Source organism: Arvicola amphibius, chromosome 7 (assembly GCF_903992535.2).
Source record: "Arvicola amphibius chromosome 7, mArvAmp1.2, whole genome shotgun sequence".
NCBI classification, from domain to species: domain Eukaryota; kingdom Metazoa; phylum Chordata; class Mammalia; order Rodentia; family Cricetidae; genus Arvicola; species Arvicola amphibius.
The window spans coordinates 62,326,585-62,458,776 of record NC_052053.1 but is presented as its reverse complement, the minus strand read 5'-3'; the positions used below and the strand labels follow the sequence as shown (position 1 = coordinate 62,458,776).

The 132,192-nt window shown below is 42.7% G+C and overlaps 3 protein-coding genes and 1 non-coding gene across 7 annotated transcripts in view; 2 read left to right on the top strand and 2 right to left on the bottom strand.

Moving 5' to 3' along the window:
- Window positions 1–22,349: 22,349 nt before the first annotated feature.
- Window positions 22,350–95,151, top strand: Ncapg2 (non-SMC condensin II complex subunit G2). 4 transcript variants are annotated; one of them, XM_038336602.1, is made up of 30 exons: window positions 22,395–22,485; window positions 23,399–23,527; window positions 23,949–24,066; window positions 28,887–29,075; window positions 29,535–29,649; window positions 31,320–31,474; window positions 31,736–31,870; window positions 35,199–35,293; window positions 36,516–36,585; window positions 39,034–39,120; window positions 40,681–40,773; window positions 41,872–41,997; window positions 42,612–42,791; window positions 44,761–44,913; window positions 46,515–46,737; window positions 46,960–47,063; window positions 49,955–50,128; window positions 53,263–53,333; window positions 55,002–55,155; window positions 55,270–55,443; window positions 56,108–56,224; window positions 56,560–56,697; window positions 57,057–57,156; window positions 61,340–61,524; window positions 62,872–63,012; window positions 65,650–65,753; window positions 68,342–68,442; window positions 70,313–70,412; window positions 93,102–93,200; window positions 94,719–95,151. In XM_038336602.1, the coding sequence occupies exons 3-29, from the start codon at window positions 23,989–23,991 to the stop codon at window positions 93,151–93,153; spliced, it is 3,414 nt and encodes a 1,137-aa protein (XP_038192530.1). In that variant the 5' UTR covers window positions 22,395–22,485; window positions 23,399–23,527; window positions 23,949–23,988; the 3' UTR covers window positions 93,154–93,200; window positions 94,719–95,151. The 4 variants fall into 4 exon arrangements, with proteins under 4 accessions (XP_038192529.1, XP_038192530.1, XP_038192526.1 ...); XM_038336601.1 differs by having other exon boundaries at window positions 22,350–22,471; window positions 93,102–95,151; XM_038336598.1 differs by having other exon boundaries at window positions 93,102–95,151.
- On the bottom strand, window positions 33,337–33,854 carry LOC119819953 (60S ribosomal protein L23a-like). The gene has a single exon (XM_038338162.1). It carries the CDS (start codon window positions 33,852–33,854, stop codon window positions 33,384–33,386), a length of 471 nt encoding a protein of 156 aa, XP_038194090.1. The 3' UTR covers window positions 33,337–33,383.
- A 12,125-nt stretch (window positions 95,152–107,276) lies between the features above and the next one.
- On the bottom strand, window positions 107,277–107,382 carry LOC119820062. Its single transcript, XR_005286340.1, has one exon. It is a non-coding gene; the product is annotated as a U6 spliceosomal RNA (small nuclear RNA).
- An 8,151-nt stretch (window positions 107,383–115,533) lies between these two features.
- The window catches only part of Ptprn2 (protein tyrosine phosphatase receptor type N2), a 761,869-nt gene continuing 745,210 nt past the window's right edge, over window positions 115,534–132,192 (top strand). Inside the window, 1 exon segment of the mRNA XM_038337154.2 lies at window positions 115,534–115,659. Within this exon segment, the coding sequence (XP_038193082.1) occupies window positions 115,551–115,659 (109 nt within the window). The 5' untranslated portion in view covers window positions 115,534–115,550.

The following is a 132,192-nucleotide window of genomic DNA, read 5'->3' as shown; positions in this document are numbered from 1 at the left end:
AGTTCTTCATTTGCATAAAGGACTTCTGTGATCTTTCATTTGCATAAGGGACTCCTCCATTATTGGTTCAAACATTATCCTTTATTTACATGAAGGTCTGCCATAATTGGTACAAAACTTGTCCATACCCTTTCTGATTGTACGACCAGTTTGCTTGGTTCACTTTTGATTCAGCTATAGACTTGTACGGTAGCTGGGGTTGCAACATTAAGCCAGTGATAAGGCTTCTTGGGAGTGGTCCTTACTTTCCGTGCTTGCTTTTCATCTTCATGACATTTGTGGTGGCATTTCATTTGTATTTTAATAAATAAAGCTTGCCTGAAGATCAGAAAAGTAAAACAGCTGCACTGGGCAGCCTTACAGACCAAGCAGCAATGGCACACACCTATAATCCCAGTAGCCACACTAGCTCGCCATAGAAACCAGGCAGTAGTGGTGCGCCCCTTTAATCCCAGAACTAGAGAGGATTATAAAATGGGAGGAGACAGCTCTCAGTCTCATTCTGAGATTACTGGAGGCAGGATTGCCATTTCAGACTGAGGTCGAGGTAAGAGCCTCGACTGCTTTGTTTTTCTGGTCTTCAGGTTGAACCTCAATATCTGTCTCTGGGTTTTTATTAATCGTGCCTCAACCATTAGCAGAGCAGAATGACCTAGTTAACAGCTGTAAGTAGTGGTGCTAGTGTTGCAAGCTCCCAAATAGGCCTTGCTGGTTTTAGTGTGTCAGCTGTAACTGTTGCGGCCTCTGTTTCTGGCAGGACAGCAGTGGTGACAGTGACAATCACCGCAACTGGCAATATCAATGAGAGGCAACCAAACTCTAAGAGAACAGCCAGGGCCAAAATGACGAGTAGACGAAACATACAAGGAGAAGTGATGGCAGTAAAAAGCAGACATTGGATATCGAGGAGCTGAGCTGTAGGGATAAGAGTTATAGTACTCAAGGCCTATGTGTAAGAGAGCTCTAACACTCTTGCCATCTCCTGCTGCTGCGCAAGGCTTCCAAAAACCCAAGCAATAAAACATCTGCAAAGTGCCCAGGCTGCTCTGGTTAAAGACAAAGTAATAAGCTTCTTTTGTGCCTGTTTCCTTCAAGCTGAACATGATTAATGAATGCTACCTTGGATCAAAGCAGCTGTGTTTATCTGCATGTAATCCCATACAGAGGGAGGGAAAAGGCTCACAACGCGTCTCTCCTCTCCAAGGGTACATAAGTAATAAAAATTTCTCATAGGAGGAGACCCTTTAGTGGTGTTGCCAGCTCCGGTGATGTAGCTTTGGTGAGTCATCACCCATGGTGCCGCTGCCTACGTCACATATGCTCCTGTAAGTGGCTTCTCACCCAGCCTCCTATCAGTAATCTCACAGAACTCATTGGTTTGTCACAACAGACTTGAACAGGACCATTTATTTGCTCTGTTATTCCTCTCTGTATCCAGGGTAAATAGAAATTGGCTACCCAGGAAAAGTTATACAAGGCTTTGGCACAGCCAAAGATGAGTTCTCAGAAGATTTGCCTATCTCCTGTAATAAGCTATGCATTTGAGGCTGAGCGGAAGAAATCCCAGGATGGTCACCATCCTCTACGTGGTATGGAGTGACGAACCTCCTTGAGTGGGGGTCTGCTGCTTGAGTACAGGATTCTCTCCAAATGGCCAGTGAACTAGAGAATATTCAGGATGCTCTCCAAATGGCCAGTGAACTAAGCACCACATATGTGACAGAGTTGTAAGGAGGCCATGGTAAAGAACTCTAACAGGGCTGAGCATGGCAAAGATGCTGCTGACAGGTTTTGCCCTTTTCTCCCTTTTCCTCTTTTGCTAAAAACTGTGAGATTACATTCCTAAAACTGGTCCCCAAGGTCCATTCTCTGTATGGCCACTGACTCATTCCTGAGGCTCAACACCAAGATCCAACAATCAAAATTGATTATTTGGGTAATATATCCATTCAGGGCTTACCAACTCACTCTAGCACAGACTCCCCTTTTTTTTTCTCCTTAAAAACATACTTCTGAAACAACAACAACAAAAAAAAAAGACCCTTGCTTTCTAAAGCTTGATGCTGCTTGCTGCCTGCCTTTGCAGCCTACCCAGAGCTTGCCCCTCCAGGGTAATAAATCTCCTTTGTGCTGAGAATTTGGTGTCTGGGTCTGTCCTGTACCAACTGGGGGCGGTGGAGGGGGCAATTCCTTAACATTAGTTCTGGAAATAGAATCATAACCAGATCGATCTACAGGACCACCCCCCTCCCCCCACACACACACACACTCAGTTCTCATTGGTTCCCATTCACTTCATCCCACAGCGGCTAATTGGTGAGTTTTCCCTTACTAGCCATCCTAAACATTCCACAAGACACCAGGTGATGACAGTTGGGTGTCAAATATCCTTGCTCTGTCTTCTGGGGGTGGGGAGAACGCACCCCGCCATGGCCTTCAGTGTGTTCAGCTTCATTGGCAGATTTTCCTTCAATTCTGGTGGCTCCTTTTGGTGACTGAGCTTAGGTGATGACTCCTCTCTCATAGAGGCCTCCTTAACAGTCACTAAAAACCAGGGGATGCCCTGGCTAGCCAGCCAACAATGGTGATAGAATTTGCTCCCTCCAGCCCGACTGAAACTCCAACTCACACACATTACCAACACATCTTAACACGCAAAATAGCCCTTATATTTCCTAGAAAATCAAGCAAAAGGATAACCTTTACAATTTTATGGGAACAGACTGAAGGAGATAGTACCTCCCCCCCCCTCCTCTCTTCTTCCAGATGTCCAGTGCCTCCTTCAGTCCCCGCCAGTTTTTCCGAAAGCTTCTCCACTTTTCCTTTGCAGTTCCTGTTCTCCAATTGGCCATTCAAACCTCAGCTACCGCTCCCAAGATACACTGACAGCCCAGCGCTCTGGGCCCGCCCCCTCGGCCGGTCCTGTCACCTCTCTGAAGTCTCCCTGTCCTCAGGCAAACCCCACCACCCACCATCCACCCCCACCCCCGCTGCCCTACAGCCTCAGGAGCTCTCCTTCACTGTCGCTGCCAAAGAGCACACTGCTGCTCCAACTGTCCTGACTCAGAAAGGCCTCTCCTTCAAGCTGCTTCCAGAACTCGCAAACTCGCCAAAGGCCCACGTCCTCCCTCCGGAGGCTCCTGGAGCCCTCCAGCAGCCCTGTCTCCTTCTGCCTTTCAGTGCAAGCCCGAGGCTGTCCCCACCACACTCACCCCTGTGCCATCCCTGCTTCTGCTGTTGTGTTGTTACATAGGCTGCCTGCAGCAGCCTCTGCTCCCCCTCCCTTCCTGAAGCCATATACCCCATTTTTGATTCTGCCTGTTCCTCTCTAGGTCCACCCACTCTACAGGGCCCACCCCAACAGGAAGGGGTCGTTTTCTCACAGGCCCAAACCAGGTGACATTCACCAGCTCCCTTTCCCTTTCCCTTACATTCTCATCTCTCTAACTTCCTCTTAACCTCTCTCCAGGAGACCCTCATCTTCCTCTGCCCTCTCACTTCAGCCATGTTCTCAACCCTTTCGTGGCCTGAAAACTGAAGCCCTGCCTGCGGACTACACTATCTCTCAGCTCTCACTGCAGCTTCAGTTTCTGCTCTCAGCCACCTCCTAAAGTTCTCTCTCCCTGCAACTGCCTGCTCCGTGTTCCAGCTTACACAAAGGCAGGATCCCCAGATCTCTGCTCTACACTTCCGGAAGTTTCATGTTTCATATTCTCATTCTCTCTCTCTCTCTCTCTCTCTCTCTCTCTCTCTCTCTCTCTCTCTCTCTCTCTCTCTCTCCTCTCCCTCTCTCTCTCTCTCTCTCTCCTTGAACTACACACATCTGATTTATATGTTTTCAAATTTAAGTCGCAAATCAGACACACTAGATGGTCCTCAACTCTTCGAAAATCTGCTGAATATGACATTCGAAATACTTAAACTTTCTATTCTAGAGATAGTCATGCCTAGCACATACACTACCATCTCCAAAGAAGACTGTTAAGTTTTTTCCTTTGGCCCAATAAGCCTGTCTGCCCATGCAATAATATAAATTAGACCAAATCAGACCGAATTAGAAAAGGCCCAGGTTTAATGGACGCCAGCTCTCCTGGGTAGCTTCCAGGAAAACTCAGAGAGGGGGAAAGAACCAAATCGACCACCAGCAAGGGAAAAGGGGAGACTACGTGTTCATTTTCTGGGAGGCAGTTTAAATAGCCTGTGGGAGTGGTCTTGACCGTCCCTGGGCAGGGGTCACCATTTGGTCAGAAGCATCACCCCAGCTCCTTAACACTCCTTTATACAAAAAGTCTGGATTGTTTGTCTGGAGGCTTCACCCCAGTTCCTGGCATAAGACCCCTCCCCAGGGAAGGTCGGGACCACTCCCACAGGCTATTTAAACTGCCCCCCCCCCCCAGCGATTGAACACAGTCTCAGCGCTCTCTCTTTTTCCATCTCCATGTTTCCCTGGGGCCACCAGGGGAGCATTCCATTAAACATGGGCATTTTTTAATTCGGTTTAATTCATTCTGACTGGAATTATTTGCGTTGGCAGAGAGGCTCATCTAAGAGAAATATCTAATATTTGGAGGTTCCACGGTGGACGGGGGAGAGGGGAATAGGACTGCTTTTCCCATGGGCCCAGGGCCACATGTTGGGAAACGCCCTTCTCAAGTGTGCTCTCTGCCAGGCTAAGATCAGCTTGAGTTCCTCTTTTTGAGTACTTGCAGCTGGGGGTGGGGGGCATTTGCGCTTCTTTATTTTCATCGATTTGGGGGCTTTTCCATGGGAGTCACAATCATGCCGGAGGTGCGATTCAAGCCACACGAGCCAGGGCTCACTAAGGAGAGACTGAGATGACAGAGACACTAAAGTGAAGGGTACATACAGAATATTAGTAGCTTGTTAAGTCAGAGCAGAAGGCCAATGGATTACACCTTCCTTAGCCTGCTGTTAGAACTGACATATTGCCTCCTGTATGAGGCTCCTTTCTTATCAGGGAGTACTATCAATAAAGAAAGTTTATGGGGGTACTATTGTTATGTATATTTTGGCTGTGAGAACTAAGACTTGACTGAGTGAATTCTTTTCACACCATGGCTTTATGGTGTATATGGAGTGGGGAAGGTATCTGGTTGCCCTACAGGAAAAGTCAGGTTTATATACTGCTGGGATACTATAGAAAAGAGAAATGCCATGATTTCACTAGATTTCTACAGAATTGACAATGGTTTATCCAAAGAACACATGTGCCCATAGTGGGTTAGTCCACGTGGATGTGTAGGTATATATGTGTATAGTCAATAGATCTGTCAGCTATACATTTACTGTATACTACTTGTTGTGATTATTTTGCTGACTTTCCCTTTAAAGAGACAATCTCTGCCCACTCCCAACCCTCCCCTTCAGCCAACGTAAGCAGATCCCCTGCCTCCTCTCCAGCCTGCTCTCTCTTCCTGCCCCTCTTCTGTGAAGAAGTAACTACTGCCCCTCTCCCTTCTCCCCTTTCCCTCTTCTCCCTCTTCCCCCTTCTCTCCCTTCCCCCTTTCCTCTTCATAACCCACTAAATAAACTCTGTACCCAAACTGTCTCTCTGAATGTTGCATCTGTCTGTCTCTCACTGCCACAGTCTCCCACCCTCAAGGGGACCCACCGAAGCCTTGGTGACCTGCTACTGCTCCTTGTGGGACCAGTGCTCCCCACCATATATTTTATAAATATTAACATTGGTGCGAGACTCAGCCAGGCTCTTCCCACGTTCCCTCCCGTTTGCAGGCAGGCGATGTGTGGGGACCCGAGACTCTGACCATTTTTCAACTTCCCGTGCCTGCTGCATTACTGCAAATGATAAGGTTCCCTTCTCCAAGTCAGCTTTCGCTCACATTCATCTCTGATTGCTCCCCATGGCTAAAAACTGAGATTTGGTGCCGCCTCTGTTCGGATCACTTGAAAGTGGTCGTGGCGCTGCTGTTTGGGATTTTTGGGTTTTTTTCCTCGAACATTTGTAAGTGGCCATATCGACATTACTGTTCAGGTCACTCGAAGCAGTCCTATCTCTCCCAATTCCTGTGCCGACAGGTCTTGAAATTGGCCTGGCCTAATTCTCAACCCATGTGCTACTATTCTAGAGACGTCTGGTTAGTTGCCTTGGGTTTTTGCCGTTTTCATGTTCTTAGCCATGGGAAACAAACCCTCAAAAACTATCCATCGAATCTCCCCGCTGGTGTGTCATTTGGAGGCCCTAAACACTCTGCCTTACTTACAAATTACTTACCTTGTCCACGTCTGCACTAGCAAATGGCCTGCGTACCCCAGGATAATAACCTAAAGTGGAAACTTTCTGATTTCTACCAGCAAACAGGACTGCCAGTGTCCCGCTGCCAGCATCTTAAGCCCTTCAACTTTTCCTTTCCCTGGGCAGCGCCACCCCCACCTGCATGTAAACGTTCTTTTTCTCATTAGTATTCCTTCTCACTCTCCTATTCCTTCTATTCTGTCTCTGCCACCACTACCTCTGGTCCCGCAGAAACCGGGAAGATTAGTAGGATCGGCGAGGCAACTGTTTCCAGTTCCAGCAGCAACACGGATGTGCCAAGTAATTTTTCTACTTCATGTATTAAAGAATGTGTGAATGGTATGGCCACACAGATGTAATTCTGTTTTGAATGTGTGTTCGACATGGCCTCTATGTGTCTCTTGTTATTTGTATCTGTTTAAAACTTCCTGCTGCTTCCCTAAAAATGTGGTTTCTCCATACTACACATGACTGCCACCATTTTGACTAAGGTCAGATGACCTCATTACCATCTTGACTAAAGGATCAAGTACGGAAAGCTTTACTGAGTTATTTCTTGCCTAGTCTCACGGTTTACTTACGTTTTGTCTCTAAATTTCTCTGACTGACTCTGTTACATGTGTGTTTTGCACAGTGGTATGCTTTTGGTAGGGCCCACTAAAAGTACCCACTTTGTTCAACTCCCGTTTAATGTGTATGTGTGTGTACACATACATGTGACTTCATTATGTATAAACATAAGTTGGCTTTAACTCTGTGTATATGTGTATAAAACTTGGGTTCAACTGGGTGTTAATGTACATATATTTACTGTTAAATGTTACAATTGTCTGTTAATTGTATCTCATCCCATACTAAGAAAACAATAATCCTCATGTTTTAGATTGGTTTGGATTACGTGCCTTTTGAGTCTCTTATGGGAATGCTGTATATGTGACTCAACCCTGCTTTAAAATATATTAAGCTGTTCTCTACTATTGTCAGTTCTACCATTAAGCTTTTATTGCAAGCAGTTTTTTCTTCTTTGTTTTTCACAAGTATAAATATTACCTGTTAAGTTGAGAGCTGGTAGAGTCAAGCTTGGACCCAGCTCTCCAGGCAGATTCTATTCTGTAGTTATACCTTATCTATAATAGCCCTCAACTGCTCAGAGATCTGGGAATATGGCACTTAAATGTTTAATTATTAAAAGACTTTTTATAACAGAGAGACAGGTTGGTTCCTAGCAGCAGCACTATATTTCCTCCAAAGAAGACAGGTGGGCATCCTGTCCATCCACAATTTGCTTCATCAAGTAAAGGTGCTAATCACTGGGAAAAACTACCTTTCGTCTAAACTGAAGATCTCTAGACAGTGGACAGAATTACTGGAATCGACAGCCTAGCTGCTCAGGTCAAGGTAGGCTTGTCTTCCTAAAGATTTTCTAACACAGGATCTTCTGGAGTCTGGCAGGCCCTGCTTCTAACAACAAGAGGCAAATATGGCCCACAACGACCATGGAGGACCCTGAGGAGAACCTCTAGGTAGACAACCAAGCAAGTTCTCTGTCATTTTTTAAATCAATAACTCAAGTAAAATTTTATCCTTCTCAAAGATCTCTGATACAGTTTGACAGCTGAGAGGTCTTCTCAGTTTAAAATAACAAACTCACCAAATTTCAGTATAATTTAACATGTTCTAAATAAAGGATGTTTTAAGATATACAAATGCAAGTTATAAAGGTGTGAGGACAAGTACAAGTTATCAAATTTCTCTCTCACACTGCCTTCCATAGCCTTAAAAATACTTTTCATTGGGCAAAAACATCTGTCACAGCCATTCTGACATTATACAATGTGTATGTCTAGAACTTATGTCTTCACCAAATCAAAATATTCTTGTGATTTTGAGGAACCCGAATTAAAGGATCCACCTTAAACAGCTCAGATTCCAGATACACCCCTTTCAATTCCAAGATCACCCCTCTCAATTCCCTGGTCCTAAAAAATTTTCCTTCCTAAAGTTAACTTTGTCCTCTGTTCTGCCAACATCTTGCCAGGTCCAAGAGAAACTGGACAGTTACATACCACAAACCATAGATAGGAGTAAAGCAACCAGCTACCCCAGGTTATGACCAGCACCCACATTTTCAGGCTTCTTCCCCCAAGACAATAGGCAGGAAGCAGTCTTGAGAATCCACTGTCCCAATTCTCTCCACCTGCCATGCTTAACCTCCACTTTTTATTATAAAAGAAGGATGGAAATATTATTTTGCTGACCTTCTCTGTCACCTGGGTACCCTGTCCCTTTAAGAGACAAGCTCTGCACACTCCCAACCTCCTCGCCCCCCATTCAACCAAGGCAAGCAGATCCCCTGCCTGCTCTCTCTCTTCCCATCCCTCTTCTGAAGAAGTAACTCCTACTGTAACTCTCCCTTCTTCCCCCCTTCTCTTTCTTGCCCCTTTTTCCTTGCCTTTCCCCTTCATAACTCACTAAATAAACTCTATATCCAAGCTCTCTGCATGGCAAATCTGTCTGTCTCTCACCTGCTGCAGTCTCCCACCCTCCAAAGGGACCCACCAAGGCCTTGGTGACCTGCCACTGCCCCTCATGGGACTGGTGCTCCTCCACCAAATGTTTATAAATGATAACACACACCCCACTCCTTTTTCCTCATTCCCTCACATCCTATTCCCTTACTAGAAGGGACTACCCTTTCTAAAATTGACATACACCTCTACATCCCTCCTCTTCCTTTCCTCGGCCTCTGTTAATTCACACTTACTCTCCAGAATTCCAAAACCCCTCTTATGCTCTGCCCCCTTCCTTGGTAACCCCCCCCACCATGGGGTACCTTCCCTTCTCCTTCCCTTGCTACTCATCATAAATCATTCTCTATTACACTGAAAAACCCTTCTGTCTGTATCTACAAATCCCCAACCCCTTACCTTTAACCAGCTTCAGAGGCTCAAACCCCTCATTCAATCCCTCTCATCCAAGCAGTTTCTATGCCCTACTTCTTCACCCTACAATGCTCCCATATTTAGAGTAAATAATAAAACAAAAACAACTAACAAAACCTTCAGCCTAATCCAAGACCTTCACACCATTAACACTGCTCCTGTCCCTCTCCATTCTATGGTCCATTTCCAGGCCCTGTGGATCTGGCCTGCCTTCCCCCTTTTCCCTCTGTCTGCTTCAGTGTGTAGATGGCCTCTTCCTTTTCTGACCTTCCCACTCTGATCAACAATCTAACACTACATCACCCCCCAATTTCCTCAGCTCCAAAGGTTACAGATCTTGCCTTCCAAAGCTCAGTTCTCCTCTCCCCATCACCCATCTTGGATTCTCTCTCAGCCCAGCCCATAAGTGCCTCACTTTAGAGCATCTTGTCCATCTCCTCTCCTTTCTCCGCCCTCAACAAAATCCAAACTGCTTTCCTTTTTGGAAACGGCAATTTCCTCTACTCACCAGACCCCGATATTCACTTCTAGTACATTCTTTAAGCTTCTGCTAGCTCTCCCTATGACTCTTCCTCCCACTGACAAACAATTCTTTAAACTCGAATGTTCTCCTTTTAGCCACAACTCTCTGCCTCCCAGATCAGTGCATACCTTCCATATTTACACTTCCAAAAAACAAGGTTATGTCCTTGAGATCTTGAAGCACTTTCTAGGACTGACCTTTTCCTTGACACCTCTCCAAAACTCTAGACAAAGCCATCTACTTGCTCTAGCTGCAACCTCTCTGCTCATCCCCACCTCTCTCTCTCTCTCTCTCTCTCTCTCTCTCTCTCTCTCTCTCTCTCTCTCTCTCTCTCTCTCTCTCTCTCTCTCTTCCTCCTCCTCTAAGATGTTTACAAAACTGAACACAAATCTACAATGTATGTCAATGAACTAACCCTGCCCCTACTATACAACCCCTACCTTTCCTACTTCCTAAGTTATAGTCTAAGAAAATATTTAAGGTGTGCAAATACAAGTTATGAAGGTCTGAGGATATGGAAGCCTAAGTAAGCTGTGAAAGTCTGTAAATGCAAATTTTAAAAGTCTTGAGTCTGAAGATACGAAAGCTTAAGTTGTGAAAGTGATCTGTTGGTCTAAGAAAAATAGTTGAAGGCATACGAAACATTAGTTCAGATTTCTTTCCCCCTACCTATATTATTGTTTGTATTCCTAAACTTTTACTATAACTCAAAGACATAAATCTACTGCCCTTTCTGTAATATGGATTTCAGTATGGATTAAAACAATTTAAACTCACCTGTCACAAGTCAAATGGACTCTAGAGAGGAACTCCTAGCAACAACAGCCTAAGTTTCCTCACCTCTCTACTCCGAGCATGGGATCTCTTCCCCTTTTCTTATCCTCTCCTCCTTTCCCTGTTCTTGGGACTTCCCTTCCCCAAGTACAATGACTATAGCGTAAATGTTTCAAATGTACATCTAAATGTACAAAAATTTCCCCTGAAATTCCTTAATTTTACCTGTGGTCCTAGTCTATCTCTCCCAGTAGATTTCAAACCAAATTTGGACTGGTCCAGAAACTTGCTAGCCCCAGAAGTTCCCTCTGAATCTGCATCCTAGACTGCTCCAAAATGACAAGCCCCAGATGGTCCAGGCTCACAAGCTGCTCCAATGCTGCCTGTACTTCCCTAGCCCTAAATGGTCTCAAAGAACCTGGACATCAATGGACATGGCCTGTTCTTCCCTATCTTTGCCAACATTCCAGATTCCTTGGATCCCTAACAAAGATGCTCAGTATCAGCAGGAAGCAACCAGAGAGTACAGTGTCCACTTACCCAATACCCAGTGATAAAGCAGAAAGGTGGGAATGAAGGGTTCTAGCAGGCTGACTATGGCAAACATGGTCCCTCTCCCTTGCTAAAAGCCATTAGATTACATCCCTTAAGCTAGCCCCCAAGGTCCATTCCCTGTTTGGTCACTGACTTTTTCCTTGAACTAAACACCAAGATCTAACAATCAAAATTCATTATTCAATTTACCCTAGCACAGACTTCCCCACACCCTACTTTTCTCCTTAAAAACACACTCCTGCAAAAACACCTGCTTGCTTGCTTGCCTGCCTGTTTTCTTGCTTGCTTGCTGCTACTTGTTGCCTGACTTTGTAGCGTACCCACCTGCTTTCTCCTCCAGGGTAATAAATCTCCCTTGTGCTGAGAATTTGGTGTCTGGGTGTGTCCTGTACTGACTCCCAGGACTTACATAGTGGTAGCTGTATGTCTTTGGTGTGGGCAAAAAAAAAAAAACCATGTAACTAAAGCAGGGAGAGTTTGTCTCTGTAAGAAAGTAATAACTACTGGGAGAAGACATGTGATGCTATCCTTCACATTAACTTTTGATATGGTGTAGAAAGTGGGAAGAAAATGGAGGATGAAAGAGCTTGTTGTTTCTCAACATTACCAGTGCAGAAAGGAAAGAGCAGAGGCATCCAATCTATTCTAAAGAGCCCTTTTGTGATCCAGAATCTTGGCACCTGTGGGTGGAAGAATTAAGCAGTGGGGAAGGGAGAAAATGAAGAACTATAAAAGATATTTCTTATGTCCAATCTTTTTTGTTTTGTTTTGGGGGGTTATATTTTTTATTTTATTTTATTTTATTTTATTTTATTTTTTGAGACTGGATTTCTCTGTAGCTTTGAAGCCTGTCCTGGAACTAGCTCTTGTAGATCAGGCTGGCCTTGAACTCACAGAGATCTGCCTGCCTCTGCCTCTGCCTCTGCCTCTGCCTCTGCCTCTGCCTCTGCCTCTGCCTCTGCCTCTGCCTCTGCCTCTGCCTCTGACTCTGACTCTGACTCTGCCACTGCCTCCTGAGTGCTGGGATTAAAGGTGTGCACCACCACCACCCAGATTCCAATTATGAATGTAGAAGTAAAAGTTCATAATTCAGAATAGTTTTAGCTGCTGCCTGTTGTGCAGTCCTCATTTCTCAGGGACGAGAAGATACAGAGGCAATGGCATAGACATTGGGAGATTCCAATACAGAAGCTCTTTATTGCTACAGGAACGTTTCTGGTTGGTCCTTTTGAAACTGGCTGTCACTATTGGCGTGTTGTGATTGGCTAGGAACGCAGGTTGTCTTGGCCAATTTTGCTTACTCATTGTGAGTCTACATGCATTTGTTTGCACTATTGCCCTGTGTAGAAGGAGGGTTCGCTTGTCCTGGCCACCCAATTAGCTTAGCCCTGCAATTACCACACAGAACCGTATTAACTAAATCACTGTTTGGCCATTAGCTCTGGCTTCTTACTGTCTAACTCTTACATTTTAGTTTAACCCATCTCCATTAATCTGTGTATCACCACGAGGTCGTGGCCTGCCAGCAAAGCTTCAGCATGTCTATCTCTGGCTGTGGCGGCTCCATGGCATCCCCTTGACTCTGCCCTTCTTTCTCCCAGCATTCAGTCCAGGTTTCTCCACCTACCTAAGTTCTACCCTATCAGGCCAAGGCAGTTTCTTTATTCATTAACCAATAAAAGCAACACATGGACAGAAGGGCCTCCCACACCAGCCCTGCCTCATCTCACTCTTTTTATTTTTATTTTTATTAGTCGACCTAGAGGGAGTTTTGGAATTTCATAACCCCACCTCGGGGACTCCTCAGCATTTTGAGCTGTGTCTGTCTTATGTTTGTCTCAATTTACCTTTTATAATTAATTCAGAGACTTTTTCCACAAAAGTTTTTAATTTTTTACCTGGTTTATGTGGGAGGGAAGATCCATTTTAAGATAATATCATCCCTCTGCATTAAACTTCCTGTAAGAGAAATTCTCAAAGGCAATATGACTAGAATACAATTAAGATTTAGATTCACCTTATCCACATGTGCCTACTTTAATTTTTCTTCAACAATTATTAATTCCTTTTCTGCTTCAGCTATTTATTCTCTGGGAGAATTCAAGTCTTTATCACCATCTAAAGTTTTTTTTATTTTTTTCATTTATGCTTCCTCCCCTCCTCTCATTCCCTTCCTGCTCCCTTCCCTCCTTAAGAGAGGGCAGGGAACCCTGCCCTGTGGGAAGTCCAAGGCCCTCCCCCCTCCATCCAGGCCTCGGAAGCTTTGCATCCAAATAGACTAGGGTCACAAAAAGCCAGTACATGCAGTAGAAACAAGACCCAGTGTCTTTATCAATGGCTTCTCAGTCAGCCTCCATTGTCAGCCACATTCAGAGAGTCCAGTTTGATCACATGCTCATTCAGTCCCAGTCCAGCTGGATTTGGTGAGCTCCCATTAGAACACGCACACTGTCTCAGTGGGTGGACCAACCCCTCACAGTCCTGACTTCCTTGCTCATCTTCTCCCTCCTTCTGCTCTTCAACTGGACCTTGGAAGCTCACTTCGTTGCTCTGATGAGGGTCTCTGTCTCTATCTCCATCCATCGCCAGACAAAGATTCTATGGTGATACTCGAGATAATCATCAGTGTGATAGTGGGGCAAGGCCAGTTCAGGCACCCTCTGCTCTGCTGCCCAAGGACCTAGCTGGGGATATCCCTGTGGACACCTGGGATCCCCTCTGTTAGATCAGGTGTTATCCCAACAGCCAGTCATAGACTGGAAATTTCTCCTAACAATCTTTGGAAGTCATTAAGAGTCCACAATCAGTCTCTCCTAATTTGTGTCTTTTGTGCTCTAATTTTCTGTAAACCTATTTTATAACCTAGGTAATTGACAGAATCTTCTCTCTGTATTTTTTCAAGAGCAATTTGTAATCCCCATTTTGGCAAATCTTTCTTCACTTTTTCAAACATTCTTTCTAAAGTATCCATGCTTGAATCGGATAGCAAAATGTCATCCATGTAGTGGTAAATTATAGACTTAGGAGGTTGCTTACATATTATTTCCAATGGTTGGCTTGCAAAGTATTGGCACAATGTAGGGCTATTGAGCATTTCTTGTGAGAGTATAGTCCATTGATATCTCCTAGTATGCTGAGAATTATTATAAGTAAGCATTGTGAAGGTAATTTTTTCCTCTATCCTTTTCTTGTAAAGGTATAGTGAAGAAACAATCTTACAAATAAATAACTGTAAGAGGCCATCCTTTTGGTAATAGAGAAGGCAGAGGGATTCCAGATTCTTGAGGGCCTTATTGACAACTCTTAGATCTGTCAGCATTCTCCATTTACCAGATTTATTTTTATTTTTTTAAACATTTATTTATTTATTATGTATACAGTATTCTATATATGTGTATATGCCTTCAGGCCAGAAGAGGGCACCATACCCCATTACAGATGGTTGTGAGCCACCATGTGGTTGCTGGGAATTGAACTCAGGACCTTTGGAAGAACAGGCAATGCTCTTAACCTCTGAGCCATCTCTCCAGCCCCACCAGATTTATTTTTTACAATAAATACAGGAAAATCCCAAGGGCTGTTTGATTCTTCAAGATGGTGAGCATCTAGTTGCTCTTGTACCAACTGTTCTAAAGCCTGAAACTTATCTTCAGCTAGAGGCCACTGCTTAACCCATATAGGCTTCTCAGTTAACCATTTTAAAGGTTGGGATTTTAGTTAACTCTAAAGGTTTGCTAGTTGCTTTATGTTCTTGTACAGCCTGAATGGCTGGTGACCTTTGTGTATAGTACCTTATAATATCCTTCCCAGAATTATAAGATCCTGGGACTGCAGGAATGTTAATCTTGGTATTCCATTGCTATAATAGGTCATGACCCAATAAATGTACTGCAATATTAGCCACATATGGCCTCAGCTTCCCTCTTTGACCTTCTGGCCCAATATAGTCAACCCATCTTGTGCTTTGTTCTTGAGATATGGTTCCAATTCCTAGTAATTGAACATCTGACTCTTGAAGAGGCCAATTTGGATGCCAAGATTCTGGAGTGATGATACTCATATAAGCACCTGTGTCTATCAAACCAACAATTACAATGCCATTTATACACACTCTTAGCTTTGGTCTTTGACCATTTATAGAAGCTATAAATCTGCCAGAATATACGTTTCCTATTTCCTATTGGGATTTTTTACTTATCCTCCATGTTTATGCCATCATCTAGAACAGTATGGTCATTTAGAGAAGACTCTGGATTTTTTAAATTTTCCTGGTGAGACATGTAACAGTTACTGCGAATGACTGGGCCACTTTAGGCTTGGGGGCCTGCAAGAGACCCCTCAAGGTGTTTCCCGATAGTATCTGGTTCCCTTGTCTGTCTTTTGTTGATCTGCATTCATTGGTCCAATGTCGGCCTTTGCCACACCTTCTACATATACTTTAAAGCTGAGTCCTCCTTTTGCCATTCCCAGAGGATATATTATTCCTAGGAATTCCTTGTCTTTAATCCCTTCTGAGATGTCCTATTCTACCATACTTAAAACATTTGGCATTTTGATGTCTCCTCATTTCTTTGGAAATTGCTTCTCCCACCCAAGATTCAGTATTATAGTCAAATGTCTCAATATTCATTGTATGCAGGATCCATTCATCCATAGGTGCTGATCTAACCTTTAAAAGCCCAAGTATCTTTTTGCATTCTAAATTGGCATTTTCAAAAGCCAGAGATTCAATAAAGTTATCGTCTAGCATCTGGGTCTGTTACTCCTATTTGTACAGCCTTACTTAATCTTTGTAAAAAGTCAGTAAGGGGGGTCTGGAAAGATGGCTCAGTGGTTAAGAGCATTGCCTGCTCTTCCAAAGGTCCTGAGTTCAATTCCCGGCAACCACATGGTGACTTACAACCATCTGTAATGAGGTCTGGCACCCTCTTCTGGCCTGTAGGCGCACATGCAGTCAGACTAATGTATACATAATAAATAAATAAATAGTCAGAAAAGGGTTATCTCTGGCCCTTTTTAACCCTGGTATATGATTCAATACTTTTTCTTGTTTCTTGAATCTTGTCCCAAGCATTTAAGGCTGCTTTGTGCATAGGGACATGATTTGTTCAGCGTAGAGCTTAAACCTATGGGTCACCATAAGGGCCTTCACCAAGAATTTCATCTTGGGAAGTCTCAAGGCCTTTTCCCTATTGTTCCAAAATTTGGGCCTCTTCTCTGAGATAAAATTTAAACATTAATTGAGGTCCATCATCCAGGACTGCTGAAACTAACTCAATCCAGTCATGTGGCATTGCTTTAATGCTAGAAGACCACGACTTTATCATCTCCTTTACAAATGTGGAATGCAAGACATAAGTTACAACAGCTTGCTTAATTTCTTTTAGATCATTCATTTGTATAGGTATACATGTACCTTCTTTGGATCCTTTTGGGCTTTTAGAACTTGATGCTTTGTCATAGTAGATTACCGGGTAGGAAGCTAAAACCCTGGGTAAGTCATCTCTGATAATTACTGGCGATGTTGAATCCTTGTGCCTTCTTTCCGTGTTCATCAGCTCCAATAATTTCCTCAATTATTTCAAATCTTTTTTTTTTTTTTTTTTTTTTTTTTGGTTTTTTGAGACAGGGTTTCTCTGTAGCTTTGGAGCCTGTTGTGGAACTAGCCCAGGCTGGCCTCGAATTTACAGAGATCCACCTGCCTCTGCCTCCAAGTGCTGAGATTAAAGGTGTGTGCCACCACTGCCTGGCTTATTTCAAATCTTTTTATTATTGTCTTTTGTATAGACTGAATCTCCTGGCCTGTATATATTTCTATTGATTTCATTGAGGCACCTAGACTCTGTTCCTCATTCTGCACATGTGATTCCAAGGTTTGAAGTTTCTCCTTTAAAGATAACATCTCATCCTTGGCCATTACTTGGATAGCGTACAGATTGCCATACTGGAGAGATAGTCTATCTTCTAACTTATCATAACTTTTTAACAAATTTTGATTGTCAAATTCATCAGTTTGAATTCTTTTGGATAACTTCTTAGTACCCGTCGATATGGATTCAATTTTGTCTATCAAATTAATGTTATCCTTTTTAATCGTATTAATTTTTCAGATACCTTTTGATTTTTGATGGTATTAATCCTGTCAACTGGCTGTTCCTTATTAGTCTATAAAAATTGTATCATTCCTAAAAGTGCCATATTCTTTCTTAATGATAGAATATGAAGACAACTGTATCTCAATACCCAATAAACTGAAGTATTTCCTATAACCATATAAGCCTTACATAAACAATCCATACTATTAGCAAAAAAGTTACTAAAAGTTGTAATATTAATGCAGTCTGCAATGTTGATTTATTAATTACCTGTTATTGATCTGGTACACTGTAATCTTTATTGTCCAGCAGATGTCCTGATTGCAGAGTTGCGACTAGAAGCAAAGTAACCTGTGGCAACAGGAATGGTCCTGGGCTGCTTTAGTTTCTGAGCCACTTTAGTTTCCCGCCTTGGTACTGGTTAAATACTGAGAAATATGCTTCGCTTGACAAATCAAAAGCAATTAAATGAATTCCATACGTGGAGCAAGAAAACCAGAACTCACGGGAAGGGAGCAGAAATGGGAAGCTGTAGAAGTCACTACACAGCAAAAAACCTCACAGCAAGGAACTGCCCCAGGGAATGCAGCAGTTTGTGTGCTTGGGAAATTTCCAAGTTGCCACAGGCAGTAAACTCTGCTTTGGTGGGGATTCTTTAAAAAAAAAAAAAAAAAAAACCCACTTAGGTAAAAGCAAGCCAAACTAAGCTGGGTTGGGAGACTGTCTGGTCTGTGGACCAGCTAGGCCGTTAGGCTGTCCACATGGGCTCCAAACATGGAATCCCACACTAGCTCAGAATTGAGAAATAGATGGTTATTTATTTAGGGGTAAACTCACAAATCAAAATCCTCTGCTTGAATGGAGAACAGAAACCGAATCCAGCAATAGGAAAGAGAGCGGACACATGCTTTACAAGTGTTTATAAGAGAAGTAAGGCTCTCCTCATCAAAGGCCAAGAAATCACCCCCACCCCCCCACCCCCCCCACCCCCCCACCCCCCGAAGAGGACTTCCACCAAGTCTTGGTGAGGATCCTTTTTATTTTCTGAGGAGACCTTGGCCAGATCTCCTTTTAGGAAGTGCTTTATTCTTTCCAAAATAGCCTGGCCTTGGGGATTATAGGGAATCCCTGTTGTGCGTTTGATTTTCCAGCTCTGTAAGAAGTCATTAAAGGTTTGAGAGGAGCCGGGCCGTGGTGGGGCACGCCTTTAATCCCAGCACTCGGGAGGCAGAGGCAGACAGATCTCTGTGAATTCGAGGCCAGCCTGGTCTACAAGAGCTAGTTCCAGGACAGGCTCCAAAGCCACAGAGAAACCCTGTCTCGAAAAATAAAAAAATAAAATAAGATAAAGGTTTGAGAGGCATACCCTGGACCACTGTCGGTTTTTATTGCCCAGGGTTCCCTCATAACCTACATGGCTGTCTTTAGTACCTTGATAGCTTATGTGGCCTTCTCCCCTGTTTGGGCCAAAGCATATACAAAAAAAGGAATGGGTGCCAATAATTACACATATATGTTTAAGCTTGCCAAAGGGGGAATAATGGGTGACATCTGTCTGGCAAAGTGCACTGGCACCCATCCCCTATGGGGTTTATGCCTGCCTTATTCAGAGTTCCCGATGGGGCCAATGACCACATGTAGTACAAGTTCTAGTTAAATGTCTGCAGCTGGGCAAGGGTAAAACAGGTAAAAGCTTCCCCGCTGGGGAAGGGGCACCATTCATGATGGACCCCAGGAAGGGCATGTGAGGAGGGGCAGCAAAGAGAAAGCAGCCAGAAGACACAGTTGAGCAGCAGGAACTACATCTTGGCCCACATGCTCGGCTCCAGGGTCAAGCTAGTGTAAGTAGTTGCAATGTGAGGAAAACGTTCTAATCCTCAAAGGGAAAGGGGATTCAACCACAGTGAAAAGGCCAAAGCCTTTCCATGAATTAAGAGACCAGCCACCACCCTAATGACTCTTAACTGGTGGTCACATAACCAGATTAGTTGAGAAGAGAGACTAGGAGAGGAAGTCCACCAGTTCACACTATGAAGAGCAGTTAAGGAGTCCCCATAAAGCAAGAGAGCCTTCGGACAATCCCCGAGAATGGCCCCAGTTGCAAGTCATCAGTTGCTCTCAGGCCATGAGGGAGACAGCACGTGAGCTCGAAGACAAGGACCAAGGAAGAAAGGGAAAGTAGTGTTTGTGGTGAGGGACTTCTATGGTTTGTTATGCCATGGCTGTATGCTCATCCAGTGTCTCTGGGCGAAAAGTACTAGTCAGAGGGCTCTTTATTGGTTCTACCTCCTGGGTGGTCAGTCCTTATATGGAGGTTGTAATGGTTTAAATAAAATGCTGCAGGTCCCGTGGGTCCTGAGACTACAGCAGGCCATGGGGCAGCCGGCTCCCAGAAAGGAAGATGTGTGGTTATTTTGGGATAAGCTAGCCAGGCAGCTGGGACAAACAAGCAGGCCCTCTCCTTCAAGACATACAGGCTCAGTCTGAGTGCTGTGGATGTAGAGAAATTCAGTAACATAAACATTTGTTCCTCCTAGAGATAAAAGTTCTGATATTTGAAGTACTATGAGATAAATCAGCCTCCAATGAACTGACTCATTCTGGACACTTGGTTTTATTGTTTGTGGGCCTCATGAATATCAGATACCAGAAGACAATAGAGGAAAGACAGGCATCATGGTGGAAGCTGGGCATTAGGGAGATAGTGTTTGATACTCACTGGACTGGATAGGTCTATCTCACAAAAGAGTTAAGAGAGAAGTTAACTCAGGAGGAACCCAAGACTGGTGGCTTGCTTGGGTTCTGTGGTATAATCCTTGTGAGCCAGGAGAGGCTCAGGATGATTTAGACTATCATGTAAATAAGGTTTTTAAGTTGCTGAAGCACTTAGGAAGGAACAAAATTGAAAAGCGAGCCAGCAATAGTTTTTTAAAGACAGAGTCTTAAGTATCCAAGCCTCAGAGAACTAGCTTTGGAGTGGAGGCTGACTTTCAGCTTCTAGTTCCCCTGCTGTGATTAAAGGTGTGCCCCATCACTTCCAACTTATTTGATGCTACGAATTGGCGCCAGGATTCCACTGATTCTAGGCAAATACTCTATCAACTGAGCTGCATCTCCAGCACCCTGGTCTCTTTTTTTGTGTCAAGCCAGAGTCCCCATGGGAGACAATGATAAAGATCCAAATTCAGTTTTTGTGTGTCTCAGGAAGGCTTTAAATCTGGACCAGCAGTTCTCTGATGGCATAAATGACCGAGCAGTGCAGGTGAAAAAAGATGAAGTTGTCCTAATGGTAGAAAAGCATTTCCCCCACACAAATATACCACGTGTATTTCTTTCAAGGAACTATAGTGGTGATGAAGATTATCATCTAGTACCTCTCAGCAGCCGCTGGCTGTAGCACTGTGAAGACTGTCAGACTTGGAGTGTGGGGGGCAGGCTCACCTCTCCTCAACACTTTGTCCCTTCCAGTACCTTTCTAGAAAGGTTAGGGATATAAGGAGATTGATTACAACCTGGAAGAGGAACGAACAGGACTTATTCTTGAGGTCATGTTTGAACCTCACCACTTAGCTCTTTCTCCTCTCCCTGTTCTGCTCAGCTGAGAAGTGGGTGGTCACATCCAGGAGACTCAGTCTTCCTCACTTCTGTTTCTTCCCACAGGCTTTCCACTGTCCAGCCCTTCCATCCTGAGGGCTCGCAGAGCATGGCTCAGCTCTCAGGTCAGCCAGGGGACTGCAGAGCATGTTGAGTCTAGTTAAAGGGCCTGCCTGAAGCTTTCAGTTCTGCTTTTCCTTTAGTTCTTGTACTCTGAAGTTCTGTTATCTGTATGAAATTTACTCTCACAAATAGTATAGCACGAAACCAACAAAGGGAAAGAAATGTTTCTGTGATCACTTCCTAATTAGTCACAAGTTGTGAGCCTTTCTCAGAATCAATGACTCATCACTGGCAGGGTCTTGTTCATTCCTGAGCTCTCTTAAAGGGCAAGAACTCTTCATAGCCACCCAGCACTGGAAGGTTTTGTCCAGAATGGCTTTAAAAACTCACTTTCAATAGGCCTCTATTGGTTCCTCACTAATAAGAATTCATTGTTTTAGCACATTTCCTAAGTACAAGTATAATGAAATTGTAAATTTTATATACTTTTCTTTCTTAAAAAAAACAAAACCTAATTTTTAAGATAAGTTCTTTGTATGTGTCCAAGGCTGGCTCGGAGCTAGCTAGCATCCTGCCTCAGCTTCCTGCGTGCTGGGATTACAGGCTTATGTTACTACACATGCTTCCAAATTTTGTATGACAGAAAATATTTCTGGGTGTATTTTCCAAGGAACTGATATGATAGCATTGGTGTTCTTTGGAGAGGGCTGCTGTGAGTCCTGAGTCAGATTGCAGAGCTGTCGTGTGCTTCACACCATTTGAATCTGAGTCAGGTAATGGTCTAACCTATGCAACTCCAAAAGAAATAAATCCCTAAGCTGTGCACTTCACAGTTGGTCCACTAACTCCAAAAGAAATAAATCCCTAAGCTGTGCACTTCACAGTTGGTCCACTATTAAAGATATTATTATGGTCAAAGGCATTATTTTAGTCAATTTTAACTATTCCAGTCTGTTTTACAGTTATTTGCGATGAGGTCCAATTTTAACTCTGCCCTTTCTCATTAGCCATACTGTAAGGTTTTAAGAACAGAGGTGACCTCATACAATCTTACAGAAGACTGGTCTGCAACCTGGAATGTGTTTTTGAGTTGTGTCTGTAGGGGAGAGAATGACCCAGCATCAGTCTTCTAGAATCTAGTGGGGGAGGGGAAAGGGCAAATATCTCACAGGGTGTTCCAACTTTTTAGATATAACACCCCTTCGTCCTCCTCGGTCGTCTGTTTCCTTCTCTCTCTGTCCTAGTACTCCTCTCCTTCCTTCCTCTGCCCCTGTTCTCCTCTTCTTCCTTTCTGTCCCCCGTCTTCTATGCGATCTTTCACCGGAAAGCGGGCAAGAAACACCAAGAAACGTCAGCATTCTAACGTGTGCGTGTGTGGGGGCGGGGGACAAAGGGGGCATGCTATTGAGCGTGCGCATCCTAGGGCGCGCGAAAGAGACTCCGGGTGCGGCTCAAGTCTTGCCAGGAGGCGGTGCTTGGCCAGCGGGGGCGGAGCCTGGTCGCCGCGATGACGCGCGCGGGCGTGGCCCGAATAGCGTCCGTTCTCGTGAGAGCGGCAACTGGTGACGGGGTGGGGGGCGGGCGCGTCAGGACGGCGCGCGGGTGTGTTTGAATCTGGTCCGAGCGCGGGAAACGATGGGTCCCTGGTGAGGTGAGCCCTGCGCGGTGAGTTGACTGGGTTGTCTGGCGGCGGGCGGCCGCGGCTGGGCGACGCGACGAGTCCGGGTCTCTAGTCCGCGGCCGCCATCGGTCTCGGACGCTTGTGGAGTGGGAGAGGTGCTGCGGGAGGGCAGAGCAGCACCCGGGCAGACTACGAAGGACCCTAGACCAGGACGGGGGCTCACCAGGGAGGAGCTCAGCCTTGAACCCGGGCTGACTAGGACCTGGGTGCGGACGAGGGAGGACCCCGGAAGAAGACCTGGGCATGACCAGAGAGATCTCTCAGAAAAAGACTCGAGGCTGACTAGAGAGAGCTCCAGAATTAGACCTGGGCTCACCAGGGAGGACCTCAGACCAGGACCTGATGCTCACAGCGGACGACTGGACTTGTACTTGGTATGACATAGGGAGCACCCCAAACTTACACCTAGCACTGATCTACGGAGGATCTTGGCTCTGAACTAATAAGAGACAAAAAATGGCGTAGCATTTTGTAAGTCTAGCAGCTGTAGACATTATTTGGCAGACTAAGTTGCCAAAGGCATACACTTGCGTAAACAAGAACAGTAACCAGAATTAGGAGACTGTTCCTCAGCCTTTCTCCATTTTAGTCATCAGAAAAAAAGTTATGGTTCACAGTTCAGCCATTTGAATCGTGGAACGAAGTGGCTGTATTTAAGATTGACTTTTGTGAGGGGTTGTCAAATTGAGGCTATTTTCTCCTTTTATTCACTTTAAAATAGGAATACATTGTTACTGTGATTCACTGTCTCCATAATTACTGCCAGTAACTTTCCATATTCCTGTATTTATAAAACATAGGAGATTTTTAAATTTAAATAGATGAGAGGTCCTATTACAAATATGTTCTATCCCTTGCTGTAACTATTGTTGAGTTTATATGATATGTTTTGGGCAGGTGTTTTCCTGGGAGATCTCATGCAGGAAGGAGAATGAGCAAGGTCCCTTGAGCTCTCATTATCCTGTAGGAGTGAAGAGGAGGCTGCTGAAGCGGGAGGCTCGAATGCACCCTCTAACAAGTTCCCAGGTGACCTCAGGGCTCTTGTTGTGGTTTTCATTCTCACTTGAAAAACAAGAGAGGATTTGTTGGTTGGGATCTTCTTGGAGGAGTCTGAAGAATTCAGCTGTGGGGCTCATCTTGAAGCTGTTGCACAAGTCAGTTCTTCCCAAGCCAGCATTTGAAAGAGAAAGATTCCGGAGGCAGTTCATATTTCTTGTTCTTTAGCTGGTAGTTTCAATCACAATGTAATGATAGAGATATTTTGTTTATGGCATCGTCAGTAAATATTTTTTCAGATTATTTTAAGTTTGTGTCAGAATGTTGTTAGAGACCATCTTCTATAGATGTTACAAATTTCTCAAATGAAATTCTTGAATGTTCGTATCAAATTAACTCTTATGGGAAAATTTGCATGTTTAAGTTCTGGTCTGATTGTATTTCCCATCAGGGTTGTAAAACAGGCTCCCTTAGAGACAGTTTCATCTGTCATGGAAAAACGGGAGACATTTGTCCAAGCGGTTTCTAAGGAACTGGTTGAGGAGTTTCTGCAGTTTGTTCAACTTGATGTAAGTTGTGTTTTATTTTTACTGTCATTTTTGACTCTGGACATTAACATTCTGAGATCATGTCCCTAAGTGAAATACAGTTCTCCCAGTGAGTTCTTGGGGGAAGGGGGTGTGAGTGTTTATTTTTAGAAAGATAAGTACATTCTTTTTTTTTTTTTTAAGATTTATTTATTTATTATGTACACATTGTTCAGCCTCCACATATGCCTGCAGGCCAGAAGAGGGCACCAGATCTCATAGATGGTTGTGAGCCACCATGTGGTTGCTGGGAATTGAACTCAGGACCTCTGGAAGAGCAGTCAGTGCTCTTAACCTCTGAGCCATCTCTCCAGCCCCGATAAGTACATTCTTTAGAATTAAATGGACCCACTTTTGGGCTGAGGTAAAAAGTAGGATATAAAGAGGAATTAGCCAAAGAGCTCATTGAACTGAGTCCCTGAGGACTGGAAAAGGCAGGTTGTGTTTTAACCTGAAGAGGGTTGGCAGGCCAGAGTGCAGCCGTAGATGCAGGGGAAAGCAGCAGAGATGGGAAGCTGTATTTCTTTATGTTGCTGTCGTAGAGCTCCAGGACCCAAACCAACATAGAAACGCGCTCATTGTTAGTTTATGGTTCCAGAGGGTAAGAGTCCATCATGGTGGGGAGGTGTGCCAGCAGGAGCAGGGGGGCTGAGAGCTTACAGCCTCAACTGCAAGCTTGTCTGAGCAAATTAGAGGTGGGGTCAGGATATGTAATCTCAAATCCTGACCTTAGTGATGTATTTCCTCCATCAAGGCTGTATCACTTAAACCTTCCCAAACAGTGCCACCAACTGGGAACCAAATGTTCAAATACCCACATCTATGGGGGACACCTTTCGTCCAAATGACTCAGAAACCCTCTTTGCAATTTTAGGAAGTTCAGAGTTTGTCCAGTATGCAGAGAGTAGCCAGCATGTAGACAGGAGAGGAACCATAGAGTAGAGGGGAAACTAGGAAAGAAGACAATAAGAAGAGGGAAGAAAGATTCCCCTCTGGGAATGCTCATCTGCCTGCTTGTGCAGAGCAGGTTGAGGGACCAAGCCAGGTAGCTGGAGCCAATAGTGCTTCTTAACACTGGTACTGGATTTGCGGTGGAAGCAGGAAGCCGTAACTGCAGGCATAACAGCACAATTTGTTTGGATCTAATGGTGTGTGGTGAAGGGTATGGTGGAGTGTGGTACAGTACAGTGAGGGGACCAGAGTGCTAGTTGGGCCTTTGTGCTAGGAGCCCCGAGCCAATTTGCTTAACCTATCTTAATTAAGATTATACAGTGAAAATTAAAATGCACAGAATTAGAGAAGAAGCTAATAGTGGATTTATTACTGGCAACATTTATGAAATTGTTTTTCTTCATAAGACAAATGATCTTATAACATGTTCTTATACGACGGCATAAACTCACAGGTCATACCATAGTGGTTTTAGGAGCAAGATATAATTTATAATTGTGTATATGTCTGTTGTAGTAGAAGTGTGTCTGCTTTGTGTTAGAAGTGTAATTCATGCATAATTAATGCCCAGAAGACTGTTGTTGTAAGTTGTATGTCATAATTTAACTAAAATTACAATGATCTAAACTGATGGTGAAGTAAGTTAATGATTCTAAAAGGCATATGGAGAGTGGGAGATGAGTCAGGTTATAAAGTGCTTGCCATATAAACATGAGATCTGAGTTTGGATTCTAGCACCTTTGTAAAAGGCCAGGTCCCATGTGGCATGCTATAATCCCTGCATTGGGAAGTGGAGGCAGGAGGATTCCCTAGAGCTTGATAGGCAGCATTCTATGCAGTCAGTGAGCTCTTCTGGTCTTCACACAAGTGCACAGATGTACACACACAATGGAAAGGCAAATGTAGTAACACAAGGGTATACTAGTGACCTACTGAGGGTGTGTGCTTCTGAAGTCCCTTCATTCTAGCAGCCTGCTAATTCTGAGTCTCAGTGGTGTTGTTTGGCAGTTAGCAGATATCTTAGTGAAATATTTTTTAATTTAGCGTTAGTAAGCTTTGTTTACACTTAATAACTTAATGTGACCAATCACCACAAAACTTGTAAAACTAAATAAATTTATGATAATGTGGTTGTATTAGAATAGTGCCTTGCCTGGTCTTATCAAATTGAGTGTTATGAAATCCATTTTCTGTAATGGCAGTTTCAGTAGTTTAACCTGATAGGACCTAAGGGAAAGATGTTTATCAGTTTGAGGCCTGTTGGTGGGGTCTCGCCATCTGAGTGAGTCGCTGTGTTCTGACATGTGCATTATTCACAACCACTGTTGGCACATACTAACAGTTATAGCACTCAGAACACTGAGGCAGAAGGACCATGAATTGAAGCTTGTTAGGCTACATAATGGGGTGTAGGCCAGTCTGAGCTGTCTCAAATAACCCACAGAGATTATTGGGGAAAATAGAACTGGAAGCACAATCCTAAAATATTTTGCCTATGACACACTAAAGACAGGAATCTAATAGAACATAGTAGCACACATTAAGTCTCTGAGAAACACAAATGCTGTAGTAAGGATGATTAGAGAAAGATTAGGAGTTGATAGAAGTAAGTGGCCAGCTTTCACAGTCGCTACCATTCTTGTGTGGGAAGGGAAAAGACCAAGAGAGCAGAAAAGAGAAGTAGCAGACAAACTAGCCTCAGACATGTGGAGCATTAGTACGTAGAGTGCAATGCAGTGGGTGTAGGGAGGTGGGGGAGCTGTGATCCATGAAGGGATGGAGTTAATGATTATATTTTTAAGAAAGTACCTTTGTTTTAGAAAAATGTACCCCGATATTTGGGATTGGAGTCACATACCTACAACTGTGTTAAATGGTTCCGAAACAAAGAATGATTCTAGGATAAAGAATGCAGCAATTGGTAACCACTAACTACATTTGGAATTCTTGTGTATACTTGAGTGTATGCCCGTTTAACATGGGGTACACATGTGGAGGCTGCACGAGGTCTCAGGTCTTCAGATGTCTTCCATCTTTTGTTTGAGATAGGATCTCATTAGCTTTGAACTTCTTCATGTAAGCTCTTGTAGCTAACCCAAGAGCTTCCAGAGATCCTCTTCTCTCTTGTCGTAGAGTCAGGCTGCCATGTTCAGCCTTTTTAGAAGAGTTCATAGCATCCAAACTTGGGTCTTCACAGGCATTAACCAGCTGAGCTGTCTCCCCAGCCCTGCACTTTTTTGAAAGTTTTATTTAAACTTGCAATTTATTATGGTATTTTTCACATTAAGTTTTAATTTTTCTCTCTGCTTTTCCCTGTCTCTCTGCCCTCTTCCCATATGCTCCCACCCCCAGTGTCTGCCTTTCTGCTTGCTCTCTCTTATCCCCACTACCACTTTCTGCCCTTTCATGGTCTTTTATGGAGTTTAACAGCCTACACCCACTTTCACACCCACTTATATACATAATACATGTAAGCATTAAAATTAAAATCTGCATATGAGAAAGAGCAGACAATTTGTGATGAGTCTGGGTCACCTTTGTTTACACAGTATTCTGTAGATCTATCAATTTTCCTTCAAACTTTATTTTTCTATACAACTGAATAAAATTCCATTGTATATAACTGCATTAAGATCCTCGAGATGACACTTTAACAATTATTTTCAGTACCTATTTATGTTGTGACAACTGTTGAAGCATAAATAGGTAAGCTATAGTCACTTTTCCTGGTCCAGGATCCAGCTCAGCATCAGGCTGTGCCTATAGCTGTCACATCTCTTAAATGCTCTTTAACCCAGGATTCGAGACAGTATCTGTGCCTTCCTATGCTTGCCACAGTACTGAAGGTTTGAAAGTGTTGGTGGCTCTTTTTTATTCTTTTTTCTATTAGCCAATCCAGTCAGATCTAGTGTCTCCTCTTCAGCAGGAGCCACTTAGCAGTGTCGGCCTCTCAGGACAACCCTGTTATATGGGGGTCATTGAGTGAGTAAGTAAGTGTTCAGTAGTAGCTTCCTGCTTTCCTGTTGTAACCGTGGGCAACCTGAGGAAATCCATAACTGTAGATGACCTGTTCCTTAGCACACTTCTGTTTGTTTTCATGTCTGTGAATACTTTTTTCCAGAGTCTGTTACTATGGTGACCATAAATTTGTCATTTGTGAACTCTGTATTTCTTTAGTACTTATTCATTGGTGCTCTGTAGCATGCCTGTGCTATTAATGAACAATCTGTTATTAACTTGCCATATAGCCTCACTGATGCTAGTTTAATCTCTAGGCTATATTGTTACTGTACTGTCCCAGAGAAGCTGCTGGAAAGGCCTTTTATTGGGTTTTATACTTTGTTGACAATGCCTGTTCTTCCTGTGTCAGAGTGACCTGGGCAGTCTGTCCAGGTGAGAATAGAAGTCGGGGGTGCTAGGGGGACTCAGTGGCTCAGGCAGAGACTGCTGTTTAGGGCTGAGGAGCAGACGATGTGAACAAAGACCTGGAAGGAAGGGAATCTGAGCTTTTGGTTGTTGCTGTTCCTGTTGCCATCGTTACCTCCAGCATACTTCTATACTTGACAGTTGAGGTGGGGTGTTGACATTTTAATTGATTTTAGGGATTTTTAAGTGGGTGGTGAAATTTTAAACTTTAAAGATCTGGTGCTAAGGAAGAAGAGGCAGAGGAGAGATTTGATGCTTTCTGTTTGGTAAGCCTGTTATTTTTCCCTGTTTGAAAAGGATTTGAAAACTAACCAAGTGCTTAAATATGTAACTAATTTAATACTTAAACTTTTCTATTAATACAAGTATGAGAAGAGTACAACTAATTTTTCATATTTTGTATTTTTTTTAAATTTATTTTACAGAAAGATTCTTCTGAACCTTTCAGTTTAAGTGAGTTACTAGACGAATTATCAAGGAAACAGAAAGAGGAATTATGGCAAAGGCTGAAGGACTTACTGACAGAAACATTGTTAGAAAGCCCAGTGGATGGGTGGCAGACAGTGGAAGACCAGGGTGAAGATGGAATGGAATCAGAGCCCAGTCCAAAGATGGTATTTGTTTTTCAGAAATAAAAAGGTTCCTCCTTACTGTCTGTTAAGAAAAGATTGTTTATTTGAATTATTGATCTTTGTTTTTAGTCCTGGCTAGCCTGGAACTCACATGCATACCCAGCTGGCCTTGAACTCAGAGATCACCTGCTTCAGCCTCCTCAGTGCTGGGATTAAAGGCGTGCATTCATCATGCCAGATTTGAATAATTGAACTTTCACGTTAAGAAATAAATGTGCTGTATGCCAGTTCTGTTAATTGTAATTTTACATGCTGACCAGCCCTGCTATTGCTGTTCTGCTGCTCAGTGTTATGATTCTTTTAGGACTCTTGACTTACATTTAATTTTAATCTGCTTTTTACAATAAGCTAGAGGTGGTTTCATTTTAGGAATTTATTAGCTATTTGATTTTTTTTAAGTTTGGTGTTTCTTATTTTATCTTACTTGTGTTTTATTTATAGAAAAAGAGCATAGAAATAATACATGCAATTACATCTGTAATTCTTGCTTCTGTGTCTGTAATAAATGAACATGAGAACTATGGGGCCCTCCTGGAGTGTGCTGTTATATTAAATGGTAAGTGGCATGTTCAGTAGCAGGCACTCACATGACATCTTTTAAGAAGTCACCTGTTTTCACGAGTGTGTGGCAGTCTGAAACAGAACTTTAAAGGCATGCCTTTGTACTCATGGTCTCTTCTCTCAGAACCCCCAGAGGAATCGAGTTAGCTCTGCTGATGTGGGTTCTGAGTTGCTGACTGCGGTCACTTGCGGGGTCTTCAGGACTCCTAGAACTAATAATAACAAGTGCTGTTGAAGGGCACATCTGACTGCTGATTTCTCAGTTTGTGCTGTTGCCTCAGAGCCTGGGAATCTGTCTTTGAATGTTTCCCTAGAGGATGACCATGGTCTCTGGAGTCATTGTTGATTCTCGTAGCTCTTGTTAACTTTTAACTGCCTGTATACCTGTGATTATTAAATGGGTACACTAGTTTGATTTAATGACAAACCTGGTTATAAGATATTTACATAAAATTATTTTATAGACATAACAGCAGTTTTATTTTAAGGATTTCAAAGAACTATCTTTTGAGTACTTTGCTCACTTGAGTATAGTTTCCTGGGACAAATTTTACTATCAAATTTTCAGTCTCAGTGTCACTTGGTTATCTTTATGTTTTTAGGATGCTGCTTTAGTCTGATTTCCTGAAATTAGTAGTTTTTTCTTTTTATATTTAATTTTGTTTGTTTGTTTTCGTTTTTGTGTTTTTCCCAGATAGGGTTTCTCTATGCAACAACCCTGACTGTCCTGAAACTGGCTTTGTAGGCCAGGTTGGCCTCAAACTCACAGAGAGTCTGCGTGCCTCTGCCTTCTGAGCGCTGGGATTAAAAGTCCTGGGCCACCACCGCAGGCTTTTAGTATGTTTTTAATCTAAATAGAATTACATCGTTTTCCCCCTCCTTTTTCTCCCTAGAACCTTCCCAGCTACTCTCCCTCTGACCGTCTTTCCATGTTGCTACCCCAAGTTGGTAGTGTCTTTTTCTCTGATTATCTTGTTACCCAAGTCAGTATAAACATGAGTTTTTAAGTGCTCTGTGAGTTTTAGTACCAGCTTATTGATTGTCCCCAGACAGCTGGTAAGATGAATACTATCATTGTAGTTGCTTCCAGACTTCCAGTTACTTTAGGAGCTTTATATTTGTATGATGGTATTTAGGCTTCTGTGGGTAATTATGGACATATTTCTAGCAATATAATTATTGAGCGTTTCTGTTTTTAAAATCAATATTTTCATTATTGATTGTATTTGCTTGGATTGTTTTCTATCTTTGAGCCCAACCCTGAGGCCAATACATTGAGATTGTGGTGAACTGGTGATTAGGACCTACGTTCGTGGTGGTGGTGGTGTAGTGACATCAAGATGTACCTTTTTCTCTGTGCTAACAGTTTTGACTGTCTCTCTGTAGTTCAGGCTGGCCTTGAACTCACAGAGATCCACTTGCTTCTGCCTTTCAAGTGCTGGGATTAAAGGTGTGTGCCACCACTGCCCAGCTTGTACCCTTTTTTTATAACACTTGTACGTCTTTTTTTAAAGCTAAATATTGGAATCCATAAATAATAATTATCTGGCAAATTAAACTAGTGTTTGTGTAGCAAGGCCTTGGGTTAGGTCATAATACTCTGCACTTTTGAGTCTGAATTGGTAATAATTTGCTTAATAACAGAAAATTTGTGCTGTGTTTTAGGTATTTTATACGCACTACCTGAATGTGAACAAAAACTCCAGAACTCTATTCAGGATCTGTGTGTCAAATGGTGGGAAAAGGGCCTGCCTGCCAAGGAGGACATGGGGAAGACTGCGTTTGTCATGCTGCTGAGGAGAAGTTTGGAGACTAAGACAGTATGTTTGATTCCTTCAGGAGACGCTCAGTGAGGGGTGGGTCTGTAGCTTCCCAGTTTAGGGTGTTTCTTAAACAGATGTATAGAGGTCATATCTGAAAATTTTTTCAGGTCGTCACTATTTCCTACTTTTTTATGATCCTATAATCCTCATTATTTATGATATAAAATATACATTTAGCTTGAAATAGGACTTTACTGTTCATAAAAGAAAGAAAGGACTGAGAAAGTGCTGCATTGCTCTCTCCTGCGTCATCCTCAGGGGGCAGATGTGTGTCGGCTGTGGCGCATCCATCAGGCCTTGTACTGCTTTGGTTATGATTTGGAGGAAAACAGAGACATTAAAGACATGCTGCTCGAGTGCTTCATCAACGTTAATTACATCAAGAAGGAAGAGGTAAGTAAGCTTTTTTCTTTTTGGCTTGTTGGTGGGCTATTAATGGATTGTTTTCTCAAGTTCACGTGGCTGCTGCTTATACTGTGCTGTTTTGTGGAAAAGCAGCATAGCCATTAAGAGCTGTGTGCTGAACTGGACATGGTGGCACATGTGGGGAGCAGAGACAGACAGGCAGATCTCTGAGACATCAAGACTAGCCTGGTCTACAAAGCAAGTTCCAGATCAGCCAGGACTGCTATACAGAGAAATCCTGTCTTGAAAGCACCCCATCCCCAAAATAGAACTGTGTACTTATTCCACACCAGTTTAACTGGATGGCCCTGATGGGGTACATGCTTCCCTGACCCTGGCTTATTTCTGTCATTAACTTGGATGGAAATAGGTGGGTTGTAGAGTACTGGAGGAACCACAGTTACGTTTTTAATTAAGGTGAGTGTTTTACACACACACACACACACACATTGTATAATATATAGTATTATATACATATAATATATGAACATTTCATGGTGAAAAGATGGTTACTCCTTGGGGACTGCCATGGGGCCAGACTTTATGCACAGACATATGTACACATATGTAAGTGAGAAAGCCTATCCCTGTCGTTGAGATTTACTACTCTCTTTTCTACTTCCACAGAGTTTCTGTTAACTATGATAAAATACCATGTCCAAAAGCAACTCAAGGAGGAAAGGATTTATTTCATCTTAAAACTCTCTAGTCAGGGCAGAAACTCAAAGCAGGAATCCAGAGGCAGGAACTAAAGCAGAGACCAAGGCGGAATTCTGTTTATTGGATTTCTCCCCACGGTTTGCTCAGCCTGTGGTCATTTTTGTTGCTGTTTTTTATTTTTTGAGACAGGGTTTCTAAACTCTTATGTAGCCCTGACTATCTCGGCCTTAAGCATAGGTTATTGTTATTTTAATATTGTGCTTAAAATGTCTTCTTTTTTTTTTTTAAGAGACAGGATCTCACTATGTGGCTCTGGATAGCCTGGAACCCTCTATGTAGACCAAACTAGCCTCAGACTTATAGAGATCCTCCTGCCTCTGGCTCCTAAGTGCTGGGATTATAATTTATATCATCAAGCTCCGTCAGCCTGCTCTCTCTCTCTCTCTCTCTCTCTCTCTCTCTCTCTCTCTCTCTCTCTCTCTCTCTCTCCCCCCCCTCCCCCTCCCCCTCCCCCTTCCTCTCCCCCTCCCTCTCCCTCTCTCTCTCTCTTCCGAGACAGGGTTTCTCTGTCTCATGAGTGCCTGGATGTCCTGGCAATTACTTTGTAGATCAGGCTGGCCTTGAACTCACAGAGATCCATCCAGCTGGCTCTGCCTCCACTGCCTGCTTTCTTAAACCATTCAGAACCATATGTCTATGAATAGCACCACCCACAATGGCTTGGTCTCTATCACATCATTCATTATTCAAGAAAATGCCCATGTCTTATGAATACATTTTCTTCTTTTTTTTTTTTAATGTTGAAAAAGTGTATATTTAGAATTAGCCGGCAGGACTCAGTTTAGATGATTCCAATTTTGTTGGCAACATCCAGAGCATCATAATCAGGAGCCAACCGGACATAAGCCTTCTTCTCTCCATCGGGCCTTATGAGGGTGTTGACTTTGGCCACATCGATGTCGTAGAGTTTCTTCACAGCCTGTTTGATCTGGTGCTTGTTGGCCTTGACGTCCACAATGAACACAAGTGTGTTGTTGTCTTCTATCTTCTTCATGGCTGACTCGGTGGTCAGGGGGAATTTGATGATGGCATAGTGGTCAAGCTTGTTCCTCCTGGGCGCGCTCTTCCGGGGGTATTTAGGCTGCCTTCGTAGCCGCAGGGTCTTGGGCCGCCAAAAGGTGGGTGATGTGCGAATCTTCTTCTTTTTGTGGCTGTGGACGCCTTTCAGCACTGCCTTCTTGGCTTTCAAGGCCTTCGCTTTAGCTTCCGCTTTGGGAGGGGCAGGAGCTTCCTTCTTCGCTTTCGGCGCCATCTTGACGAAAAGCTGAATACATTTTCTTGATCGAGGTTCACTCCTCTCAGGTGACTCTAGCTTGTATCAAGTTGACCAAACAGTACCCAGTATGAAGGTGGAGAGAGTGTGTGTATGCTGTGAATTGAACCCAGAACCTCATGCATGCTAGGTAAGTGCTCTACTACAGAGCCTCCCCCAGCCCCATAATTATGTTTAATTGGCAAATACACAAAAATTACAATCACACAATAGTCTTCATTTCTTTTTCTACCATTCAAGGAATCTATTGAGGGGCTTCTGACCTCTTGTTGTACTGCCCATTGTGGGTCAATCCCGTAAGTGAACTGAGCAAGTTCAATTCAAATGGCCAATTCTAGTGGAGATGTGCTTTAAGTGTAAATTGTACATGTACTAGAGAATATAGCATGAAAAAAAGAATGTATCTTAACAATTTTTTTATATTTAGTGTATACTTACTATAAATGGTATTTTGTAAGTATGCCTACATATGAAATATTTTTGGAGCTGGGGCTATAACTAAGTGGTAGAGGTCTTGACTAGCATACATGAGGCCCTAGATTCAATTTCCATTCCTGCCAGTTTTTTTTAAAAAAAATGTAAATAAACATAATCTTACATTAACGTGGTTTCTGGGGAATAGTTCTGTTATGTGAGGTCACTATGCAGTGGTTATTGAGTTTGGACTGTGTATCCTTGCTGGGTGCAGGGTGACCATAATACAGAGTGTTTGGGTTGCGTGTGTCCTAAAGTAACAGTCTCTGCAGCCTTGTTCTTAGGGTTTTTGTTGTGGTAACATCGTCGTTGGGAAGATGACAAGCATTAGGGTTGCACTTTCATCTCCAGGATTGTTTGGAAGTTGGTGAGAGTAAAGAAGTTTAACATGGGGTCAGGCATTCTTTGGTTTTACAGTATAAACTACCCATTATAGTCAGCTCGAAAGTTTTATGAACTCATGTGAAGGTCGGTGTGGCTGTGTATCTGAGGTCCTTGAAGACAGATGCTCAGTCATGCAGCTGCTGCTCTTCCCACGGGAGGAATGTCTATGACCCATGGGTCTCTGTTGTTAGGCGTGCCACCTGTAGCACTTCCTGCTTCAGCCCCTGTGCATGCCACGTGATAATGACATGGGCTTCTTTATCAGTAGCTGGCTTTGGGTGGACTAAACAATTAAGTATATGCTATTAGAAGAGTTTCATTTAGTTGCAGCTTTGTTACTTGAGATGATGTCTGTGTTGCCAGGCTGACCTTGATCTTGTCATATTTTGTCTCAGCCTCCCTCCCATGTAGGCGGGATTACAGAATGTGCCATCATACCCAGTTTATTCTCTTTTTCATCTACAGGGAAGAAGATTTCTTAGTTTTCTTTTCAGTTGGAATATAGACTTTATTAAAATGATCCATGAGACCATTAAAAATCAATTGTCTGGATTACAAAAGTAAGTACTACAGGTTTTGTTCTGACTTTGAGTCTCTTGACTTACTTTAAAAGGTGCGTGTGTGTGTGTATTATAAGGCTTTGTTGTGTAGCCCAGTCTGACCTCACTACACAGTATTCTTATTGCCCCAGCTTCCTAATTGTAGCTGTTTATAAACCACCCTGTTTACATTAAAATATTAGAAGCTTTAGAAGTTATATCTCATGATATACTACTGTATTTTTAGATAGTTGTTTTCCTCTAGTAAATTATTTTTCCAATAGTGAGATTTTTAACTTGTAGTTTTTTTAGTTCCCTTTTTTTCTTTCATCAAAAATGGTGTGTTTGCTGCCCCTGTTGATCTCCAGTCCTTGGAGTACTGGTTCTTTGGTGTCAGATATTTGACAGTTAAAGCTTTGTTTTACTCAGAGCAAAGTTCATTTTATTAGTATTCAGGGGGCATTTGGAATATAGAGTCCACCATCTAATTGGGTGTGGGCTGAACGGTATGGTTGCTGTGAGGAGCCCTGTGGTGTAAATAGCAAAAGCCAGGGGTGTGAAGTTCTAGCCTACCACTAGTCTAGTCAGAACTGCCGAGCAGCTGTGTGCATTATTTAGATGCTGTGTTGGCTACTCTCTCTGCATTTTAAAAAGTCATTTCCTACATCTGAGGTAGGCTCCAGTTTCTAAATTCCTTAGTGTCAGGTAGCTATCAGCTTTGAGTTGGGATTTAATTCTAGTCTGAGTATAAAACTCTTGCTGTATTCTAGATTGCTTTCTCGTCTTTGTAAAATGTTTATGCTGAGTGAATTTCTAAACTTAGGTGATTCTAAAGCTGAATCCTATTGTACTTTTTCTGTAAAGAATTAGTATTTCTAATGAATTACTTATTTTTGGGGTATGGGTGTGGGTGTGAGAGTTACTTCTCTCTTCCCGCCAATTGGCATCTGGACTTAGCAGCAAGTACCTTTACCACCTTTGAAGTTTCTGACTTTAGAATTTAATTCTGAGCCTTGCTGTCACTGCGTCCCAGGCAGTGGTAGCATTCGCACTGAGGCCTTGGCTCGGAAGGAGTCTGTTCCCAGTCTTGCCATCGTCCTCTTTCCGCTTCAGGCAGGTGATACTGCAGATTTGCTGAGCCATAGCCTGTATTTGTGTCGTCTTCCTAAGGCAGGAGAGTAACTGAAGTGTGCTATATGGTAAATGTTTAACTATTTAAACATGTATTAACATTTTTTAATAGGTCTTTGATGGTGCACATTGCAGAAATTTACTTCAGAGCTTGGAAAAAGGCGTCAGGGAATATATTGAAGGTATTTTCATTTTATTTAATATCTACTATAGTTTAGTTACCCAAGTATCCATGGGTGGTCTATTTAAAACTTGTGCCTAGTCCATCTGAAAATCAAGCTGATTAGTGATTTTGATAGAAATGTGATAGCTGTCACTGGGATGTGCAGTTTCAGTGAAGTCCAGGGGCTTGTGTTCCTTATTCTGTTGTCTCTGGGTCTAGACTGTCCAGTTACCTCTGGTTATTAGGCTATTGGAGTGTCGCAGTCAAAGGGAAATGTGTTGCAAGTTGGGTGTACCGGGCTAAACAACATGTAATATTAAAATAATTTGACTTGTTTCTTTTTCTGTGTTTTTCTGGCTGCTTGAAAGTGTGAAGCTGCATTTATGTTTGGATTCTGTTTCCATGGATGGTGCTGTTGAGGACCCTCGGGTACCTCTTTCAGATATGTTATTTTAAGAAGTTTGTGACATACACTTTGATTATATTAGCCCATCCCAACCCTACTATATATGTTAGGAAGATGGAGCTTTGCATTTCTCAGTCCGTCAGTTGTCTGTTACCACACTGTCTGTTTTCTCATTCTGTGTTCTCAAAGAGTAAAACTTACTCTTAATCCAAAAGTTTGTTGGTGAGCAGACATCCCTCCTGACTTCTCTTTGCAGTGACTGGTGGAGGTGGAAGGCTTCCACAGAGCAAGTGGAGTGCAGTTTCTAGCCACACTGCTTTTCTGCATGCTTATACTTGGTCTTTATTGCTTGTATTTGCCATTTTCTGCTATATCTAGAGATCAAAGCTACTATATTCCCCTGTAGGCTAGTTTAAAAGTACATAGTCTTTTTGGCAGAAGGGCAGAACCAGGGCATTTAGTTTGCTTATTTTTTAAAAAATTTTTTAAAATTCATTTTGTTATTTTAATTATGTATCTCTGTGAGGGTCTGTCTATGTGTAGATTTATGCACATTGAGTTTCAGGCCTGTTGGAGGCCAGAGGCATTGAATCCCCGGAGCTAGAGTTACAGGAAGTTTTGAGTCACCTGACATGTGTGCTGAGAATTGAACTTGAGTCCTCTGGAAAAGCACTTTTTACTCTTAGCTATTGAGCCATTGCTCCAATTCTCTCCACCTCCCTTTTGGTTTTTGAGGTTAGCCTGGTCTTCAATTCATTGTCCCGCTGCCTTAGCCTTCTAAATGCTGATATTAAAGGTTTTTTTCATCATTTTAATTCAGATAGCTAGCTAGCTAGCTAGCTAGCTAGACAGACGGATAGGTGTGTGTGTGTGTGTGTGTGTGTGTGTGTATTTTGTTTGCTTTTTTTTTTTTTTTTTTTTTTGACACAGGGTTTCTCTGTGTAGTCCTGGTTGTCCTGGAACTTGCTCCATAGACCAGGCTGACCTTGAACACAAGACCCGCCTACCTCTGCCTCCTGAATTTTGGGATTAAAGGTGTATGCCACCTCTGGCCAATTTTTATTCTTATTTTTTGTACATATCCTTTTTTAAAACATTATTTATGTGTCATATTTGCGTATGCATGAGTGTGGTGCATGTGTGCTGTAGCATATGTGGAGGTCAGAGGACAGCTTTCAGGAGTCAGTTCTGCTTCCAGTGGAGTCTTAGATATTAAACTCAGGTTGTCCAGCTTGACAGCAAGTACCTATTCTCAGGATCTGAAAGTTACCGTTGTGATTTTGCTTGTTGCTCTCCTCTTTAAGTTTGTGCCATCGATGTGTTGGAGGTACTTGTAGAAGGGAATGCCATATTCTGATAGTTCCAGTTTGTCTTCATGGCATGTGTAACTTCTGGGACATGTAGCATAGCTCCTGTCGCATCATTTGTCAGATAGCCTGTTATCCCACATTCAGAGACTCACCAAGATGATACTGATAGCAATACCTGTGTCCTTCCTTAATGCCACAGAGTCCTTGTGCCCTGGAGTGTGGGGTAACACATAGTCCTCTGGGTCTGGCTTTTCCTTTGTTTTACCCCAAGGCTCTTTAGCATTGTGGGCTATCAAGGAGCTTCTCACACACTTCGTCTCCAGCACTTGTCAGAGAGTCCCAAATCTCATTTTGGTTTCTGGAGTTCCACTGCATTTCTGGAGAGGTTCTTGAAACAGGTTCAAGCTTGTGGTGTTCATCCAGGTCAGTATGACTGTTCTGAGGTCTCTGTCTGGCCTATGCACACTCCTTTTTCCTAGTCTCTGTACTTTGTCTGTTGAGATCTGTCTTCTAATGATTGTGGGAAGCTTGCCGTGCTACATTGCTCAGACACTGGTCTGTTAGATACAGTAGAAGCAACTAAGTGTACTCTTTGTATTGAAATTGAAGGAATAGTGAGAGGCATGGACATATAGTAACAGCTCTGACAGAATAGTGTAGGCTTTCTCTCCTGAAGGAGAGGATCCCATACTTGCCTGCCAGTGTGCACTGCCTGTGGGATGTATGCTTGTCGTCGCTCTTATTGTTTCAGACCATTGAAAATGCCTGCATCCAGGACTTCATGTTCCATGGCATCCACCTTCCAAGGAGATCTCCAGTGCACTCGAAAGTGCGAGAGGTGAGTGGGGCACCTCTGATCCACCAGCTGTGAGTGAATTGTTATTAAGATTCAATTTCAGCCTTCCTATTTGTTTTGGCTAAATTTACAAATTCATAATTTCACCCTACCAGTCAAAGGAGTTTCTCAGAAATCTGATATTTGGTATCTTGGTTTCTGCTACCAGCTCTGATGTGGAAAGAAAGGGTTCACTGTCATTAAGCCAGCTGGGCCTGTGTACTTTAAGAGTAACTTTGTGGCAAGTGAATTGTATTTTCTCTTTTAAACTGCTTAAAGCCTTTCTGTGAAGTGAGAACATCATCCATACCAAAACATGATAATATTGTACTCAAAAAGAAAACTATACTACCAATGAGACTAATAAAAATAAACGGGTGTGGTACTCTCTGTTTGTAATTCCATTGATCAGGAGGATCATGACTTGGAAACTAGCCTGAGATGTGTAGTATAAGACATTTTCAAAAATTTAAAAAGACAGTGAAGTCCTCCATGATCATGCTGTTGTTCATTGAAGGTTTTCACGAATAAATTTTCTGAAGGAATGAATTCTAGTAATAAAGCAAAATTGATTGTTGCTAGGTTCAACAGCCTGTGCAGTCTGACTATCGAAGAAGAAGAAGATGGTCTGTTTCTGATTATAATCATAAGTTTTGGGAGGAACCTAGTATCTCAGTTAAGCTTGTGCTAAGAAGAATGTTGTGTAGAAGCCTGTTCAATATGCAGTCTTAAGGTAGCTGGTGCCTATCCCTGGTGGGCATCAGAGCCAGTAGTAGGTGAATAAGTATTTGAGTCAAGAAGAATCAGGCAAAGTCCTGTTCATGCTCCCCTTTTCCATTTTACACTTAAAATCAGAGCTCTATGGAGGTTATGTGGCTGTTGATAGGCTAGTAAGAATTTAATTTTTGGTGGAGTGGTGGTACACACCTTTAATCTGAGCACTTGGGAACCAGAGGCAAGAGGATCTCCGTGAGTTTGAAGCTAGCCTGGTCTACAAAGTGAGTTCCAGGATGGCCAAGGCTACACAGAAATCCTGTTCTTGAAAAACTTTAAAAAAAAAAAAAAAAGGAATTTAATTTTTATATTTATTTGTTTTTTGAGATAAGGTCTTGCTGAGTTATCCTGAAATGGCTTAGAGATGTTGGGCTCAGGTTTCTTCTGTCTCATTCTCTCAATTAGTGGGACAACTACCATGTATCACTGGATGGTATACATTAGAACCTAGTTGGTATTAGAATTCAGGGCCATTGATCATTACTTTGGCCATGATTTTCTCCTTGTAATTTGTCTTATATCTGTTGTAGGTCTTGCCAGAGAATATTGCAAGTGTCACAATGGTGGGATGGGGCAGAATAACCTTTCCTTCTTTTTCTGGAGATTTTTGTATGTTTATTTTGAGGTAGACTCTTGTAGCCCAGGATGACTTTAAGCTCACCATTCTCTCTCAGCCACCTGAGGGTACAGCACTGCAGCTGACTGCTGAGGGTACAGCACTGCAGCTGACTCAAATGCTTTATAAAGAACTCCATAGCTTCTGCTTTGTTTCTTGTTCTTTCCCTGTAGGTGCTGAGTTACTTTCACCAACAGAAAGTCCGTCAGGGGGTGGAAGAGATGCTGTATAGGTTATATAAGCCCATCCTGTGGAGAGGACTGAAGGTAACGTGTAGTGTTTCCCAGTGTGGCACGTGCTTCAGATTGAGCCTGTGCTAAATAATTCAGAAACCTACCATGGTGGTGAAAATAAGACAGGAGAAGGTGCTTTATAGCATTGCAAAATGAAATTTCTTATGTTTTTGCACTGTGTTGTCCATCTTAGCCACCTGGGCTCAAGTGATCCCTGTCTCAGCCCCATGTAGGTGTGTATCACCATTCCTGGCTCTCAGTTTTTAACTTTTATGAAGAGCGTTTCTTTGATCCACTTAACTACAGAGGTGGATCAGTTCAGTCCTGAGTAAATGGGTGACTGGGGTGTGCACAGACATCAGTGAGTCTGGCTGGAGTAGCAGTGGTGCTACCTGCTGTATGCTCTCATGCCTGAGATGAGGCTGTGGCAAAGACATTCTGTGAGTGTTCTGATGAGCACCTTGCTCTGCACAAACAAGTCTGGTGTGACTAGAAGGCAGTAACTGTCTCTTAAGGATTACAGGCTCTCTCTCTCTCTCTCTCTCTCTCTCTCTCTCTCTCTCTCTCTCTCTCTCTCTTTTTCTTAGGCTGAAAATTGCAGAGTTTAATCAGTGCAATGAGTAAGCTGATCTTTAATATCTGTTGGCACTGAACTGAGAGTTTGGCTTAATTTAAGGATGACTTTTCAAAGTTTGGCCATTTACTTACTTTTGTGATGCCAAGAATAGAGCGCAGGGCTCCATACATACTAAGTGTGTACTTTTCCACTAAGTTGTACCCACAGCCTAGTTTTTCTGATTTAAAGGTTAAAATTATCTGGATACACACACACACACACACACACACACACACACACACACACGTATATTGGTCACAATGTATCTGTTTATAGGTGATAGGGAGCATGGGTGGAGACTAGTGTACAGCCTGCAGGAGTCACTTTTCTATTCTCTGTGTTCCTGGGATTGAATTTAGGCTGTCAAGTTCAGGGGCACACGCCCTTGTCCTCTGAGCCATCTTACCAGCCCCCTAAACTTTCTTTAATTTGGAAATGAATCTCTACTGAAATTGTGCAAGTATTAATTTGGGAGCACTGAACTCTCAACTTCTAAAAGTACTCATATTTTATAGGCCAGAAATTCTGAAGTTCGATCAAATGCTGCCTTGCTGTTTGTTGAAGCGTTTCCTGTTAGAGATCCAAACTTCATTGCCACTGAAATGGACAGTGAAATTCAGAAGCAGTTTGAAGAACTATATGTACGTATTGCTGTGGCATACAGTCATTGCTAACCTGCGTGCCTTGTAGCTAACTTGCCAGCAGGGCCAGTCTACGGAGGAATACCCATTTTGCCTATGTCCCAAGAAGCACAGATCCACAGTATCCCTTCATTCTTTTTTTAGTCACTCTTGAAACATTACATTATGTGTTCTTATGTGGTGTTCAGGATTATGGTCATGCGTGCCTTTTTCCCAGTACTCTTTCAGTTGACTCTACCGCTCCCATGTGGTAGCTTTGTGACTTTGGGCAGGTCATTGACCTTTTCATTGTCTTCATCTGTGACACCATATAGAACATGTGCAGATTTAATTTTATGTCTTTAGTTAGTAATGTAGTAGAACAGATAACTCATGTGACCCTTTTATGGGAAGCATGGATTGATGCTGTGTTGCTTTATATACAGGACTAAACGGTTGCAGATTTGGCATCCTGGAGCCAGTCTCCTTGAGGGGGACCTAGGGACATAGATTGAATGACCAGTATTTCTGCAACCTTAAGTGTCTGTTACTAAGTTTTAAATTCCCAGAGTGCTAATATCTAACACAAACAACAATTTAAGAGTTGTAACCTTTTTTCCCTCTTCTACTTCTAGAGCCTTTTAGAAGATCCTTATCCGAGGGTCCGTTCCACAGGCATCCTTGGTGTTTGTAAAATAACGTGTAAATACTGGGAAATGATGCCTCCTACCATTCTTGTTGACCTCTTGAAGAAAGTCACAGGGGAGCTGGCATTTGATACGAGCTCAGCTGATGTCCGTTGTTCTGTTTTTAAGGTAGGATTTTTAAAGGTATACATGTAACATTTTATTGTAGAATACTTTTTAGAAATATAGGGATTTTTAGGAAACAGAGAAGGGGGAAAATGATAGAAAATCACATATTGTGCTCCTCAGTAGGTAAAATGTTACTGATTGTAATTTATTGGTTGTAATTTCCTTCCTTCATTCCTTCTTTGCTTCCTTCCTTTTCTTTCTTTCTCTTTTTTGGCTTTTCAAGACAATGTTTCTCTGTGTTGCAGTTCTGGCTGTCCTTGTACTAACTCAAACTCACAGAGGTCTGTCTGCCTCTGCCTCCTGATTGCTGGGATTAAAAGCATGTGCCACCATTGCCCAGCTGTGGTGGAATTCCTAGACCAAAACTTTAACTTTTTTTGGTAAAATTTTATTTGTTTTTAAAATTAAAAAAACACATTAATGTGTATGGGTGTTTTGGCTGTATGCTCTGTGTGTACCTGGTGTTCATAATTCCAGAAGAGAGTGTTGGATTGGATTCCATGGAACTAAAGCTACAGATGGTTGTGAGCTTTCATGTAGATGCTGGGAGTCAAACTTAGGTCCTCTGTTAGAGTAGCCAGATGCAATGGATTCTTTTGGAGCTGTTTTTTTCCTTTTCCTTTTCTTTTCTTTTTTTTGCCAATTTAACTTTTTATTGATTCTTTGTGGATTTCATATTATGCATCCCACTCATCTCCCCATCCTTTCCCATCTACTCTCTACCTTGTAAATTCTCCCTCCACCACCCACATAAAACAAAATAAAATTTAAAAGAAAAGAGAAAAGAAAAATGTTATGGGAGCTGTAGTGTAGCACAGTGAGTCCCATAGTCCTTTAGTCCATATTTTGTTACTGTAAGTGTTCATTGTGTTGAGTCATTGATCTTGTTTAAGGTCTCTGGTTTTTGCTACATCATCAATACTGGCCCTCACTGGGGCTCCTCTTGATTTTTTGTTGTTGTTCTGTGTCATGGAGATCCTGTAACTTTGGGTCTACAGAGCCAGTCCCTTCATGTGTTCCAGCAGGTTATAGATGGGGGGGTTGATGGGATGGGTCAATCATAGCTCTGGTTCTGGGTCTGAGTTTGTCAGTCTGCCAGCTCTCCTTCATTCTCAACACCAGGGTGAGCTCTCTAGTACTGCCCCTCCTAACTCACCCTGTGTAGTAAGCAGCATGGGACAGGGCTGATTCTCCTGCTCACACCTACCCTACCAGAGCCAGCTCTACTGTGTTGCTTAGTGCTACCTAGTGCTGTAGCTGGTGAGAGGCAGGGCCAGCTCTCGCTCTAGTGACCTCAGGGACAGCTCTCCCACTTACGACAGACCTCAAAGGGCACGGGGCTTTTCTCCCTTGCCCACACCACCATATGGTAGATAAGGGCAGGGTTTGGTCTCACACTGGTGTTCTCGGGAACAGCTCACCCATGCCCTGGAGCTGGTCCTGAAGGTAGTTGTGAGCCATCTACCGTGGGTGCTGGAACCTGAACTTGAGTCCTTTGCAGTTTCTGTTTATGACTTTAATTGCTGAGCCATCTCTTCAGTATCCAAATTAAGCTTTTAAAATCCATATTTAAAGTATTTGCTAGCCAAGTGTTTAGCCAAGACCTATAATAGCAGAAATATTCAGGAGAGTGAGGCAGGAAGCTTCTGAGTTTGGAGTCTTGCTTGAGTTGCTTAGAGACCTGTTTCAAAGAAGAGAAGTGTTTTCTATATAAAATGTCTACTTTCCATAGTACTAGTCTTTGGGTTGGCATAGTTTACTAGCATGACAGAAGTCCTCATTACCTCTGTGGAATGTCTTGCTGAGCCTTCTCAGCCAGCCCCAAAGCATGCCTTTGATGTGGAACTTTCATGAAGGTGGTATTTTCTGGCAAGAAAAGGACTCACCATCATCTTAGATGTCTCCTGCTTAAAGCTGTTTTATTAGTGTGTTCTGATTTTGAAATGCTTTTCTCTCTCTCTTTCTGTAGTGTTTGCCAATTGTTTTGGATAACAAGCTGAGCCACCCATTATTAGAACAGCTTTTGCCACCACTCAGGTATAGTCTCCATGATAATTCAGAGAAAGTGAGGGTGGCTTTTGTGGATTTGTTGCTGAAAATCAAAGCCGTGAGAGCTGCAAAGGTAAATAGGATGTTCTTAGTAGAGAAGACTGAAATACGAAAAGCACATTTGTGAACACTCAACAGAAAGACTGATTTAAATCTGAGAACCTTTTCAGTTATGTTTGAATCAGTTTAAAAACCAGTGTATTTGCTAGATTGTCATGAAACTTGATTTTGTGTTTCTCATGGAAGGTTGTAGAAATACCAATGCGTGTTTCTTCTTTGAAAGACACTAATATAAGCAATCACCTTTACATATTTTTAAAATACTATTTCTTGTGTGATGGGGCATGTGTGCACAGTGTACTAAGAAGGTCAGAGGACAACTTGTGGGAGTTGTTTCTTTGCACCATATGGGTATCAGGGATTGAACTCAGGTTGTCAGGCTTGGTGACACGTTAAAAGTCTTGAAATATTTGATGTATTAACACATATTTAGCATTTGGTAAGAAATTATATATTATGAAGAATTTATGTATTGCCTGCAAAGGTTAGCTGAAACCTCTCCTGTTTGTTTTTCTTTTTTTAAACCAAGGAATTGCTTGTACATGGTACAAGAACAAAAAAGTTGTCCTCTTCTCAGCTCCAGTTCAGTTTTGTTTCCTTGATACTGGGGATTGAACTCAGAGCCTCATGAACACTAGTTGGTGCTCTACCACTGAGATAAAAGGGTTTCAAGGTCAAAAGGCCTTCAAGACTAGCTTGAAAAATGATAACACTTAGTGCCTGACTGTCCTTGGAAATATCTGTTGCTAGGAGTAGTGTCACCCACATGTCTACCAGTGTGCTATTTGAAGTGACAACTTGTGCCTTGCACTTGTGTATAGCTTATCTGGACTTGGCCTTTGGCCAAGAAGTGTGTGTGTGTGTGTGTGTGTGTGTGTGTGTGTGTGTTGGTAAGGACAGAATAGGCCCTATTGAGGAGCTGCCCAGGTGTTAAGAAGCCTGTGTTAGAGTTAGGGTTGTAGCTTAGTTGGTTGAACACCTGTGTAGCATACGCAAAGGTGGTTTTTGCCTTTAATTCAGGTTAATGCCCGGCATTCAGGGTGTGGAGACTAGATGATCAGTGTTTAAGGTAATCTCCAACCACAAAATCCTGGGGCTGGCCAGGATGCTTGAGACCGTGGCTGAAAACAAAAAACAAACCAATATTAATTCTGTCTCTTGTAGAGTTTATGATTTTGGGAGCTCCAGAGTTGGGCAAGGGGATTGCTCATGGTATAAAGAGCAGTCCAGCACACCTAGCGTGTTGAGGAAGGATGCTCTGAGCCTCTTACGAGAGATGAGTAGGGTGCCTATTTCAAAACTATTTTAACAGATTGAAAACAATTGGATCTACAGATGTAGAAATGATCAGCTTGGTTAACCATAACTATTATTTGTGCATCAGCTGTGTTGACCTTTCCGTGGCCTCATGTCATACCTTATGTGTTACATTCCTTTCAAATGCAGACTTGCTACTTTTGTTCACAGAAAAGTCGGGTTCTGATATAGCTACTTAAAATGATTTTTCTTGATATAAAAATTAGTTCTTGGTTATTTCTGGAAACTTCAGCAGTTTTCCAGGTTATAGGAACCACTGATTATTTCCTTTTGTATGTCTCCACTTTTACCCTCTAGTTTTGGAAAATATGTCCCATGGAGGACATTTTGGTTCGCTTGGAAATGGATTCTCGGCCTGTGTCTCGGCGCCTGGTGAGCCTCATCTTCAACTCTTTTCTGCCCGTGAACCAGCCAGAGGAGGTGTGGTGCGAGCGCTGTGTCACACTGATTCAGATGAATCGCGCAGCTGCCAGGAAGTTCTATCAGTATGCCCACGAGCACACCGCCAGCACCAACATAGGTCTGAATCTCTGCTTCCCCGTGTCCTGTCCTGCCTCTGCTCCAGCATAGTGCATGTACAGATACTCAGTGTTTGTCACTTGAGTAAGCTTCGTGATCTCTTGCATCTCTTGGTGATTTTCCTGAAAGTAATTTGCTTTACCGTTTGAGATTATACTTTTCTAATTAGAGAGTTCATTTTATAGAAGATACATGTATTTGCTTGTTATCTTAACCCCTTTAGCAAAGCTCATCCATGTCATCCGTCACTGCTTGAATGCCTGTATCCAGAGGACGCTGCAAGAGTGCCCAGAGGCCCATAAGGAGTGCGAGAAGGAGAACGCCAGCGTGAGTGGCTCTCTTACTCTACAGTAAAGACGAGCAGACTTTGTCTTGTATCATTTCTGTACCAATGGATAGGATGTTGTTATTTCTCACTTGTTCCCGTAAAGATACTTAAGTACAGTTTTTGAGGAGTCATAATTACATTTTTAAAGAATTGTATCTTTTGTACTTTTAGAGTCTGGAGAGATATTTTTAAAAAAGAATATTCTTACTGATAGCAACCTTGTTCCATATCTCTTTACTATGAGCATCTCTGTGTTTAATTCCTTGGTTGTAATAGTGTTGAGCTAGATTCTGGACATGGAGCTGGTGTCTTGTTAAAGTCACTGATAGGAGCCTCTAGAAACATTTAGGGATGAACTTCTGGATGTAAATTTTTTTTGTAGAATTGTCTTTAATTAGCTCTTCTTTCTTTAAAACTGAAAGTTTTAAAGAAATAATAGCCAGTTCAGTCTTAAATACACTTACTGCTTACAAGCAGTATTTTAAGCTTATATATGGACACTTAGTATTTGAATATCTAAAGTCAAATTTGAAGGAGTTTTCTTTTTTTCTTTTTGTAGTGCCCAAATATGTCCTGTAGAAGAAAATCACAAAGCCAGTTTTCCTTTGCTTACTACGTGCCAGTTTTCCTTTGCTTACTACGTGTCAACCCTGTGACCTGGGTAGGCAATTATGTTCAGACTGCCTCTTCTATGGGACGGCTTCTCTGCCAGCGCCATGTTATCTCAGTGTTTCCCCTATTGCACCTTTACAGGCAACTAGCCCCACTCTAGAGTAGGTGTCCTTTTCTCTTTGTCCCTTGTTTGGCCAGTCTGGTCTGAACTTGGTCAGTAGAAACTGCAGAAGAATTAACAGGAAATAGATGTGCAGTGCAGGGGGAATAGTACATAGAACATTGATTTCACGATCATACCTTGGCTAACCATTGCCTTTTCATACACTCCCTTCATTGTAGATAGGGTGTGTGACTTAGGGAGACTTAGCTGGGCCATCGTGTAGATTTTCTGCTCTAATCAGTAGGTGATCAGCCTGGCATATGAGGTAGTTGTCATTGACAGAAGTGGCAAACATCCTACTGCGGGCCACTATACCCTTGTAACTGGGATTGAAAATGACTTTGCAAAACTGAACATGAATTTGGTAATGTACTAGTTGAGAATTTCCTTAACCTTGTGGCTAGATACTACTGAGAAATTTGCAGTATCTTTTAGGTCAAGTTCTGTATCATTAGAAATAACAATGATTTCTGTTGTACTTGGTGTACAAAATACCCAATTTGTTATATGAATTCTATTTCTAGGTTGATAGAGGTTCAGAATACACAGCTTTGTAACTTTGTAACCCATGTTAGAAAAAAATATATGGCTCTTCATATAGCTATTCTAAGAATACATATATAGCTAAAATGTTTTGATTTTGAGATAGTCTCACTGTGTGGCCCTGGAAGTTCCAATGTGGCTTTGAACTGGTGACAATCCTTTGTATGCCTCCTGAGTTCTGGGATTATAAGCACACACTATCATGCCTAAGTTTTTTCATGGTTCAAGGCACCATGCACTTGGGTGGCAGAAGATGGATCTCTGTGAGTTCAAGACAAGCTTGGTCTGCATAGTGAGTTCCAGGGAAGCCAGGACTATGTAGAGAGACCCTGTCTCAAACACACACAGACATACAACCTTATGGCCATTTAGTAATATCCAAAAATAGTCTCTGCTAAAATTTTGTAACTATTACTTAAGAGTTTAGTATTGTTAAAGTATTTTAGCCTAGCCTGCTAAAATAAAATAAGGAACCATTACTTAAGAGCCTATTACATTATTCAAGTGTTAATCTCAAAGGGGAAACATGGGTTTCATAAATTTTAATGAGACTGTTGTGCTAAAATATTGAGCTTCTATTTTTTTTTCTCTTTTTAAATAAATGTACTAATATTTCTTAGGCTGGTAGTACATAGTGATCATGTGCTGTGATGCTCAGTGTGCTCCAAAAAGTTCCTTTTCTGTTCACAGAGTTAGAGCACAGAAAAGGTAAGGTTAAGCCCAGAATGACAACTTGGTCAGTTTGTCACGTTATTCTGGTAGCATCCAGACCATTAATAGGGTGCTTTATCAAACTGACTGACCTTATCATGTTTCAAAGCATTTAGTGCATGCTGATATAACTAACTGTGGAGAAACTGTGTTTGCTTCTTTGATTCTTATTAATCAAAATCAGTTTTGTTCCCACGTTTAAATGGTGAAAACTGAGCAGAGTCATCCTCCTCATCTCAGTGTTAGGAAGTTACTTCATTCATCATGTGTCTGTGTCTCCATGGTCAGTTGCTGGTGTGCAAGTCACCAGCTCTGGAGAGCGGGATTTGGGTATGCATGTCTGTTTGCACTGAGCATTCTGGTATGGGGTCGTTGTGTATTACTGGCACAACAGGAAAATATAAACAGGTTTGTTTTTCAGTAAGTCATGGAAACCTATGATTTTAGGGGTTGTTGACAGCTGTGAGTTGTATCCTACTGGCTTCAGAAAAGAAGTGTTGGCAGCAGTGTCTCCTGGGGCAGGCCAGTGTTGTATAGCCATGCTCAGCAATTACCTTATAGTGTAATAAAGACTGCTAGTTTTTGATTTTAGAAAAACATTTTAGTTCATACAGACTGTTTCACTAAAGAATATTGAGTTAATTTAGAATTGATTTCTTGGGTGGAATTTGGAAAAAAAGCTACCTTCCTGATACAGATAGGTTCAAAAGTGGTGAAGAAAGTTTTACTGTATGGAAGTTGACATTATCGTTTTTATATTGTTTTGTGTCTGCAATTCTAAGATGTGCTTTTGAAGATAGTACATTTGTCTCTTAATACTTGTTATTGGATTCTTTCACAGTAACATTATTTGTGTCTTAGGTACTAGATAAAACATTGTCAGTGAGTGATACTGCGTCCATGGCAGGTTTACTAGAAGTCATTGTGATCCTCTGGAAGAGCATCCATAGAAGTCTGGAAAATAATAAAGAGGCCAAAGTTTATACCATTAACAAGTTTGCATCTGTGCTTCCAGAGTACCTGAAGGTGTTCAAGGTAAGTCTGGGCCATTCTTATAAGTAAGGTGCTTTGTGTTGGCATCAGTTTCATCTTTAGTGGAAGTTCTGCCTTGTATGCACGGCAGGAAGGGTGTGGTGGCCCTTACCTTGTCATGAGGTTAGCATCTCTCCCTCTGCTCTGTATCCTTGGTACCCAGGGAACTGTCCACTGTGAGCCCTTAGCTTTTCTTTCTGCTGTTGGAAATCTAGTCTGATGTTAATCTACTTGCAGATTTAGGAAAGGGATTCTGTTTTATAAACAGAACATTCCATCTTATAGGTACTTCCTAAGGTGTTTGAAGGTATACAGGAAGCAGACTCTATAGTATGAATTTTATCTGTGTTATCAAGGCAGACAAGTTAGATCAATTTAATGAAAAGGTATATTTAGGTGCTGGGGAGATAGCTCATTTGATGAGGTGCCTGCTGCATAGTCATGAGTACCTGAGTTTGATCCACAGCACCCGTATAAAGTGGGGTATGGCACTGTGTATCTCTAATCCCAGTGCTGGGGAGACTGAGCTAGGATGTTTGGGATTTATGGCCACTCTTAACTAAATTGGTGAATTTTAGGTTCTGTAAAAGATTCTGTCTCAATAAAAAGGTGAAGAGTGAAGAAGATGTATGTACACATACAATAAAACTTTAATATATATAATAAATATATTAAATACATAACTATACTAAAATATATTTTAGAATGTATTCTTTGATAATTTTATATTCTTACTTTGTTTTGATGCTATTTACTGCTTTCATTCTCCTCTCTTATTCCCCTGTCACTCTCTCTCTGAGTCCTTTCTTACATCTTTAAACCTTTTTAAAATTTTTTATCTCCTGAGTTTAATTAGGTTGTTTGCTTGCATATGCATGGATGTGGGCTTATTTAATAGATCATGGACAAGAAAGATGACTTTTCACCCAGCTGCTAATAGCTCCTCAGCTAGGAATGGGGTCTCATGAGCTCATTCCGTGCTGGAATGTTGATGGGATCAATTTTGTATAGATTTTGTCCAGCTAATTACAACCTCTTTAAGTCTGTGGATGCTACAGCCATGTCATGTCCATAAAATGTAGCATTTTCCGCAATTCTTTGACACTTGCATTTTTTTCTGCTCCCTCTTTTGTGATGTTCCCTGAGCGTTGGTGGGGAAGGAGTTGATAGAAATGTCTTCATTTAGAGTTGAATACTCAACAGTCAGTCTTAGTACTTTGACCAGTTATGATCTATGCATTGATTGATGCCTACCTCAAAAATAGCCTTCTCTGAAGAAGGTAGAAACCAACATCAATCTATGATTACCTTGTCATGAGATTAGCATCTCTCCCTCTGCTCTGTATCCTTGGTACCCAGGGTATTGTCCACTGTGAGACCTTAGCTTTTATTTCTGAGCCTACAGATTTAGAAGGCACTTTGATTTCTAAATACCTGTGATTGGAATTTTCTTTGGGCTACCAACCAACTCCCAAATAAAGACATGGAGACTTATTAGTTATGAATGCTCAGCCTTAGCTTAGGCTTACTCCACTAGCTCTTTTAACTTAATTTAACCTGTTTTTATTCATCAATGTTTTGTCTCAGGGCTTTTTACCTTTCTTCTATTCTGTATGTCCTACTTTCCTGCTTCCTCCATATCTGACTCTCTGGCATCTCTTTTTCTTTCTTCCTTAAACCTGAATTTCTTCTCCTACTTAGTCTCTCCCACTGGAAGTCCTGGCTATGCCTCATCCCTGGATATTGACTAGATATCCCATGCCTGAACTAGGATTTTCGTTTAATAACCCATGTTTTCTAGGAGTAGTATTAGCTACTCATGCAGAGTACCACTATTCAATTACCATTAAAAAGAAACATTTTTATTAGCTTACAAAATAGTAAGTTTCTATAAGGCTTTGGTTTAGTTAACCATCCCCTTATTTTCTCTTCTCCCTCCTCCTCCCATTCCCATTCCCATTCTACCTTTCCACCCTTGATATTCTCCCTGTTTGCTTTGTAAATTGTACACAAAAATATATTTTTAGTTGGCAGATAAAATTTTTATACTTTTTAATGTGATGTTTTAGAGTATGTGTAACTTGTGGAATGGTTAAATTGAGCTCAGTGTTTTACCTATATATTCATCATGTGTTTTACTCTGTTCAGGATTTTCAAGAATATTTCATTTCTAGTAGTCTTGCCATCATATTTACATAGATACTGGGAGTTAGGGGTCAAAGTGACCATAAAAATTGAATGCAGGTGAATAATACTCACTTTAATTTTGTTCCTTTTCTCTACTCATGTTTATTTTCAGAAACTCATCAATATGGCTAGTTCACAAGTCTGCTTGTCCTGGGGATCTCTTGTCTCTACTTTCTGAGCTCTGGAATTAAAGATAGGCTGCCACACCCATAACAATTTATGTGGGTTCTGGGAATCATTGCTCCAGGCTTCAAACTTGAATGGCAAGGACTTTAACTACTGAGCCATCTCCCCATCCTTTATGTGGTGTTCTTGATGGATACTGAGTAATTAAAGTCTGCTCAGCTTACTTTACTGTTGCAATAATAGGACTATTAAGCTGCAGTTTATTGCACTTAGTGCACTTCATGTTTCTCCTTGCCCATTTTCTTGTGATTTGGTTCATTCAGTCTTTAATAGCACTGTGCATTTAAGGAGGAGGAAACTGACCGAATTCAGGCACTTTGCTCCGTATTTTACCAGCTTTTAGGTATAGATCTGATTAGCCTGTGATTTATTTTGTAGTTCCAAACATGTGCTTTCCCTCCAATAACAATGTCTGGGTTGTCTTGTATAATATTATCTGAATAGCTTTGTCCTCTTAAGAGCTATATTCAGGACAAGTAATTAGTTTTTCCCTTTTATCTGAATTGATTTGAAAGTAAACATAGTTTCATGACTGAACTTGCTGCAGTTAGTGTTTGCTTCATAGTGAAGGTGGTATAGAAATCTCAGGATGCTTGATTCAAGTCATCTCATCCTCAAACCTGAGGCACACCTTTAGATTTGATTTTCTCTGGATATTAAAGTAATTATTGGAGTACTTTTTGAACAACTGTGGAAATAGATTATTAGGAAAAATTTTCTATTGTCAAATCCTGTTGGCTATATGTTTCTTTTTGTGTTTCTAGGACGAGCGCTGCAAGATTCCCTTGTTTATGCTAATGTCCTTCTTGCCAGCCTCTGCTGTCCCTGTGTTCAGGTATTTTACCACAACGCAAGAATCTGCCCTCTGGGATTTGCTGTCACCTGCCCTGTGCTCTCCCTTCCTGCCTTCCCCTCTGGAGAGATTGCTAGAAGTTGTTAAAGAGAGACCGTGACTCAACTATGACTGCACCTGATATCTGGGCATTATTCTAATATCCAGAGTGGCAAGCTCTAGAGCCTGTGGTCATCGCTGACCACAGGTGGCTCCAAGTGCTTAGACTGTACTGTGAGTACACAGTATACATGTGAAAGGAAGAATGCCAGAATACTGAGTACATGTGAAAGTCGTGTTTTCAAGAGATTTCTCTAATTCTCTTTACATTTTATGTAGTTAACACCCAGCCTTTTTTTGTGGCTGGTGAGCAAATGGAGGTTCTTGTATATAGTTATCATGCCTTGGTCACTGAGCTTCTATATTGATGTACTATTTCAAAAAATGTGTCTGCATGTGTATGTATGTGTGGTGCGTATCCAAGTGTATGTGCATAGTGTGTATGCAGGAGCCTATGGAGGTCAGAAAAAGATGTTGGATCCCCTGGAATTGGAGTTACAGATGATTATGAGCCATCATGGTGCTTGGAACTGAACTTGAGTCCTGTATAAGAACAACAAATGGTTTAACCACTGAGCCATCTCTCCAGCCCTTGCATATTATTTTTTATTGGGCAGTGTAGTTCTGGAGTTTGCTGCTTAAGAGTAAAACTTACGGGGCTGGAGAGATGGCTCAGAAGTTAAGAACACTGGCTGCTCTTCCAAAGGTCCTGAGTTCAATTCCCAGCAACCACATGGTGGCTCACAACCATCTGTACTGAGATCTGGCGCCCTCCTCTGGCGTGTGGGCATACATCGAGGCAGAATGTTGTATACATAATAAATAAATAAATCTTTAAAAAAAAAGAGTAAAACTTACTTGGTTTTATTTACTTGCAAAAGAATTGTTTTTTAAAATTTATTTTTACATGTGTTTTGTTTGTATGTGTGTTTGCCCACACACATGCACAACACAGAGTGTGTGGAGGCCAGAGGAAAGCTTTTGAGAGTTAGTTCTCTTTGTGGATCTAGGACTCAAGCTCAGGTCATTAGGCTTGATGGCAAAGCACTCTTACCTACTGAGCTAGTTTGCCAGCCTCCAAAATGAGTGTTTTGTGGCATAACAAAAATTAATGTTCTGGTTTTGTCTTTTGCTTGGATATTTCGGTTTCTAATTTTTTTGGTTTTTTTTTTTTTTTTAAATGTGTGTGTGTTTCCTTTCTTTGTTCTTTGTTTGCTTTTTAGAGAAAGTAAGCAGGTTCAGTTGGGTGGGTATGGAAGTCGGGAGGATCAGGGAGATATTGGGAAAGGGGGCAAAGTGTAATGTATATGCATTATGGAAAGAAATTATATGTATTACATGAAAAGAAAAAAGGGAAAAAATGCCCTAAATTATGACCACTTCTGGAACCTGACAGCTGGCACTAGAAACAGAAGGCTGTTGAGATGTGGGGCATGTCCTTCTGTAGCTGCAGTCTGTTAAGGGTTTCATGGGGTAGCATGTACCAGGGTAACTGTGAGACCTGTATACCCTTGATGCAATCAAATTGTGTCTTGGTTTTCCTTATGTTGTGGAACAGTGGGGGCTTTCTGTAGAGATATTAACCTGGTTTTCTGTACTTGACTTTTTCAGTTGTGGTGTGATTTCTGTCCTGAGAAATCAGGAGGAGACTGTTACAGGCAGGAGCTACTGTACCTTGCTGGATTGTCTTTGTTCCTGGGGGCAAGTGGGGCATGTCCTGGAGCTCATTGTTGACTGGCTGACAATAAGGCCACATCAGACCAAGGTGTGTATACAGCCATGCCTCTCTGGAATGTGGGGAACAAGGGTATCTAGAAATTGTACCATGTTCTGGAATCATAAACTCTAATTGCATCTTTGTTCCACTGCTCTTCTTCAGAGTAATTTGTCCTCCAAATGTAAAGTGCAAATCAATGACACGTGCCCAGTAAAACATGAGCTAGCATTGTTGTACATGGAGTATTTGCTGACCCATCCGAAGAATCGAGAGTGTCTGCTCTCTGCACCCCAGAAGAAACTTAACCAGCTTTTAAAAGCGCTTGAAGGATCCAAGGTGACTATTTGTCCTAGAGGTTAAAGTGACTTCAAAAAGTGGTAGCAATGGTGCAGTAAGATGTATTGTTTTCCTGCTTTGGAAAGGAACGGAGAAGAACTCTGAGGTGAACAGGTGTGCCCAGGAGTAGTGCCATTTCCAGGACCTGCCTCCTCACGAGCAGTGTTTTACAGCCTGCATTTCTCCACAGTGTCTAGTTTGTCTTCCCTTGTCTGAGCATAGCTGCCCAGGAACAGGCGTCAGTGAGGAAGTACCAGCTCTCTTCAGAGTCTTCGGCTGTATTTTCTAGAAATCTTGGGAAGTGTGCACTGTGATTTTATTGTGCCCCAAGGGCCCTTTGGAATCCTGTTTTTCCCAGCAGCACTGGCCCTATAGGATTCTCTACCAAGTAGTCCTCATTGCTGCCACCCAGGATGGTGGATCAGCTGAGCCTGCCCTGAGAAAACACTGTAGTCCCTGTGGGCCGTGGTCCTGCGGCCTTGTGTACCTGTTAACTGTGTTATGTGCTTCTAAAGCCCACTCAGCAGATAGTGCTCAGGTGCCAGGGTGGCAGAGCTGCCACTGCAATTGTCCTTCTAGTTTCCTATAGATCAGGCATTTTCCACCTTGCTTTGATGTGGTTACATGCCATTCAGAATGTGGGTCCTCGGTTGTAATTTTGCAGGCAGATCTGGAATTTTTTCTTCAGTCTCCAAGTGGGAATCCCCTCAACTTCAACAAAGAAGCTGCATTGCATGCCTTTGGTCTACACTGTCGACTGAGCGTCCATCTTCAGTACAAGGTATGGTGTCTCTCCTAGTGCTCTGAGTATCATGTATCAAAGCTGCTTTTCTTTCTTTCTTTCTTTCTTTCTTTCTTTCTTTCTTTCTTTCTTTCTTTCTTTCTTTCTTTCCTTTCTTTCCTCCCTCCCTCCCTTTCTTTTCTTTCCCTCCCTCCCTCCCTCCCTCCCTCCCTCCCTTTCTCTTTTGCTACTGGGTTTCTCTGTGGCTTTGGAGCCTGTCCTGGAACTAGCTCTGTAGATCAGGCTGGCCTTGAACTCCCAGAGATCTGCCTGCCTCCACCTCCCGAGTGAAAGCTGCTTTTCTTACTTATTTTCTTCTTTGTTGTGTTGGACAGTTCTCAGAAGAGAAAATTCATCTGTCCATCTTGAATGAAACTGGATCTTGGTTAGAAAACAAAGTTTTGCCTCTTCTTCAAGACCAAGAAGAGGAGTTTCTGAAGCTTCGGAGGGACGTCTATCAGCAGGTTATCCAGGTCAGCAGCTGGGACACAGCTCTGCTGTATTTTCAGGACTGTTTATTTTGTTGTAAAGTGGTTTAGACCCTAGTGCTGCTTCGTAATACAGAGAATGGCATTTCTTTTTACAAAGCACATTCTGCATAATTTTAATGTAGTTTAATATGTTATATGTGATGGGTATTTGTTTAAGTTGGTGAATTGCTTAAAATGTATAGAAACAATGAAAATGTATGTATTTATGGAAGCTCTTTGTAAATATAGTTGTAAACATTTGCTTATAATATTAGTACATCTCAGGAGAGGCTTCGTTGGGCTTGACTGCCTTCCTTTTTAAATGGCTTTTGTTGTTATTGACCCCATGTTGTGTCTTACAGACTTACCTGGCTGTGGGTAAAGACGTTGTCATGGTGGGCCTTGGAGACCCTAAATTTCAGATACAGCTTTTACAGTGGAGTCTCGGAATAATAAAAACAGGTACTGTAGCATCATTTGCCCATTAAAGGGATGTTTGGAAACAACATGTACATACAGCTTTTCCATTCTTCCATCCCTCACTCCCTTCTTCTCAAGATCAGAATCTAGCTTCCAGGAATTCACATGTAAAACATATGGGCCTTTGCCAAAAAGTTGGTTTTTTGGCTGTAATACACCTAGCAATTTCAGAGATGCTTCTGATGACAGGCACACTGTTAGTTTCTATGGTCCTTGGGGTTCTGCTACCTGGGTGTGACTTGCTGGTGGGTAGAGTTTTCCACCTGGCATCTGTGTAGAGACTCAGAAGAAGGTTGTGAGGGATGTGGTCAGGAGGGGGCACACCTGGAACCAGAGCCAGTGATGCCTTCTGGTCCAGTGTATGACAAAGAGAACACTACTGAGCTCTGATCTCTCATTTTCCCAAGCTCCTAGTCATCTACTTCCAGATACCCTGCCTCTGTGGTGTGGAAGATTAGTAGTGGTTTTTACTGTACATCCCAGTTAGTGAGCTAAATGGAAATATCTGTCCACAATTTAAATTTTCATTTTTTAAAGCCCACTAGTTTGCTGAGAGAGACTTTCCTTCATTATATGCAGTTTAGCATGTTTAGTTGGTCCAGATTTGTAGGAGGAGGGCTGCTTGTTCTTCCCGGCCACCCGGCTAGCTTACAGCAGAAATAGTCACACAGAAACTATATTAATTAAATCACTGCTTGGCCCATTAGCTCTAGCTTCTTATTGGCTAACTCTTATATCTAAATTTAACCTATTTCTAGTAATCTGTGTTATCGGCACGTGGCAGTGGCTTACTGGGTAAAATTCCCAGCATCTGTCTCTGGCTCTATGGTGTTCCTCTCTGCGTCTTCTTCCCAGCATTCTGTTTAGTTTTCCCCACCTAGCTCTGTTCCCCTATAGCTCTGCTATAGACCCAAAGCAGTTCCTTTATTAGCCAATGAAAGCAGCACATAGACAGGAAGGGCCTCCTACACCACAGATTAGCCACTGTGGTCAGTGATGTGAGTGATGCAGCTTGGATGCATTCCAGGCAGGCCTGAGTGGAGTCCTACCCTTCCGGTGCTGCTGGACACTAGTCGATGACTTCAAATATAACAAGAAATTCTGAAGTTGTAGAATTATTTATTTCAAAGTCTTGATTTTTTAAAATCATTCTTTGTAGTTTAAAGCTACATTCTACACATAAGCTTAAGTGTTGAAATAAAATGATTTTTTTTTTCACACTTAGGAATTATTTTGCTTTAGGGCTGAATCTACTTTTAGTTATTTATCAAGTTTAAAATCATAGAACTAATCAGAATTTTCTTTCCATTTAATCCATTTCATTACATAGTGGTACCCAGTCCCATTCGATCAGGTTTAGAGCTGGACCTGTGTCCAGACTGGAATGAGCTTTGTGTTTGCATGTCCAGTGACTGGGGTCTGTAGGACTCATCACCATACCGCAGTGCTGCTCTTCTTCAGTGGTGCTTGCAAGGATGCATTAAAGGTTATCAAACTGAGACTAGAGTCTACTTTTTTGCTCTACTTGAAAGGGGCTCAGTGAAGAAGCCATTTTCAGAAGCTATTTATGTATCTTATTTACTTTTCTATTGCTATAATAAGATACCATGACCAAGGCAACTTATAGAAAATAAGAGTATATTGGCAGGGAGCATGGCAGCAGGTAGACAAGCGTGGAGCAGAAGTTGTAGCTGAGAACTTATATCTTGAGACACAGCCACCAAGCAGAAAAAGGAGCAGCTCATTGGAAATGACATGGGTTCTGAAACATCAGCGCTTGCCCCTGGGACACACCTCCAACGAACTGACACTGTCTAATGCTTCCAAGTATTCAAATATAAAAAGCCTGTGGGGACCATTCTCATTCAGACTACCACATTGTGTTGATATTAATTATGTCCAGGTTGGGTATTCTTTATAAACCCAAATGTGTATTCTAAAGAAGCCATTTCTGGGACACAGTTGGGTGGCTAAGTTAGGGGTGTAAGCCCACAAACTTCTGGTACTCCCACCACAATATAGTACATAGATTGTGGAAAATCAGACACCAAACATAACAGAGCTTTGGGAGCGTTTTTACTGGAAAATACCAGCTCAATTAAAAAGAAATGTTGAATTTTTTAAAGTAAAGACTATAGGAAATCTAGGGTTATGTTTGAAAGAAAGATAAAAGCAAAGTGAAGACTATAGGAAATCTAAAGCTTTGGAGGAAAAGGGCCATTGATAAAGAGTAATGTGAGACAGCTGGGATTTTAGCATCTCAGAAACCAAGGCTGTCGTGTTCAGTCTGGAGCCAGAGCAGGAGGTCGCCCCACAGCTTACATGTGAGGCTGTCTCTATCTCTTGCTGGTCTTGCTGCAACAGTGAGCTGTTTGTTGGCAGGGAGTTGGCAACCTAAAGACGAGCATACTGGGGAGAACCACAGAGCCAGCACTACTTTAGTTTCAGATTGATGGCTTGTTTTCTGACTTTGAGCTATGCCCTGGGGAGGACTCTTAGCAAGACTATAGATCAACACTGGTTTTGGCTGTAGCTGTGAATCCTGGCCTTTTGTTAGCAGTTTGTTGCTGGCTAGCATGTTGCATATTTGGTTCATAAAATACACCTGAATACAGTGAAATAACGTATGGTTAAAGTTTTAGCTTTTCCAGGTTTCTTTCCATGTTACTGAGACTACTCATTCTGAGGAAGAATGTAAGGAGACAGCTCCTTTGTCTGTGTATTAGTTAGGGTTCTGTAGAGGAGCAGAACTTGGAGAATAAATCTATACTTATAAAGGGGATTTATTAGAATGGCTTTCAGACTGTGGTCTAGCTAATCCAACATTGGCTGTCTGCCAGTCGAAGGTCCTAGAATCCAGAAGTTGTTCAGTACACGAAGCTTGATATCTCAGCTGACTTCAGTATAAGCTGGAATCCTGAAGTAGGTTCTAATGCCAATGAAGGAATGGACCTGCTAGCAAGGTGAGAGAGAACAAGCTGGCAAAGAGAGCGAGCTTTGTCCTTTTTATAGGTTGCCAGTAGATGAAAGGTGAAACTTCCCACCTCAAAACATCCGTCAGTGTCTAGTCACCAGTATCCGGGTTTGAAGAGCTCAACACCACATGACAAATATATATGAGGAATGGGTTTTTCCACCCTCCTCTGAATGAAAGGGTAGTAGCTCCTTGAAAGTTTCTGTGTGGTTTTAGCAATTTTGCAGAGCTGCTTATTGATTCTGGCAGAGTCTTAGACCTCAAGAAGATTGATAGAGAGCCTCTGGGATGGAAAGTCTGTCATCCCTTAGCAGGAAGGTTTGGGGTATAGTTGGCTGTGGTTTCTAGCAGAGCTTGCTGGATCTTTAGTTAATTTTGTAGCTGAATGGCTTTACCCTTCATATCCAGGCCCATTCTCTGGGCACATCCTGTGGTCCCCTGGACAATGGCCTGTCTGTGAGGAGCATCATTTCTGTGCTTTATTGCATACTTGTTTTATTTTAATATGTCTTGTACCGTGGTTCTGCCAGGCGGCTTGCTGTGTAGTACCCAAAAGTTAAGGTCTAACCAGCACCTGAGCCATGTGTTAGATAGAGTGGGGCAGGGTGACATGGGGTGCCCTTGAGGATTACTGGGGACAGGCCGTCTCTGCTTTTGTAGCGTTTACTGGCAAGATTGATTAGAAATAAAAATGGAGGAATAGTTTTATTAGGCTTATATACAGAATGAATTTTACCACATTATGTACTCTCAGTCAGGGAGGTAATTGGGGAAAAAAACCACCAAAGGAAATCAATAAGCTACGACCAGGTATCAGAAATCTATAACGTTGTCAAACGATGTTGGGAGCTGTGAGGTTGGACTTGTCCTTGTTGGGTTTTTACTTTAGTAAAATATAAGAGAAAGTTTGTGTTTTCTAATTCAGGTTTTATAGGAGACGTACATGCAGTGAACAGAGTTCTTAGTTTACCTGCAGAGTCAGCTGTACTACTGCTTCTGGGGAAGAAGTCAATTGTTTAGTTATGTGGAGAAAAGAAATTTATGTTTGATTCTAGTTTGGATCAGTCTGGTATACGTGTTTAGTGCTAATTCAGTAGTAATAGGTTCTTACATTACTATCATTTATATGTGTTAAGCAATTTCAGTTGAATTATGTGCATGTGTAATTGTTTGTTCTCCTTTTCTTTGTAGTGAAGGAATTTTTTTACATTTCATTACTTCTTGGCATTCTCAAGGAGATAGCTGGAAGCTCCACGATTCAGAGAACAGATTCAGAAGAAGTCACGGTGCTGTTTGATTTAGTGCAGGAAGTATTTCAGAAAATGTTGGAATGTGTTGCCTGGACCTTCAGGAAGCAGCCAGAAGAAAGTCTGCAGGTATTGTTCTTCAGCTGGCCAGGTCTTACTGTGCTATCTGCTGTGGGCATTGAGTGGTGGCTGGATGCCAGCCCTAAAGGTAAGCATGCCTGCATTCTTTGTGGCATGCAGATCTGCAGTCTTGAGCTCAGGGATTGAAGTCCCATGGATGTAAGGACTCTAAATGGAACTGATCTCTGCCAGGCTGTGATTCCAGAGCTTCCCAGAAAAGAATGTATTTATGAAGATGCTCATTTTCAAAGGGACAGTCACTGCCTGGGAGGATGCTCACTCCCATCATCTGTTAATGTCCCGATTTAGAAGCACCTTGAAGGGACCGTGGTTTTCTGTTGATGGTGAAAGCTCATAGGCTGAGATGATTGAGCAACTAGATCATAAAAATCAAAGGGGCTAGATCTGTTCCTAAAACAGTGTAAAGCCCGCTCCTGAACCAGTTACACTGTTAGCAGAGAGCCATTTTTTTTTCTGTCAGTGAGCTTATTATTGTTTTAATTAATGTTTAAATGGGAGGTTGTTTATGAAATATCCAAGAGTCTCAATTTTATTCTAGACTAAGCTGATGGAAATAACCTAAATATGATTGGCACAGTTTTTCTAGCTCAGCTCATGGTTGTCTCAAGTGTCCATGATCTGTTTGTGTAGTTTATCCCCAGTCGTAGACTCTTTGCCGGGTCTTCCCCCATCCATCAAGTGTTTAGAAACACTGCCTGAGCTGATAGTTTTATTTTGATGTTAATGATTGCCTTTCTTTCCTTCCTCCATCCCTCCTTACTATTGATACTCTTATTTTTGTTGTTGTTGTTTATTGTTTTTTGTTGTTTCTGAGACAGCTTTTTTCTGCTATGGAGCTCTGATTGTCCTTGAACTTGCTATATAGACCAGCTGGCCTTGTACTCACAGAAATTCACCTGCCTCTGCCTCCCAAGGTGTGTGCCTCCATGCCTAGCAGCCATTTTATTGTTTTTTTGAGTCAAGATCTCAGTCTAGTTCAAACTGGCCTAAAACTCACCAAGGTAGCCCAGGCTGGCCTCAAACTTATGTCAGTCCTCCTTACTTAGCCTGGTATATCCTTAGATACAGATGTGAGCCGCCACACCTGGTTCATCCTTAGATACAGACGTGAGCTGCCATACCTGGTGCATCCTTAGATACAGACATGAGCCGCCATACCTGGTACATCCTTAGATACAGATGTGAGCCGCCATACCTGGTACATCCTTAGATACAGACGTGAGCCGCCATACCTGGTGCATTCTTAGATACAGACGTGAGCTGCCACACCTGGTACTTGTTTTTTAAAAACTGATTTTTAACTGTACTGACAATGACTAATGTGATTTCTTGTAGCTCTTTCATTCTGTGCAGTCCCCTCTTCATGAATTCATCAGCACTATTCAGTCCTGGTACAGGGACACTGCAGTCTACCATGGTGTACTTTCTACTGTGATTGCTGCACTTGTGGTTGAGATAAGGCATCAGCTGCAGAAGGTGAGGTATACTGATTCTGAAACTGCCATGCTCTTGACTGTCCCAGATGCTGTGCCTGCTTACAGTACGTGGTTAAGGTTTTCTAGTGCAAGCTGTTGGTGACGACTGTTTGCCAATTTCAGTACTTTGCCATTTAGCTGGTTGGGCATCTAGAGCCACGTGAAAACTGTGGAGCATATGCTAAGAGTATTATCATTCCTGACTGCGATGGAACTAGGCGTTATGATGCAGATATGTCTGCTGGTGCTAGGAGTTTTGAATGAATTGATAGTTTCTAAAGATTCTTCTTTGAAGAAATCAAGGATACTTGGGCAGACATTGCAGGACTGTTCTAGACTGAATTGGTGTATAATTGTTCCTATCTGTGCATGCCTTTTTCTTTTTTCTTTTCATTTCTTAACTATAGGAAGCTTGAAGTTTTAAAAATGTACTTACTATGATTATGAGTGTTTTCCTTCATGTGTATGTATGTGTGCCACGTGCATGCTTGGTGTCCACCGAGGCCAGAAGAAGGTATTGGGTCCCCTACAACTGGATTTACAAAGCTGTTATCAGCTCCTTTGTGGGTTCTGGGGACTGAACCTGGGTCCTCTGTAAGAGAAGAAAGCTCTCCTAGCAGTCAAGTCTTCCCTCTAGCTCTAGAAACTTGAAGTTTTGGTGTCTTATTCTTGTGTCATAGCCAAAGGTGAATGGAACACAGATTTAGTCTATTTTGTTACAGATTGATCTGATCGTTGTTGCTATTTGAGCTAACACAGAAAGTGATACTATACCTAGAGAACATGTAGGATGCTCTTTTTCTTCTTCAGCTTCGAGATGTCCTTTGTGGACATAGGTAATGATGTAAAGGAGAGAAGTAGCAGTGGGTTTACTCAATGAAAAGATGGACTGTCACTGAATTGCGTGATCAACTAGAAAATGTCATGTACTGCTTGATCATGGGCACTCTGAGACGTGAAGATGCAGATTCTCACTGTGCTGCGCGGGGTATGGCTGTACAGATGCCAGCACACTCAGCATAATGTTTTGGGGCATTGTCAGATACACCATCCCTTGCTCCCAAAATGTTAGCACGCGGCTGTGCAGCTCATGATCAAGTGTATATTACTTTGTTTTTGTGTGTATGAGTGTTTGCCTGCGCGCGCGTGCGTGTGTGTGTGTGTGTGTGTGTGTGTGTGTGTGTGTGTGTGTGCTTCAGTGTGCATGCCTGGTGCTTGTGGAGGTCAAAACAGGGCATTGGATTCCCTGGAACTGGAGTTAACAGATGATTTTGAACATCCCAGGTAGATGCTGGGAGCTGAACCTAGGTCCTCTGTACAAGAAACAAGTGCTCTTAACCACTGAGCTATTGTTCCAGTCTGAGAAATTATTATAATTATACAAATTTTGTAATACAAAAGACAAAAGATGTTCACTAAATTGTAAAATATTAATTAGGATTTTTGGCTATCCTTCAGAGTGTAAAGAGAGATTATTTGGTTTACGAAAGTAATTGCAGAAAGCCATGTAGCTGAAGTTATAAAGCAGTGGCAGCCTTTGGACAAACCCGGACCCTTTTCTGTATGCTGCTCTGCGTCTTTGCATAACATTGCTGCCTGGCCTGTCTTCTTTCAGTCTGTATTCTTGACTACAGATTGTTCTGTTTTTTTCACTTTTTTTTGGTCAGTTCTTTTGTTGGGTTGCATACATATTTAAGATTACTGTCTCCTTTTAATGTCTTATTTCTGACTGTCCTGTTATAAAATATCTGCTTCACGAAGTCTACATTGTTAACTTTGTAGCCAGCCTGGCTCCCTTAAGCTGCATGTGTGCATAGGGCCTCTGTATTTAACTTTTACTGCTGATCTGTCTTTACAAGTAAGGTGTTGTAAGTGTGCTACATGAGTAGTTCTGTAAAACAGTCTGACAATGTCTTCCTTTCATGGGGAGTGCTTATAACTCACCTCATGTTAAAGCTGTGGATGTGCTTGGTCTTAAGGTGATCACATTAGCATTTAAGACAGGGACCCATGACTCCACAGTGCTGAGATCACAAGCATGAGTCGCCATGCCCCGCTTTTACTGTTGAGTTTATCTTTCCTGTGGACTGGATCTTACTTACTTTCTCACCCTTCCTACTGCAGTGACTCTTCAATGCCGTTCTTCATGTTGTATTGTAGCCATAAAATTATTTCATTGCTACTTCATAACTGCAGTTTTGCTGCTGTTATGAATTGTAATGTAAATATCTGTGTTTTCTGATGGTCTTAGGTAATCCCTCTGAAAGGTTGTTTGAACCCGCAAAAGGATCTTAGTTCACAGGTTGAGAACTGCTTTAGTCTGAAACACCAGCATTCTAAGACTGAGATTCTAATCTGAGCTGAGAGGAACTGGTTGTCTTAGGATAAAAATACATTTTTTATAGATGATATCAAGTTAAATAAAGGCCATTTGACTAAAGCCTTACTAAGTTTTATGTCCTTTATTTCTGTTACAATGAGTAAAATGTTCTTGTGGAAAATTATAAAGAAATTTGTAACTAACTGTAGTGAATAAGCTTGTTATTTCTGAATTGCTTTGGTCAGATATAAGAGAATCCAGATCAATGAAACCAAGCTGTCAATCTGGGGTAATTTTACTGATTTTAAACTTTCCTAGGTTTCTGATATAGAAGAGCTGACCACACCACAATGTCCTGCTGACCTTCCTCCATTTTCAAGGTGTTTACTTGGTGTAATAATGAAGTCTTCGGATGTGGTCAGGTAATTGTCTTCTCTTTGATCTTGGTACAACCCTATCTGTATTTTTTCTTAGTGCCCTGTGATCTATTACTTTTTACTCTCAGATTATCAAAAGTATTTTTTACCCACTTGTGAAAAGCATTCCATAGTTTTTCTTCATTTTATGAGTGATGGAACTGCTTATGTTAAACTTTCATACAGAACCATTACTTTCTATAAACTGTTGTATTCGTTTAAATAGTTTTTAGCTATGTTTATCACAACCAAATTCTGCTAGATGGGGAAAAATATGTGTACAAAAATACTTGTTACTGTGTGTTCTGGTTTTCTTCTCTTGTCATGAGCCATCTTAGCCACGGCGGATTTGTAGTTCCAGGGTAGGAACGTGAAGATTAGAAATGCTAGATAGGAGGAACAGAGATAAGAAAGAAACACAGACACAGGAGAGTACTAGGAGGGCAACTCAGAGAATACTGAATGCTGCATTTTGCCCATATTTATTTTCCATAGACTTTTATACTCCAAAACAATAAGGGGGGAAGAAGGCAAAAGACTGCTTTAACAAAGGACAACCAGAACAGTTACTTGCTCCAATACTTAAGACATCAAGCCCTTAATTCCCAAGTAAAACATTTGATGTTTGGGGTAGTGAACCCACCCTAGACCAAGTATCCTGCAGGCATCCACTCCTTAAGTCAAACTTCCTATTTCAAAAGAAGGAGCAGAAGTATGTTTGAATTCTCTGACCTTTGGTCAGGGTGGAGTGGACCCACCTCTATTGGCCATCTTAATGTTGAAAACACCAAGTAACCACAGCCTAGGTCAGGATCTCTTGTTTTGTAGCCACACCTGCTGTCAGCAACTTTGAAAGAGCAAAAATAAGCTCAAACTCTCTACCCTTCAGACAAAGGAAAATAGGCTCATATTTTTGGGTCCCCACATTCTCTGTTGCTTTAACACTAACCAAAATTAACTTGAGGAGGAAAAGATTTATTTGGTTTTTAGGTTATAGTCCATCATGGAGAAAAGCCATGGCAGGGATTGAAAGCAGAACATTTTGAAACACTGCTCTCCATGACTTGCTCAGCTTGCTTTTTTATACAACTCAGGATCATCTATGCAAGGGTGGTGCCACCCACCCACGTTGTCTTGGCCCTCCAATGAAAATGTACCGTAGGCATCTCCACAGGTCAGTCAATTAAGGTCCTGTCTTCCCATAAGACTTCAAGAAAGGTCAAAAACTTAGTAACAAATTGACCCATTGTAAGCTTGACAGACATACACCCCACTATTAAACCATGACTTTTTCTTTCTTGTTTATCCCCAAGATTTCATGTTTATATCACAACATAAATCATGGTATGACTTTGAAAGTCCCAGTGTTAACATCGAAACTCCATGGTACTTAAAATTTTCAACACCTTGAAAGTCCAGTTTCTTTCTTCAAAAACATGTAACATTTCTTTAACTGTGGGCTCCTGAAAAACAACAGCAACAACAAAACCCAAGTTAAATGCTTGTGTTTTTACAAGAGGGAAGAGGCAGGGCATAACAACAGTAATGCTTAAACAAAACCAAAAATCTGTCCGTTCAGTTCCAGATCTTGTAGCTCAATATCTGATATAACTGGAATTCACTTAAGATGTACTGGGCTCTAGAGGACAAGTCTAATAGGCTCAGGCTAACTTTCTGCAATACCTGCTGTTGTCCTGGGTGGTTGTCCCAAGGTCCTGGCATCTCCAGTATCTTGAGTCTCTGTTGTAGCTGAGACTTTACCTTCACCAATGTCCTCCTGGCCTCTCTATGCAGGGATTTCAACTTTGCCATAAGGTGCCAAGCTTTGGCTGCTCCCTGTGACCCCTTTATGCCTTCAGAAGTAGATCCTGTGGAAAACTCTTACACATTAACAAGTTCGGCTACTAGCTTGGGTTGCAGCATTGCTCCAGCTCCTCCCTCCCCCAGTTAGACTCATCTTCTATGTGCTGACCTTGTGGAAGTACTTTCCAGATTTTACCTCATGATGCTAGTCTCTTATTAATCACAGCTGAGTCTTCAGCTCCAGCTAACCAGCATCATTTGTTTCAGTAACACCAAAGTTTTTATTTCTACAGTTTCTGAATTCAAATTTTATCACATAAACAACCCTTGGTTCTTCAGTCCATTTCACTTGACTAGGATTCTAGGGTTTGTAGTAGTCCACAAGGGACTGAAGATATGGAGGGATTTGTTTTTCAGATTTGAACACAGTGGCACTGAATGGTGTGAATACATTCCTTGAAAGCTTAATTGCATCATTCTGAGTGCTGTGCATTGATTGCCTTTCAGCAGCCTATTAAATATCTCTTATGTGCGTTGGACTCTAGAACATAGCCACACTGTTTTTCAAAGGCCACAATGTTCCTGTTCTCCTGTGCATACCATTTGGTTTTAGCATTCCATCTGTAAGAACTGGCATGTATAATACATAAAGGGGAGGACCTTAGGCAATTTCTCATGTTACCTGAAAAGTGGTATTTATGATTGTGGGTAAACCTCACCTGTGTTTATTATTATTATTTCTATCAAGTATTGGAATGTGGAGTAATTTCAAATGTTTACTGATTCCACAGGTCATTTTTGGATGAACTAAAGGCTTGTGTAACCTCTGGTGATATTGAAGGCATTGTGTGCCTCACAGCTGTTCTGCATATTATTTTGGTTATCAACAAAGGTTGGTTATATTTTTTCTCCTTCATCTTGTACGTTACTGATTATGTCCTTTTTTTGTTGCTACTGTTAGAGAAGTTTGGGATTTGGCCTGTTTCACCCTTTTCTCTGCCAGCACAGAAGAGGCTTCCCACAGCCTTTTCACCCTTGTTCCCTAGTGTTCTCTGAATACAGTGTAGTCCACTGTCCCTGCCATTGCATGAGCTTACCTGTTCTGTATCTTAGCTGCTGTCTGCCTTTCACTTTCACTGTTGGGTGCCTGTAAATATCACTGGGTCCCTTTCTTCTTCCCTCCTCTCCCTTCCCCTCCCCTCTTGCCTTGTGTAGCCTTGATAACTGATCTATCACTGAACTATGTAACCAGCTCCCTTTTTAATTTTGAGGCAGGGTCTGAGTAACATACCTAGGTTGGCCATGAACTCACTCTGCAATCCAGATGGGCCTTGAACTTGGAGTTTTCCTGTCTTAGCCTTGCTAGTTGCTGGGATTACAGGTCTGAACCACTGCACCTCAGAATTGAATTTCTATTGATTTGCCCAGTATTATTTATGTTTAAAAATCTGGGCGAGCCCTTTAGCAAAGGCCTGTAGCCCCAGCTACTCAGGAAACTGAGGCGTGAATAGTGTTCAGACTTAGAAGTTTGGTCAATATTAGTGAAATCCAGTATCAAAACTATTTCTAAAATTTATTTTTTTAAACAGTGGGTATGTTGGCATCATGCCTCTTGAATACTTAACTAATTTGAAAGTAGTACTTGGAAAATATTTGGCAATACCTATAAAATGTCAGCTCAGTGTAAAGTCCAGTGGCATCGCTGCAGGCTGACTGACTATATTCAAATTTTCTTATTTTTGGTTAAGTTCTACTGATGTTAAAATGTCTTCCAAAGATCTCTCATGCCTACCACATCTGTGAAGGTTTAAAAAGCTTGAGTACCTTTCACCCACATGTTTAGGACAAGAATTCCTTCAGAATTTGGAGTTCATAGATTTTGTACTATTTATGTGAAACATACTGCTTGAGAATTCCTGAACTGAAAATTTTAAATCTGAAACACATAATAAGTAGGACAAAAAGTTTTCAATTTTAGAATATAGCAGATTACAGCTTTTGGTATTAGGTGCTCAGTCTATGATGCTTTTAAAGTTTTCAGGCCCAGTATGGGCATCGTGAAAGGCTTGTCTGAGTGACGTCCCCTTACTTAGAGGCACAGAGCACTTGTGTTCTGCAGAGCAAAGGACATACCTCATTGAGGAGATGTAAGCATGTATGTGGGGTGCTGAGTACCTGCAGTGGAATATAGCATGATTAATAAAGATCCAGAGACAGATAATTGGGTTCAACCTGATGGTCAGAAGAGCAGAACAGCCAGCCATTGGCTCTTACCTCTACCTCAGTCTGAAATGGTGATCCTACCTCTAGGAATCCCAGAATGAGACTGGGTCTGAGAGCTGTCTCCTCCCGTTTTATATTCCCCTGTAGGTGTGGGATTAAAGGTGTGCACTGCTACTGCCCAGTTTCTATGGCAAACTAGTGTGGCTACTGGGATTAAAGGTGTGTGTCATTGCTGCCTGATCTGTAAGGCTGATCAGTGGGGCTGTTTTACTCTCTGATCTTCAGGCAAGCTTTAGTTATTAAACTACAAATAAAACTACAATAGATGAATGTGATTTGTGCTGGTTGTCACTCTTTTCTGGTGATTACATTATCTTGTGATTCTCCACACACAGCAGATGTACTCTCACAGCACCTCTGTGGGAGAGATAATTGTCCTACAGTCAGCCAGGGTTAACTTGGGAGAAACAAGACCACAGATAACTGTTATGTATAGTCATGGTGAGAGCTTCTTTTTTTTCAATGTAATCTTCTTACAGGTAAACATAGAAGTGCAAAGCTGAAGGAGGTTGTAGAGACTGTGAACAGAAAGCTGAAGACATTTATGGAGATCACTTTGGAAGAGGATAGTCTAGAAAGGTAAATGTGAGACTTACTCAACCGAGAGCTGGGTATGTTTGGGATTATTGCTCTTTTCAATTCATTAGAGCCAGGTGATTAGAAGCAGTTGTAAGGTTGGAGATTATGGTCATTTGAATGAGAATGGTCCCCATATTAATGTGGATGAATGCTTGGTACCCAGTTGGTAGAATTGTTTGGAAAGGATTAGGAGGTGTGGTCTTGTTGGAGGAGGTGTATTATTGGGGGTGGGCTTTGAGATTCCAAGCCATTTCCAGTTAGCTCCGTCTTTGCTTGTGCATGTGGATCATATGTAAGCTCTCAGCTTCTTCTCCAGTACCATGCTTGCTGCAATGGCTCCTGCTGTTGTGCACTTTAATCTTTTGGAACTGTGACCCTGTAAATTAAATGCTCGCTTTTATAAATTGCCTTGGTCATGATGCTTTGTTGTGTCAATAGAACAGTGACTAAAAAAGATGTTTCTGATGTACAAATGCTTTTCAGAAACAAAAGAAAATCATTTGTGAAATTTTGCTATAGAAAAGAAAGAACACTTACCCCAATTCACAATTTTCAAATGAGACATTGTTTTTGGCTAATTTGCTTCATTTGAAAGCCGCAGGTGTTTTCCAAGTATTAAAGCAGGTCCGTCTTAAGAGTGTCAAGCAAGGTTCATTCCTAGCCCTTTGTGATATTATAGGGTGCCCACCAGAGAAGAAAACTCAGACTCAGTCTTTAGCCAATTGAAACTCTTCATTCCAACAGCCTGGGAATATACTCAGTTGTTTGGGACCCAAGTGTAGCACCAAGTGCATAGAGTAAGGGATTTCCACATCCTGGTATCTTCCTCCACAGCTTCAGGAGGAGGTTTTGCACAAGCAAGTAGTTCAGCAGATGCTGAGATAAACAGGTAGCCGGAGAAGGAGGTCCTGCACAAACAAGCAGTTTAACAGACTCTAAGATAAGTTAGCTGGGGCATCTTGACCTTAGGTTCCTAGAATAGAATTGTATAATTTTCCTCCTGGCCTCGTATCGAGGAGATCAAATTCTAGTGAAACCTGAAATGGCCTCAGAAAAAATACACGATGGAGGAACCTGTGCATTGTTTTGCCCTGTCTTTTCTTTCTTCCCAGGAAATTTTTGGTTTCTCAGACTGCTGTTGACAAGCATGTTCCTGAGCCATTTTCCTCTCTAGAACATTTGTGCTGTTTATACATGTAGTGGAGAGATCAATTGTTCCAGGCGTTTCACTAGGCAGTCTTAGTGGGAAGCAGACCATGCATACTGTTTAGCTGTCCCCTGCTTTGCAGAGAGCCTTTCAAAATCCTACCTTGCTCTTTTATATATACATTTGTGGAGTGTTGCTTATGTGGACTTGTTACATAGGCATACATACTAAATGCTTACTTAACTAGGATTTAGGTTTACAAATGATTTTGACAATTGAGATATTATAGTGAATGAAAGGATTATTAAATAAGTTTCTAGCCCATTCTAATTTTTAGTATTTTTAGCAAAATGGGTCTTTGTTAGCATAATTAGGAACTATCCATAAAAATGATAAAAAATATTTTTTGAAATTTATTTCAATTATTATTTTTACTTTGGTGATGCTGGGAATTGAACTTACTGCTTTCTACATACATACATATACACTTATATAATTATATAATATATACGCATATACATATACATACACACACAGAGACACTCTGCCACTTAATTAGCTCTCCAACACATTTAAAAATTTTAAAACATTAGTTTTATTTTTCCCAACCATCAGAGTCTTAGCCAATTAGTTGGTAGTTTTCTATGCTGTTGTAGTTTGAACATGTATCACAAGCCAATACTTCGAATGCACTTAGAATGTAGAAGTGACACAACACAGTGACGTTGAGCTGTGTGCTCACAGCAATACACTATTAGCTGTACAGCCTTGTTTTGGGGGGTCTGTTCTTTCCAAGCACTTCTCCCCCTCATTCATCTCTCTCTTTTCACACACCAGTCATTTCTTCCTCAGCAGAAGACTCCTCTGTGTTAAATTCACACAAAACCTTACCTATGTGCATGACAGAGTAGGCATGCAGGGGCCGTAGACTGAGCTGATTTGTAAAAAGCAGTGTGTTTTGGGAAGCTGTTTCAGGATTTCAGACATGTGCCAAGCAGCTCTGTGTGTATGGCATTTTAGTGATGGGGATTAAGTTTAGAAAGTCCTTACTGCTTCTTGTACTACATGGCTTACCGATTTTGTAAATTATAGATAACTGATAGCTGTAAGGAATAACATTTCAAGAATAAATAGGATGGGGATATCAAACATGAAAGTAATAGAATACATGTGACTTGAAAGCAGAAGAGAGGTTGAAGGGGAAAGCAGGAGGGAAGCAGGGGAAGAGGTGAAGAGGAAATTGGAGGAAGAAGATCCACGTGAAGGTGTATTTGAAAGCGCTATAAATTGATAGGTAAATTCATTATATAAATGGTATAATAGAATTCACATGTAACGTATGCATACCCTCTTGTTTATTTTAAAAATCACTTTTAGATTATTGACAGTACAGTGTGAATTGTGTCCTTTGCCAAGCACTACAGTATAAGAAAAAAGTCTGCATGTGTTCAGTACAAACTGGGCTTTTTTAAAAAAGAAATGTTTTCAATGTGTATTGTTCTTTTTATGGATTTGGAGACCATGGATACAGAGGGATGACTGTATTAGATCTTTTAATATTGAACAATTCTTGCAATGTTAGAATAATTTAGTGGACTTAGTTTTTAAAAGACGTAACTCTTAAGAAAACTGATCTGAAGGTACAGAGAGTTTCCATGCATCCCCTGTCCCAGTATATGCTTGCTGTCTCTCACTGTTTATATCCTAAACCATAGCAACACACTTGTTAACAGTGGATTAGCATGCATTGACATATCAGTATCACTCAGAGCCCCTAGCTAATGAGGTTTCATATTTGGTTTTGTATCTTCTGAGGGTGGTATAAGACCTGAGTTAGGAAGCCGAAGAACCTAGAGTTTTGATATAGAAGAGATGAAGAATTGCCCTAGCTCCAGAAGAGAGTTCCTCTCTATAGGGCGAGGACTTAACCTTCTCAGTCCATTGACGAAAATTGATTCTGTTAGTGCATATCAAATGTCAGTAGCTTTTCAGATTCTTGCCTGCTTTCTGCCCCCTCCATTTTGGGATTTTTGTCTGATTTGATCTTACACAGGTTTATGCATGCTGTCATAATTACTGTGAGTTTTATGTCTAACCACTTCGTTGTGTCTAGAAAACACTGTTTCCTTGAAGTTATTCACCATCCCCACTTCTTACAATCTTTCTTCCCCTCTTCATTGATGATTCCTGAGCCTCAGGGAGAAGGGCTCTAGTAGGTATTTTCCATTTAGGGTAAGCATTCTACAATCTCTTATTATCTGCTTATTCACCAGTTGAAGGTCTGTAAATTGCCATCTACTGAAAGAAGCAGCTTCTGGTGTGGGTTGAGAGTACACTGATCTGTGGATGTAGCAGAATTATAGTAGTGTAGGCTTCTACAGGACCTGTGGCCTGTAGCCACATGTCTTCGGCCGCACTAACGATGCCAAGGATGACTTCCGTCTTATGAAGTGGATCTTAGATCCAAACAAAAGTTGAAGCATGATTAATAAAAACTCAGAGTCAGGAATTGGGGTTCAACCTGAAGGTCAGAATAGCAAAGCAGCCAGTCACTGGCTCTTACCTCTACCTCAGTCTGAAATGGCGATGCTGCCTCCAGTAATCTCAAAATGAAACTGAGAGCTGTCTCCTCAACTTTTATAATCCCCTCTAGGGCTGGGATGAAGGGAGTGCACCACTACCACCTGGTTTCTGTGACAAGCTAGTGTGGCTCCTGGGATTAAAGGTGTATGCATTGTGGCTGGTTACTCCCATGACATTCATATCACTGTTGCACCAGTGGGCATACTTGTTAGGCCAGTCCATTTTGTAGCTCTCGGGGTTCACAGATGGATTAGATTGATGTTACTTTTCCCCTTTATTAGCATGCATAGCACCTTCTAGCACACTGTGAAACTAGTCAGTAGGGATGAAGATTCCATGTGAGTACCAGTTTGATTTCTCCATGTTGTATGACTTGAGTGTGCAATATTTTCATAAAGAGAGTCTTAAGGTCAAGTTGTGGGGACTAATCAAAGCTTGTGATGTTTAGGAATTACGGGGCCTCACTAGCTACCAGCTGAAAAAGAACTCACCTGTTCTTGGTACTGAGGTTGTTATTTACTAGCCTCTTGTATCTAGTTAGGGCATTGACCGCCAGTATAAGGTAATGCCTTTTAAAATATATGTATGTATTTTAGGAAGATTCTCTATCAATATGCTTCCATGTGACCTTTTCAAAAGGCCTTTCGTGTTACTTATACCCTGCTCACATTCACTCTTTTACCCTGCCTCCCCATTCTGCACCTCGTTTAGTCTTTCCTGCTCTTTTATTCCCTTATCCTGTTTTATATAACTGTATTCCTCACTTGAAATATGTCCTGCTCCCTCATTTCTTAATCTCAGTGGGCATTCCAAATGAAACATACACATGTAGTCTATAGACTAAACCTCTATCAGATGTATTTTCCCATTCTGTAGGCTGCCTCTAGAGTGGAATGTTGGTGTCCTTTGCTGTACAGAAGCTTCTCAGTTTCTTGAGGTCCCATTTATCAGTTGTTGATTGTTAATGCCTGAGCTTCTGGGGTCCTGTCCAGAAAACTGCTTTCCAATATTATAAGTTGAAGTGTGTGTTACCTATTTTCTCCTCTCTCACAGTCAGGCTGTCAGGTCTTATGTTGTGGTCCTTAGTCCATTTGGGATTGAGCTTTGTGCAGGGTAAGAGATGAGAATGTATTTCATTCTTCTTTATGTAGCTATCTAGTTTGAATAGCACCTTGTGTTTTCTCCAGTGTGTATTTTTGGCCTCTTTGTCAAAATTTAGGTGACTGTAGGTTCATGGATTCATATCTGGGTTCTCAGTTCTATTCTGTTGGTCAGTGTATCTGTTTTTATGCCAGTACCATGTTTTTATTATTGTAACTCTGTAGTATAATTTAAAATTAGGGATGCTGATACCTCCAGTAACTCCTTTGTTGTTCAGTTGTTTCAGCTATTGTGTATCTTTTGTATTTACATGTGAAATTTAAGATTTTTTTCCTCCAATTTGATTGCAGCTGATAGTTTTGATAGGTATAGTAGTTTGGGGTTGGTATCTGTGGTTTTTTACAACATCATTCCAGGCCCTTCTGTTTTTTATTTTTTATTATTATTATTATTTTTAATATTTATTCTGTATACAGTGTTCTGCCTGTATGTATCCCTACAGGCCAGAAGAGGGCACCAGATCTTACTACAGATGGTTCTGAGCCACCATGTTGGTTGCTGGGAATTGAACTCAGGTCCTCTGGAAGAGCAGCCAGTGCTCTTAACCACTGAGCCATCACTCCAGCCCCTCCCTTCCTTCTGTTTTTTAAAGTCTTCATTGAAAAGCCAGGTGTTATTCCGATGGGCTTGCCTTTATGTATGAGTTCATCTTTCTCTCTTGCACCTTTCAGTGTCCTTTCTTTGTTCTGTACTTAGTGTTTGGATTATTATATAATATGGGAAGATTCTTTTCTGATCCTGTCTATTTGGTGTTCTGTATGCCTCTTGCAACTTAATAAGCATCATCTTTGTTGATTTTGTTAGAAATGTCGTCTGTGCCTTTGACTTGGGACTCTTCTATATATGTTTTATAGGTTTAGATTTTTTTTTTTTTTTTTTTTTTTTTTTTTTGGTTTTTCGAGACAGGGTTTCTCTGCAGCTTTTTTAGAGCCTGTCCTGGAACTAGCTCTTGTAGACCAGGCTGGCCTCGAACTCACAGAGATCTGCCTGCCTCTGCTTCCCGAGTGCTGGGATTAAAGGCGTGCGCCACCACCGCCCGGCTAGGTTTAGATTTTAATAATATCCCAGAAGTCCTGTGTTTTCTATTCCTAAGGTATGTTTTTTGTTTGTTTTTTAGATTAAGCATTTTTGTTTGTTCTTTTAGTTTTAGTTTGTATTCTTGGTTGTCTTGGAACTGTCTGTAAACCAAGGTGGCCTTGAATTCCGAGATGTTCCTGTCCGTCTCTGTCTTCTGAGTGCTGGGATTTAAGGACCAGCACCACCATGCATTTTTCAATGACTGATTCGTTTCACCTGTCTTCTCTTCAGCTTCTGTCTTCCACTTGATCAATGCTATTGGTGAGATTTTTCCTCTTTACTTTTTGTTTGACAGCTTCAGTGTTTCATTTTGAGTCCTAACTTTTTAGCTTTTCTTTAGTGAGTTTCTTTAGTAAATTCCATTTTTGTATCCCGGAGTTTTTCATTATTTTATTCAACTGTTTGTGTCTTTGAAGCCCACAGTCAACCATTTGTTCATATTGTCTTTGAATTCCATATTTGTAATTGCTGTTTTGTAACCGCTGACTTATATATTAGCTAAATTGCTTTTCTCAGGACACATTATGATGAGGGTACTAAATTCTGGAGGAGATATGTCTTGCTTATTTATGTTGACTGTGTTTTTGCAATGGGACCTTGGCATCTGGAGTTAGGGTTGTTTCTCTTGGTGTGAATATATGGTCTCACCTTTGTTTGTTAAGTGTTTGGAGTTTGGATTGTCGTTATATTAACTTGTCAGGTTGTGGGTCAGCTGAATGCTGTTTGGTGTTCAGTCTTGAGGCCACTCTGTTAATGTGTGAATGGGATATCAGAAGTAGTCCCAGCTTACCTTGGTATAGGTGCACCTTCTTACACCTACGAGTAAACTTCTCTAGGCTTAGATTCTTGCATCTGATCTTCAAAGGCTTGTGGAGGACTCTCTGGATTCTTGAGTTGGTTCTTTGATAGCTGGGGCTGGTGCCACAATGATAATTTAGCAGTGCTCTCTAGAGGCAGAGTACAGGAATACACTCCCCTAAAATAGGTGGCCTGGAGGCCAGTCTGGGGTCTCTTGTCTTTGGTTGGGGCACAAAACTGGCAGCGTGGTAGGTAAAGTGGCTGATTGGCATCACCACCTAAAGTTCTGGGTCAGATTCCTTACTGTTCCAGATGGCTAGGTTGGCTGATGGTATTTGGAGGACCTATCTGGAGTTCTGGGTCAATTTCCATGTGGTACTGGGTGTCATGGTTCTTACAGTGGTTGTTTGACAGTCAGGTGGACAAAAATAGAATGTCTGTTAAGAGCTTTAGCCGTGGACTGGAGAGATGACTACACGATTGGTTCTCTAAAGGCCCAGAATAGAATTATTATGTATTAAATATTATTAATATAATATTAAATATATTAAAAGGGATTTATTAGACTGGCTTATCGGACGTGGTTCAACAATGGCTATCCGACTGACTAGTTGTTCAATTCATAAGGCTGGATGTCTCAACAGTGCCAATCTGGTGCTAACATCTTAGAAGGTTCCTAAAGAGCTGCTGGCCTTTAATCTGTGTTGGAATCCTGAAGAATTTGGATTTAATACTGACAGCAACAGGATAGATGAACTTTTGTGCGTGGGAATAGATATAGATCTATTTGCATTCTTCTACATGCTAACATTCAGTTAGGCCAACACCATTTGTTGAAGATGCTTTCTTTTTTCCATTTTATATTTTTAGCTTTTTTTGTCAAAAACCAGGTGTTCATAGGTGTGTAGATTAACATCAGGGTCTTCAATTAAATTCCACTGGTCCACTTGTTTGTTTTTATGCCAATACCAAGCAGTTTTCATTACTATAGCTCTATAGTAGAACTTGAAGTCAGGGTTGGCGATACCTCCGGAGGTTCCTTTCTTGTACAGGATTATTTTGGCTATCTTGGGTTTTTTGTTTTTCTATATGAAGTTGAGTATTGTTCTTTTGAGGTCTTTGAAGAATTGTGTTGGGAATTACATTGGATCTGTAGATTGCTTTTTTTTAGGTAAATTGCCATTTTTATTATGTTGATCTTACCTATCTGAGAACATGGGAGATCTCTCCATTTTCTGATATCTTCATTTTCTTTTTTCAAACACTTAAAGTTCTTTTCATACAGGTCTTTCACTTGTGTTTCACTTGCGTTACCCCAAGGTATTTTATGTTATTTGTGGCTATTGTAAAGGTTGATGTTTCTCTGATTTCTTTCTCAGCCCTTTTATCATTTGTATATAGAAGGACTACTGAGTTTTGAGTTGATCCTGTATCTTACCACATCACTGAAGGTGTTTGTTTATCAGTTGTAGGATTTCCCTGGTACAAATTTGGGGGCCACTTATGTATACTATTATATAATCTGCAGATAGCGAAAGTTTGGCTTCTCTCTTTCCAATTTGTATCCTCTTGATCTCCTTTTGTTTTCTTACCGCTCTAGCTAAAACTTCAAGTACTATGTTGAATAGATATGAAGAGAGTGGACAGTCTTGTCTTTTTTCCTGATATTAGCGGAATTGCTTTGAGGTTCTCTTCATTTAATTTGATAATGACTGTCAACTTACTATATATTACTTTTATTATGTTTAGGTATGTTCCTTGTATCTCTGATCTCGCCAAGACCTTTTTCATGAAAGGGTGTTGGATTTTGTCAAGGCTTTTTCAGCATTTAGTGAGATGATCATATGTCTTTTTTCCTTCAGTTTATATTGTGGATTGCATTGATAGATTTTTGTATGTTGAACCATTCCTGCATCTCTGGGATTAAGCCAACTTGATCATGGTGAATGATGTTTTTGATGAGTTCTTGGATTTGGTTTGCCAGTATTTTATTGAATATTTTTGCATCAGTGTTCATGAGGGAGATTGGTCTGTAATTTTCTTTCTTAGTTGAGTCTTTGTGTGGTTTGGGTATCAGGGTAGCTGTAGCTCCATAAAAAGAGTTTGACAGCATTTATTCTGTTTCTGTCATGTGGAACACTTTGAGAAGTATAGGTATTAGCTGTTCTTTGAAGTTCTGGTAGAATTCTGCACTGAAACCATCCAGCCCTGGGTTTTTTTTTTTTTTTTTTTTTTTTTTTTTTTTTTTTTTTTTTTTTTTTTTGAGTTGGGAGGCTTTTGATGACTGTTTTTATTTCCTTGCAGGTTATAGATCTATTCACCTGGTCTTGATTTAATTTTGGTATGTGGTACCTATCCAGAAAATTGTTCATTTCTTTTACATTTTTCAGTTTTGTGGAATACAAGTTTTTATTGTATGACCTAATGATTTCCTCTGTGTCTATCATTTCTGATTTTGTTAATTCAGATGTTCTCTTTCTGCCTTTTGATTAGTTTGGATAAGGTTTTGTGTATCTTGTTGATTTTCTCGGAGAACCAGGTCTTTGTTTCATTGATTTGTATTGTTTTCTTTGTTTCTGTTTTATTCATTTCAACCTTCATTTTGATTTTTTCCTGTCATCTACTCCTCCTGGGTGAGTCTTCTTTTTGTTCTAGAGTTTTCAGGTATGCTGTTAAGTCACTAGTGTGAGATTTCTTCATTTTCTTTATCTAGGCACTTAGTGCAATGAATTTTCCTCTTCGTACTGCTTTCATAGTGTCCCATAGGTTTAGGACATTCATTTTTTGTTGTGCATTCACTTTTGTTGAATTCTCGGAAGTCTTTAATTTCTTTCTTTATTTCTTCCTTGAGCAAGGGTTGATTCAGTTGAGCATTGTTCAGTTTCCATGACTTTGTAGGCTTTCTGCCATTAGTGGTGTTCCTGAATTCTAACTTTAAGCTATGGTGATCTGATAAGATACAGGGGATTATTCCATTATTTTAAATCTGTTGAGGTTTGCTTTGTGACCAAGTATGTGATCAATTTTAGAGAAGGTTCCATGAGGTGCTGAGAAGAAGGTATATTCTTTTGTGTTTGGGCGAAATGTTCTGTAGATGTCTATTAAGTCCATTTGAGTCATGGCATCTATTAGTTCTCTTATTTCTCTGTTAGGTTTTTGTGTAGCAGACTTTTCTATTGGGGAGAGTGAGGTGTTGAAGTCCTCTACTGTAAGTGTGTGGGGTTTAATGTGTGATTTAAGCTTTAGTAATGTTTCTTATACATATGTGGGTGCTCTTGTGTTTGGGGCATAGATATTCAGAATTGAGACTGCATCTAGATGGATTTTTTCCTGTGATGTGTGTTAGATACCAGGATAGCTACACCTGCTTGTTCCTTAGGTCCATTTGATTGGAAATCTTTCCCCAATCCTTTACTCTGAGGTAATGTCTTCTTTGAGGTTGAGGTGTGTTTCTTGTATGTAGCAGAATGATGGATCCTGTTTTCATATCCTTTCTATCAACCTGTGTCTTTTTATAGGTGAATTGAGTCCATTGGTATTAAGAGATATTAACAACCAGTGATTATTTATTCCTGTTATTTTTCTGATAGTATTTGCGTGTTTCCTGGTGTGACCTTACCTGTTACCTGTGTTTTAGTGGAGTTTTCCTTCTAGTATTTTCTGTAAGGCTGAGTTTGTGGATAGGTATTATTTAAATTTGGTTTTGTCATGGAATATCTTGTTTTCTCTGTCTTTGGTGATTGAAAGCTTTGCTTGGTGTAGTAGCCTGGGCTTGTATCTGTGGTCTCTTTTTCTGCACCACATCTATATCTAGGACTTTCTGGCTTTCAGAGTTTCCATTGAGAAGTCAGGTGTAATTCTGATAGGTCTGCCTTTATATGTTCATTGGCCTTTTTTCTTTGCAGCTCTTAATATTTTTTCTTTATTCTGTATGTTTAATGTTTTGATTATTATATAGTAAAGGGTCTTTTTTTTTTCCTGGTTTAGTCTCTTTGATGTTCTGTAAGCCTTTTGTACCTTCATAGGGATATCATTCTTAGGTTGGGAAAGTTTTCCTCCCTGATTTTTTTGAATATATTTTCTGTGCCTTTGAGCTGTAGTTCTTCTTCTATTCCTATTATTCTTAGGTTTGGTCTTTTCATGGTGTCCCAGAGTTCCTGGATGTCTTGTGTTAAGGATTTGTTGGATTTAACATTTTCTTTTTTTTTTTTTATTAAAGATTTCCAGCTCCTTCCCTCCTCCTCCCCCTTCCCTCCCCTCCCTTCCATCCATACCCCCACTCCACCCCTCTCCAAGACAAAGAGCCATCAGGGTTCCCTTCACTATGTTAAGTCCAAGGTCCTCCCAGCTCCCCCTAAGTCCAGGAAGGTGAGCAACCAAACTGACAAGGCTCACAGTGAGCCCGTCCATGCTGTAGAGTTCACGTTCATTGCCATTGTCCTTGGTTTCTCAGTCCTCCTTTGACTGATGAATCTATTTCCTTTATCATATCTTCGAGATTCTCTCTTCTATCTCTTATTGTGTTGATTATGCCTGAATCTGTTGCTGTTCGTTTACCCAGATTTTCATTTTCCAGAATTCCCTCAGTTTGTGGTTTCTTAATTGACTCTATTTCTGTTTTCAAGTCTTGAACTGTTTGAGCTGTTTGCTTCACCTGCTTTTTTTTTCCTTTGTTTTCTTGGCTTTCTTTAAGAGATTTATTGATTTCTTCCAATTTTCATTTCCCTTTTTTTCTTTAGAGAAAATTTTCATTTCCTCTTTAAGAGTCTGTGTTATCTTTATAAAGTTGTATTTAAGGCCATTGTCTTCTTCTAGGTTAGGATGTTCAGGTCTTCCTGCTGTAGGACCCCTAGGCTCTGGTGCTGCCATATTTGTTTTTATGTTGAATGTGTTCTTACACTGCCATCTTCCATCTCTTCCTCCAGGGGGTGCAGGTGGGGCCTGTGCTTCAAGGGAGTCCCTCTTCCTCCAATTGGTAAAGGTGGGGTCTGTGGCTTAGGTGGTGTCTCTTCCAGGTGCAGGCAGGTCCATGCCTCTAGTGGACGCTGATATGTTCGGTTCTCCTCCAGGTATAGTCAGGGCCAAGACTCCAGTGGTCACAGATGAGGTGGGGGCATGGTTGCACATGTGGGCATGCTGTTTCAGAGTGCTTGGGGTTTGGTGGGGCCTGGGATGTGCCTCCCAGGGCTAGGGCCTAGAGAGCAGAGCCCTCCGACTGGGAACCAGACAGTCATCTTTCTGCAGGCAGTCTGGGTCAAGGCTCTGGTGGATGCAGATGCGATGGGGGATGGTTGCACGTGTGGGCACCACAGTGTTTTAATTGTTTTAGTTTTATAATAATTCTTTAAATTGTGTAACATTTATCTTTGACCTTGATATTTCTTTGACATTTGATCTTTGTTTCTACATATAAGCATTAGTAATTTTGTCAGTATCATATAATTCACTGTGGTTTTTATCAAGATTGAACTAAATCTTTCAAAGTTGGGAAAGAATGTAATCTTGGCACTATTGAATCTTCCTATCCATGAACATAGACTAGCTCTTCATTTGAGTGAAAATCTCTTGTAATTGTGATTTCATAGTAAATTTTATTTAAGACTGGCTTTATGTCAGATCACCACAACTGCTGCTCTACTGTGCTGCTCTGTTTGTTTATCTTGTTTAAATGAAAGAAACCACATGTAAGTTGGAACAGAAAGCTCAAAGTTAAGATTTTGTTTGTTTGTTGGTTTTCAAGACAGTAATAGCTCTGCCTGTCTTGGAACTCACTGTGTAGACCAGGCTAGCCTCAAACTTCACCGAGACCTTCCTGCCTCTGCCTCTCATGTGCTGGGACTAAAGGTATGTGGCATCACTGCCTGGATAAAGTTAAGAATTTTTAATGAAACTGGAATAGAGGATTATTCGCTAATGAGAAAGAACTCTGAAAAATTGAAAGATTACAGGAAAACAGAGCAGCCCAACTCTAGGGGCTGTAGAGCCCCAGGCTGGGATCTAGAGGACCTTTTCTGCTGGCCCGACACTAACCATGGTGCTAAGCTAGAGCTGTGGGCCTATCTGTGGCTAAGTAGAGGAGTGGACAGAGTCTCCTGGAAAAATTTCCTTCCTCTGACAATTCAACCCCAATAAGAGCACTCGAGTGTGTGAGTCAGTTTGAAGGTTATGAAGGAAATACTTTACTTTTAAACTGTTGACTATTTATTAAGGTGTTAATGCAGTTGGACTTTGCTACTGTATACTTTAGGAAGAAAGTCAGCTCAGTTCTGGGAACTCTGTGGCCTGTAACCTGCTGCAGAGATGACAAGATAACCATTGCATTTCAGAAAGTATTCCAGTTGTATTGACCGACAGATATTGGGACTACAAGCTAGCAGTGTTGTTTCCATGGAATGCAGCAACGAGTCCCAGCATATGTCAGCGTGCTTTTGCTAGAATCTTGTTTGTTGAGTGGTGCAGACCATTCTGATGATGAAAGGGAAGCCCTTCTTGTTAGTGCCCTTTACTTCTTCTCACGCTTACCTCATCAAAGGACTTGAACATAAACACATGCATTGTGCTCATCTCCATGGTTTCTACAGTTTTCTGTCATTAGCTATCCTCTCTACTGAACCAACTGCCAGGGGAGACAGTTCTCTTCAAGGAGAAGATGCCCGTGCTTGGTCGGGCTCAGTTTTCTCTCCAGTAGTTCTGGTGTTTTGTTGTCTAGCCTGTTGGATTCAGAATAAAGTTGCTCCTATTGTACTTTAATTGCTTCCCTTGCTTTAGCATATGCTGGGTTGAGCATAAAACATGAAAACTTTAAGAAACACTAACATTTACTACCACACTGTTGCAATGAAATACCAAGCATTTTGTATTTATCACTTTCATAATCAGTATGAAGATAGAATGTGTTTGTAATTCAAGGTTATAGATATATGTTAAGGTCTGGTGTTCCATCACAGATGTTTACTAGTGAGTTGATGGGCTGTAATCCCATGGCATACAAGTACTTGCCAAAATTGAGTACACTGTATGTGGGCTACCAGTGCCCTTGCTGTGAGAGTCCAGGAGGGTTTACTGATCAGTATCGATAAGTAGGGGATTAATTTCTTTGTCCCTCTCTAGAATTTTAGTAGTCCTTTTATAGGGTGATTCTGCAGCAGGATGCATTTTTTTTTCTTTTTTTTTTTTTCCTCATGGTTTATTTTTTTTATATTTAAAAATTTCCATCTCCTTCCCTCCTCCTCCCCCCTCCCTCCCCTCCTCCTCCCCCTTCCCTCTCCTCCTTCTCCCCCTTCCCTCCCCTCCCCTCCACCCATACCTCCCCTCCCTCCCTCTCAAGGCCAAGGAGCCATCAGGGTTCCCAACTCTATGCTAAGACCAAGGTCCTCCCAACTCCCCCCAGGTCCAGGAAGGTGATCGACCAAGCTGAGAAGGCTCCCACAGAGCCCGTCCATGCAGAAGAATCAGAGCCCAGAGCCATTGTCCTTTGCTTCTCAGTCAGCCCCCGCTGTTGGCCACATTCAGAGAGACGGGTTTGGTCGCATGATCCATCAGTCCCATTCCAACTGGAGTTGGTGATCTCCCATTAGTTCTGTCCCACCGTCTCCATGAGTGAACGCACCCCTCTCGTTCCTGACTTTCTCCCTCATGTTCTCGCTCCTTCTGCTCCTCATCAGGACCTTGGGAGCTCAGTCCAGTGCTCCAATGTGGGACTCAGTCATCTTCCCCATCTGTCGCCAGCTGGAGGTTCCCTCACGGTCCTGACTTTCTTTCTCATGTTCTCTCTCCTTCTGCTCCTCATCAGGACCTTGGGAGCTCAGTCCGGTGCTCCAATGTGGGGCTCTGTCATTTTCTTCATCTATCGTCAGGTGGAGGTTCTATGGTGATATGCAAGAAATTCATCAGTATGGCTATAGGAACTGGCCTTTTCAGGCTCCCTCTCCTCAGCTGACCAAGGAACTAACTGGGGGCGTCTCCCTGGAAACCTGGGAACCCCTCTAGGGTCAAGTCTCTTGACAACCCTCAGGTAGCTCCTTAAATTAAGATATATGCTTCCCTGCTCCCATATCCACCCTTCCTATATCCCAAGTACCCCATTCCTCCGAGCTCCCCCCGTTCTCCCCTTCACACTTTTCTCTCCCCATCTTCCCTTGGCCCAGTCTTGCCCAACCCTCAAGTTCCCAATTTTGCCTGGCGATCGTGTCTACTTCCAATATCCAGGAGGATTACTATATCTTTTTTTGGGAGTTCACCTTCTTATTATCTTCTCAAGGATCCCAAATTTATAGGCTCGATGTCCTTTAATTATGGCTAGAAACCGATTATGAGTGAGTACATCCCATATTCATTTTTTTGGGTCTGGGTTACCTCACTCAGAATAGTGTTTTCTATTTCCATCCATTTGCATGCAAAATTCAAGATGTCATTGTTTTTTACCGCTGAGTAGTATTCTAGCATGTATATATTCCACAGTTTCTTCATCCATTCTTCCACTGAAGGGCATCTAGGTTGTTTCCAGGATCTGGCTATTACAAATAATGCTGCTATGAACATAGATGAGCATATGCTTTTGTTGTATGATTGGGCATCTCTAGGGTAGATTCCCAATAGTGGAATTGCTGGGTCCTGGGGTAGGTTGATCCCGAATTTCCTGAGAAACCGCCACACTGCTTTCCAAAGTGGTTGCACAAGTGTGCATTCCCACCAGCAATGGATGAGTGTACCCCTTACCCCACAACCTCTCCAGCAAAGGTTATTATTGGTGTTTTGGATTTTAGCCAATCTGACAGGTGTAAGATGATATCTCAAAGTTGTTTTGATTTGCATTTCCCTGATAGCTAGGGAGGTTGAGCATGACCTTAAGTGTCTTTTGGCCATTCGAACTTCTTCTGTTGAGAATTCTCTGTTCAGTTCAGCGCCCCATTTTTTAATTTGGTTAATTGGCATTTTACCGTCTAGTCTCTTGAGTTCCTTATATATTTTAGAGATCAGACCTTTGTCAGTTGCAGGGTTGGTGAAGATCTTTTCCCAGTCAGTAGGCTGCCTTTGTGTCTTAGTGACAATGTCCTTTGCTTTACAGAAGCTGCTCAACTTCAGGAGGTCCCATTTATTCAATGTTGCCCTTAAAGTCTGTGCAGCTGGGGTTATGCATAGGAAACGGTTCCCTGTGCCCATTTGTTGTAGAGTACTTCCCACTTTCTCCTCTATCAAGCTCAATGTGTTCAAATTAATATTGAGGTCTTTAATCCATTTGGACTTGAGTTTTGTGCATGGTGATAGATATGGATCTACTTTCATTCTTCTACAGGTTGACATCCAGTTATGCCAGCACCATTTGTTGAAGATGCCCTCTTTCTTCCATTGTGTACTTTTGGCTCCTTTATCAAAAATCAGGTGTTCGTAGGTTTGTGGTTTAAGATCCGGGTCTTTTATACGATTCCATTGGTCAACTTCTCTGTTTTTATGCCAATACCAAGCTGTTTTCAATACTGTAGCTTTGTAATAGAGTTTGAAGTCAGGGATGGTAATGCCTCCAGATGAACCTTTATTGTATAAGATTTTTTTGGCTATCCTGGGTTTCTTGTTTTTCCATATAAAGTTGATTATTGTCCTCTCAATCTCTGTGAAGAATTTTAATGGGACCTTGATTGGGATTGCATTGAATCTATAGATTGCTTTTGGTAGAATTGCCATTTTTACTATGTTGATCCTCCCAATCCACGAGCAGGGGAGATCCTTCCATTTTCTGGTATCCTCTTCAATTTCTTTCTTCAAAGACTTAAAAGTTCTTGTCAAATGAATCCTTCACTTCCTTGGTTAGAGATAATCCCAGATATCTTATGCTATTTGTGGCTATTGTGAAAGGTGATACTTCTCTGATTTCCCTCTCTGCTTCCTTATCCTTTGTGTATAGGAGGGCGACTGATTTTTTGGAGTTGATCTTGTAACCTGCCACGTTACTGAAGGAGTTTATCAGCTGTAGGAGTTCTTTGGTGGAGTTTTTGGGGTCGCTTATGTATACTATCATATCATCTGCAAATAATGAAAGTTTAACTTCTTCCTTTCCAAATTGAATCCCCTTGATTCCCTTATGTTGTCTTATTGCTATTGCTAGAACTTCAAGCACTATATTGAAGAGATAGGGAGAGAGTGGACAGCCTTGTCGTGTTCCTGAATTTAGTGGGATAGCCTTGAGTTTCTCTCCATTTAATATGATGTTAGCTGTCGGCTTGCTGTAAATAGCTTTTATTATATTTAGGAATGACCCTTGTATCCCTAATCTCTCCAAGACCTTTATCATAAAAGGGTGCTGAATTTTGTCAAATGCTTTTTCAGCATCTAATGAGATGACCATATGGTTTTTTTCCTTCAGTTTATTTATATGATGGATTACATTGATAGATTTTCGTATGTTGAACCAGCCCTGCATCTCTGGGATGAAGCCTACTTGATCGTAATGGATAATTTTTCTAATGTGTTCTTGGATTCGGTTTGCCAGTATTTTATTGAGAATTTTTGCGTCAATGTTCATGAGTGAGATTGGCCTGTAATTCTCTTTCTTGGTTGAGTCTTTGTGTGGTTTAGGTATCAGGGTAACTGTAGCTTCATAGAAGGAATTTGGCAGTGACTCTTGTGTTTCTATATTATGAAATACCTTAAGGAGTATAGGTATTAGGTCTTCTTGGAAGTTCTGGTAGAACTCCGCATTGAAACCATCTGGTCCTGGGCTCTTTTTGGTAGGGAGGTTTCTGATAACAGTTTCTAATTCTTCGCCACTAACAGGACGATTTAGAGCATTTACCTGGTCCTGGTTTAACTTTGGTATATGGTATTTATCTAAAAAACTGTCCATTTCTTTTACATTTTCCAATTTTGTGGCATACAGGCTTTTGTAGTAAGATCTAATGATTTTCTGAATTTCCTCTGTGTCTGTGGTTATGTCCCCCTTTTCATTTCTGATCTTATTAATTTGCGTGTTCTCCCTCTGCCCTTTGATTAGTTTGGCTAAGGGTTTGTCAATCTTGTTAATTTTCTCCAAGAACCAGCTTCTTGTTTCATTGATTCTTTGGATTGTTTTCTGTGTTTCTATTTTGTTATTTCTGCCCTCAGTTTGATTATTTCCAGTCTTCTACTTCTCCTAGGTGAGTCTGCTTCTTTTTTTTACAGAGCTTTCAGGTGTGCTGTTAAGTCACCAATGAGTGCTTTCTCCGTTTTCTTTAAGTGGGCACTTAGTGCTATGAACTTTCCTCTTAGCACTGCTTTCATTGTGTCCCATAGGTTTGAGTATGTTGTGTCTTTGTTTTCATTAAATTCAAGAAAGACTTTAATTTCTTTCTTTATTTCTTCCTTGACCCAGGTGTGGCTCAGTAGTTGACTGTTCAGTTTCCATGAGTTTGTGGGCTTTCTGGGGGTAGCATTGTTGTTGAATTCTAATTTTAATCCATGGTGATCCGATAAGACACAGGTGGTTACTAATATTTTTTTGTAACTGTGGAAGTTTGCTTTGTTACCAAGTATATGGTCAATTTTCGAAAAGGTTCCATGAGCCGCAGAGAAGAAGGTATATTCTTTCCTATTTGGGTGGAATGTTCTATAGATGTCTGTTAAGTCCATTTGGTTCATTACCTCCATTAAGTCTTTCAATTCTCTGTTAGGTTTCTGTCTGATTGACCTGTCCATTGGTGAGAGAGGAGTGTTGAAGTCTCCAACTATTAGTGTGTGTGGTTTGATGGCTGCCTTGAGTTCTAGAAGTGTTTCTTTTACATAAGTGGGAGCTTTTATATTAGGGGCATAGATATTCAGGATTGAGACTTCATTCTGATGGATTTTTCCTGTTATGAGTATAAAGTGTCCCTTTCCGTCTCTTCTGATTGATTTTAGTTTGAAGTCAACTTTGTTGGAAATTAGTATGGCCACACCCGCTTGTTTCTTAGGGCCATTTGCTTGATAAACCTTTTCCCAACCCTTTACTCTGAGTAGGTGTCTGTCTTTGTGGTTGAGGTGTGTTTCTTGTAAACAGCAAAATGTTGGATTCTGTTTTCGTATCCAGTCTCTTAGCCTGTGCCTTTTTATAGGTGAATTGAGTCCATTGATATTAAGTGATATTAATGACCAGTGGTTGTTAACTTCAGTCATTTTTAGTAGTAGAGTTTGTGTGTTTCCCTTCTTCTAGTTGTGCTGGTGGAGGGTCGCTAGATGCCTGCGTTATTGTGGGCGTTGTTGGACTCCTTGGTTTGTGATTTTCCTTCTATTACTTTCTGCAAGGCTGGATTTGTGGCTGCGTATTGTTTAAATCTGTTTTTGTCCTGGAATATCTTGTTTTCTCCATCAATGGTGAATGCAAGCTTTGCTGGGTATAGTAGTCTAGGCTTGCATCCATGTTCCCTTAGTGTCTGTAGCACATCTATCCAAGCTCTTCTGGCTTTCATGGTTTCCATTGAGAAATCAGGTGTAATTCTGATAGGTTTCCCTTTATATGTTACTTGACCTTTTTCCTTTGCAGCTCTTAATATCTGTTCTTTATTCTGTATGTTTTGTGTTTTGATTATTATATGGCGTGGGGATGCTTTCTTTTGATCCAGTCTATTTGGTGTTCTGTAGGCTTCTTGTACCTTCATAGAACATCCTTCTTTAGGTTGGGGAAGTTTTCTTCTATAATTTTGTTGAATATGTTTTCTGGGCCTTTGAGTTGTAATTCTTCTCCTTCTTCTACCCCAATTATTCTTAGGTTTGGTCTTTTCATGGTGTCCCAGATTTCCTGGATGTTTTGTGTTAAGAATTTGTTAGATTTGTTTAGTTCTTTAATCTGTGAGTTTATTTCCTCTATAGTATCTTCAGAGTCCGAGATTCTTTCTTCCATCTCTTGTATTCGGTTGGAAATACTTGTCTCTGAAGTTTCTGTTCGTTTACTCAGAGTTTCCATTTCCAGTTCTTCCCTCAGATTGTGTTTTCTTCAATACCTCCATTTCATTTATCAGGTCTTGTACTGTTTCCCTTACCTGTTTGATTGCTTTTTCTTGTTTTTCTTGTTTTTCTTGGGTATCTTTGAGAGATTTATTTATTTCGTCTACCTTTTTGTTTGTCATCTCCATTTCTTTATGGCAGTTTTTTACCTCCTGTTTAAGGTCCTCTATTATTTTCATAAAGTACTGTTTAAGGTCAGTTCCTTCTATATCTTCTGGGGTAGGGTGTTCAATTCTTGTTGTTTCGGGATGTCTGGCTTGTGGTGATGTCATGTTGCCTTTCATGTTGTTGGAGGAGCTCCTGCATTGGCGCCTGCCCATCTCTTCCTTCAAAAGGAGCCCGGAGGCGTTTGGCGTCCTAGACCAATCTTTGCTGTGACTGAAACTGGTTGGATCTCCCCAGTGCCAGAGGAGGACCTATTCCTTGCATCACAATCTGAAGAAGCCCGCACTCCCTTGCAGGAATCCTCAGACCTGCCTGGAGGCCAGAGTCTGACTCCTCTGGGTGGATGGCCTTAGAACAGGAGCAGGACACCTGAGAACACTAGGGAAAGCTTGGGAGACACAGGGACACCGAGAAACCGACACAAGCCTGCAGAGGGAAGTGGGGGTAGGGGGTCTGTGCTCTCTTCCAGGGCAGGTTGCCCCAGGGTCCGCATTCACTCACCAGTTCAGATGGAATGTCAGGGCACAGGATCCAGCAGGATGCTTTTATAGCCTGCTTAGGAGTATTCTTGTTGTCAGCTCTGAGTGGACTTGTGTGGATAATTAAAAGCAATTCACTCACAAGTACGCCTGCTTTTTAGTAATTCTGACATTATTCCTCTGTCCTCCTGTCCCATGATCCTGGCATGTGGTGTTGCAGGGACGGAAGGACTGTATGTTCTCCCTGCTTAGGCTCAAGAGCTGAGGTGTCACATACTCTCTGGGTCACTTGTCTAATGACACGTACATATAGACCCTAGACTCACAAGTCTCTTAGTCCGAAGTTTTGCCACTTTCCTTGCCTTGTTGAGACTGTGTGTCCTCTCTACTTTGTCCCTTTAATTGCCGTTATTTGATGGCTAGTGTATTCCTGCTTTGCTCAGGGAACACAGTGAACTAGTTGTAGGTTCAGTGGTCTCTATAGCATTGGAGCAGTTATGCTAGGCTGTCTGTGAGGCAGACTGCCCTGTGCAGCCTGGCATCTGAGCATCCGAGCTGTTGAAGGAGATAGAGAAGGAAGGGGCCACACTGCTGTGAGGATAGCCTAACTCTTCTACCTCCCACTTAGCAGGCAGTGATACTTTTAATTGAGATGGGGGTGGTAACATGCACTATTTTCCCTCTGTCTTAGCCCTAGCTCCTGAGCTGGCATTGTGTCTCCCCTGGAGGTCTGGAGTGGAGCAGGGGACTCTGAGTCAGCAGTGCTAGACTGTTGAGGTGAGCCACAGAAAGGTCCCAGTTCCTTGTCCCAACTCCTAAAGAGCTGATATGGGTTGACACTTTTTCCACCTTTGAAGGTAAAGAGAGCTTTGGGCTTCTTCTGGTATTCACAAGGCAGAGCGGGTACCCACTGCTCCTGTGTGATATCCTTGCACCCTCTGTTCTGACCCCATGAGGTGTTTACCCTAGGTAGGCTGATTACATGTGGGTATCCTCTCAGGGGACAGCCAGAGCCTGGAACTCAGGAACATGGTGAATAAACAGGTAGATGGTAATGTGAGTCTTTGAAAAAAGTTCCCTTGGTTGGGAAGACCAGTTCAGGCAGATAGGTGTTCCCCAGACACTGCAAAGGTGTCAACACTCACAGTGTTAGGAATTGAAGAAACCTTCTAAGCCAAAGAAAGAGGTGATTCCAAAGACTTCCTGACATGGGGTTCTTCAGGTTTACTTAAATACACATGTGACTAGATAAAATACCTGAGTCTACGGCAAAGGAGAAAATATTAAATCTTTTCTAGGTTTTTGCTGCTTCTACAGAGGCTGCTGGGGTTGTGATAGCCAAAGCTGGCATGTATGTTCCATTAGTAGAGACTGTCAGTGACAGCTGATGTGTGCTGGATACATTTGGTTAAAGAGATGTTTGAAGAAATTCTTGCTTATTTCTATCTATTAATGTTACATTCCGAAATCTAAAATGTCAGTCTTCCCTTGTTAGACTCCAGACATGTAGTCAGTACACCAAGCAGGGGACACTGGCCATCAGTCTTCTTAACTTGCAGTGCTGGCAGCAAGAGAACGGTCACAGAATGTTTCTTTGTCTGCGGAACTTTTGGGAGTAGTTTGAGGATCATCTTGGGAGAGGACATTTGGGGGCAGACTGACTAAACATGTGACAGTGCCGAGCAGGAGTGTTAGCTGATAGGGAGAAAGGGAACGGAACAGAACCTTGTACTTTCCAGATGGTGGATGTGTTTAAATCTGCAGTGTTGCTGCAGTGATTTATATCGGAGTGGTTCAGCCATGGTTCTTGTGAAGACACCCTGAAGGGAGGGGAGAGGCTGCTTCAGTGTTCCTACCACTAGGCCTGGGTATTTAGGCAGACCTGCCTCAGGCAAATGGAGGTAGAAGGGATGGCCATAGTAGCAGAGTACAGTGGTATGGGTGGATGGTTTTCGTTTTCCTTGTTTTCTCATATGCAGTGAAGAGTCTGGACTGAATGCTGTGTAAGACAAGCCACATTGTGCTTCTGTGTACTTGATCTAATGAGGGAGTAGCGTTCAGAAAAGAGTAGTACTAATAAAAGTATTCTTTCTCCAGCTGGATGCCACCAGGTGAGCAGGTGTTACTGAGCCTATGCTCAGACACTGTTACCAGGACCCCAGGATGTGGGCTCTGCAATAGGTGCTAAGGCTTGGCTGGGACTGTTTTCTGCTGTGTAGGTCAGAGGCTTATAGATCACAGACTGTTTTCAAGTGTGTCTGCTTACATACCATTTCTTAACTCTGCTTGTTTGAGGGAACTGAATCTGTGTCTTTCTTCTTGTTTCAGGTTCCTGTACGAATCATCAATAAGAACTTTGGGAGAGTTTCTAAATTCATGACAAAACCACCATCTTTGGGTGTAGAAATAGACTCATGAAAGTCAAATGTGTGTATATCTTTCTTACTTTTTCTTCTTTTGTCAGGCTATGCCTGGAGTCCTGAGTCTGTAGTTACCCAAAGATGAAAGCCAGTAGAGCACTGGTGCTCTACTCTACACGCTGTGCCTTTAATCAGCTGCCAGTCATGGAGAGGGGTAAAGATGTGTGGGAGAAAGACTGGCAAGCAGCTCGCACTCTTACCAGAAGCCCTGGCAACTCGTATGGGAACTGTGGCTTTGGCCAGCTCTTGAGTTCGTTGGCCTATAACTTACCTACTATTTATTATTTGTTAAGACATTTTCGCTGGAACAGATTTCTCTTTGACCTTTCAGCAGGGCTACCATTAGCCCACACAGAACCCTTGTTCAAATGATGAAAAGAATCACTTCGCCAAGACATTTTACCTAACTGCCATCTGTTGTACAGTTGTAATAAATACACAAATATACAGCATTGATATGAAGTGTCTACTCTGTTGCACTCGTGAGGTGCCTAAGTTTTACATCTGAACTAGCAGTCCTACTCCATTAAAGGTCATTTATCAGATCAGAGAAGAATTCTCGTTTGAGTGTTGCTGTGTACTATACGTAATCAAGGATAGAGCAGAAATAAGGTTCAAAAACACCTGCGAAAGTGGAAGTGAATTGAGGAAGGCCTGTGCCAGGAGTGAGTTGCTACCTAGAAATGATTGTCATATCTTAAGACACGGTAGAATGTTATTCAATGCCCAATTGGCCTTGCTTTTCCTCCGCATGTCTATGGCAGAGACACTGGTCTTTTCCTATATTGATGATTATAGAAGACTAAGCAGAGAACTCAAGAGTTAAATGCTTGTCCAAGGCCCATATAAATAATGGGTTAATAGCTGGGCAGTGCTTATACACTCTCTTAATCCCAGCACCTGGAGAGGTGCCTGCAGAAGCAGAAGGATCTCTGTGAGTTTGGGGTCAGCCTGATCTACACAGTGTGTTCCAGGACAGCCAAGGCTATACAGAGAAACCCTGTTTCCAAACACAAGAACAACAACAAATAATGGGTTAATGATGTGAAAGAGAAGAAGGATCTGGTTTTAAATTGACATTTGTATAATATGGCAACCATGAATAGGCAGTGACAACAGTTTTGTGTCATTCATTTAAAAATGCTAACAAGTGGTCCCTTGTGCATATGTGGAGAAGCAATGGCACCAACATCGTGGTAGAAGGATCCTCTACCTCAGGACAATACTAGGCTTCTATAGCCTCTGTCACCCCTCAACACATTTGCCTCAGCAAAGACTCTGGCAAACAACGTTGAGTGGCCTGAACTCAGCATAGGGAGCTCAGGATTACTGCATTGGTGATGGTGGATGGCCTCCCCAGGTGGTAAAGATGAGCTAGCTAGATCAAGCTGAGAACTGTGACGCCATACATTATTAAACTGTTGCAGAAATTGAACCAGTTTGCCTTCCAGTCAACTTGTGACAAATTCAGCAAGGATATGCATAAGTTGGCAAACTAACAGAACTTACTGTTTTAATGCTATAGCACAAGTGTGGTGTGCCGCTGGGAGACGACCTGCAGATAAGAAGACTTTGCATCATGACATAGCATGTCTGTCAACTTACTGATGACTAGGAACAGAAGCTCATGTTAAACCATGTCCTGAACTAATCTGTGAGAAATGTGGCACTTCTGACATGACCAGATCATCACTGAGAGATTCTCCAGGAAGTTGGCTTTGAGATTACTGACACAAGAAGACAGAGCCTTTACTGAATGGAATGCAGATACACAAAAGACCACAGACAACGGAACAAGTTATAATACTTTTACACTTGCCAATGACCAAATAAATGAGATACCATTGATGATACCCCACTGCACTGCTTAAGACTTTTCCTCTCCTTGTTTTTGTTTGCCCTCCTTTTGTTCCTCTTCAGGTTTTAATACTTTCAAGGACTTTTTAAAATAATAAAAGACTTGGCATTTAACTGAGCTGAAGAAGTTGGTTACTAGTTTCTTTCTTTCTTTTTTTTAGTATATCAACTATACCATAACCTTAAAAATGGAGTTATAGCTTTATAGGTTAATATATCCCTAAATAAACCTTATGCAGATGTTTTTCTCTTGTGCATATAAAAAAACCCATTAAAGCAAGAAAAAGTAGGTGAACTTGTGGCACAGTAATTTTATTTAGTGTCAACTAATACAAGTTGTTAAACTTGTGGCCAGTAAGCATTGATAATCAAAGAAAATCTCTAGGTACTTTGAAACACAATTTAGCTAATGCTGTTGCTTATCTGTTGGAGAACATCCCAGATTTGAGTACATTCTGTGCCTGTAATACTTAGATTAAAGATTTGGAATAAATGAAATTATTCAACATTCCTTCTATTCTTGGAAAGATAGAAATGTAAGTGTTAATACAAATATCACTGTGACTTCCTGCTTAGAGGTCTGGTTTATGCCACATAATTTTCAGGCTCTTACTTTCAGCTCATATTTTCCTCAGATTGTCCCATTGCTAATGCTTGAATATTTTTGATGATTGTCAGAAATCACCAATGGCTCAAGAAATGTTTGCATTACACTTTAAAGTAGCATATAGGGCATATTTTTTTCTCTCATTGATCTTTTAAGGGGAATTTGATTCATCCTTTATGTGTTACAGTCAATTTACTGTTATTAAATGGCTTAGCGGTTAAGAACACTTGTTCTTTCAGAAGGCCTGAGTTTGCTTTTTTGAACTCACAGTGGGTAGCTCTTAGCCACATGTAACTCCTGTTCCAGGGTATTCTGGAACTAGACATACATGGTATACAGACACATACTTTAAAAAACAAGTATATAGGAATAAAAAATAAATTTTAATATTGCTGTTACATCTGAAGCAACTGTGGTGTTTTATTTTACTAGGAAAAGTTTCTTTGTAGGAACAAGGTTAATGGAAACCTGGACACATGCTTCCCACTGTGTCCAATAGCAAGAATCCAGTCATCCATGTAGACCCAGGCATTGTGCCACTCGCCCCTCACATACTACATGGTGAGGAATGTAGAATCCAGAAGACCTGGATACTATGTTCCCAAGACTGCTTTCACACTGATTACAAAATTTGGTATTCCTCTCAGTTACTTCACATCCTCCAAATAACATTGCCATGGTTATGCTGGCGTATGCTTGCTGCTGCTAGATAAGGGGTGACTGCCTGTGGCTTTGATTATACTTCCCAGTGCATACTGCTGACTGGGTGGTTACTCCAAGCCTTTGGTGTGTACTGCATCCTGCTGGGTGTGGAGCAGTGACTCATTTGGTTTATACTGCCCAATGCATGCTGCTGGTTATGGGCTGGCTACTCTGTAGATTGGCTTACATTACCCAGTATACCTTTCTGGGTGTGGGTAGTGACTCCAGTGCCTTGGCTTTATACTGCCTGATGTTTGCTGTTGCACACCTCACCATTCTCTAATCTTTGCTGGGGAAATGGCTACTCTGACATCTGATCTTTTTTTTTGTTTTGTTTTGTTTTTTTTTTGTACACAGTGACACTTTATGTCTTGCTAAGTTATCTGACTTCTTCACAGACTGGTTTGGGTCTGTCTCACCATTGCTCCTGGAGTATCTTTGCTCTGGGAGTTTCTGAAATTGTTAGTCTCTGACTCCTTTCCAATTCTGGAACCTAATCTTGCTGCTCCCAGGCTCCCACCTCCCAGAACTACATGACTCTGGTCTCTTTCTGTCTCATGTTAGTGACTCCATGTGAGTATCTGCCCATCTTTACTAAATTATAAGAACAGACACTGAGATGATCCTGTACAGGTCTAGACAGACAGACAGGTGGTTGATGGCAGTTCAAATAGGCTTCATTAGCGGTGAGGACTGAGCCAAGCCCCTGAGATAGTCGGGCATTCTTTGTTGGTCCCTGGTGTGCAGGCTGGTGGGGTTGTTGCCATCCATTACAGAGCTAAGTGTTAACCCCTTTCCTTTGGTGTGCTCAATCAGTTCTCAGGCCTAGCTTTCCTGGTGTGTCTTTAGTGCTCCCATGTGCTCATATGCTCCCAATCTACTTTGTTAAGTGGTATTTTTGGTAGCTTGAATGAGAATTGTCCCATAGGCTCATAGGTTTGAATATTTGATCCTGAGTTAGTGGAACTGTTTGGAGGGGGTGTTTTACTGGGAGCAGGCTTTGAGGGTTAAAAGCCCAAGCCATTCCCAGTTATCCATTTCTGGTTGTAGATCAAGATGTGAGCTCCCAGCTGTTTCTGCTAACATGGCTATTCTGTGAAATCATGGATTCTAACCCCCTGAAACATAAGCCCAGTTAAACACTTTGTTCCATAAGTTTCTTTGGTCATAATGTTTTGTCAGAACAATAGAAAAGTAAATGAAGCAGCCTAGGTAAATTAATCAGTATGTGTCTTGCGGGTGGTATGATGCCAGATGGAAGGGGTTTATGTGCACATCCCGCTTCTGCATCTGCTCTCAAGTTGGAGTCAAATGCTGCTTGTAAAGTGGAATAACAAAGGGCAGGCTAATCTGAAAAAATACCATTTCACACAGCGTGGAATAACTTGGGGCAAGACACACAGCCTGATCTCAGCAGTGCCCTTGCAGTCCTGTCAGGTCCGAGTGCTCATGTTTGCTCGTTTGGCCCAGCTGGCTGCACACCCCCACCTGTCTGGAAGTGATATGGCTGTTCCATGCCAGCCACTGAAGAGATCATGGAAAACAACTTCAGGTCCACTGTAGTTCTGACCTTACAACATATCTCAGCCTTGTTTTATTTTATTTTATTTTTTTATTTTTTAGTATTTTGCTCCTGGCACACAGGCTTCGTCTTTTAACCTCCAATGTGTGGTCATTGTTTTAAATTTCGGTCTCTCCCTATAGTTATATGTGCATAGTGAATAAATCAGATTTTCAAAACCAGTATATTTTAAGAATATTCTCCAAGCTTTTTGCTTATTAAAAAATAAGCAAATCTAGATTGTTCTAGAGTCCCCTGCCTTAAATAAGCGGAGCACACGAGACACACTCCTGCTTTAGCTTCAGCTGCCCGTGTCTGGGAAGTGCTTTCCAACAGAATGGAGTCCGTGTATGGACCTTGTGGCCACACCCTGTGCTCTGGAGACTGTCAAGTGTCCTAGCAGGAGGACCGTGGTGGGTTATTTCCACACATTCCTCTCTGCGTTTTTGGTTTGTAGTTGGTGGATTTCTGAAAGAGTTCTTCCTCCCTCTTGTTTTCTTTTCCATCCCTCCTTCATCCCTTCTCCTTTTTTCTTCCCTTCTTCCTGGGCAGGTCTCTCACTGTGTAGTTCAGGCTGGCCTTGAACTTAAAATACTGCCTCATCCTGATTGCTGGGGTTCTATGTAGGCAGTCTGGCAAATGGATTTCTAGTGGTGTTTAGTTGCTGATCTCCCCCAACGCACACACCTCCCACTCCCGGCCTGGTATGTAGTTTTGTCTAACCATCAGCACCATGTGAGAATCTCTTTTCCCTCCACCTTGCCAACCCTATGGTATATTTTCGACATTTTAGAGATGAGTGAGAAATGGTGCATTATCTAGTTTTAATTTCTATTTTATGGGCCAGTTGGTGCATTTCTTGAACATTCTGGATGTCTTTCCTCAACTTCACTGCTGATTTCTGAGTAGCTTGTGCTGCCACCTGTTCTGGACCGGGAAGAAGCCGGGTGCCTCTCCATTCCCCTCTGCCAGATTTCAGTATGCTGGCTTTCCTTGGGATGTTGAGATTTACAATTGTATTTTATAGTTTCCTTCTCTTAAAGTAGATACTTTCTTTAAGTGGATTTATACCTTTAAAAAAGATGGCTTCAACCCTAGAATGGCTCCCTTAATTAAGATATATAATTCCCTGTTCCCACATCCACCCTTCCTATATCCCAACCATCCCATTCCCCCAAGCTCTCCCCATCCTCCACTTCACACTATTCTCTCCCCATCCCCCCATCCCCCCTCCCACCCCATCCCCAAGTTCCCAATTTTTGTCCGGCAACCTTGTCTACTTCCAATATCCAAGAGGATAACTATATGTTTTTCTTTGGATTCACCTTCTTATTTAGCTTCTCTAGGATCACAAATTATAGGCTCGATGTCCTTTATTTATGGCTAGAAACCAATTATGAGTGAGTACATCCCATGTTCATCTTTTTGGGCCTGGGTTACCTCACTCAGGATGGTGTCTTCTATTTCCATCCATTTGCATGCAGAGACTTGACTCTAGAGGGGTTCCCCCGTGTCCAGGAAGATGCCCCCAGCTAGTTCCTTGGGCAGCTGAGGAGAGGGAGCCAGAAATGTCCAGATCCTATTGCCATACTCATGAATATCTTGCATATCACCATAGAACCTTCACCTGGCGATGGAAGGGGAAAATGACAGAGCCCCACATTGGAGCACTGGACTGAGCTCCCAAGGTCCTGATGAGGAGCAAAAGGAGGGAGATCATGAGCAAGGAAGTCAGGACCGTGAGGGGTGCGTTCACCCATTGAGACGGTGGGACAGAACTAACGGGAGATCACCAAGCCCAGTTGGAATGGGACTGATGGAACAGGGGACCAAACCAGACTCTGAATGTGCCTCACGGTGGAGGCTGACTGAGAAACCAAGTACAATGGCGATGGGCTTGGACTCTACAGCATGGATGGGCTCACTGTGAGCCTTGTCAGTTTGTTTGCTCACCTTCCTGGACTTACGGGGAGTTGGGAGGACCTTGGACTTATCATAGTGAAGGGAACCCTGATGGCTCTTTGGACTGGAGAGGGAGGGAGTGGGGGTATGGTTGGAAAAGAGGGGAGGGAGGGAAGAGGAGGAGGGGAGAAGATGGAAATTTTGAATAAAAAAGAAAAAAAAGATGGTACTACCCTGCCCTTAGTCATTTGTGAGAAGCGGTCAGCCTGGGGGCACATCCAGAGGGAGAAGCACTCTGTGTGGAGGGACAGTATTTCATCTGCTGACCTCAGGTTCACTCAGGCGCTCTGCCCCTAGTCACTACCTGTCAGTTCCAGAGTTCAAGTCTGGAAGACTAGTGGGGCTCCCTCTTACTGTTCTCTCACCTGGGTGTCAGATGAGAAAGCCTAGTTGGTGCTTAGTTGGGGTGCTTTATGCTGAGAGAAGCTACATTCCATGGTACCCCAGAGAGGATTTCTGCAGCTCTTTTCATTCCCAGGAATGGTTCTTCACTGTCTTGCTTCTGTGTGTTCTGTCAGGAACCTTCCATGAGGCTCACAGAAGCACTGGCACTCGGAGTCAAAGGCTACATGAAAGAACTTTCTGTTCGAGTTGTGAGGGTTGCAGGGAAAGGTTGTGTTACCATAACATAAGGAGGAACTGAAACTGAACTTGCTGACTTGACATTGCCCATTAGGATAATATAGGGATGTTCTCATGTTCCTTGTCTGATGTCACACATGCACATTTGCTTTTGGGATCCTGTGACATACTCCACATAAGGTATCTATCTTCCTAGAAGTGGCTTTTCTATGTGGAAAGTAGTTTTTGTAATGGGTTTAACTAACTCATTCCACAAGTGTTCTACCCGATGAGGACAGGTAAAAAGGTGAGTATACTCTGTGTCTTGGAGATTATTTTGAAAAGAAAAATATCCCCAGATTCTGATTTTAAGTGGCCCATGTCTGAAGGATGGCACAGAGGTCAGATTCTGAAACTGAGATGTGACTATAATTGCATGATTGACTGTGGGTTCATAGCATTTTTGGCAACGGTAAATATCTAAAAGCACAGTGAGGAAAACGTAAAAGTGATCCCCAAGCTGAGTCCTGGGTGTTTCTGCCGTGGTTCTGAATATTCAGTATGTACACTTTCCATAACAAGCGCTGCTTGAAAGACCTCGGCCCAGATTCAAGACTTGTAGGTCAGGAATTGCAATGTTTTTATATTACATACCCAGGTGGCTTTTCCTCTTTCTTTTTAGAGAAAAATAATGGGTTAATTTAGGAAAACATAATATTTTCCTACCATTAGTCCTCAGTGTATATAATGTATATTGAGTTGTAGTGTGTTAGAATTTGTTTCTAAAAATAGCTACTTAATTGTGTATTCTCTGTAGGAACAGTACCAAGAGAATGAATATATATCAAAAAGGGATTCATTAGAATAGTTTACATGGTATGGTCTGAGTAATCTAGTAGGGGCTGTCTTCACACTGGAAGCTGGTAAGTATTCAACTCTGGATGTGTCCGCAGTCCCAATGTGTTGCTGGAGGATTCCTGGAGAGCTGCTGCTCTTCAGCGCACATCAGAAGACTGAAGAATCTTGGTTCTTATATCTATGAAGTCTACTAGCAGTCAGACAGATGAACTCACAAGCAGGACAAGTAGGCAAGCAGACAACAGAACAACTTTTCAAATGGATTTATTTATAGTTGGGCTACTGCTGGAAGGTGCTACCCACATTAGGGTAGGTCTCCCTGTGTTAATTTACCTAATCAAGAAAATTCCTCACGGCCTTGTGTGGAGGTAAATCTAATCTTGTTAGTTCCTGTGGTAGGAAGTGTGGGGTCAGTACAGGCTGTTCATTGAAGGGCAGAGAATGAAAGTGGTTTTGGACTTATTGCCTGTAGGCTTGAGACATGTAGTCGTATCATATCTCTACATGCAGACATGTGGGTGGCAATTGCTGCATACCTCCAACAGTGAAAAGATGGCATTATTGTGCTGGCCCACAGTTTCTCAAAACAGGGCTAGACTGGTAGCTGTAGTATGTTACTGGGACCTACACATACAAAGAAGCTGCAAGAATACCTTCTCGGGGGTGGAACTGGAATTGGTTTTTCTTGAACTGTTCACTGGAGCTGAGGTCCTAATAGTCTTCAGGGGAGGAAAAAACTCAACTCAGCTCCTGTGTTCATACCTGACTCTAGGCAAGACTGCTTGCCACCATCTTTCTGAAAACCAGCCATTATTTGTATCTCAGCAAACAGAACACATATATGTGTGTGTGTGTATGTGTTTATATGTGGTAGGGTGGGACATATTGGTGTGTAGTGTGAATAGAGCCATGGAAGAGGGAGTTGCCAGGTGGAGGCAGCAGAGTGGTCATGCTGGCATGCTGCTAGCCACAGGGTTCTTTGTAGTGAGTTGGAGGCATCTGAGCAGGAAGACTAGCAAGGAGAGAAAAGGAGAGGACAGTGCAGACAGTTTAAATAATGCACCAACCTGTGATTTGGAGGCTTTACAAAGCTGGGAGCTGCTGCAAGAGCCATTGTCAGGAGCATGAGAATGAAGGATTCTAGAATAATATGATTTCGCTTATATGCAAAACTGACAATAGTGATATGGTTTGAATGTATCTCCCAAAAGTTTAAGAATTAGAAACATCCTCAGATTCTTATAGTGATGGTATTTGGAGGTGGGGCCTGTGGGAGGTAGGCAATATTAGGTGAGATTTGGAGGCTGAGGCATTCTAATGATAAAGTTACAAAAGGAAAGAAAGGGGCACATCTGGCACATTTACTGGCACTGTGTGACAGTACAGTCTGAAACCCTCACATGGGAAGATGCCTCCATAGCTGTGAGCCAAGTGAACCTCAATTCCTAGCCTCCTAGACTTCAGAAAGGAAAATTGGCTGAGTACATCCTGCATGTGCATGTGATAATTCTGTGTTAGCAAACAAAAGGTAAACAAAATTTAGCATACTTGTCAGGCAAGGAAGATGGAAGAGTATGTTGATTTCTTCCAAGGTAAACAGAGAAATATTTATCTTAAAATGAAAATAGACCTCTAGATGTTCACTTTATCTTCTAATTGTTTTGTGTTTGGTATTTAAACAAAATATAGACTCAGGTGTGAAGAACAGTCAGGATAAAATTTAAGGGTTTGTGTGTGTGTGTGTGTGTGTGTGTGTGTGTTTGTGTGTGTGTGTGTACGCGCATGCACGAGTGAGTACACACGTGTGTGCAGGCTTTTCCTTTGCAACAGGATCTCAGTCTGTATTCCAAGTTGCTCTTGAACTCATGCTAATCCTCCTGTCTCAGGCTCTCAGTTGCTGGGATTACAGGTATGAACTAGTTTGCAAAGACTGTTTCTAATGCCTGTCTAGGGAGATGGTTGGACACTCCATCCACCCTGCTGCTTACAAGATCACATGCCACAGCAACACATTCTGCTTTTTGATAAGTCTCTACCAAGTGTTCAGGCCCAGGCCACCTGTAGAAGGAGCTCTTAGACAATTAGCTTTGTGGTTTGCAGGACCTTGGAACTGTAGGACCAAGTGATGGTGTGAATGAGCATCAGGTTGATGTAGTGATCTGCTGATGCTCAGGATGGAGGGGCAGCTAACAGGTCCTGTTCACAGTCATACAAAATGGGGCCTGCTTAGTCAAACCCATATAAGAAAATCAAGACTAGAGAGTCAGAAGGCCTTAGAAGCTGAAATTGTTCCTAAAGATATAACAGTCTTTCCCTGCAGATGCCTGCAGCATATTCGTGACCAAGAGGCCAGGTTCTCTTCAGGAAGGAAATGTACATGCATCTGTGAAAGGTTTGGTTTCGTGGTGGAACCACTGGTAGGACCTAATGGAGGGAGTGGGTTTTGGGGGATATGTCCTTGAAGGAGGCTGTGGGACCTAGCCTCTTCCTCCTCTTTTTGCTCCTAGGCTTGGAAAGAACTGAATGGTTTGCTCTGCCATAACACCCTTCAAAGCAACCTAGCCATCCAACCATGGACCTCCAAATCTGGAACCCCAAATAACCCTTTCCTTGTAAGTTGATTATCTCAGGTATTTGTTACTGTGAACGAAAGCAACACAAAGGACATTCTACTCCCCTACTGAGATCCTCTAGCTCCTGCCTCCCACCCATCTGTTATCAGACCAGTGGCCTGGTTTTTGTCACTGTAAATCAGATTTTCTAAACTTCCATTTATGGGCAGTGTGGTACATCCTTTTGGGGGCAGTGCCATTACCACGTGAGCATGTCAGTAGTTCACAGCTTCCTTTTAGGACATGCTCCGAGCCATTGTCTGTTGTCAGCCAGAGACCTGTACCTGGTGCCATGTCCTTAAGTGGTAAAGCCTGTGGTCTAGGAAAGACTGACTGGATGGACATGCCCCACTTCTGAGATTCTCAGGGACCTAGGCATGTTGCTTGGCTCCAGTCCTACCTCTGCTTTATTTTTGATGTTCTGACTTCAAAGGTAAATCTGATTTTATGTTTGATCGATGGTGCCGGCATTCATACTTGTCAGCTATTTTATTGCTTTTCCCCCTTCGTCGTCAATATTGGGTTAATCCTTGTGGATCTCCTTTCGATCAGAATCAGCATACAGCAGAAGTTGCACAGGGATCAATCTAATATGTATGATTGTCATAGAGACTGCCAGCTCTCTTTGGCATTGTGAAAGTTAATGTCAACTTGATGGGACCTAGAATTGCCTTAGAGACAAATGTCTATGAGAAATTTTCTAGGTTAGTTAATGAAAGTAGGAAGACTCATTCTATATGTGGACTGTTTCAAAAGGAGAAAGTAAGCTGAACACTGCATTCATTGCGTTCCGCTTTCTGACTATAGACACAATGTTCCTGGCTCTATCACGCTGTTGCCATGTCATCCCCACCATCTTGGATGTGGTTTGAATTTCCTTCGGGCCATCAGCTCACAAATAACAACGACCTAATCTCTGTACTTCCTCCAGTCTGCCTGGCGACTCTGCCTTTCTTCTTCCCAGAGTTCTCTTTCTGCTCGGGAGTCCCATTTATACCTTGAAGGAGCGTGGTTGATTGGCAGTTAGAATTAACCAGACCAACTTAAATAAGATAGATTCAGCTTTAATAAAACAGGAAGGGGAAAAACTTACACAGCCTGGGTTCCAGCAAACTAGGAGAGCAGGGAACAAAGAGAAAAAACAAGCACACATGGATGTTTTTATTGGCTATGTGTGTCCCCAAGGGGACACACCTTAAGCAGCACGCAATTGGCTGAAGTCCCCCATTAATACCTCCTGCCTAGCTACTGACTGTTCAGCTTTTTATTACACCAATCAGAGCAAACATCTTCACACAGTATACAAATATCCCACAACACTTGGATGGCCCCTTGAACTGTCAAGCCAGATAAACCCTTCCTTACATTGCTTAGGTCAAGAGTTTCATCAAAGCAGTAAGAAAACTAATATGGTATGGCCACCTGTGTATCTTAAAAGCCCAATAGTTTCCAGCCTCTCTTTACTGAGACTCCAGCAGTCATCTGAAATTTCTAGGGCTATGAGATTTGAGGAACTACAATGTGTGAGAATACTTTCTCCATGCACCCTGGGGTGGCAGCTTCCATGCCATTACCTTCTGCATACAAGTAGGAAATGAAAGCTGCCAGCTCAGAAGGGCAGAGGTAGCTGATGGTGCTTAGTCCTGGCTACAGAGCAGCAGCCAGCCTCAGGACACCAGTGCTGTTTCTGTTGCACACGAAAATCTAGAAAATAAATCCCTTGTTTGTTTAAACTGCTTCATTTTGGGGGTGTTTTATGAGGGCTTTTATATGAAACAGCCTTCGTTTTCAGAGGTGGAGAAAGGCAGGGGTCATTTCAAACAGCCTCATTAAGCTTCCTTTTCATCCTTGTTTTTGTCACCATAATATTTTATAGCAAACCGCAGGCTTTGCCCAATTTGCCCAACAAATCCTCCAAACGTGTTTCTAATCATTAAACTGGTTTAAATAAAATAAAACAATTACTACACTTACAATTTTCCCCAAGCACAGGGTTGCAAACTTGTAATCTCAGTACTCTACAGTCTGGGGTAGGAGGTCCACCAATCAGCCTGGGCTTATCTCAGAAAACTTTCTCCAGGTAACAAGATGTCTCAGCAGTTAAAGCTCTTGCCACAGAGCAGCGATAAACTACATTTGATCCCTAGAATGCACATAAAGATGGCAGTAGTGAAACACCTCCCGAAGCTGTCCTCTGACCTCCATACATGCACCATGATACACATGCACCACATACATGTCATCATACAACAGCAACAGCAACAAACCCCTTACAGATAATGGTTAAAATTCTAAAACGTGAATCCTTTCTATAGCATACTTACTTAACTATGTGATGATATTACTAAACTTGTTAGATAATGTACCTGTTATCTAGTTCTGTTTATTCAAGTTTTTCTGTCTGAAAATGCATGTTCACAGTGGTTTGCTTAAATCTGGTTTCAAACAAATTAATTCATATGTTCTTTAACACTTTCAATATATAGCAAGTTCTTTTCTCTCTCCCACATGAATCTGAATTGAAGCGATTGGGTGACTTGAGGCATTTTGTACATTCGCCATGCATTTTAATTCATGTTTGTCTATCTCATCTCCTGTGGAAGCATAGAGGCTAGTTAAGACTCGTATTTCATTTTCCTGAGGAACATTGCCTGTTGTGTTGTGGATATTACAGGTGCTTTAACTTTTTCTATGAGTGATCAACAGTCTTAATAATTATTGTGTACATTGTTTTTAATAATGTTTGTATTAATTCTTTGAGAGTTTTATACAGTGTTTTCTGATCAGACCCTGACCTTCCAACCCCTCCCATATCCTTTCCCACCTCCCTACTCATCCAACTTTGTTTGTTCTCTTTCCTCTCCTTCTTTCAAAAAGTCCAATCTGTATAGACTGACCATTCCTGGTTGTGAGGCCTGCTCTGGAGTGTGGTTGATAGACTAGGTACAGAAAACTAATTTCTCTTCTTTGAGCAGCAGTCAATATGTGATAGCTCCTCAGTTGGGGGTGGCCTTGGTGCCCATATTCCTCCTCTGGGCTGGGATCTGTCTGTCTTGATGAATCCATGTAGGTCTTGTGCATGTTGTGTAGTTGCTGTGAGTTCCTAAGTGCATCTGCCCTGCTGTTTCTAGAAAACAGTGCTTTCCCGAAGCATACACTACCTCTGACTCTTGCAACCTTTTTGGCCCCTCTGCGTAGACTCCTCATCCGTGGGGGAATGGGTGTGACATGAGCACCCCGTTTAGGGCTAGGCACTCTAATGTCTCATAGTCTCTGCATATTGACCATTGTGGGTCTTTGTGTTAATTGCCGTCTCTGCAAACACAGAAGCTTTGTTAATAAGGATTGAGCGATGTGCTGGTTTAAAATACAGAACCTTTCAGGGATTGCATATCATCCTTGCTCAGGACCCATGTTAATCTTCTCTATATTGTGCTAGTTTTAGTATATGTGCTGCCAAAGCAAGCACATCTACATTATTTTCATACTATGAGATAAGAAATGGCAGTTTTCTAGATCCTTCATTCTTTTGTATTGATCATGTGTACTTTTATTGTAAAGAAAAAAATTGCTTCAAAAATTCATGCAATGACCCAAATATCTGGTGGAGCAAGGTCAAGATAAATACTGTGGTTTCTCCACTAATCAGCTTTTAAAAGGATGACTTGGTGCCAGAGTCCTTTAGTTATCAGAGATGTCTTTTAGTATCATTATGAATAAATGTATCTTTTTTTGGTTTTTCGAGACAGGGTTTCTCTGCAGCTTTAGAGCCTGTCCTGGAGCTAGCTCTTGTAGACCAGGCTGGCATCGAACTCACAGAGATCCGCCTGCCTCTGCCTCCCGAGTGCTGGGATTAAAGGCGTGCGCCACCACTGCCCGATAAATGTGTCTTTGTATTTTTTTTCTGTCTTTTTTAAGACAGGGTTTCTCTATGTATCCCTGGGTAGCCTCAAACTCACTCCATGGATGAGGCTTCCTCTGCCTCCCAAGTGCTGGAATTAAAGGTGTGCACCATCACTGCCCAGCATGTCTTTGTATTTCTGATGTATTTTATTACAGTGTGGCTATTATTCCTTTTGATACTCAAGTTTTTCCTTTTTTGACTTGTATGAGCTTCTTCAAGTTTTTTGTATTTTTGTTTTGAGACAGAGTCTCACTTTTGATCCTCCTGCCCCCGCAGGTGAGTGTTGAGGTTGCAAATGTGTACCACCATGCTTGGGTAAGCTACAGTTTGCTTCTGTGGCTCTTCATGCGACCCTCCCCCGGTCTCCTGACAATGTCTCCATGGCTGGACTCTGTGCAATGGCCATTGAGATGTTCTTCAGTAGGGAGAACTAAATCCATACCCTTGTTTAATATTTTGTGAGTGGTAAAAGTTACAGATTTCCAGAGACTTCTTATCTCTTAAACTGGAACTGCTACTATCAGTCTCATACTAGCAAAGATCACATGGGAGGTGTTGAAATGTATCCACAAGATCCCCACTAATAATGCACAGATTCGCTATGTGAGTGTGTGTGCCTGGGTGCTGGAATAGCACACGGGGAGGTTAATGCTATAAAGCATGGCAGCATAGATGATACTCAAACTGGGATTTCGATTTCATCCTTAGAGTCACTTGATTCTCTGATGTCCCACAGTGGAGTACTACAGTTCAAATGTCTCTGATGATATACATCCTTTGAAACATGGTTTAGGACTTAGGCTTGCTTCCCTGGAGCCCAGGCTCTGCTCCATTGTCAAAGATGCAAATCTCTCCAAAGAACTCAGTGGTTTAATTAATTAAGGCTTTCAGGGTCCTTTACAATTCTCAGACTGAAAGGTGAGTTGTAAATGAGGCCTTCCCAAATTGCAAATGAAAACAGAAAGCTTCCGTAGAGAAACATCAGTGAGCTGAACACAGCCCAAGAAGGTGGGGGCTGGCACACCTGGGCACATTCAGGCTGTAGGCTGATAGTTCTCAACCTACAAAACATAGCCAGAGCCTGGAGGAGAACATAATCCCAGGCAAGCCAGACCCCTCTCAGCGTGCAGAGCGCTGACTGGGCAGTCAGCTGGTGATAGAACCATGTTCAGGATGTGGTCATTCCCAGGCATTGGTTCTTCATTGATTCGTCAGGCCTGCAGCGAAGACTTTATAGAAACTTTCATGCCATTTGTTGGGAGAGTGTGGCCAGTCATATTGGTGGGAGTTTTTTCAGGTCCTCTGTCCCTTAAGCCTTATCTTTTGGAAGATGTTGAGCATATGAACTTCTTGTGACACCAGGTGTTTCAAATCCACCCCTGGAGTGCCAGTCAGTTGGTATCCTGTCTGGGTTGGCTGCCCATTGCTCTGATGAATGTTGAGTACTATCTGAGGAACTAACTCTCAGAGGGTTTGGGTGTTAAGAGATAGGGTCTTTTTGTTTCCCAGGCTGGTCTTGAACTGGTGGGCTCAAGTGATCCTCCTGCCTCAGCAGGCAGGAGTCTGGACAGATACTACCATTTCCTGGCTAAGGGACCTGGAAATATGGTTGAGACTCAGCTCAGCTTGGGTGTACAAAATTAGTTCTAGATGTTTCATATTATGAACCACAGATAGACTGTTATTTACTAGTAAAGATACAGGGGCTGCCAGGTTTCTTCTCAATAAGTGACTTTGAAAGAAGACCAGCAACTGCAGGCCTTATTTGAGGCAACTGGTTCCTAGAGGCCAGGAAAAGAAGCAAACAGGGACACAATCTGAACCTTGGACACCAAGGACTAGGTCTTGGTGCAATAGCTACATGAATGCCCCAGTCACACCCTGCCTAGCTCTGTCTGCTCACACTCGCATTCCATGGAGATGGTCTGCTTGAGTTGTTTTAGGGTGCAAGCCTTGCTCATGACCACATGATGGACAGGAGTTCAGGGGAGAAGTCCTAAAGGAAAATCACAGTTCACTTGACCATACAATGGGGAAGGTCTGTGTGGATAATACCACCAACAAGACTTTTGTCTCTAAATTGTCATTACCACCACCACCACTTCTACCATCACCACTCTGTTATCTTCACTATCTAGCCACTGTCATAACAGTCCCCTTGCCACCGCCACTCTGTTTCCACTGCTGCAATTATTATCACCACTAACACTGTTGCCCTCAGCATTGCAACTGCCACTCTCAACACCACCACTACTTACACACCTTCTTCACTACCCACCACTACTTATACCCTAACCATGCCAATAGTATCTACCACCTTATGACTGTTGTCACCAAACCCTGTCATCACCACCATTATCAAGACAACTCCAGCAGCACCCACCTCCATCTCTTCCATCACAATCACACCAGCATATCAAATATTAGAATCTCGACCAAAACCAGTCCTAACCGTCACCACTATGATATTCTCCACCAACACCACACCACCAAGGGAAACAATCCAGACTGCTAGGATTTTCTTACTGTCTCCTAATTAGCAAAATGCTGTTAACACAGTATGTAACATACTAAGCCCAATTCATCAGAGGTTTAGGGTCCTGGAGCAATACTGGGAGTGTGTGTACCTTCCTTCTACTCCTCTGGAGTCAGTGACATTTGTTACTCTCTTGGGGCAGGGAACCTTTCAGTAGTGGGTAAGTGAGGCAAATTCTGTGGAAAATCACCTCACAGAGTGGATGGCATTTACAGGCAACATAGCTGTGCTAAGCTTCAGCAGAAGTCAGAATGACTCACTTCTATTCCTATAGAATTTTCAGTAGACCGCACAGCCTGAATTCCGACTGTATCCTCCAGGGGACAGCCATCTTTGCCACCCAGCTAGCAGTGTGGGCTGTTTAAATGTGAAGAAAGCAATGAAGAGTGAGGAGCAGACAGTTTGAGCTATTTTAATTAGTGACTCAAATTGCGTCATTGTTGAACAGAAGTACTGTGTCATTTAGTAAGAACTGAAAAGTTTGTCTAGAGGATCAGTGTTCAGCCTGTTGCATCGCGTTTCCTCCAGACATTTTTCCTCATAAACAGGGAGCATCCAGAAGTTAACTGACCACTTGCTCTAAAAGCTTGCTCTCTTAGTTAAGGATTCTGTTGCTGTGAAGAGACACCATGACCATGCCAACTCTTTTTCTTTTTTTAAATTTATTTTTTAAAAACAATCTTTTCTCATTTTACATGTCAATTCCAGTTCCCTTTCCTTCCCCTCCTCCTGATTCCCCCACCTTCCACCCACCCCACCCCCATCCTTTCCTCAGAGAGAGTAAGGCTTCCCATTGGGAGTCAACAAAGTCTGACATGTCACTTTGAGGCAAGACCAAGTATCCCCCTTATATCTAGGCTGAGCAAGGTATCCCTCCAAAGAGAATGTGCTCCAAAAAGCCAATTCAAGTACTAGGGGTAAATCCTGGCCCCACTGCCAGTGGCCCCACAGACTGCCCCAGCCATACAACTGTCACTCCCATTAAGAGGGTCTAGTGTGGGCCTATGACTCAGGAGTCAGCGAGCTCCCACTAGCACAGGTCAACTGTTTCTGTGGGTATCCCCATCATGGTCTTGACCCCTTTGCTATTATTACTGCTTCTCCCTCTCTTAGACTGAACTCTGGGAGCTCAGTCCAGTGCTAGCTGTGAATCTCTGCATCTGCTTCCATCAGTTGCTGGATGAAGTTTCTATGAAGATAATTAAGGTAGTCATCAATATAATTACAGGGGCAGGTCAGTTCAGGCCATGCCAACTCTTATAAAGGAAAATATTGAATTGAGGTGGTGGCTTACAGTTCAGAGGTTCAGTCCATTACCATCAGAGTAGGGAGCATGGCAGTATGCAGGTAGATATGGTACTGGTTACATCTTTATCAGAAGGCAACAGAAAATGGTTTGTGACACTGGACAGTATCTTGAACATCAGACACCCCAAAGTCCACCCCCATAGTGACACATGTTCTCCAACAAGGCTGTGCTTACACCAACAAAGCCACACCTCCTAATAATGCCACTCCCTATGAGTTATAGGGGCCAATTACATCCAAACTACCTCTCTTATCTTGTGTTTGTCCTTTGTAGAGCTGTTCAACAGCCACTGGTGCTTGAAGACACCAATCCCCGGCCTTCTATCTGGAGAAGGATATCATGGCACCTGGTGCTGTGTGACAGGTGTAAGTCACATGCTGTGGGTAGAGCCCTTCTGCATCCACGGCCTACACACATCTCATCATCCCTCTGCAGTTAGAACACAGGCCTTGCACCTTTAGGCTTGATCCCATAGCCTGAATCAGGACCCACCTCCTGGAACAGGGAGTTAAGCATTCTGTTGTGTGAGTTGACAGAGCTGTTTTTGGTACCTGGTTTCTCTCTGCTCTTTGTTATGTATGATATGGTAGTATAAATCATGTGATGTGAAGCCTCCTGCCACCCGTAGAAGGTCATAAAAGTTAGGTCCTTCCTTTGTTCTGTTCTGGGGTTTGGACTGAGAGTCTGCCTGCCTCGGCCCCCATGAATTGATCATGAATTTGGTTAGGAATAGAAGGCTTCTGAGGGTTCCTCTTGAGGCCTCTCTCTCTTTCCCACTCTTAATGAAGGTTCTCTTCAGGACTTAAAGGGTAGCCTCTCCTTTCCTGTAATGTCCCATTATGTTTGGATTCTCCATACAGTGTATTGTTTCTGTCTAGTGCTCTTCCTCCCATCTTGAGGCCCAATCATGGTTTTGAGTCTCTTTCTTTATAAAAAACAAATAAAAAACAACAACAAAGAAACGAAACATGAACAGAATTTGTATATCAGCTTACTTCTGTAGACTGACCACTATAGCCTTCTTTAGCTTCTTTATAACACAACACAACGTGTGCATGTGTGCATGTGTGCGTGCATATATGCGTATTGCTCATAGAGGACAGGAGCACCAGATCCACACAGAGCTGGAATTATAGGCAATTGTGAGCCTCCATGGGAACTGCATTCAGATTTGCACTTTCAACCCCTAAGCCATCTCTTCAGCCGTGTGACTTTTTTAAAACAGAAAACCAGAGCATACCAACCTCATTTTGAATTATTTCTAGCCTTGTTAAACATCACCATAATCCTGGTCAACTCTGATGTAACCCAGAGTGCTGACAAATACAGTAACATCAAGATTGACCAAGCGTTGCACTGTTAGAAGCCGGAATGTGTGCATGACTTAAACCAAGTACAGTTCCAGGCTAGTAACTCATTCTCTATGCTTGCTTGCCTCACATCCGGGGATTCTCCCATTTCTGCCTCTCATCTTTCTGTAGAAGCAGTGTTACAGACTGGTGCCACTGTACCTAACTTTACATGGGTCCCACATTCGCATGGTGCTTTATCTACTGAGCATCTCACCAGCGCCGTGCTTTTGTTGTTGATGATGATAATATTTGCAGTCCCTCCCGTGCCCATGGTGTTTTCACTTTCCCCCCTGGATGCTTTCTTCTACCTTTATGTTGACACAGAGCTCTAAAGTTCAGGGCCCTGGCAGTGAGTGAGATAGGACCTTGCTCAGGAAACTGTTAAGTAGCAAGTCAAATAACCTCAACCTGTTGAACAACAAACAAGGCTAGAGGAGGAGAGAGATACCACAGCCCAAAACAAACAGTGCTCCAGGATGTAGGCACAGGCTGCTCTGGTGAGTGCCTCTGGGTCTTCCTGGTGCCCTACTTAGCTGCCTGTGGTTGTGACAGATGGTGTAGGCTCCACAAGTCCCTGAGGCCCTGCAGGTATGGTCAGATCTGACTTTTGAGGGGCAACGGACCCTTCTACATGCAGGTGTAGTGACTCTTACTTGAGTGCTATACTGCTCAGCTGCTCCTCTGTGCGGAGTTACTTCAAACTGCATTAGGACAAGCTGGTAAAGCCTCCCGAGAACTAACTCACTGAGCAGCGGAACGTTTTGGGCCTCAGTGTCTGAATACTGCTGTTCTGTCATGAAGGGCCTACGTAGCCTTTCTTTTCCTGTTGTTCATGAGGTGCCTTTTAGGATCTCAGAGGACATATCTGCCCACCTAGGCTGTCAGATGGTACGCTATTGTCCTTCATTCTCTTGCGTCTGAACTCACTTGTTTTGGCTCGTGGATACTCTAGTTAGGTTGAGGCATGACACCGGCAACAGTTCTTAAAGTCTGTAAGAGACTCAGTCTCATTGATCTCAAGGGACTTGTACCATCTGGGGGTAGAGTGAAGGTTCTAACTGCTAATGAGCAGTCTAGGCTACTGAAAATGGCAAGTAGGACCAAGTATTCATTAGACTCCGCATTCTTCCTAACCAAACAGACTTTTGCAGGACCACAGGCCACAGCTGGTCTGGCTTCATAGAGGACAGTGTCACTGTGGCATGGGTGCTTTCTCTCCCAAGGAGTCCCCAAGGTCTTTTGGAATAAAGGTGACTTCTCACTTCCCCAGTTGAGGCACAAGGTCTGAAGGAGAGGCTGAGACAAAACGTAGCTGATTATTGAGACCGAGAGACAAGGTGAATCAGGATGGGGCCCAACAGGTGTCAGAAGTAGGTGATCTCAGAACTGTCAGGCCCAACACCTAGTTTTGTTAATTGTAGATAGGTTGGACTGAAATATAATTCCCTTGCTGCCACCCCAAACTTCAGTCAGACAAAATAGAAGCTAATTTTTGTCCAAGGGCCATTGTGGCAAGGGACACTTTAGAGAGGGATGGAAGTGGGAAGGCCGGCCAGGCAGGGGAGCAAGCAGATGTGGGTGGCCAGTGCTCCTAGCAGTGTCATTAAGGACACGGATTGGGAGGAGACTGTCCTATGGAAGAAGTGAGGGAGGTAGTGGCCTGTGCCCTACATGCAAGCATGCACACTTTGAGACTGTCACACTCAAACCCACTCATACGCACAGCCTCCCATAGTCTTCTGATGCCAGGGGCAGGGGTCCCCATGGAATCCCGTCTTTGTTTTGGGTCTTTGGGAAAGTGGTCTGAGAATCTGCACTGGGTCCCTCAGCACTGGCAGCGATGGGCAAGATTCCACTGGCCATTCCAGCGATGGGCTGGACTGCGAGCATGGAAGGACCCCAGACAAACATGTCTGAAATCCCAACCTGACCACAGTACGGGGTACACACCACTTGTGATGACTCCACTTGTGCTGTTTGAGGACCTCCACCTAGACCTTCCATCCCATCAGCCTCCTCTTTAGGCTCCCTTTCTGTATGAACTTAGTTTCCTGTTGCCAAGACCAAACTGCCTACCTTCAGATGCAGCTCCCAGTGGATCTACAGCTGCAGACCCCACAGCTGCCGCCACTTACTAACTGTTCGTTGAATTTAAAACACAATGGAATAGGGAGGAATTTGGTGTTTCAGAAGCACAGCCACACTTCCAACTGTGCTCTCCACGTCCTCGTCTCGGTACCGCAGGGTGTCCCTCGAAGGACCCAGGCTGGAGGGTCAGCAGCTTCTCGGGAGCGCGCCCTCCTGCCCATCCCCGCGAGGTGGGCGTGTCTGAGCGAGCTTGGCTGACAGAGGGCGTGGTCATGGGCGGGGCCGGCGGTGGGGGTGGGGCTGGTGGCGCTGTCCGGTGCTGAAGCTCGGCCGGCGCCGCCGCAGGAGCGCTGAGAGCGCAGCAAAAGGAGCTGGCGCCGCCTCGCTAACTACCCTGTCGGTCCTCGCTCCCGCGCGACCATGGACTGAGCTCCAACCGGCTGCGGGGATGGGGCCGCTGCTCCCGCTTTTGCTGCTGTTGCTGCTTCCGCCGCCACTGCCTCGCGCTCTGCCCGCCCCCGCGTCTGCCCGCGGCCGGCAGCTCCCGGGGCGCCTGGGTGAGTGAGGGGTGCCGGGATGGGAACAGGAGCTGGGTCCTGTGTGCCCGTGCGCAGCCGCAGGCCCCGCGGGCCCGCCGTACGTCTTCCGGTCCTCGCAGGCTACTTGGGGCGGGTTTCGCTTCCCGCCCGCCTCAGTTTCCCTCCCTAGTGGCCGACCCCACCCCCTTTGGCCGTCGACTCCCGAGTCAGGTACTAGGGACCCGAAACAGCTCAACCGCACGGTTGCTCACGCCCCGCATGTTTGTGCATCCCCGAGTGTCCGCGCTTTGCGCGTGCCCCAAATGTCTATGAGCCCTGCGTGCTCTCGTGTTCCTTACATGTCCGTGTGCTCCGCGTGCTACCTGAAGGACCAGGACGCGACTAAGAGAGAGAGTGGCTGGGCCATGGATCCTGGCCTCTCCTGCTACCCTGCTCTGCACCTGCCATTCCCCGCTCGCGAGGCAAATCCTCGGTCTGCGGGTGGAGGCTGGACCGACATTTTCCTTTTCTGACACGCGGAAGGAAAAGGAAAGGCGACAGGGAGGGAGGGCGGATTGGTGGCCTTTCTGACATGGCACCTCCCTCCTACTAATCTTGTCTGTTAAGGAGATTTACCATAAAACCAATGTTTGTAAGAGGCTTTGGGACCAGAATTATCACACATAATGGACTACAACAATCAGTGTTACAGGAGAGAGTGTGCACGCCTGTGCATGGGAGGTGGACGGGGTGAGCTGCAGCCTGGTCTGAGTTCCCCTCAGGCTCCACACCTCCTTCCTCCTGCTTCTGGTCTTCAAGGGTGTTTTCAGCATGCAAAACTCAAAGGAAGGGACTGAAGGAAGGAGGTGGGCTTTGCTCTCCCAGACCTTGGGCTGGTGTAGGGCTTGTTCCCTCTGCCATCCTGGCTTCCTAATCTTTTCGTACTGAGGATCTAGTTAAGTTTGCAGCTGGAAGAAATATTTATGATGGAAAGAAGGCCCCTGCCCACCACCGAAGACTCCCTGAACAGGTCTTTTTCCAGTCTATTTGCCCCAGGACCAGTTCACAAGCCCCTTATTCCTTATTGGGTGTCCAAATATGTCCAGCTTTCAGTAGGTGTGTGTGTTCTGTGCGGGTGATGCTTTTGGCTTGTACTTCACCCCAGGTGAGCCCAGAAGGCTAAGATACCCATCAATTTTCTCTCCTGTATTCCCTTCTTACTAGTTAAAAATTGGCCTGTCACTTCATGGGAGGGCTGATTGCCCAGATGGCCAGATGCTACCATCTACATTCACAAGGCTGGACACAGGTCAAGGAGAATCAGGGCAGCGGCAGAGGTGGACCTACCTTATGGCATAGCATGGGAGGAGGAACTACTTTCCTGTGTAATTGCCAGCTTATAGCATTTTGCCAAAAGCACAAAGAAAGGAGAAGGTAGCTGGGGAAGAGAGGGGTGGCAAAGGAAACTCAAAGGTGGAAGTGTTTGGAAAGAAGTCATTGAGCTATTCTGGATACCTGCCTAAGACAGCAACGTTGTCTTGACAACAAGTGAAGTTGATTCATATCATCAAAAGGTGTGGCCTGCATTTACTGTTCCACCTTGAACATGGCAGAAGTGTTATCTGATGGCTCAGCCTAAAGGGTCAGGTCAGTGACTATTCCCCTGTCCATCTTGGAGTGGACATGTGTCACAGACTGTGATACCATGATTCATAAGGCAGTCTCAGGAATGTTTGTTTTGTGGGTCAACAGTCCAGACCCAGGCTTCCTCAGGAATGTTTCAAAGTCTCTAGGTGACAGTTACAGCCCCTCTGTTCTCCAGATACTTGGATCTGGCTTCAGCAATATGCACTGACCCCAGCATTCCTTCCTCTTGAACTGGCTGCATATTCTCCCTGAGTGGGGCTGCCCATTCTTAGGAGGCCAATCACCTTGTGAAACCAGCTGCTACTGTGTTCTCTGTGGTCTTGTAGCAGCCATGCCAATTGCCTTGACTCAAATAATTGTACATAATTGAAGACACAAAAGGAGGAATCTGGCAAAGCTGAGGCATCTGTTGTTGAGGCCCCCTCCCCTTTTTTCAGTGCTGGGGATTGAACCCATGACTTTGTGCATGCTAAACAAACACTCTACCACTGAGCTACACTTCAAGTCCTAACATATATTTCTTTATTTAGCTATTTATTAAAACTTAATCTTGGGTTGAGGCCTACAGAACAGATAGTTGAAGGAGAATCACATTTTTGTTTTGTGTTTTTGTTTTTTGTCTCTGGTCCTCCATTGCATTAAATAGCCTTGTGGGTTAGAACTAAGGCCAGATGTTACCAAGATAGAAGGGCTAATTCTTCCAGTATGGGACACCTTAGTGATTGGGGTGTTCTTCCCATTTAAATGGTACCAAAACTCTCAGTGTGACTCAGGGCCCCCAGTGGTATACCTGGGATTGTCCTCAGTACTCTGAGCCATGCTCCAGGAGACTAGATATAGCCTCCATCCTACCTGGCTTCACACTAGTTTTAGCTCCTGTACCCGGACCTTCCCTTTTGCTAAATCGCTGGCAGGAAAGAGTCCCCAGTAATTTCAATGATCTAAGAGACTAGTTACATCTGAGATTGGGGGGACAATCTCATGACAGCTCATTGACTTTCTCTTCACATTCTCTAATTTTTAGGTGTCCTTGCTCACCCTGTTCCCTGTCCTCTGCCTCTGTCTGGAATTTCAAGACCTCATGCTCTTAAGGTTTTCAGGAGTTTTTTCCTGAGGTCTGACTTGAACATAAAACACCATTCTGTAATTCCAAGGAGGCTTGTTTGTGAACTTGTCAGGTAGCCCCCCACATCAAAGGGGCAGGTGGATTAAGGATCCTGCCAGCCTCTGGCTAAAGTAACAGCACTGAATTTGCCAAAGCCGAGCCCACCTTTCACACAGAATGTTCATTGTGACCCTTTGTTCCTGCCTTCCTACTTGCCCACGCGTACTTTCATTCACCAGTGAGCCCACGCAGAGCTAAGAGGCATAGCTGGCAGAGGCAGGAGTCGACTGGCTTTGTGAACTGCGTGGCGTGATTGTTTATTTTTAAATCAAAGATTCTTCCTCCCACAAAAGCGCAGATCCATGTTGGCCTCATGGGGCCTGGATATTTTCATTCTGTTGCTTCTACAGAAATAAGCAGCTCACCCTACCCTAGGGTTGAAGCTGGCTCTGCTGGTGGTTGTGTGTCTCCATCAGCCTCAGGTGCTTTTCTCCAGGTCTGTGGAGAACTCTGGTCTTCCAGCAGAAAGAGGTGCCAGACCATGGGGCTCCTGCATGGAGCTGTGAGGTGTCTGTTTCTTCTGTCCAGAGATGACAGTTTATATGTCAGTCTGTGAGGGACAGGCAGGGAATTAACAAGATGTTCTAAATGGCTTCTTTTTTGCTGAGCCCTGCTGTTCATTTCAATGCCTACAGCTATTCTCTCAAAGCAGACTCAAGGTTACCAATCAGAGGTCTGTGTCAGGTGTCCCAGCATCCTTATCACCATTCCCCAGGAAGAGGACACTTCATCTGCATCTGCTTTACTCCCAGGTGGCCTTCAGTTCATCCTGCACACACTCCTGAGACATCTGATGTACTTCTAACAGTGTAGTTTTTGTTTTGGTCTCCCATCCCCTGGGAAGACCAAGACTGTAGCCTGGGGTCAGTCAAATGGAGAAGTAGGTGGACATGTTAAGTTTAAGGCCTGATGCTATAATCAACCCTGGACTCCTTGTAGATTTTTCTATGTGGCGATTTCTGTTTTTTTTTTTTGTTTACACTGTTCTATTTTTTCACACACAGTATTATCTGATTTGTGAATCAGTTTCATTTGGTTTTCTTCGTTTTATGTGAGTGTGAGGTAAGAAGAGGAGAGTGGGAAGGAGGGATGGGTCACTTCACTTTCCCTTTCGCATGTTCTTACTAAGAAAGTTGTTGCTGCTGGTGGTGGCACACGCTTCTGATCCCAGCACAGTGATGTCTGAGGTCAAGGTCAGCCTGGTCTACAGAATGAGTTCAAGAATATCCAGTGCTACGTGCTACATAGAGAGACCTTCCTTGTCTCAAAGAAAGAAAGAAAGAAAGAAAGAAAGAAAGAAAGAAAGAAAGAAAGAAAGAAAAGAATAATTATAAAGAAGGAGGAATGTTATTTGTAGAGGACACCCTAGACTCACAAATCCTCTGTGTGCTGGCTTGCATTATATGAACTTGACATAAGAGTCATTTGGAAGAAGTGAACCTCAGTTGAGATAATACCTCCTCCAGGCTGACTATGGGCAAGCCTGTGGTGCATTTTCTTGATTGGCGACTGATGTGGTAAGTTTCAGCTCACTGTGGGCTGTGCCAACCTTGAGCTGGTAGTCTTGGGTGCTATAATTAAGTGGGCTGAGCAAGCTGTAAGCAACAGCCCAGAAGCATGTTCCTCCATGGTTTCTGTTTCAACTCCTGCATCCAGGTTCCTGCCTTGCTTGATCTCTTGCCCTGATTTCCTCCAGTGATGTGGCATGACCTCAGAATTGTAAACTGGAATAAACTCTTTTGTCTACAGGTTCCTTTTGGTCATCTTGTTCAGTCACAACAGTAGAAAATTAATAGAAAAGATGTTTTTAGCTAAATGTGCCCCAAACTAAATGCAACTCTGGCTTTGGAAGGCAGATATTTAAGGATTGCTTGAATACATGTAAGACTTGGTAGCTTGGGACTCTTTTATGTGTAGAAGGCAAATGAGAGCTGTAGGAAAGGGTAGAGGTTTCACCTGGTCACATGTGAGACAAAGGCCAGTGTGCCTGCCTAGCCAGAAGGCTGTCTTATCAACTCTGACAAGATGTTCTGTTTCCCACAGAAAGCAAACATCTGACCACGTGGATACCTCTCAGTTCACTCAGAAGCACCTAGCAGCTGTTTGCACAATACTCTAAACTGACCTTGGTAAATGTAGACCCAGCTGGACTTACTGTTTCTGATTGCAGTTGATAGGCTGCCCCAAACAGCTGCTTAGTCTCTGCTGCCTGCAAATGGAGCAGATAGCTTGGTCAAGGAAGGTCTTCCCCCCTTTAATCTGGGCTATTCCTAACAACTCATCCAACTGCTCTTTAAATATCTAGGGCAGGAAGTAAAGTGGGTGAGGCTCCCCTGGGAGTACCTCCCCATTGCTGGAGTTAAGGACCTTTCCTGAGATAGCCATATGCAAACCTATACCTGGCCCATGGTGACATATTCTTTTCCAGAAGTGGACTTTGAACTGGGACTTTTATCTCCAGTAGCTCTGGACCCTGGTTAGGAGAACTGGGTAGCTAGCGGTGTTTCCTAGAAGCAATTGAATTCAGTGTATTTCTGCTTAGTGACTGGGGCATTGCCATCTGCCTCCTCTAGTAGCACTGCCTGATGTTGTCAGCTCTAGGGAAGGAATAACCATTGGTCCAGAGAGAGAGGGTCATGCTGAGGGAGCACATGCTCAGTTATAAAAAATGCTGCTGAGCCTTGCCTTCAAAATTCGGTTTTAGAATTACCAGGGGCAGGAGGAATGGTTCAGTAGTGGAGACTAAATATTGGTCTTGTAGAGGACATGAGTTTGGTTCTTAGCATCCATGCTGGGTGCCTCACAGTTGCCTGTAACTCCAACTCCAGAGGATCTGCTGCCTCTGGTCTCCACAGGCACGTGCACTTCTGTTCACATACTCATGTAATTAAAGAGAAAATTACCATTCACATGGGTGAGAATGGTGGGTTAAGTACTTGCCACAAACTCAGGAGCTGAGCTCAGGTCCCCACAACTCATGTAAATGCAACATGGGTGTCATGGTGCACCTATGAGCCCAGTGCTCAGACGGTAGAGGTATCCATATATATGAGAGCTTGCACGCACACAGAGACATCGAGCATACATAATATGAAAAAAATGCCTATGGTGCAATTGACTTCCTTTAGGTCCACAGTTCTACATAGGTGCACATGGACTGTTGCAATGTGACCAACTGCCTCAAGCCGCTGCCACCAGGACATCCCTACAGTGATGGATTACATCTTTGAACTGAGAGCCAAAATAAACCTTCCTTAAATTGCCTTTGCCAGGGTATTTTATCATAGTGATAGGATAAGTAACTAACATAGGTGGTAAAGGAATGTATGGGGGGGCAATGCTGGACCTGCAGTATCACCTACATGGGCTTCCTCCCTTTCCCTAGTGCCCCGGAGCTGGGGAGAATACCCTTTGTAGGACACAGGTCCTTAGAAGAACTCTGTCTTCCACTGGAATAGAACAAAGCAGGCTGCTGCTTCTGCCCCATGGCCCTCGGGGTGGGCCAGGCTCATCTGTTCCATCACCTATCTGTGAGGCCACTGGTGGGTCTGATCCAGGGAACCGTCAAAATGCTCTTTGGTCAGGTGTGAATTTCATATTGAGTTGTATATTATTCATCAGATTCATATAATTGGCTTGCTTTCCGAAGTTTTGATATTGGAAATGGATGACTGGTTTGCTTTCCAAACCTCCAGCCTTTCCATAGTGGCAGGGATGAAAGAGTAACCAGTGAAGTTGATTTTCCCAACACTGCTTTGTTTCCATCAGATGGTACACAAACTTCAAGGACACATGTGCGTTCTCGTAGAGAACAGTAAGCCACTAAAGGGAACCATCCTGCGCCTGCTTGCCACCAAGGGTCAGCCTCAGCCCACCTAGTCACACATTTCCCCTGTCATACTGAAGTGTGCAGATAAGGCAGGCGCACACCCCGACACATGGGCCTTTTGACCCTCAAGCCCTGGATTCTGCAGGCAGCTATAGGGTATGTCTGGGAGTGGCTGGAGGGACAGTCTTCACCAGGGAGAGGGAGCGTCCTGGCTAAGGGCACCAGCTTTCGTGTGGCGGAGCGGCTGCGTGTGCTGGCTGTGGCCTGCTGCCGACGCTCTGGCAGTGTTGTAATGCAGCTCATGGCGCCAGCTAGGCACTGGTGTGACTTGAGCCCAGATCAGCTGCCAACACGTTCCCGAGACAGTCAGAGCTTGGCAAACGAGATCTGACGTGTCCCATGGAGACAAAAGCCCGAGTACCAATCGGAGGACTTCCTACCTTGCATCTATGTCTACCAAGAACCCTGGAAGTGTTCTTCTTTGCCCAAAGCTAGCTGTAGTAGAGCTAATTTAGCCTCTACCTCACCAGCATTGCAGATTCTAATCAAAGAGAGGGTTGAAAGTCACCGTGGAACGTACAGCTCCAGCAAAGTCAAGGAAGCCCCCGTCTCTTTATACTTGAATTCTCATACCTGCACCTTCTTTAGGCCTCACCTGACTCAACTCCATCTACCTTCTACAGATGTTCTCACTTCTGCCTCCTCACTCTAGTGTCCCCACAGCTACACCCTCACATCTGCATCCTTCCTCCAGCCTCCTTATTCCTCCAATCTCTTCACCTTGTGTTGTTGTTAAATCTGCTTTACCCCAGTCTTCTTACCCCGTACTCTCACCCCTACATCTTCACACCTGTATCCTTGTGCCCACATCCACACACCTACATTTTTTTGGACATATGTTCTCTGCATCATGTTCACATCTGTTTTATCATGGTGCCTGGTTCTTGGACCCTCAAAATAGGTAATTTTAAGTTGGATAATTAAGGTTACAGAAACTGTGCTGTTTCACTGGAATGAAAAGTATATTGTAGCCGAGCACGGTGGTCCACTCCATTAATCCCAGCACTCAGGAGGTAGAGGCCTGCGGATCTCTATGAGTTCAAGGTCATCCTGCTCCATATAGAAAGTTTCAGGACAGCCAGAATGACATAGTGATAGCTGTCTCATAAATAAAATAGAAAATAAGGCAAGAAAGAAAGAAAGAAAACTATAACAATAAGAATACAAGTGCAAGCATATTGTGGTTAACATGCAGACCCGACTGTATTGCCATATGAGGATAATTAATGGTGATAGTCTCACTCGAGATGTTTTTCACATCATCACTTCAAACAATTTGATGTTCTTTAATGTAAGAAACAAAGCTTCTTTGGTAGCTATACAAATTTCTCACAGTCTTGAGAAGAACATAGCAGATGAGGATATGAGAGTGTCTTTGATTTTAATATGTACGGGTGTTTTTGCATGCATGTGTGTCTGTGCTCCACATGAGTGCCTAGAGCCCACAGAAACCTGAAGAGGTATCTCCGGATACTGGAGTTACAGATGGCTGTGATCCAACATGGGGGTACTGAACATCAAACCTAGTTCCTCTGGAAGAGTGGCGAGCACTCTTAACAGCGGAGCCAACTCTCTAGGCCCAAGCATATCATCTTTGCACATATATTATTTTCTTTAAAATATTCTATCATTAAACATTTGATAAATAAACAGTTTGAAATAATTTTAGAAGTATATTTGACAAGTCTAGGTTGCACTGCTTTTGAGCACTCTAAGGATGGCCTCTTGTTACCCAGTGCCTGGTTGTGCTTTCCATGGGTCACAGGGGAAGGCAAGAGTAACTGCTGGCCAGTCCTTGGCTATCGAATGCCGTGGTGATGGAGACAGCTCAGTGGAACCTACTGGGGAGACTGCACAGCAGCACCCCTTTGGGGTACACTGTGTGGAGCTCCCAGTTGGTCTCTGTTGCTGCTTTTTGCTTCTTCTTTTCTGCAGCCAGGCTTTCTCTTAAAGCAATCAGGATGAGGGTCAGTGCTCCCCTCACTCTCCTGACATACACGAACGCTCAGGGTTATAGAGACTGGTGGGATGAGATGGTGAGAGTGGTGTTATCCTTCCTACCAGCTCTGAAGTTCTGTGGTGCTGTTACTGCTAACCAGTTTGAGTTTTATATGGCAATAATCATGTCTTTGCAATTCCGAGATACAAGTAAATATATGGGCTGACACACCAGTGGCATCCTGAAATTGGTGGACCAGTAAGGTAGGTGCCGGGGGAAGTTCAGGGCTTATTCAGCAAAAGTAAGCTCTTATTTTCAAACCTAGAATATGCTAAACGAACAACCAATATATTAACAGTGTAGTGTGTGTGTCTGTGTCTGTCTCTCTGTACACATGTCACTCGCGGGTATTCATGTAGGCTAGAGGTCAAACTTGGATGCCATTTCTCATATGTTGCCACATGATTTTTAGACAGGTTCCCTCCTTAGAATCTGGGGTTCACCAGTTAGGCTAAGCATTGCTGGCTATTGAGGCCAGGAATTTACTCGTTTTGCATCCACAACTCTAGGATTGCAGGCAAGCACCACGATGCCTGGCTTTTTACATGGGTGCTAGGGACTGAACTCAGGTCCTCACTTTACCAGCTGACATATCCCCGGACCAGGGAACTTAAGTAGGAAAAAAGAAAAATCAAAACCACACTGGTGGCAGTCACAACACACAAACCAAGTAAATAGAAAAATGTGAATCGTGTTACTGGTAACCTTGAATGCAGCTCATTGACAAGCACATGACCAGGGAAATGCAAAAAGAAGTCTGTTTGTTAAAAATATGGGAGCTGCAAGGAACAAGCAATGCCAGAAGCTAGCAAGGAAGTCAGGCTGGCCATTGCTACTTAGTCTTTTTGAGAAGGAAGATACAGATCTTGAAGGTTGTCTTGATTTGTTGCTCTTATGGGAAAGTGAAAATGCAATTGAACTAAATTTCTGGATGTTTATATAGATATTATGCTTGTTCTTATTCTTTACAGCTTTTTGATGGAGAAATTTAGACATAAAGCCCTTTTAGGGTGTGAGCAAATGGCATCATTGATAATATCAGCCAGCATTCAGCGGTAAAGAGTGATCTGCTTGCTCTGCATTGTACATAATACATACCGTTTGTTCAGTGGTTAAATTTTTGTTGTAGGAACTCAGCAAGCACCAGATAAAGAGTTTAAAGTCAAGTAGTATGAGGTAAAAGAATGTTTCAGATTGTTTTAAATAATCTTATATAAAATGACACATCTTGGAAAGGATCGTGAAAAATTAAATAGGTGCTACCTCCAGACGGAGCTTCCCTCGGACAGCGCAACCATGCTGCGTTCTACATGCTGGAGTTCTTTCAGAATACTGAAAAGGCGATGTTTTTCCAAGAGAAATCAATAAGTGGGGGAAGTATCCCTGAAGAAAGCATGGTGGGTCATTTCAATTTGTAACCTGGAAGCATTCACTTCTTTTGAATGAGCTAGTGGTTCTCCGTTGAGAGGACTAAGCACTGGGTAAGTATGGGGAACAGAAATGCCCCTAGTGCCCTACAATGCTCAGGATGGACCTATATTGCCTGGTCAGGAAGCTGGCAAAACCATGAGTGAGCATCTCTGAAGTAGAGTGGGCACTTAAGGAATGTCTCTGGGAATGTGGGCACTTGTCTAGCATGAGTGAGGTGTTGAGTTCAGTCCTCACTGTCATGTAGCAGTGTCCTCTGAGATATAACATTGCAGCTTGGAGGAAAGCTCATCAAAACACAGGGTGTTACAGAGGGAGGTGAAGCATTCTGAAGCATTCTGTCCTTCAGGGAAGCTCATTAAGTTCAGGGAGAAGTCACCAAACTGACCAGACTCACTAGGCTTCTTAGTCTCTGAACATATATATGGATGTCCTGTAGGGCCTGCGTTTGAAAAAGCCTTAGGGAGAGAAGAGGACTGACCCTCTTGTTGCTGGCCATGGGTCTAGTTGGTGGAGTTTGTTTCCTGCCTGGTGTGTGCTGAGGAGCAGAGTCAGGAAGTATGGGCCACTAAGTCCCTTCTGTGTGTTGGCATCACCAGCCTGTGGCTTCCTTGCCTGGACCTGAGTTAAGCTGACTCCTGACCATGTGAATCATGTGTGTGTGTGTGTGTGTGTGTGTGTGTGTGTGTGTGTGCATGCATGTATATGTGTGGTGTGTACATCCATGTGCACATTCAGATAGATGACAGGCTTGGGATTGTTGCCTTTACAGTATTAAGTGTACTCCGTGTTTTGGGAGTTCTACCCTTCTTTGGTCTGATGTGTTCAGTACATTTTTGGACCTGTTTTTTTCCTGATGATTTAAAGGTACCCATATGTTCTCATGGTCCCAATCTACTTGGATGAGTTTCTAGGGTGGTACTTTGTGGGTGGTGCTGGAAAGGCAGCACTGTTTATGTATGGAACAAGGTGCACATCCACGCTGTGTCTGTGTTGGCATTCTAGATGAGCTAAAAGCTGCTTGTAAAGGCGAGGTGAGGCCTGAAAACCATGGCTTAGCACAGGGCACACAGGCTGGCCTCAGAGCTGGCTGTGCCAGTGGGGCAATCTCATCCATTCTTAGTAACTCTTGAAGAGTACAGACACTATTAAGTGTAGACTTCAAGTGCCGAGGAAGGGTCCTCAGGCCAGTGTTGTCCATTGTGCGTAGCTTCTACATCAGGGGTCCAGACTGAGGTTTGTGACATGACTTGCTATAGAACTGACTCTGAAAGGGGCTCTGAAAGTCACATGACTCTGGGTTGGCGGTCAGTGGGTCTTCAAAGAGAGACTTAGGAGTGTGTGGGTACAGGGCTCTGCTGCTTCCTCTGGGCTTGGAGCTGTCATTTGTGTCTCTCTTCCCTCCCTTCCTCTCTCCTTCCCCCATGTGTGTGTCACTGCATATAGAGGCCACATTTGGAACAGATGTCTTCCTCAATCGTTATGCCACCTTATTTCCTGAGACAAGGTCTCTCAACTGAACCCAGAACTCGGTGATTTGGCTAGATTGGCTGGCCCACAGCCCTGGAAATCCTCCTGTCTCTTCCTCCCCGGTGCTGGTGTCTCAGGCATGTGCCACCATGCCCAGCTTTTAATGTGAGTGCTGGAAATCTCAACTTTGGTCCACATGCTTGTACAAAAGTACTTTACCAGCTGAGCCATCTTCCCAGTTCCAGTGCTTTATTCTTTAAAAACGATACCGAAGAGTGCTGATTTCTGCAAGTCCTCTCATATTGAACTGGTTGACTGTGTCTAGAAGCGGCTGTGGCCCTGTTGATTCCCGACTTTGGTATTTCTGGATCCCAAGCAGGTCTCACTTTACCCGCTTGGATTTGTCTGGCTAGGTCCAAAGTGGTGAGGGTATCATGGAGTGTTGACTGTAACATGATGTCTGAGGACCACGGTTCCTTGAGTGTTTTTGTGCAGGGGTGTATTCTGCACCAACCCCCAGGAAGTGCCTCTGCCGTCCATCTCACTAACAGACTTTTAAAATATGGATTATGATTCTAAGAATGTCTCAGCCTGACTTAGCCACCCTTCATCTCAGAAAACAAGACTTTATTTATTTAATTGAGATACAGTTTAAACTATTTGGAAAATATAAGTGCACATTCTCAAGTTTCTTAGCTGTGCTTGTGGCACCAGTGGGCCTAGTGGTCTCTACTGTGCCCTCATCTCTATTTGTATACCAGCCTAGTCACTGCTGAGGAACAAAACAAGAAGCGGTTTTAATGAAGTTCCCTGACAGAGCTCCATGACTGATAGTGGACTTTGGGATTGGTGATCCTTCCCAGAGAGAGCACCAGAGCATCTGGATGGATGCTATAAAATCTGCTGCCCAACAAAGACCCAGGAGCAGGGGGTAGGGAACAATGGGCATGTGGAGTCATCTTTCCCCAGAGGGGTGACCAGGGATGCATGGATATAGTGGCTGTGGCCCATGTGTCCTGGGCAAGGTTCATGCAGTGTCTCAGGACTGAGTGGGGAAGGTACAGAGTAGGCACAGTGTGACCCTCATGGAGATATTGTTGTATTGCTAGCTCCATTTCCACAAGGGTTAGGGCCAAAGGGCCTGCTGGGATCCTTAAACAGCAGAGAGGGTCATGAATACGCTATGCCAGTAACACAGAGCAGCACACTTGTCTTCTCGCAGTGTCAGGAGGTTTACAAGCTTCATCAGTTTCATTGACTTGAGCTCTTGGAGTCACTCGGAACAATTATAGATTCTTTGTTCCTTCAATCTCAATCACCAAGGTCCGCAATACTCAAATCACACGTAAGTCACATCCAGGTTACAGAAAGTTGGAAGAGGATAGAGTTCACAAGAGTTTTTGTTTGTTTTAAGAAGAACTAAAGAGTCAATGCAAGTGGCCAGGTATTGATTTTCAAACCAAACTTGGAGATGCTGAGGCAGATATCTGGGTGACATTGAAGTGCAATACTGATAGTTCACAGGACTGTGCTGTGTTGAGTCCAAGATGGGTGAATAATTGCTCGACAATTCCTGCGTGGAGTCTGTGGTTGGAGAGTAAATGGGAGAGCGATGGGATGGTGCAGCTTGAAGCGTCTCTTCTGACATGTGTCCCTGTGTGTGGTCTGGTCTAAAATCTGACATCCTCTAGCACTTGTTTACTTTTACAGACAGGTTTTCTTAACGAGCTATTTCATAAATGTGCTGAGTTCCTACATTACTCCATTTTAGCTATGCTCTGTATAGCTAACATAGAGAGACATAAGAGGGAACCTCAAGAGTTGTCTATAGAGATTTCATGTACTGCCTTGGTTGCTCCTATCCACACCAGCACCAGGCATTTGCCAAGAGGAAATCAGAACTTTGGCACATTGCTCTATTCTCACCAAGAATGCACAGTACCACTGTCCCATGAACCAGATAATCAGCCCCACAGAAGAACATGTTTTCAGTAAATGAACAAATTTCTATATGGGTTAGGACCTTCAGGTACTGTATGGCAGATATGATGGGGGTAGACCCTTTTAGAATCTCCCCTCCCCCAAGACTTTCCCTGACTTTAGAAGATCACTAAGTCTCTATTTCAGTGCTTTCTCAGTGTCTGCCTTTGTGACCATGGTTAACTCACTCGGTGCTAGAGGGCATTGTGTGTCGTTTGCATTGATCTTGGTTTGAGAACATCCTTATCTTGTTCTGTGAGAGAAGTCTGCTGAGTGATTATAACATGCAAAGCCCATGTTTCATCACAAGGGTAAACTTTGGTTTTTGATAATTCTGGACAAGAAGTGAAAACATGTCTGAGGCTGGTTCTTTCGGGACCCTTAAGAGAGATGATTTTCATTAGCTGTGCTGACAATGAAACAGAACACATCAGAAAAAAGCACCCCATATAATCAAGGGGATTCATGGGGAGTTTGTGGGAAACCAAAGCTTCCTCATTGGGAGGCAGGTCTAGTCTGAGAGTGGCCCAAGCTGTCTGGGCCCCATGAGCCCCGACGCTGGTGTCTGGAGCTCATGTGATGAACTGGATCTTAGCCGCTTTGGACTGTTCCCTATCACCATGAGGAAATAGTGAAGCTGAAAAGCTCAGGAAAGGGAAATGAGATTAGAAGGAATGATTCTGATTGGATTTGTGTGTATAGATCCCACCTTGCTCTGTACTCACTGGCTACAAAGTTGGTAGATTCCCCACAGACATGAAATTAGAGATCCCTAACACACAGCCTAGACCCCACAGTAGTGGATGAAACTGGAGTGTTCCCTCTATGGTTTCAGCTGGGTCTGGAATCTCGGTGTCCACTGCTCCAGGTTGCAGGTTTTCACTCACAGGGTTCTGGGTCTGCAGTGCCCCGACATCTGGCTAAGCAACTGGGAATATCTAGCACTGCCAAAAATTAATAGCAGTATAAAGACTACAAAGACATAGGAGGGAATGCTTGGAATACCCGATGGTTTGCAGATAGGGGAACTGGGCAAAGGCCAGCTGAAGGACACAGACAAGGACTTCTTAGAAATGATCCACCTGAGACTCTCACTTTCCTTACCTCAAGTTGGAGGAGTGAGCCAGGAGTGTGCGGGTATGTTCCTCTAGAGGATGCCTGTGAGCTGGCCTTGCTCAGTGGTAGAGTTCTGGTTCCAGTCTGTGAGAACTCTGTGGTTCCAGCCCCAGCATTTGAACAGCTACGTTCCTTCAGATCTCTTCAGAAAAGATTCTGCTCCAGAGACCGGCCTCTCTTGACTGTCCCCTCTGTGAGACACAGATGGGTGAAACATCATCATTTTGTGGAGAAAGCACTGTCCCTGTACACCAGCATGTGTGCTTAGAGCTGCCTGCTGTTTCTTCTCCCAGGCCAGGGATGTAGAGCTGCAGCCTGGGTTGATGGTTACATCTGTCCCTGTATTAGTCAGGGTTCTCTAAAGGAACAGAACTTTCTCTCTCCCTTCCTTCCTCCCTCTCTCTCTCCCCCTTCTGTGTGTATTTGTATATGCATGCACATTTTAGTATCTTAGTTATTTTTCTATTGGTGTGATAAAACACCATGGTAAAGATAACTTGTAAAAGAAAGCATTTAAAAATTAAAAATTAAAAGCTTATGGTTTTAGAGTATTAGATTCCATAATGGCAGAGAAAAGGCACAGCTGAGAGCTCACATCTTGAACCACAAACCACAAGGCAGAGAAAGAGAATGGTGTGAGCTTTTGAGACTCTAAATCCCACTCTCAGTGACACACCTCCTCCAGTGAAGTCACCCCTCCTAACCTTCCCAAGCAGTTCCACTAACTGGTGGGATTCATAGATGTGACGGCAATTCTCATTCAACCCACAAGTTTTATTTGATTTACAGAATATAGTCTGGGAAATCCAGCATGGGCTGTCTAACACATTCAAGACCAAGTGTCTGAATCCTTGAAGCCAGATGTCTCAGAGTCTCAGTCTGGCACTAAAGATCTGAAGAGCTGCTTGGCTCCAGTCTGTGTTGCAAGTCTGAAGAAGCTGTTTTTTTTGTTATTGTTGTTTTATTGATTTTTATTGATCTCTACATTTTTCTCTGCTCCCCTCCCTACCTCTCCCCTCTCCTTCAACCCTCTCCCAAGGTCCCCATGCTCCCAGTTTACTTAGGAGAGCTTGTCTTTTCTTACTTCCCATGTAGATTAGATCTATGTAAGTCTGTCTTAGTGTCCTTATTGTTGTCTATGTTCTTTGGGATTGTGGTTTGTGGTCTGGCTTTCTTTGCTTTATGTTTAAAAACCACTTTTGAGTGAGTACATGTGATAATTGTCTTTCTGTGTCTCGGTTACCTCACTAAAAATGATGTTTTCTAGATCTATCCATTTGCCTGCAAAATTCAAGATGTTATTATTTCTTTCTGCTGTGTAGTACTCCATTGTGTAAATGTACCACATTTTCCTTACCCATCCTTTGGTCAAGGGGCATTTAGGTTGTTTCCAGGTTCTAGCTATGACAAACAATGGTGCTATGAACATAGTTGAGCACATGTCCTTGTGGCACGATTGAGCATCCTTTGGATATATACCCAAAAGTGGTATTACTGGGTCTTGAGGAAGGTTGTTTCCTAATTTTCTGAGAAATTGCCACACTGACATCCAAAGGGGGTGTACCAGCTCTCACTCCCACCAGCAATGCAGGAGTGTTCCCTTTTCCCCACAACCTATCCAGCATAAGTTGTCATCAGTGTTTTTGATCTTGGCCATTGTTACAGATGTGAGATGGAATCTCAGAGTTGTTTTGATTTGCATTTCTCTGATGACTAAGAATGTTGAACATTTCCTTAAGTGTCTTTCAGCCATTTTAGATTCCTCTGTTGAGAGTTCTCTGTTTAGGTCTGTACTCTCCCTTTTTAATTGGATTATTTGGTTTTTTTTTTGGTGACTAATTTCTTGAGTTCTTTGTATATTTTGGAGATCAGACCTCT

Bases quoted from the DNA above. Each gene is read 5' to 3' on its own strand.
- Ncapg2 (XM_038336601.1), top strand. From the start codon at position 23,989: ATGGAAAAACGGGAGACATTTGTCCAAGCGGTTTCTAAGGAACTGGTT. The intron at 39,121-40,680 runs GTGAGTGGGGCA...CTTTCCCTGTAG, and splicing joins TGCACTCGAAAGTGCGAGAG to GTGCTGAGTTACTTTCACCA. The intron at 42,792-44,760 runs GTAGGATTTTTA...CTCTTTCTGTAG, and splicing joins TCCGTTGTTCTGTTTTTAAG to TGTTTGCCAATTGTTTTGGA.
- LOC119819953 (XM_038338162.1), bottom strand. From the start codon at position 33,854: ATGGCGCCGAAAGCGAAGAAGGAAGCTCCTGCCCCTCCCAAAGCGGAA.